Genomic DNA, 129,979 nt, shown 5'->3' on the forward strand with positions numbered 1-129,979 from the left:
GGGTGACAGACATTCGGGACCCTGACCCCAGGAGGCGGGTCCTGGCAGTTTTCCAGCTCTGCCCGCACCTGCCCCTCGGTGGCTGGACGGTGGGGAAGAGACAGGGACGTCCCCAGCAGCAGGGAGGACCCCAGAGCTTCCCGCAGGGGGACAGCCTGCAGGGGGATACGAGGCCCAAGGTGCCCGGGCCGGGTTTGGAGCAAAGTGCGGGAGAGAGTGGCCACTGTGTTTGCTGCCGCCCGACGAAGGGAAAGAGCATCTCCACCGCCTGTCTGCGCCCGGGGGCTCTGGAAGGAAGGGCACCTGTGACATCTTGTGAATGTGGCTTCTGTGTGTTTCAGGGGTGGGGACGGGCAGAGGTGAGAGTCCTAAATGGACGGGCTTTTCTAATGAGTGGCCTCTGACCTCCGAGAATGCTTTATCTATTGACAACGGACACGAAATTCCAGATTAAAAACCAACGTTCTAAGCCCTGGCTGGCGCAGCTCAGTGGATTGAGCGTGGGCTGTGAACCAAAGCATCGCAGGTTCGATTCCCAGTCAGGGCACATGCCTGGGTTGCAGGCCACAGCCCCCAGCAACCGCACATTGATGTTTCTCTCTCTTTCTCCCTCCCTTCCCTCTCTAAAAATAAATGAATAAATCTTTAACAAAAACAAAAACAAAAACAAAAAACAACGTTCTCAAAGGCTCTCCTCTCTCAGAGGTTCCCGGTTCCCTGCAGCGGGCCTGAGAGGTGACAGGGTGGGGGCGGGGGACACTGGCCCGCTGGCCTGGGTGTGTGCGGGTTGGAGGGTCTGGGGGGAACTTCTAGTTGCCGTCAGTTTGGGTTCTTGGGGTTTAAACTACGAAGCCAGGGTTCAGCCCCAGCTGGTGCGGCCCCCACCCCTTCTGGAGAGTTCTCTCGTCCGGCCCTCAGAGCCCACGGTGAGGCTTTTGTAAGTTGCCGGGGGCCCTGCAGCACATTCTGGGCGGTAACTCGGGGCTGGGGAGGGTGCCGGGAGCCCGTCTCCCCATCACGCAGCCCTGGTGTCCTGGCCGACCGTGGCAAGGACGCATCTGGGAGGGGCAGCGGGCGGGGCGGGGAGGGGGACGCTGACCCAGATAGACGCTCGGGGAAACGAGGCCGGCAGATGCGGCGGCTTTTGTGGGCAGCACGCTGCTGGCCTGACGCCAGGGCTCGAAGACGGTCCCCTCCCGCATCCCCCCACCCCCCGGTTTGTGAACTGGTGCGGGAAAAGTCGGGCCTGCTCGCCTGGAGCCGCTGGGGCATGCGCAGGCTGCCTCCGTCCAGGAGGGGAACCCACGCCCTGCCCCACGCGATCATCCTGCAGCTGGCCCCAAGCCCGCTGCTGCCCAGGACCCTTCTCCTGCCACTGCGGGAGCCGAGGAGCGGCCGGACGGGCACCTTGAGGGCCCCGAACAGTGCCTCTGAATCGGAAGACCCAGCGAAGGGGGAGCTTGCCGCTGGCCAATCCGCGAGGCCCGGGTAGAGTTGCAGCTTAGCGGCTGTGTGACCTTGGTCGAGTGGCCTAACCTCTCTGAGCCTCAGTTTTCTGCTGTGGAAAATGCAGAAGACGGAATCAGTAAAAGAACACTTACGAAGTGCTGGGCACAGAGCAGGACCTCAAAACACAGTCGCCAGTATTTGCCCCCGCCAAGAGCAGCGGCCCTTCGTCTTGGGGGCTCCCCAGACCCGCTGGGGACCGGAGGAAGTCAGGGCTTTCCCCCTGAAGACCGTGGGTCCACCCGTGCAGCGGGGTTTCCGGGCTCCGAGCTGCACGCTGGGGGCCTTGGAGGTGACCGAGTGTCATTGGTCTGCGGTGTCATCAGCAGGACCCAGGCTCAGGGCCCAGGCGTGGGGCCTGCTGTGAGGGCGGCGGGTGCGCGGTGCACCTCCCGGCAGCTCCCCAAGCCCTGGGCTGGCTCCTGGGGACACACTCGGCTACAGGCTCTACTGCGGCCACTGGCGGGCGTCGCAGGACGGTCAGCGCCCCCGCCACCAGGCCCTTGCACCTCTCCCAGCGCCTCCAGGGCTGCGGCGGCCGGGCTCTCGCTCTCGGCGGCTGGGACCCTGGAGCCTGGGGCTCCAGCACGTGACGTCAGGGTTCCTCTTTGAAACCCTCCCTGGGCTGATTCCCGGGGGGCCAAACGCCAGCCCCCCGCAGACATCACCAGCTTGCCCAGCGGGCGGCTCTGAGCCCAGCCCCTCCTTCCTGACCCCTCCTCCCACCCCGACCTATCCACACACGGGCGACCCACGGCCCTGCGCCGGGGCCTGGTTAGAAGAACTTGGGGAACCCCCCCACCTCAAATTCTCTTCAGATCTCTCCCCAGGGTGGCCCACCTTCATCCCTCCTGCACCCCCAGCCCCCACCTTCATCCCTCCTGCATCCCCAGCCCCCACCTTCATCCCTCCTGCACCCCCAGCCCCCAGGTTACACGCGAGCCCGAGCCTGGTGGTTCTGCTGGCGACCGGACAACCCTCAAGCTGCATCGGTGACTGCGAGTAAACGGCGCGAGCACATCGGCAGGTCTTGGGGCCCCGACTCTTTCCCGGTCACGCTGGCCCCCTTGGCTGCACGTACTTACAAGGGAGGGCGGCTTCCGGGTGGAAACGCGGCTGCCCGGGCGTGGGGAGGGTGCACTGGGTAACTAACCAGAGCAGGAGCCCTGCCCGCCCGGGCCTCTTGGGGGGCAGCCGACGTGGCCCCGAGTTACTGCCGCTGAGCCCGGGAGTCAGGGCCGCAGGGCCCAGTGTGCCCACAGCTCCTGGGCTGCTCTGGGGGCAGGGACACCGCTGACTGGCTCTCCCAGGGATGCTTTTTGCTTTCAAAGGCGTTGTCCTTCCCGGCGCACTCTAATGGGGGGCACAGATGGGTCCTTGGGGGGAGGAGAGGACCAGCCCCCAACCGGGACCCCCAGGGCCACTCACGCCTCCCGGGACTTTGTGTGAACTTGCCTCCTAAGGATTGAAATGCTAGAAAATGCTCCAGGGTGCACAGCATTTTTTTTTTTTTTTTTTTAAGGAGACATGTATCCAGTTCTTTTATGGATAATTCATGTGCGGTCTACGTGGCAACACCAGCAGAGGATGAACCCACACCCCTGGTGCCTGACACTGTAACGGAAAGGATGGCTCCCGTATCGCTTACAAATTCCTCGAGGCTGCCAATACTCAAGAATGGGAATGACAGCCATGTAACACAGGAGGAACATCTCGGCCTTGTGTGGAAGAAACCCAAGCAGCAGCCCTGGGCTCACCGTGCCACCCGGGTCTCCGGTTCCTTCTGTCTTTCTGTGCCACCACCCTCTGCACGGGGTGTCCACCCTCGGGGGGCACCCAAAGACCCGGGATGGCTGCTGGAGCGCCAGCCATCAGGCCTGTACTCCAGACCAGGAGCTGGAGGAAGGCTGCTGGTCGGTGTTGTCTCTCCCCCAGACTTGACCTTACATTTGCTTGACTGCCCTAGCTGCAAGGGAGGCGGGGAGCCATGACCTTCTAGCTTAGTTCCCCAGACATGATGAAAATCGGGGTTCTGTTAGTAAAGAAAGGAAGGCACATATTGGATTGCCAGATACCAGGTGCACCCACAGTTCCCGCAAACACGTGGGCCTGGGTGCGGACCCCAGCCCACTGCCTACCGACTGCCGGCCACCCAGCCTGGGGCCAGGCTGGAGCTGGGCCCCGATGGGTGCGCACTCACACTCGGCGCCAGGAGGGTCCAGGAGAGCAGCGGTTCCAGAACCCACAGAGCCTCTGCTCTCTGCGGTGGAGGGAAGCATGGCTTTCCTGCCAGCCCCACCCGTGCCCACTCACGGGCAGTGGGGGCCCACACAGCGAGGGCCTCACCCCGCAGGCTCCCCCTCGGCTGAAGAGTGAAAGGAGGGGGCCGCAGGTGGGACCACTGCCCAGGGACAGAGAACGCGGGCCGCAGAGCTGAGTCAGGGGCGCCCGGCCCCAGGGCTGGCAGCAGCGTGGGCAGGGGTCGGGCGGGGGCGCCGCAGGGGCACGGACGGCGAGGCCTCCCCACACGGGCCTGTCCCAGGGCGGCCGTGACGGCTTGGTCACATCAGTCACGAGCCCCAACCCCAAGGGTACGTCGGGCCTTTCCCCGGGTCAGCGGCGGGGGACGGCCACCCCACCGTCCCCCGACTCAGCACGGAGCCCCGCCCGAGCAGGCCGGGGGCGGTCTGCAGTCTAGACGAGCGCCGCGAACCGCCACACTAGAGAGATGGTCGGAAGAAAGGCAGTGGAGAAGTTTTAATGCAAGGAAAACCACGGCGCGGGGCACGCCCCTTCCCCCCGGGCACGTGCGCCCCGTGCGTCCTCCCCAGCGCAGGCGGCGCCGGCGGCACGCCTGCTCCGCGCTCACATTCAACGGCTGCTCTGCTCCGGGGGGGCGGCCGCCGGCCTCGGCCCGGCTCTGTGTCCTGAGTGGGGCCCTGCCTCCCGCTGCGGCCAGCAGCGCCGGACCAGTGAGCGGGGTTGGCCCCGGCAGGGTGAGCTGCCAGGCGGCTCCCGAGACGCCCGTCCCCCAGGGCTCCCCGGAGGGGCTCTGACTGGGCGGGACGGAGCCCCCAGGCCCGGGCGGCTCTGCGGGCCACACAGTGGCCCTCGCCCCCGCAGCACTGCCCGGTGGGGGTGGGGGGCCGGACACCCCGCCCGAGTCCCGCTCGGACTCGGGGCGCCCGCCTCACAGCTGGTCCTCGTCCACCCAGACGGTCTTGCGCTGCTCCTCGCCGATCTTGTCCTTGATGACGCGGAGCAGCTCCTCCACGCCGCCCCACATGTCGGTCTCCACGGTGGCGTACAGGCACGGCAGGGCCTCCAGCTCCTTCTCCTTGAGTCGGCACAGACGCAGGAACTCCTCCTCCGTCTCCGGCCGAGGCAGCATCTTCCTGCGGGCACAGGGCGGGGCTGCAGGCCGGTCCTGGGGGGCCGCTGTCCCGCCCGGCCACTCCCCCCCTCCCCGGGCCACCCCGCTGACCACCCTTCCCTGGGCTGTTTCCCCAGAGTGGCCCCCCTTCCAGCACTCGGCACCCTGAGCCCTCTCTTCTGCTCATTACGGAAACCCCAAGAGGTGGGGATTAAAAAAAAAACAACTTTCTACCTTTTAACTGTGGCAAACTACACATAAAATACAAGTTGCTGTCTTAACCATGTCTAAGCGTGCAGTTCAGGGGCAGGTGCATTTCCACGGCAGTGCAGCCGCCCCCACCACCGTCTCCAGAACTTTCTCACCGTCCCACACTGGGGCCCTGTCCCCGGTAAAGTCTCGCCGCCCTGCACCCCCGGCACCCCTGCTCCCCCTACTCCCCGTCCCTGTGAATCTGACTCCTCCTCCAGGGGCCCGGCAGAAGCGGGGTCACACGGTTTCGTCCTTCTGTGTCTGGGTGATTTCCCTGAACACAGTCGGTCCCCCGTCACTTCAGGTCCCCCCGTGTGTTACGTGTCGGCATTTCCTGCCCTTGGAGGCTGACCGACAGCCCAGTGTATCAACGGGCCCGTTTCCCTCGTCCGTGGGTCCGTCGAGGGACACTCGGGCGGCTCTGGCGAGTAGCACGGGGGTGCGGGCGCCTGCCCGAGTCCCTGCATCCGGTCCTCGGGGTCAGGCTTGGCGGGGGGGCTGGCTGGGCCCCGTCCTGGTCCTCTTTGAGGAGCCTGCCCCCACACCCCGCAGTGGCCGCACCTCGTCCTGTGCTCGCCCTGCCTGCCCGCACCGGCTTCTGGGCTGGGCCTGGCCATCCTGCCGGTGTGCCGGGGTCTCGAGGCGGGGTTTGGGTCTCATCTGCTCACTCCCGGGTCCCCTAGGGCCCCACACGCAGCAGGTGCTCCGTCAACATTAGGCGACAGAAGGGAGCGGCCTTGGCCCTCAGTCTCGGTTACCGTGGTGAGCGAGCAGACTGGGGGTCGGGGGATGCCGTGCACGGGTGGGGCCCGAACCTCAGGGTCCTCCGCCGTCAGCCCCCACAGCCCAGCCTTCCACACGTCTTGTGGCCTCGCATGGGGTCTGAACCGGACCTTTCCTGGCAGCCCACCACGCCGGCTGTCCTGGGCTGCGGGCGTGGGAGAAGAGGGGGTGCTCTGGGGCGCTGCTGTGGCGGGGGGCTCAGGGCCGTACCTGAACTTCTTGATGTTCTTCTCCGACACCCGGATGAACAGCACGATGGGGTAGATCCTGGACCTGATCAGCTCCCGGGTGCAGCCGATCCCGGCCTCCAGCAGGCAGTGCTTGTTCTGCGGGCGCAGGGCGGCGGTCAGTGGCCCACCCCGCTCCTGCAGCTGGTGCGGGGCCGGGACACGGGCAGGCTGAGCGCCCGGAGAGCTGCCGCTGACCCGGGGAGCAACCCCCAGCGACACCCGGCCTCTCGGGACGAGGCCCCACGCACGCCACACTGGGACCCCCGCTGCTGCGCAGAGCCGGGCGCCGGGCCGAGGCGGACCCGCAGCGGCATCCTCGGCCCAGGGCAAGGGGCAGAGGACGCGCGAGAGGGGCGGCGGCTGGCGGTTCCTGGGGGTGCCTGCCAGCTTCCCTGGGCCCACGAGCTCAGCGTCTCTGAACGGGGACGCCCCCTGCCTGGCTGGAGATGTCACTTCAGGAACAAGCAACCTTCGCATCGGAACAGAACTCGGACTGGGAAACAGCAGGCCCTCCCAGGCCGGCAGCGCAGCCAGTCCCAAAACCAAACGTGTTGAGGGGCTCGCCAGGTCCCGGAGGCCCCTGGTTCCGTCCGTCTGTCCGTCCATCACCGCTCCCGCCCCCTCCAGCGCAGCACCGCCCGGCCTGCGAACAGGCACGTCTGTTGGACAGCATCGAGGTCCCAGCGGACGGGACCTCGGCTCCCACCCTGGGCTGTCGTCCAGCCAGTCCACCGGCCGAACTCCCCACCCGGACCTCGGCACCACACGGCTGAAGGCGGGTGGCTCCTCGCGGGGTTCTGTCTGTGTGAGTGGCCTCCCCGGGGGGGTGCCCGGGTGACCGGCAGCTGGATGGCAAATGTGGAGTCCCTGGCCGGCCCCAAGGTCGCTGCCCAAGGTTGGGAGCTGTGCTTGCATGTTGCCCGGCCCCAGCAGACTCTAAATTGCATGCCGCCACACCCCTTCTGACGCTCCGTGTCCCCTCCTTCGGCAAACACGACATCTGCCACCCCCGTGCTCCCCCCCCCCGCCCTCTCAGCCTGACACGCCGGCCCTGGGGTCACGGCCAGGCACCCCCGTCCCTGCACAGCACGCACGGGGACGTCAGCACTGGGAAGAGCCGGCAGAAACGGCAGGTTTCAGAACTCAAGGCCAGAGCAGGGGCGAGGGGGTGGAGAGGGGCAGGGAAAGGGGGAGCCCCGCCCACGGGAGGGGAGAGCCCGGAGGCATCCCGAGCTCGCCCCTGGCCAGGGTGGCCACCCAGAGACGGCCAGCCAGGCAGGTGCCACCCGCTCAGCCCCAGCCCCAGCCCCGCCGCACCTTGGCCGCCACAGCCTCGATGTGGGCGGGCACGATGCACTCGAAGGTGTTGGGGTTCTTCTCCCGCGAGTAGATGATGGTCTGCGACTTCTGCTTCCGCAGGAACTCGTCTCTCGTGACGACGTCTGCGGAGAGTGGGTGCAGGGTGACTCGGGGGTGACTGTCCGGTCTTGCCCTCCGGCCTGGACGGAACTCCCCCTCCCCATCCCCTTCTGCCGTGTTTGAATAAATCCCGTCTCCTGCGGCAGACTGGGAGGCTCCTCAGGGTGCGGACACTCCTCCCTCCCGGCAGCGCACGGGACAGCTGGGCAGCGCACACTCGTGGTCTGGCCTCTCAGCAACGAGGGCCAGCTGCTCCCTGGGCCAAGTGGCTCGGGCACCGTGCTGCAGTGCCCATCAGCAGCTTCCTAGTGTGGAGGGTTTCCTGCTTCCACCCACCCACCCATCATCCACCCATCTACTCACCCACCCACGCACTCACCCACCCACCCATCTATCCATGGATTCATCCATTCACCCACAACCCACCCACCCACCCACCCACTGCTGCCCCCCCTGCCATGGGGGGATGCAGAAGTCCTCAGGGACCGGGTGGCCTGCCTCCCACGTAAGGCCCAGAGTGGAGACCCCACGCCGTGTTTCCTGGCGGGTTCTGTGACCCCCACCCACCGCGCTCAGTGGGGAACCGGGGAGGGAAGGCTGCTGCCCTGGCTCTGGGCCACCGGGAACCGGGAGAGGTGAGCACAGGCACGCAGACCCCCTGTCCATGCCGGGCCGGGAGGGAGTGCTGCCACTCCGCCGCCCTCCGGCCCCCCGAGCCCCGGGAGGTGGTGTGGCCGGCGCAGGCGAGGGCGAGGAGGGCTCCCGGGGTGCAGGGTGCGGGGTGCGGGGCGCGCTCACCGGGCTTGCACATGGTGAACTCCATGGCGCCCCCCGAGTTGAGCAGCTTCTGCACCAGCGCCTTGGCCAGCATGGTGGGCGTGAAGAGCACCGGCCGGCGGCGTGCGCAGTGGACGGCGCGCACCAGGCTGTAGGGGACCAGGCTGAAGTTCTTGCTGAGCTCGCTCTCGGGGTCCAGCTCTGGGTGGGGACAGGGAAGGACCGGCTGTGACACTGCGGCCTGCCTGGCTCCGGGGGCGGGCACGAAGCCCTGGGTGCCCTTTGGCCCCATGGAGGCTTTCTGGGGAGAACGGAAACGGGGGGCTGGCTCTGGAGGACGGCTGCCGACGGCGAGGCCGTGGGGCCCAGGACGCCCCTGGACCACCCAGGAAGTGGCCCGTGGGCTGGGCCCTGTCTCTCGACGCTCCGTGCCAGGAGGGCTGCGGTGGTAGAAGGTGGACAAGGAGCAAGTCACAGACTCTGTCCCTTCAGACGGTGCTGAGTCTGAGAAAGCGGCTTGGAGCAGGGGGGTCGGGGCTGGCCGCTCCGAGGAGAGGCCTGGGCAGGGAGGGAGCCGGAGCAGCCCCCGTCCGGCACAGGGAGGGCGGACACTGGGCAGCGAGGCGACAGCCGGAGCCCCCCCCAGGGGCAGGGCCGGCCGGGTGGGACTGGGGGCTTACTCTAGGAGCCCTGGGAAGCCACCAGGGACAGAGGCAGGGGCGGCAGGGCCTCCTTCCCAGCTTCCAACCCTCCGTGGCTGTGGCGTGGGAGCCCCGGGTGTCGGGACTCGAACCAAGTGCAGCGGGTGTCCGTCAGGGTGAGCTTGGTGGGCCCCCTGCACCCCCCCACAGCTGAGGCCAGGCAGATCCTCCCTGGGCGGCACCCCCATGGGGAGGGAGCAGACGTCCCAGCCCCCCTTTGCGGGGACCCCTGAGACCACCGGGCCTCCGGGCGGGGGGAGGGGAAGGGATGCAGACGGTCAGCGCCCTACCTTCCTGCCGGTCGGTCAGGAGCTTGGTGGCATCCAGCGAGGGCCGGGCCAGGCCCCCCCGCGGGCTCCCCGGCACGATGCGCACCCGCTCATTGCTGTTCATCCTCTTGTACTTGTTCTCCGACCTGCTCACGAACTGGGGGACAGCGGGGGGGGGGCGGCTGTGGTCCCCGCTCTTGTGTCCGGCCCGGCCAAGCTGCCTCGGCCCCCCAGGAAAACACGGGGCACCCGTGGGGCCTTTATGTCCGGGTGCCATCAGCTCACCCAGTGGACAGGAGCCCACCCCCTGCCTCTCCCAGGCCTGGAGCCCCGGGTCCTGGTGCTGAGCGGGCCCCCATGGCTCCTCCTGCAGCCCCACCCGTGTTCTGGGGGGACCCAGGCGTGCAGCCCCACGGGCACGTGGGGACTGGGGGCACCCAGCCGCTGCAGGCCCTGGCCGGGAGCCTCGCTGGCGGCACGGCCCAGATGGCCCCCTGGGTGGGCGTGGGCAGGACGTCACCTCCTGGGGCCCCGCTCTCTGCACCCCTGGCCTGCTCCCCTCGGCACGTCTCGGGCAGCGCCGACCACATCCGAGATTCAGAGGCGAGTCCCGGGGGCAGAGGGGGCTGCCTGGGTTCTTGCCGTACGCCTCGGGCTGCCCTGCGGCCAGCGACCCTCGGGTGTCAGCGGGCGGCACATGCGGGCGGCAGTACGTGCTCCCGCGCGGTGCTGCCCACAGGACGCGCAGACCTCCCTGGGGTTCCCTTCCGCCTGGGCTCTGGGGCCACACCGCGTCTCTGGGTTTCCCGTGTCCCCACATCGGGTCGGGGCCGTGGGGCGACACACCAGCTCCCCGGGACCTCGGTAGCACAGGAACATGCTCACGGGGCCACGTCTTAACATGACACCCTCAGCTCTTCTCCCCCAGGGACAGGCGAGACAGCCAGGTCGGACGCCTGCCCAGAGTTTATGTCAAACCACTTCTCGATACCAGTCACTACGCTACCACTCAGTTTCCCTTGGAAAACGAGCTATGGGAAAAACAGTCCCCTTAGAACTAAGTCCAAGGGAAACGTAGTTTGGTCCCAAAGAGCTAACACGTTTTGGTGGTCAGAGAAAACAGGAAGGCTCTGCTGGTTTCCCTTTTCTCCTGGGCTGCCGGGATGCTCAGAGGTAAATTCCATTCCCAGTTTGAGGGACTAGAGTGAGCAGATGTCTGAAATACTCATTTTCATTTCCTGACACGTGATTTCGGGGTTTTCTGTTAGTATTTTCTCAGCTGGGTTACGTTGCTTTTAGCTGTAAGCATCCTCAGATCTGTTATGAGAGCGGGGTCTGCTTCGAACCGGTGCAGAGACTGTCTCCCGACTGATTGCTGCGAGGAGGAACTGGGATGGGGGAGGTGACGCCCTGCTGTTGCTCGGATACGGCCCCTGTTCTCGGAGGGAGGGGACGGGCCACCGTGGACGGATTGGGCGAGTCCGGCGGCGCTGGGAGGGCCTTACCTGCAGGAGCTGGCCGAAGAAGAAGCTCGCTCTGGAGAGGCGGGGGCTGACCCGCGGGTCACTGGTGGAGAGCGGTTCTTCGGGCTGCAGGGTGTTCTGGAATCAGTCCGCCCACCGTTAGATCCATGGGCTGGGCAGGACACGTGAGCTCCCCCGAGCACCAGAGCCGTGTCCCCCTGGGATCCACGGCTCCCCTCTGGTGTCCCTCCCGAGACCAGGAGGGCAGGGGCGCTGGCGACCTACCCGCAGTGCCCGCAGGGTGTGGTGGGCGGTGTCCGCCTCCTCCCGGCTGCCCCTGTGCATCAGACGCTGCAGCTTGACCAGGAGGAGCTGCTGGGCTCTGGGGAGGAGAGAGGGGCGGAGCCTCAGGGCTGGGAGAGGGCGGAGCCTCAGGGCTGGGAGGTGAGAGGGGGCGGAGCCTTAGGGCTGGGAGAGGGCGGAGCCTCAGGGCTGGGAGGTGAGAGGGGGCGGAGCCTCAGGGCAAGGAGAGAGCGGAGCCTCAGGGCTGGGAGGTGAGAGGGGGCGGGGCCTCAGGGCTGGGAGAGGGCGGGGCCTCAGGGCTGGGAGGTAAGAGGGGCAGAGCCTCAGGGCTGGGAGAGGACGGAGCCTCAGGGCTGGGAGAGGGCGGAGCCTCAGGGCTGGGAGGTGAGAGGGGGCGGGGCCTCAGGGCTGGGAGAGGGCGGGGCCTCAGGGCTGGGAGGTGAGAGGGGGCTCCCGGCGGAGGACGCAGCGCCACCCGGCCCCCAGTGCTGTCGGAGTGGTGCTGACGCAAAGTCACTCGGGGAACTTCGGCGCTGAGCCTCGGCTTCCTCATCTGGAACCTGGGTGTCCCGAGGCTGCCTGACCTCGAGGGGCCGGCTGAGCAGCCGGAGTTTATAGGTGCTTCACTGGCACCTGTGCGTTTATCCAGGGGACAGGCTGGCGCTCGGCCCCGGGTGGCTGCCGTGGGATTACGGAAAGGACCAGCGGATATGAGGGCGAAAGTCAGGAGCCCGGCTGCCCCAGAATGACCGACAGAGGGCGCGCTGGGATTTAGGGAGACAGCAACGTGCCCAACCGGGGAGGCTTCCGGGAGGGGGTGTGGAATGGGGGCCTCGCTGTCCAACAGGCAAAGGAGCCGGCGTGAGCCCCCGGCCTCACCGGCTGTAGCTGGGGATGGTGCCCACGTCCAGGTCGTGGTCCGTGAAGGGGTCGACCCGCGCGCACAGCCACTCGTGCCTGTCCTGGTACATGGTGTCCCGAATGTGCACGACGTCGTCGCACTTGAGGGACATGGAGCAGGCGTCCAGCTGGCTGGAGATGTTCAGGTTCAGGCGGATGTAGAAGGAGTCGCCGGAGGTGATGAGGCCGTCCTCCATGTCCTTCAGCAGCTTCCGGTACCCTGCGGGGCGGGCGGGGCGGGTGGGGCTGCAGAGACCTCCCGGGGCACGCACACCCACCCACTCGGTGCCGCCGCCGCCGCCCCCAGTTACACGCCCCACCCCACCCCACCCCACACGTGGGGTCCCTCTGGGAGCCGGCGGCCAGGGAAACGCCTGTCTTCCCCGAGGATGAGTAGCTGGGTCATCTCTAGGTTTCCCTCAAGGTCCTGGCTGCCAGGGAGCTCAGAGCTAAATTCTGTGCCACGTTGCAATAAATCCGGCATCTCCACCACAGTCTCCACGTGTCCCCCGCCATCACGCGGTGCTTGTGTTTTTACTGGTTTCCTTCCCTGCGGGCCGTGCGTAACGGGCACACAGCGAACAGCATCATTCTTAAGGCTTCAGCTTGACGCACGTGCACGAATGGATACCAGTGGGCAAGCACCACCCAGAGCCCTGGCTCCTGCGCCTTCTTGGCTGACACCCTCCTCGGGGAACCTCGGTCCTGCCCGAGACCGGCAGACCAGCCGCGCCCCACTCCACACGCGTGGGAGGAAACGGCATGTGCTCGTCCCTGGCTGGCTTCTCTCGGCTTCAGCGTGGTGCCTGTGAGAGCCACTTACAGTGCGGCTACAAGGCAGCACCGTGCTTTTTCATCGCCGCGTACTATTCCACCCGGGGCTGATTTCTCCTTTCTCTTGTGTGCACATGGGCGCCGTCTGGGGCTGCTGCTGTGCTATCAACCTTGTTACGAGCGTCTCCAGTGGACACATGTATGCACTTCTCTTGGATGCAGGCGCAGAAGTGGACCGATCAGGTCACTGACCATGCACGTTTGGCTCGGGCAGACACTGCCAGGGGGTTTCTGAAGTGGTAGGACCTGGGCATGTGTCATTTTAACCTAATGTAACATTGTTGCTCTTCAGCGTGAAGTTCCACAAATCCCTTCGGAAGGAAGCAGGCAGGGCACGGACCGCGAATAGAGTTAATGCCGCAGAATGCCTGTGACATGATCCGTAATGTCAGCCCCTCGGTCAGCCCGTGTGCAGGGAGCCCCATGAACACAGCGACGCAGGGACACAGCCCCGACAGCCAGGCCCGGGAATGGCTCGAGGAATCTCTGCCCCGCCCACACTGCGACGTGCGAGCCGCAGGGTGGTCGGGTCGGATTCTGGTCAGAACGGGGGACTCCTGGTCAGTCCCCCGCCCCCTCGCCGGGGCGTGTGAATGCCAGCTGCTATCTGAGCTCTCCGCCGCCTGGGAGGAGAGACCTACAGACCTGGGCCTGCCGGAGAGAGCCTTTCCTTCGCTGAATTCCAGACCGCGGGGCTATCCCGCTGCACAACTCTGGGGGGCACCGCCCGGGGGCTTCCTGCTCGGCTGAGGGGCCAGGCCCGGGAGAGAGGGGGAGGAGGAGGGGGCCCTCGTTTGGGTTCGGAGCACCACCCCCACCCCCCGCACCGACCGGGCCCTGCCGGGAAGGGTTGGGGGCAGGCGGGCGGCAGCACGGAAGGGCTGGAGGAAAGCGGCTATTTATGCTCTGTTGAAACATTCATGAGCCCGGTGGTTAAAAATAAGACCAGCTGCAGAGACAATCATGCAGGAAACGACCGGGAGGTGAGAACGAGCACTCGGGCGGTGTGGAACAGCAGACCGAGCTTGGCGCCTGCTGCCCGGGGGTCGTCCTGGCTGCGCAAGGACGCTGGGGGCAGCTGCCGGGGCCAGGCCGGTGCGCGCTGCGGCGGGGGGCTGGCTGTTGTGGGTCCGGGCGCCCTGCTCGTTCCACAGCGGCCCCCCCAGGGCCGATGCTGGCCTCGGGGCTGGGAAGCCCGACAGAGGAAGCCAGTGTCCGCCTGGCCTTGCCGGGAGGAGGAGGAGCCGGGCCTGGCAGGGCCAGGGCCAGTGGCTGGGAGCCCCGGCCTCCTCTGGCTGGGTCCAGCCGCCGCCGTGTGGCTGGGCCTGTGGGCTCCACCGTGAGCCGGGCAGGTGCGCATGTGCGCCCACTCACGTTCGCCTGCCCTTCCCTGCCCACCGGCTCTGTCAGGTCCTCCCGACGGGGCTGGGCCCGGCCTCTTCCTCCCACGGAACCCCGGGGAGGCCAGGGCCCCCCTCCGCCCCGGGGGGCCTGCGGGCGGAGGCCAAGCGCAGGGCGGCGGCCATACCTTCCTGGTTGACCTTGTAGTGCAGGGTGACGGGGCCGCTGCATCTCTGGACAGTCCAGTGCGCCTCCTCCTTGGTGCACGTGTCCAAGGGGACACTCTGCCTCTCGCCCTTGATGCAGCCTTCCAGCTAGAGGTCAACGACAGGCCGTTCCCTCAGGGGATCCGCGGCCGGCAGGGCCGCCGGGGCGGGGCGGCTCCCCGCAGAAATGAGGGCTGTCTCCCCACACCGGCCCGCTCAGCGCAGCGGAGAGCCAACCGCACCCCACTTCACCGGCTCTGCTGCCTCCTGCCCACCCCCCGGAGCACCCGTGTGTGCAGGTGCACACACAGACGCACAGGGGCCCGGAGAGGGACCCCCGGAGGCCCGGCTGGTGCAGTGGGGGTGCGGTCTGCCCCCCGAGCCACCGCCCCGGCCCCGGCCCCTCACCAGCAGCAGCTGCAGGCCCTCGTGCAGGCCCGCCTTCTCCGCCTGCGAGCCCGGCTTGACTGCGTGCACGAAGCTGCCGCTGGCGTTGCCCCCGAGCAGGGTGAGCTGGGAGGGGAGGCTGTCGCCGCTCAGCGTGGCGTGCTGCACCGAGGGCCCGGGGCCCCGCACGTGCCCCCCCGAGGTGACCGACGGCCGGAAGGGTCTGGGTCAGGAAACGGAACGGGAGTTGGCAGCTGGACCCGGGACGCCTAGGTCCCTCCCGGCCGACCAGAGGGCGCAGCCTCCGGGGCCACCGGGTGCTCAGGGTGCTGCCCCCGTGAGGGAGCTGGCAGTGGCGGGGGGGGGCCCTGCTGTGCAGACTCGGTGGGGAGCTGGGCCGCCTCCACCTGGCTGGCGGCACCCCCGGGCCAGCCCCCTCCTCCCCGGGCCTGATCCGGGGGGTGCCCAGTGATTTCTGATGTGGGGATGTGATTTCTGATGTAGGGATGCTGGGGTTCCCAGACTGCAGTTCTAGATTTCAGGGGTGACGAGGCAGGTTCCCTTCAGAGGGGGACTTAGGGGGTGAATGCACTTCACCCCCATCTGCACCCCGCCCCTCCTTGGTCCCCTTTCCCGAGACCACAGCACCTTTCCAGAGAGAACTTCCTGAACATGAGGTTGACCTGCTCCAGCTCGTAGGCGTCCAGGCTCTCAGACTGGTGGGAGGAGGAGGAGGAGTGGATGGAGGGGGGGCCGAAGGAGGACCGCTCGTGACTGTCATCTGCAAAGGAACGGGGACCCCTCAGGAGCCAAGAGCGGCAGGCGGGGCCGCGAGGGTGGGCGTCGGGCCCCTCCTGGGAGATTCTTCCCCAGGGCGAGGGAGCCTGGGGAAGGGGCCGCATCGGTCAGCGCCCTGGAGGCCCCCGGAGGCCGAGGGTCCAGTCCCTGGTCGCAGGAGCCCCTTCGTAGGGAGCTCACCAGCCCCCCGGGTCCCAAGGGCCCGTTTCTGTATCTGGAAAGGGCAGCCTCCGTTGGCGGCTGCGGGTCCCGTTTCTGCACTGGGCTCCGAGTTTTCATCTTGGGTCCACCTGGGGCCTCGCTACCGCCTACCTGCTTCCCGGCCTACGGGCCCGGGGTGTGGCGGGGAGAGCAAAGCCCGGACCCTCGCAGAAGCCCCCTGCCCCCCACTCGGCAGGGCCCACACAGCTCGGGGCGGGCTGCGGCCCCGCAGACCCTGCCCTGGGCTGACGGCAGGGGCTCCTCCGAGCAGGGGGTCTGCCCCGACGCCGTGGAAACGCCTGGACAGCTGCCCAGAACTCTCTCCAGCTCCCCCCTCCCGAAACGCCTTCGGGTCTTTCGTTGCCCAGCCTCCATCAGGTGCCAGCCTCTCCTTAGCACCTGATGGCTCCTCGTGGTCCCCGGTTACGGGGGGCCACCGCCTGTCATTTTATCTTCTGGCAGCCGGAGGCGGCCAGGGGTAGAGGCACAGTGTGTGGGGGGACAGGGGGCAGTCTCTGTGCTGGCAGCTCTGGGGGCTGGGGGACGCTGCCACCACCCTGAGGCGCCGAGCCACCTAGAGAGGCCCAGACCCTGCCTGCTCCGCCCCCGCCCGCCAGTCAGGGGCTCCGGGTCTGGACTTCATGCTGGCTTCCCCACGGCCCTCGGCGGCGCCGCAGTCTGCACGGCAAGGACTTGGGGACGTGAGCATGTGTCCCGGCACCTGTGCCAGGGCCCTGAGAGGCGAGGCATGGGGGCTGGACCCGGCCCCGTGGCTGTGAGGGGCGGCTGTGAGGGGCGGCACTGGTGCAGTGCATGCTCTCGCCCCGGAGACTGAGCCCAACGCGCGGCTCTCTGCGCAGCCGTCGGGCCCAGGGGACACCCCGGCTCCCATGGGCTCTGTGCTGGCAGCTGGTCCAGGACCACTACCTGCCCTTGGTCTGCCTGGCGGTCGCCTACCCTGGACCTCCTTCCAGGGGGCGGGAAAACCCCTTAACTGCCCCCCACCTCAGTCCCTGACTCCCCTCCCCATTCCTACTTGTCCTGCACGGGATGGTTAACCGCTTCATAAACGGGTAATCCTCAAGGGGTCTCCCAGCTTCCCGCCGCCTTCTACCCAACGGGCCTTCCTCTAAGACTGTTTCTCCTGCAGACTGAGGACAAGAGCGTTTCTTCCTGCAGAGTCGCTGGGGGTCCGTCAGACCGGGCCAGGTGCACAGAGCTTTCCTCTCTCAAAAACCCGACGAGCCCTGACTGGTGTGCAGCGGCCGGCGGTCCCCGGCGCCCGCAACTCCAAGGACAGGTCCCCCGGGTGCCTCTGGCCCCAGGATGAGGCCGAGTTCTGCGAGCGCAAACAGCACCCAACACCCGAGCACTGCTCTCAGAATCCATCCCACGGGTTCCTGAGGACCTACTGTGCGCAGGGCTCCAGCCAGGCGGGCCCTGCCCTGGCTGAAGGTCAGGCGGCCGTGGCCCCTGCACACCTGTGGTCTCGGGGCGGCCGGGCACCTACCGTCCAGGTCTAAGGCATCGAAGCCCACGCTGTCGTTGTCCTCTTCCACGGCGCTGCAAGACACGGGGGAGGGGCGGGAGAGCTCGTGAGCGTGAGCGCCCCCGTGCGGTGTGCATGGGAGCTCCAGGGAGGGGGAGCTTCTGGAATGCTCCGGCTTTGGGTCTGCGAGGGCCGGGTGGACGGGCAGGATGGTCGGCAGGAGGGAAAACGGCGACGGGCCGAGGGCCGGGCTGGACGAGGCTGGATGCCGTCGGCGGGGGGTGGGGGGGTGGGCGTCCCTGGCAGAGGCCTGACTAGCAGGCGGGCAGAGTCCCCGGCGTGCTGCCCGCTCCTGCCACTCTCTCTTCCTGAGACACAGCCGACCTAAGGTCCTCGGGGACTCAGCTGGGTCACACTGTGTGATGGCCCAGCGCCCTCAGCCAGGCCGGGCCGGGAGCCAGGATCTGGGAGCCAGCGTGATCCGAGTTGTGCAGGTGTGGTTCTCACCACAGAGCCACCAGGCCCGAGCCAGGCACTGGGCCGGACCGGAGACGTGGGTCCCACCCCACCTGCTGCTCCCTGCTGGCGGCCCTTCTGGAACCACCCGAGATCTCAGACTCGGAGGACAGAGAGCCAAACATCGGCTGACTGGGGACACCTGAGGCCCAGGTGCGCCCCTCCCGTGGCGTTGCTTGCTGGGGACACCGGTGGCCTCTAAGAGGTGAGGAAGGGGGACAGGGAGCCGGGGCCGGGGCCACGCACAGGGTCTCTCGCTCTCTGGCACAAAAAGCTGGGCCCTGAGCCACGGGACGAAAGACCCCGATTTCTGGGCAGCCTGGGAGCAGTGCGGCAGGTCTGCCCTTCGAGAGCCGGCTGGGTGGCCCTGGGAGAGCCGTGCCCTGCTCCCAGCCTCCGCCTCCTCGTCTGCAGAGCGGGCGCCACGCCGCCCCCCTCCGCAGGCGGCCCAGGACCGGCAGGGGGTGAGCGCGGAGGGGCACCCACCTCCGGTGGGGCGCGTCCTCCTTGTAGCGCCGGACGATGGAGTCGTTTCCCGGGGGCTCGGCCGTGATGGACATGATGCTGGAGCGGCTGCGGTGCGGCTGCTGCGGACGCACACGCGGGGGCGTTACGGGGAGCCCGCGTCAGGTGTCCGTGCCCCCGCGGGCGTCAACGTCATACACGCACGCACGGAGGCCGAGTGTGACTCAGCCGAGGCCCCCCACCCCCGAGGCGGGAGTGGGGCTGCAGGGCCTCAGCGGGGACCTTGCCGGGGCGGCCCAGCTTGGTGCACACCGCTCATATCGGGGGTGGGGGGGTGGGGAGGATGCCGGGGCGGGGTGGGGGATGGCTGAGGCCAGGGAACCAAGGTGGCACCTTGTACCCCGCACAGGCTGAGCGCCACTCCCCCCCTGCGCCGCCTGTGGGTCCCTGCTCTAAAGCAGATGGAGACCCGAGGGCCTGGTGTACGTGTGTGTGTGTGTGGGGGGGCAGGGGGGACGCTTTCAAACCAGGCCTGCTGGCTTCTGGCAAGGGCTGCCTTCAAGGAGAGCCTGGATCTGCCCCCCCCTCCCCCCCCCCCAAGCTGCCACGAGACAGGCGTCATCGGTTATCGAATCTCCAGGGTCTGCTTTTGGACGCGGAGCTGACAGGCTTCCCAGGGCTTCCCCTGGGGTTAGAATTGCGACTCCCCAGCCGTCTGCTGCCTGGCTGGGGGAGCGGCACTGCCCGGGGCCGGAGACCCTGGCTGGCCCGGCCCAGGTGGGCTCGCGAGGAGGTGGGGGGCATAGGGCTGGAAGAGGGGGTACCAAGCCTTTGCTCAGGGGTGTCCGGGGCCCCAGCTGCTTGGCCCCCCACCCACCTCGCCCCCACCACCCGCAGGGCTGCCAGCGCTGCCGGGGGCTGAGGAGTTGCGGCAGAACCTCTGCAGCCGGTGCAGTGCGCTGCGGCCCCTGGGAGCCCTGTCGCTTCCTCCCGCCGAGTGTTAAATTGAGAGGGGAGGAGGCCAGGAGGTGTAAATACATCAGGAGGCCTGGAAGCGTCTTTAAATAAACATAAGGAGACTCAGGCTGCAGCCCCAGAAGCGGGTGGCGGGCCCCGGGCTGGCTGGTGCAGGAGAGTGGGGGTTGGACTGGGGGGCCGGGTCGGAGGGGGAGGGGAGGCGGGGCCATGCTTACCATCTTGGGGAAGGAGTTGGTGATGGGCAGGGATCGGGCGGAGCTGGGGCTGGCATCCGTGCCTTCTTCCTCCTGACCCCTCCCTGTCCTCACGGGGGCGGGGGCAGAGCGGGAAAGAGGAGGGGACGGGGCATTGAGTGGAGTGTAGGGGGTGCCTGTCCCGCCTGGGTGGCCCCGCCCCTTTCTCCCACGGTGGGGGGGGCCTTGCTCTCTCTCATTGCCCCTTCCCACTGGAGTCTCCTGGGAGGGGGGAGCCTGGTCTCCTCCACCAACACGTCCCTGCCCCCTGCCGGGCCCGGGCCCTCAGTCAAGGCCCGGACCAGCCCTCTCCAGGACCTGGAATGTCCCTCCCATCACCCCAGGGGCTGGGGTTGATGGGGGCGCCTCCCTTCCCTTCCGGGCTCTCCGGGGCCCTGTCCTGCTGCAGAGGAGTGGCCGGCAGCCCCGTCTGGGTCCCCACCCCGCGCTGGGCGTGGGCAGACAGACAGCTGGGTGCACGCACACTCCCCTACGGGCTTCTCAAGGAGGTGAACCAACAGGTGCACTTCTCGGCCCCCCGCACCTGGCGCTGGGGGCCACTAAGGTGTGGTGAGCGGCCAAGGAACTCCTTGCTTGCTCTGCGCCCCCCCGCCGCCCCCCCTCAGGCCCTTCGAGCCGCCTTCCTGGTGGGAAAGGCCCTGAGACGGCGGATCTGGCCGCGAGGGAATGAGCAGGTGCCCGCCCGCCCGCCCGCCCTCCCCCAGGCCCCAGGAGAACAGGCCCCAGTGCAGCCGGGGACCCGCACTGCCCACCCTCCGCTCCGCCCCGCCGAGGGACGGGTCCCCGCCCTCAGGCCTGTCTGTCTGTCCTGCAGCCTCGGCGGCCATTCCCAGCGGGGGCTGCTCCAGGCCCCAGCGTGGTGGAGTGCGGACTCCGCACCCTGTCTCTGCTCCCGGCTCTGTCCGGGGCGGGAGGCCCTTCTGGAGGCCCCGAAACTCTCCCTTTTCCAGGCCCTGCCTAAACGTTTGCTCCCCGACAGGCCCCTCTCCAGCCTCCCTCCTCCCAAGTCTCCTCCGGGTGCCCGAAGCACCTCCCACTGCTCCCTGATGGCCCTGGGCACATGGGCTCTGGGAGCGTCTACCTGGGCCTGCTGGTACCTGGCACACAGTAGGTGCTTGGTTCACCTGGAAAGCCCTGGCCAGCCATTCACCACTCCTGGGCCACGGTGAGGACCGTGAGAGGAATTCTGCAGACAGTGCGTCTCGGGGGACCAGGGGCGGGGCTGGGCCCCGGGCTCCGGGAGGCGGGTGGAGCCGCCCTCCAGCTGATGAGCCAGGGCCAGACACCTGAGTTCAGCTGCAGCCCTGAGGGCTCCGGACCCACCCTGGGGGAGGGGTGGTGGGCGGGGGCACCATAGACGTGACCTGGCGGTGGTGGCAGCTCCGACCCTCGCAGTGACGGTGACATCAGCTCCTCTCACTGGGGACACCCCACCGCCTGGGGGCCCCAGGCCCCCGCCCCCGGTTCCCCCACAGGAGAGCGCGCCACCGTGAGCGCAGCGGATGGACGGACGGAGAGCCCAGAGTGACAGACGAGAGAGTGACAGACGGAGAGCCCAGAGTGACAGCCGGCGTCTCACTGACCTTGAAAATCTGACGCTCGCTTCAGGCTGATGGGGGACTTGGCTCTCTGCAGCTGAAGGGGGGGGCAGGGGACACAAATCAAACCAGGCCCAAGACACATGTCACCAGAGCGGCGGAGGCACACACCCGGAAACGAGCCCGCGCTGCCGGGTGACGGGAGGCGCACGGCGCGCGGCTCGGCAGCTCGGCTCTGCGGCTGGCGCCACAGCTGGCGGCACAGACAAGCCGTCCCTCGGGAGGCTGAGGCTCGGATGGGACGGGCCCGCGGCGGCGGGGAGGGAGGGTGCACGCGGGATGGCCAGGCTGCGCAGGGCGGTGCCCGGCGCGGTGGGGCATTTTCAGGAGAGGACGGGGACCGGGCCACGTGTGATACCCTGCAGGGTCCCCCCGCTGGCCTCGGACCCGCTGCCTCTGGTTCCACGAGTGCAGGGGGATGGCACGGGGTCACGGCCCCCTCTCGTTAGATCGTCTCACTGCCCCACTCACTCACTCACTCACTCAGCCCCTCCTGGCCCAGAGCCAGCCCTGTGCCACCGAGCACGCCACACACCGGGCGAGGTCAACACTCGGGAAGTGTGCGGCTGGCCCGCAGCGCCCAGCTGCTGGATACACAGACGGGGCTGGAAACACCACCTCTCTCTCTCTCCCTCCCTCTCCCTCTCCCTCTCCCTCTCTCTCTCTCTCTCCCTCCCTCTCTCTCTCTCTCTCTCTCTCTCTCTCTCTCTCTCTCTCCCTCTCCCTCTCTCTCTCCGACCACATTTAGCAACAACGAGGCGGCTGGCCACAGCACAGGGGGAGTGAGTGCGGGCACAGCGGGCCCCCCGGCCCCTGCAGGTACCTGGATGCCCTTCAGGTTCATCCTGCGCTTGGGCGGGTGGTAGGGCAGGAAGTATCTGCTGTCTTCGGGCGAGTCCTCTGAAGTGGAGGAGTCGTCGGCTTCCTGGCCGTTGGCCCGGGGCCCGGCGTCCCCGAAGTTCTGGGCGATGATGGTCACCGGCAGGTTCCTGGGAAGGCTCTGGGGACCGGGAGAGGACGACGCCGTGAGGGAGGGTGAGCGGCAGCCAGCGGCCGGCGAAATCGCTCTGGGACCGCCGGCGCCACACAGGACCCCCGAGCTCGGAGCTCAGGGCGGCCCGCGCTCCCTCCCTGGGCCCGTGTCTCTCTGGACGCCACGGCCGTCTTCCAGCTCGGGCCCCTCTCCTCCTCAGGCGCACTTGTCCTGTCACCTCCGGCCAGGGAACAGCAGGGAAGGCACGGCCACCCCACTGGCCTGGGCTGCTGGCCTGTCCCCGACTTCTAGCCCCAGCCCAGGCTACAAGCATGGAAGTATCACCGAGTGGCAGACTGAGGACGAAACTGTGCCAGGCACCGCCCTCTGGGGTCTGCGGACGTCACCTGAGGGGTGAGGGGTGAGGGCATGGCGTGACGTCTACCGGCCCCCAGAGCCCCCCCGCACCCTCGGGCCGCACGGCCTCCGGAGCCGGAGCTCCCGGCCTCACCTCCCGCACAAACCCCTCTGCGTCCCAGAGCCACGGGCAGGTGGGTCCGTGACTGCAGGCCGCTCTGCTCCCTCTCGCTGCCCCCGCCAGGTGTGTCCCCTGCCTGTTCCCACCGTCCCCTCCGCGACGACAAGACCGCCAGTCGCGGCTGCTGACAGCATGCCGTGGGGACCACACCCCCGGGGCCTTTGCTCCCGCTGTCCCCCTGGCCCCACCGCTCCCGGCCCCAGGTGCTGGACGCCTTCCTGGAGCTTCTGCTTCAGCACGAAGCGCTCAACAGGCGGAGGGTGTAACACAGAAGGCCCAGCCCAGGACTGGACACTGCGGCCAAAGCCCGGAGGAGGGCGGGGCCTGGCTGGGGGAGGCGGCGGGGGGGTGGGGCAGCGCTCCCAGTGGGAGTCTGGGGGCTGGTACTCAGGGGCGTCTCCTGGAGAAAGACCCCGGGCAGCCGGAGCGGAAGCCTCCTCCCCGGGGGGCCGCATGCCCCTTCCCTGGATCACCTCCGCGGCCAGGTGAGCGCTCCCGGGGGGGGGGGGGGGCAGGGGCGGGTCTGGTCCCAGTCTCCCCAGGCCGCCGGCTGGTGGTGCCCTGAGGCCAGCCACCCTGGCTCCCTCCCTCCCTCGGTGGACGAGAACGTCACTGGGCCTCCCAGGGTGACGGTCCCTTGCGTTAAACGAGCTCTCGCGTGGGAGCTCCCACGGCACCTGTAGCCTACTGCGCGGGGACCCACAGGTGCAGCACCGCCCCCTGCTCGCGGGGCCCCGCCCTGACGCGCACTCTGACCTCTACTCCACCCACCAGGACAGGCGCTAACCGGCAGGGGCAGGCGTCTCGGACCTGGTGGTCGTCCTGGCGGTGCGGGCAGCCCCAGTGCAGACCAAGGGGGTGAGGCTACTGGGTGGACAGCCCAGCCGGGGTGGCACCCCGCGGTTTCCGACCTCGGCACTAAGGGCTCTACTCATCGCTACCCAGACGCGCGCGGGAGTTCAAGGGCGGGCCGTGCGGGGGGTGGGGCGGGGGCGGGGGCAGGCCCCCCCAGGCGGCCCCACCTGGTCCAGGCTGCCGCTGTCGCGGGACAGGCGCCGCAGCTTGCTCTCCAGGTTGACGATGCAGGCCTCCCGGCGGACCATCTCGATCCTCATCTCGTCGATCTTCTCCTCCAGCTCGCGGATCTGCTTCCGGTACTTGTCCTTCTCGATCAGGCACTGCGAGTACTGGGTCTGCGCCTCGTCCCGGGAGTGGAAGGCCTGCGGGCGGGCGGGCGGCGGGCGTGCTCGGTTCCTCGCCCCGGCCCCCCACCCCCACCCCCGACTCCTGCTTCCCAGCCCCGGGGTCCGGAACCGGCGTGTCGCCCCCGGCTCTCCCTCCGCGCCGGCGTCTGGGCGACAGGCGCTACCTTCCCCCTCCGTCCGCGCCCCAGCGGCCCCCTCCCTGGCCCACCCCTGCTCCCAGCCAGGCGCTGTCCCTACTGTCGCCACTAGGCGGTGCTGGCAGGACCCCCGTTTACGGAGGAGGGCGCGGAGGCCGCCAGCGTGCGCACACGCCCGCAGCCAAACACTGGAGTGACAGGGCGAGAGCGCAGCTGCCCTGCTGTAGAGACCCGGCATTTAAGGCCCTGCCCCGCCCCCTCGGCCCCGCAGCACTCAAGGGTCTCTGAACGCCTTCCGTGGGAGCCCGTCTTTGGAATGGAAGTAAGGGAGCCGGTTCGGGGGTGACTCCGGCGGAGCCTGGAGGCTGGGCGTGGCCTGCGGGCGCCCCAGCATTAGTCTGGACGGCCCTCAGCCGCCCCCCATGTGGCCCGCGGACGCACCTGGTCGCGCTCCCGCTCCACCTCCTCCAGCTGCAGCATGACCGTGTTCATGCGGTGCTTGTACATCTCGCAGTCCTTCCCCAGCGTCGAGCACTTCAGCTCCAGGTCTTCCCTCTCCTCCAGGTACTGCGGGCGCGGCGGGGACATGGGGAGAGGTCACCGTGCCCGCCGAGCCCCGGCTAGGGCAGGCCGGCCTGTCCCAGGGTTGACTCTCCGGCCAGCAGCCCCCAGGGCAGTAGGCCAGCCGGTGAGCTGAGACCTGCTGCAGACCTACTGGGTGTGGGGGACTGCAGTGGTGGCCCGTGCAGACACTGCATGCCCTCCTGTGGCCTCGGTGGGGAAGGGGCGGCGGGTGCTGAGCCGACACAGTAACTCCCGAACAACTACAAGGGCGCTGCTGACACTGGACGGCGGACATGGAGGGGGTCTGCCCCAGGGGTCGGGAGGGGAGTGTGGGGTCGGGGCGGTCCCACGGCCCGCGGACCCCCACCTTGTCGCGCAGCTCCTCCGCCTGGCGGACCTCCTCCTGCAGGTTGTAGATCTTGTTGACTAGCTCCTGCCGGTCCTCCAGGGCCTCCTTGCGGTCGTGCTCCAGGATGTCCAGGATGGCCTTGTCCGAGTCCGGCAGGCTGCGCTTCCCGGCCTGGGGGTGGGGGGGGCAGCGGTGGTCACCGGGCGGGGGCACGGCAGTGGGGGGTGAGAAGGCAGTGGGGGCACAGCCAGCAGCAGCCCTGGGAGGCCAGAAGCTTTCGTGCCAGGAAAGCAGAGACATGCACCCGTCTCTCGGGTCTGTAAGCAGCTTCTTATTTAGGAATCCACCGCTGGGGCAGCAGCACAACTCGGCTTGTGCTTGGGAACGCCCCAAGGCCCCTTGCTCCGCCCCCACTCCCTCAGAGCCCAGCAGAGCGGCTCCTCCACACGCTTCCCGGTGACAACGAAGGCTGATCTGCCTTCTGGAAATTTCCCCTGAAATGGCAACGATCTGTGCCGGTGAGCCTGGGCTCCCGCAGCCTCCGCGCTGCGTCAGTGCCTCTGGGACCGGGCTGCCGGGCCCGGGGGTGATTCTGGAGGGAGGGCACGGCTGCTTTTTTCCTTCCCTTAATGTCTGTACCCTGGGGTGCCACTCCACAGTGGCTTCCTCTGTCCCCACCGCCACTCCGTGATGACAGAGGCAGGGAGGCCCTGGACGTTTTCCCGAACCACACGGGGCTGGTGCCTGGGTTTGCCGGGATCTCTAAGGACCAGCGGCCTCCCCGGCGCACTCCCCGCTCACGGTGCCCGGGCACCGATGTCCCCGGGAGTGGTTTCCGTGGAGTGTGTCGGTTCAGCGAGCCCTGCACCAGCATCACGTCACAGTGTCACGTGTCCGAGAAGCGGGCGGCCTGGTCTCCCGCGCGTGCAGAGGAGGGGCCCGAGGTCCTGCAGTCCCCCGCCCGCCGCCGCCCGCCCCGCCCTCACCTGTATGATCGACTGCAGCTCCTGGATCTTGGTCTTCAGCATCTCGTTCTCCCGCTCCAGCTCCAGCACCTGCTCCTTCTTGGGCCGGTTCTCGATGTCGTTCTTCAGCTTCAGGGACTGGTTCCTCTCCAGCTTGCACTCCTCCTCCATCTTGTTCAGCCGGTGCTTCAGCTGGTCGATCTGGAGCACCCGAGGGCGCCGGGGGAGGAGGCGGTTGGCGGGGGACACCCAGAAGAGGCAGCGCCCCTCCTGGTCCCCCGGAGCTTTAAAGGGCGCGACCGGCCCCGTCTCTCCTTCCAGGGGGTGGCCGGGAAGGGCTCGGAGAAACCTGTTCTAGCAACAGAAGCCACCACCTCCGGGGTGGCGGCGAGCTCCTGGTTCCTTCACTGAGACCAGTCGCAAAGGCTCTCTCTGTCCCCTGGAAAATTCCCAGGTAGCTCTCCGGGGTGAGACAGGTTACAGAGGGGGATAAAGGGTCCCCAGCTGGTGTCCCCGAGGTGTGTCATTCATCACGGTACCCCTTTATGATGGGTTTCCAACTCCGGTCCCCTGAGCTCCAGGGTCCCCGGAAGAGCCGCAGTGTTAGGAGTGGGAGTGAGGACACGGCCAAGGGCCCCCCTCCGCCCCCCCAGAGTGGCCTGCTGGTGCAGGCTTGTCCCCTCGGGTTTCACGCCAGGCTTCATCAGAGCCCCCGGCAACCCTGCTGAAAGGTCACCTCGAGGCCCTCTGCAGTGTAAGCTGATGGGCTCTCCGGTCTGAAGGACCTGCAGGCGGCGGGCAGGGCATCTGACCCTGGGACTGCTGGAGATGTGCGGGGCCTACCCGGCAAAGGGTGAGTGTCGGGAGCCGGGGCCAGGAGGCGCCGTTGACCTCCGTGCCCGAGCACGAGACCGACGGGCCTTGGGAAGACGCCCAGAACAAGGGCTGCAGGACAGGCGGCACCGAAGGGGCGGGTGCCCTTTTCCAGTCCAGGCTCAGGGAGAGACTGGTCTCAAGGCACCTGGCAGGTCGAGCCTGGTGGCTTTAGTGAGGGAAGGGGCACTGTGGCCCCACGTCCCGGGGGGAGATGGGACAAGGCAGGCAGAGGGCAGCCTGGGGCCGAGAAATGCCCCAGGGACCGCACTGGCCTGGCGGGCCTTTCCGCTCTAGACGCGCTTTCCCATTGTTAGTGCACCTACGCGGAAATGTCATACACGGGAAAGTTCTAGGACTGAAACGTCTTGGTCCCCCCCACTGGTCAACACCCCCAAATCCTGGGGAGAACGGCAGAGAGATCGCTCCTCCTTAGCGATCGTGGGGGACAAAAAGGCCTTGGAAGATCACCCCCACCCCCCCGGTGCCCCGGGCTGGGTCCAGGCCCCCGGCGCCCCCAGGCGGTCAGCCGCTGCTCCCCAGCCTCACGGGGCCTTGGGTCTGCACTCTGAGGACGCCGGTGTTCTTTCCATCACGGCCCCTGACAGATGAGGACACCGAGGCCGAGGGTCAGCAGGGCGGGGAAGCCCGAAGCCAGGTCGGAACTCAGACCCACAGGAGCTGAACACTCCAGCTCTTAACGAAAACACCACTCAGTGGCCCCCTCGGCCGCCGACTCAATTCACTCGAATTCTGCTGGATTGTTTCCTGATCTGTCCGCTCTGACTGAATTGCATGTGATTTGACCAGAAATCAGGATATTTATCCCCGTGTCCCCACAGTGCTTAGCACAGTGCCTAATGCGCGGCAGGCGCTTAATAAATTGTCCTGAGCGTCTATTTTCCACCCGGCATCCAGAGATAAATCAGTTGTCACTGCCCAGCTCTCAATCCATCAGGGGCTTCCCACCGCAACTGGAATAAATCGGAAAGTTCTTGCTGTGTCCCCAGGACCTGGGCTCCGGCCGCCTCTCCCACCTCCGTTCGGGCCACTCACGCACTGGGCCCCGGAAGGACACCCAGCCTGCCCCCTGCCCGGGGCCTTTGCACCTGCTCTTGCTCTGCCCTGAGACTGGCGGGGCCTCCCCCCGTCATTGGTCTTCCCGGCCATCCGCCTGGAGACAGCGTCCCCCGCTCCCTGTGCTCACACTCTTTGTTTTCCCCTTGGTAACGGCCCTCGGTCCCACCAGCCCTCTCTCTGCTCGTCTTCGGGTTACAACGCGAGCGCAGACCGCAGGGCCGGCGCCCTGAGGAGGTACCCCTGGGTGACAGCCTGGGCCCAGGGCGCTCGATGCGTACAAGGGATGAATGAGTTAAGCAAATACCCTTCCCTGTCTCCACCGGGCAATGAACTCATTAATGACATCGATTACTCGGCCGGGGGATTGTTGGAGGGTAAGTGATTGGCTCCCCCACAGCACGACGCCGAGCTGTGCGCATACGGATGGGAAGGGCCGTGTCCTGCCCGAGGCCCTCACGCTTCCATGCAGCAGGTGCGTGCGCAGCTCCTGGCTGACTTTCCCGGGAGCCCGCACTCGTCCGGGCCCCCAGGCTCCTCCCTCTTCCCTCTTGCTGGCCTGGTCCACCGGCGGGGTGCGCCCGTCTGCACATGCGCATAGCGCAGTGGCCGCCCCCTGAGCTCGAGGGAAGCCCCAGTGGGTGCATGCGCCCGTGTCTGCACTCGCGTGTGGGGGATCTGGGCTCCTGGGCAGAAGGGAAGCTGCACTGGGTTCATAGGCGCCCGTGTGCACATGGGCACCTTGGGGACCAGGGTCCTGATCCCGTGGATGGAAGGCCCCCTTGAGCCCCCGTTCGGTGTGCGCATGTGCACACACGCGCAAGGTGCGGACCGGCCCTAGACTCGCGCTAAGCTCCAGGGGCGGGCGTGCGCATGCGTTGGGCGGATCTAGGCCCTCCCGAGCACGTGTCCTCCGCGCTCCGCCACCCAGGTGCGGGGCTCCGGGGACGCCTGTCTGCACGCGCCCGCCCGCCCGCCGGCCCCGCGCCCCGGCGGCCCTCACCTCCAGCTGCAGGTCTCGGCTCCGAATGACCGCCATGTTCTTCTCCTCGCTGAGCTGGGCGTAGCGCATGGCCAGGTTGTAGTTGTCGTCCTTGACCTTGACCAGCTCGTCGTTGTAGCTGTCGCGCTCCTCCTTCATCTTGTAGTACCGGTCCTGGAAGGTCAGCAGCTCCACCTGCGTCAGCGTCAGCTGCTTCTTCTCGTCCTCCAGCTGTCGCGACTTGGCCAGCAGCTCGCAGCGCTGCAGGTCCTTGGCCTTCATCTGCTGCTGCAGCTTGATGACCTCGTTCATGAGGAAGTGCGTGAGGCCCTCGTGGCCCTCCTCCACTGCGGGGCGGGGCGGGGCGGGGGTCAGGTCTGCGGCCCCGGGGCTCGCAGGAGCTCACACACACCGTCTTCCTCCCGGCAGCTTCCTCCCCAGCCCTCCCCCCCCACCCGCGAGGCACCCGGACTCGGCGAACAGAGCATCCTCCGTCCTGTACAGTTTACGGCCCGGTAAGGGAGACAGACGTGACGAAAGCAAAGGACCCCACACAAAAACGCCCGCAGACGAGCGGAGGCCATGGAGTTACAGGTATAGGGGCGGCGAGAGGGTGTGCAAGGGGGTTCGCCGGACGCGGCCTGGCGGGCGGGCGGGCGCTCGGGGCGCTCGGAGGGGGGGCTCCTGACAGTGGAGCTGACGGCTGGGTCAGGGGGAACACCTCCAGGGAGGGGGAGCGTCGCCACGGCGCCGCGGGAGGAGGCAGGGGCTTGGCCCATGTCGGGCACTGAAGGCAGACCGAAGCGTGGGGAGCCCGGGCAGAGGGGCTGGCCTGCGGGAGTCCCGTGGGCTGCGTGAAAGGCCGGGGTCTTCAGCCGAAGCCGCGGGGAAGCACTGAGAGGTTTCACGCCCAGGGGGGTTGCGGGAGGCGCGGAGAAAGGATGGGAGCCGGGGCGGGGGGCGGAGGGGTCGCAGGGGGCGGGGCTGGCGCGGGGGACGCAGAGAAGACCGACGCGAGGGTATTCAGAAGAAAGGTCAAGAGCAGATGCAAAGGGCTCTGGCTCAGGGACGCTGGCGGGGGAGTGGGAGAGGACAACAGCCAGAGGGTCGCAAGAGCACCTGTTCCCCCACCAGCGCTCACGGGGCTGTTCCAGGAACACCCCCTTCTCTCGGCTCTCCTCCCCTTTAGCCCCTTTCACCACCAGGCGGAGGTCAGTGGCTGAACGCCCCCGTGTGGCACGGGGTGCTGTCCCGACGGCGCAGGTTCACAGCCTTAGAGCTGTCCCGCCGCTGGACACACACACACACACACACACACACACACACGCCCCCCTCCCACCAGAGCCCGGGTGCCCCGGCCGCATGGCCACTCACCCACAATGGTGGAGAACCGCCGGGTGGGCTCCTTCCCGGTCACCAGCTTGTACAGCTCCGGGTAGTAGAACTCCAGGCTCTCCAGGAAGACCACGTAGCCCCTCTGGCCCTTGGTGTGCAGGATGTCCAGCAGTCGGCCTGGGAGAGAGGCCGAGTGCCCCGGTGAGAAGACCCGAGTGTCGCTGGATGCAAATCTCCGTGTCTCGTCTCATCCCGGACTCCTGCCCCTCCCCAAACTCTAGGAAGACGGCGCCAGCCCACGCTGCCGCTCCCGAGTGGTAGCTCGGAGCCCAGACAACGCAGATCAAAGCGCCAGGCCCTCACAGCGGAGACGCAGTGGGTGTCCGTTTCCTTGCTCTCAGGAATCGGTAGAACCAGGATAAATGAAGCTACACCCCGGGAAACCCACAGTTTCAAAGAGCTTCCCCATTGACCGGGGTTTTAAAACGAACCGCACTGACACCAGCGCCCCGGTGATGGAAGGAGGCTGGAGGCGCAAGAGCCATTACGGGGTGAAATGCGGTTCTCCGGGATTCAGAGCGGAAAGACAAATATTTGCGGGGCGAGCTGGGGGCAGCTGGAGGGAGCAGGCCCGACGCCCTGTTCTTGTCTGGGATTATCAGACCGTCTGGAAGCGTCTTTAACCTCCCTGTAATTCGCCCAGCAGCTTTCTTTTCCACCCGGCTGGTTCCACTTAATGTTTACATTTCTTGACTCTTCCTTAAACATTTTATTTTCAGACACTTCTTCCCTGGAGGCCCTCGCCCTCTGCCTTTTCCCTGGGATAGACGCAACAAGCGAGCTTCATCTCGTGTCAGCTGATCGCTCGGCCGCGCGGCGGGGAGGGCCGTGTGGAGAGGCGCGTGCCGCTCTGGCCGAGCTCGGTGGGAGGGCGTGCTGTGATTAGGGGCGTCTGCCGTGCGCACGAAGGGGGGTCACAGCGGACGGGCTGCTTATCGCCGCTCACACAGTGGGGAAGGGATTCTCAGACCTTTTAAGCCGAGCCACAGAAAGCTGTTTTACGCTGTGACTTGGTGCCCACACACAGACACACATATACGAACCTGTAAACACACACACACACACACACACACACACAGACAACCAGAACGAACTTCACACACCGTACGCGTCACCTTTAACGGCTGTAACAGAGGGTCACGGATCCCCAGGGCCGTCTGACCCCTTCGCAGAATAACATTTTTACACAGACAAAACGCATTGGATGACAAGGGAATCCACTCTAATCAAATACAGTGACCCGATATTAAATTTACGATTCAGTAATAAAAGTGCTTCTTTGCTTGTGCATTAAATAACATAACCTCTTGGCAAACCTAGTCACTACTCCGATTTCGGGGAAGGACGAGTGTGAACGGCACTCGGGGAGATCTGAAACAGCGGTGGCGCGATAAGACGACGTCTGTGACTTTTACTGTCGACAGAGTCACAGGTAGGGCCAGTCACTTGATCTGTGGCCTACCTGGGTTCCTAACGGAAGGGGATGCTGCGCCTCAGGCTGGGTGGGTAAAAGGAACGTCCTCTCCCCCTACCCAAGTCCGTGGGCCCTCTCGGGTCTATCCGTAGCTTGGCGGGGGGCAGGGCTGGACAGAGGTCCCTGGACCCTGGCTGCACGCAGCGCGAGGCCGAGACATTTCCCGCCCGTGCAGCTGCTGGGCGGGGTTCCCCTCCGCCGCCCCTCCCCCCAGCGCGGCCCCGCGGTTACCTGCGCGGTTGATCTTGGACGGCAGCATGGGCGCGTTGAGCACCTCGTCCTCATCCTGCTCGTCGATGACCTTGCACTGGCGCAGGTAGGGCGTCAGCTTGGCGGGGTTGATGTAGCGGCTCAGCATGTGCCGGTTGCACTCCACGTTCTCCCACAGCGCGTCCTCCTCGTCCTTCAGCGTCTCCATGTAGTCGTCCATCTCGGGCCCTCCGCCTGCGCGCAGAGGCCGCGGCGTCAGTCAGCGGGGGCCTCCCGGGGCGGCCTCCGGCGCTCGCCAGGTTAAAAAGGCCCCGCAGAGAAAGTACCGTATTCTGCGGTGTACAATGCGCACGTTTTTCCTCCCCCAAATTCTTGAGGGAAAAATAAGGATGCGCATTGTACATGGGCAGTACCATGCACTAATTCCATATCTGTATAAATGTTTTTAATTCTTTTATTTATGCGTATGTATTAAAAATGCAACTCTAGAAAGCAGTAGCGATATCTGTATAACAAAGTAATACCCTGGAGTACGATCATTGGTTTTGTTTCTAAATATAAATAAGTAAAAAATTGAATTAAAAAGTTAAAATGAAAGGTTTTTCCCCTCTGAAAGTTTGGACCAAAAATGTCGGTGAGTATTACACACGGGAGCGTATCGTACATGGCAAAATACGGCCGTGGGCAGGGCCGGCTGACCAGTTCCTACGGAGAAGGACGTGTGGGCTATGACGGTTACGGTGGCCTCACGGGTCCTGGGCCTCACACGCCACCGCTGTGGGCTGCTGAGCTGGAGGCTGGCGCCTGGATGGCGGGGGGGGGCCGGAGCTGGTCCCCACGGAGGCAGAGACACCAGTTGGCTGGGTGCTGCTGTGTGAGAGACCCCGAGGGCCTGTGGGAAGTGACAGGTTGTCTCCCTGGGTCTCTGCCTCCAGTTCCGGTCCCCGTAAGCCTTGGCCACTCATGGGCGCTGGTCCTAGCACGTGGCGCCTGGTTCTCGCTGTTGACCTTCGGTTACCACCTGGCTAATCCGAGCTGTTTGGCCGTATCCTTTGCTACAGGCAACCAATTGGCTGTGAGGATTTGCTGTTTCGGGCAACAGCTGATTTAAAGGGGTTAAAAGCGAGGCTGTCGCCCCATTCAGTCCAGCAGACTTCACACAGACGACAACCTGGCTTCACAAACAGGCTCCAAGCCCCAGGAGCCCTTTTGAAACCACGGTGCCGGCCACCTGGGTGCTCGGCGGTCCTCGGCGCGCACCATGTGGATGCACCCGCCCCCAGTGCCCACTTCCATGCACAACGAAAACATACCCACCTTTGCTATTCCCAAAGAGGCAGCATCCACGTTGGATGGCCCTTCCTCCCCCCGTCCTTCACCGGAGCTGGGGGCAATCCGACCCCACCCTCGGCGCGGTCTGGCGTGGTCTTGGGTCAAACCCTGGACCACACTGGTCTTTTATGAAGAGCAGCAAAAGCAAGTTCAAGGTCCTGGGCCAGGCCTTGCAGGCAGGGCCGTTCGCTCACCTCTTCACAGGACAAGGGGACGAGCTGCCCAGGGACACCCCCCACGGGAGCTGCTGGTGTCACTTGTCACTTGTTCATTCCAAACACCCGCCACGTGGCTCTCTATTGCCATTGCCATAAACTCCCAAACTTTCACCTTGACCCGAAGGCGCCGTGTGGCTTGCCTCCCGCCAGCCCCCACGGTCTCACCCCGACGTGCCCCAGAGTGCTGGCCTTCTCGGACTATCCCCCGAGCGCCCGCTGCTGGGGCCGCCCCCTGCCGCCTCGCGTCAGGCAGCCTCACTCGGCCGGTGTTCGGCGTGAAGGAGGGGCACAGCGACGTACCTGGCATGTGGTCGGCGCTCAAGGTGGCAGCTCCCTCCTGTTACTGGGGTCTGGGCATCACGCCTCCTGGCTGGGGCCCGTCCCTCCCTGAGCCGGTTTCCTCCCGGACCGGGGGTGGCGCTGGCTGGGACCTGGAAAAGGAAAGAGGGTGTGACCGGTGCAGAGGTGGCGGTCGGAGAGCCAGGAGGCCCCGCAAGGGTCACAGTGACCCTGAGGATCGCATCTTCCTGCAAAACAGTGATGCGCGTGGTGGACCGAGCCCAGCAGCTGCCGGGGGGAAGGGCCTCAGCTCCAGGCCCACGACCTCTGGGACTGAGTGAAGGGCAGAGGTCCCCTGTGGGGGGGGTCCCTGCAGGGCAGGGGAGCACTCCCTGCAGTAGCAGGAGGAGCACGCGCCGAGGGGAGACGTCCTAATCAGCGCCTGACACACAAGGTCAAAAGCGGCGACCACGTCCCTGAGGCCGGAAGAGCTTCCTTCGCTGAGAACTGTGTCTGCAGTCCCTGGTTCGCCGCGGGTTTGGGCAGGAATGCGCCACGGCGCACATGGCGATCTCCCCGAGGTGGCGTGCCTCATGGCACCCGGCTCGCTGCCCGGCTTGGCGGCTCCAGGAGCTTGGTGGGGTTGCGGGCTCCCAGGGGAGGGCTGCTCTCCACGGGAGAAGGGGCAGGGGAGGCTCGGACCCGGGAAGGGGGGCTGGGCCTGACACCTGTCCTGACAGCTGCCGGGTCCCTGTGCGGGGGGCCTTAGGCAGGTGCTCCACGACGGGGACCCTGGGACGCCACTGTTTAATCAGGAACCTGATCTGGGCTTTGAGGATTAATTGCCGGTGACACCAGCGCCCCCGGAGCTGACAGCAGCTGCTCTCGGTGGGTGTCAGCTCGGATTAGAGTGACACCCTTGTCACAGGCCCTCGCCCCGGGAAGTGGCAATGCCACGCTTCTCTGGAGGACACCGTCTCCTTGGTGTCCCCATGGCCTCCCTGCACTCGGCCGGGATGGAGCGGCTGCCCGCTGTGGGGGCCGTGGGGCGGGCGGGGGGCTGGTCTCCAGGGCCAAATGCCCGGCCGATACCAGCAGGGCCATCCCCAGGCCGCCGGGCAAAGGGAAATAATACTTTCCTGCATTTGCATTTTTTAAAAAAAGAGGGAACATGTGTTTCTTTCATAATCAGAAGAAAAGGCTTTGGAAACTGTGACTGCGAGAGAGGTTTTAATTGCAGCGGAGGGAACATGGGTTTGTGAATGTTGGCACCACCCCTGGAACGTGCCGACACAGGCTGGGAAATCTGGGGCACAGGACGGCCAGGCACGAGGCCCCGGGATTTCTGCCCTCAGAATGTTGATCACACCCCCAAGACCTTGAGGTCGGGAAAAATGTGCAGGCTGCGTCTCCCGAGAAGCTGACCTGCAGGTAGTTAACGGTCAACGGGCTGAAACAGCGTCCCTGAAGCTCACAGATCCCTGTGCGTGCCCCAGGCACCTTGCTAAGCATAACTAACGGAGCTCCGGGGCTGTCTGAGACATGTGGCAATTCTTCTGATGGCTTTTGTCATCCCCAGTGCCAAGGAAGCTGGGAACCAGGCCTGGCGGGCGGCCAAGTCCCGGCATTAGCAAGGAAGAAGGTGGGGCTGGGATCCAAGATTCTCCGACTTCCTCTTAATCACTCCCACACAGATCCTCGGACCGCCTTTCTACAAGAGCCTGCCTTTTAACTGTCCGTGACCAGAACGAGTACGCACAGAGCTCCCCGAGCCATCCCGTTAGCGCGCACGCCTAAGACAGAAGCAAAGCCAAGTTCTAACATGGCAGATATTGGCTCGGGCTCGGAAAGAACTATAGCGTCTCACACCGGGGATCGATCGCTCCGTGAGTGATGGGCGTGGGGCCCGGGCACCGCCGGGGAAGCCCATCCATCCTGCAAGAGGCGCATGAGCCGACACGCAGAACCGGTCCACGCCGTCTTGGCCGCCCCCACCGGAGAACAGACATCCTCAGGTGACGTTTGGGGACAGCGGCCACCAGAGAGGAAGAGACCCAGTGGGTGCGAGGAGCCACAGAGAGCAGAGTGCACAGAGTCAGATAAGACTTCAGAAATCACGGTTTGATCATTAAAATCCGTTAAGAGATTAGATAAGATATTGCATCTATAAAAGAACACTGTAAAAAGGGAACAAAGAACGAATTTTTTTTTTTTAAGAAAGCAGCCATCTATAAGCCAAGGAGAGAGGCCTCAGAACAAACCAGCCCTGCTGACGTCTTTTTCTTTAAAGATTTTATTTATTTATTTTTAGAGAGGGAAAGGAGAGAGAGAGAAAGAGAGGGAGGGAGAGAAACATCAGTGTGCGGTTGCTGGGGGCCGTGGCCTGCAACCCAGGCACGTGCCCTGACTGGGAATCGAACCTGCGACACTTGGGTGCGCAGCCCGTGCTCAATCTGAAAGAACGGATTCTTGGCAATTAAAACATGGGAGCAGAAATGTATCATTAATAAGAAGGTTTGGAAAATGAAGAAATCACCCAAGAAGTTAATAAAAAGTTAAGAGAAGGAAGATAAGAGCGGGGATGAGATTGACTTATCAAGTCTAAGATCCAATAAATAGAAATCCTAGAAAGAGATTACAGAGGTTATATTTCCTTTCTGGCATGTCTTTTGAGGATATAATGTAAATTAAGGGATAAAATCATCAGAGAAATAATATCAGAGGATTCTCCAAATGTAAGAATATGAATCTTCAGATAAAACGTGTCTTTGAGCACTCGGTACAGTCGGTGGAAAAGAACCTTCTCAGAACATCATTTGAAATTTCGGGCCGCCAGCGGGTAAGACACCCCAGAAGCTTCAGAGAGGAAGCATCAGGTCACATGCAAAGGCCTGGGAGTGAGTGTGGCCTCTGGCCTTTTCAACAGCAACACCAGAAGCCCGGAGGCCGTAAGGCAACACTTCACATTTTTGATGGAAAATGCCTTTAGACCCAGACTTGTAAACCCACCGGAACTATTATGTGTGAAAATACAATATTATTTTCGGAAAGGCAAGCACTCTAAACATCGATCTCCCGGTAGCCTTTCTTAGGAAGCTACTTGAGGATGTGCTCCAGCAAAAGGAGGAACTCAAACAGTACAGAGGGTGGTGTGGAGCCCAGGACACAGAGACTCCAAGGGGACGAAGTGTCAGGGAAAGTTCCAGGAGGAGACGGATGCAGCAAAAAGCAGCTGCGAGCTTATGGCAGGACCACCGAGGGCCCACGGGAGGGAGGCCGCCGGGTGAAAACACGGAATGATTATCTCGTATGTTTGACAATGTAGGAAATGATATTGTTAGGCAAAGGGCAGGTCTGAGAGTCAGAGGGAAAAAATTAAGGACAAGTACATAAAAACAATCTTAGCAAATGAAAAGGACAAGAGAGGCAATATCAACTCCAGGCAAGAATAAAAAGGTGAGAAAAGAAACAACTCCAGCACACAACTTGCCTCCGTATAAACCGTATTCACCTAGTCATGCACATGTAACACAGCCCTGGCTGGTGTGGCTCAGCTGGTTGGAGTGTCATCCCGTGAACTGAAAGGTCATGGGTTCGATTCCTGGTCAGGGCACAGGCCGAGGTTGCAGGTTCGGTTCCCAGTTGGGGCACGTGTGGGAGACAGCCCACTGATGTTTCTCACAATGGCGTTTCTCTCCCTCTCTTCCCCCCCTCTGTAGATCAATGAGAGTGTCCTTGAGTGAGGATAAAAAAACTGTAACACGGAAACGGACCCAAACACACTGGGATAACGGAGGAGGGGAGGGCGTGCAGTGGGTGTAGGAGACCGCAAAGTTCTTGCCCGCCTGGCGGTATGCCGACAGTGTCATAGAGCAGGGGTATCCATACGTGTCAATGCAAGCGTGTCACGTAGGACAAAGGCGGTGAATCACAGAGGAAAACAGTAACGAGAAGAGTTACGGGGGGTTGCCTCTGGGGGTCAGCACGGGGGCTGCCGATGGGCGGGTTGGGAACTGATGACTTCATTGCGAGCCTACGTTGCTTTTTAACTTTGCACGATATAGGTATTCTCTGGGTAAAAAAGAATGAACGAGAAATGACATGTCAGTGCCGGGAAGTAGAAACAACGCGTGGACGTCTGAAGGGTCGGCGCCCTCCCTTCACTGCGCACTCACCACGCCCCGCCTGCTGGGACCTGCGCCACGTGACAGCTCACCCTTCCTAAGCCAGAAGCACTCGCCGTATGTGGGTGGTGACCCTCACTCAACCTCCCCAGCAGCGTGGGAATGCAGGTTTCATCGTTCCCATTTCATGGTGAGGAGGTTGGATCGGAGAGCGAGGGGAGACCCCACAGCTGCTAAGGGGCCGGGCAGAGATGCCCACTCAGCCCTCGCTGACCGCATGTCACCTGACCCTGAGGTGACCAGCCATCGTCACACATAACACGCATGAAATGCAGCGTCTAACCCAACCCACTGGACTCCTTGCTCCCTGGGTTCCACAGCTTCCTTTTTGCCGCCCTGTCCCCGCGTTGTGCTGGAGCGTGCCCTCAAACAGCTGTCTAGGGGGAGGTGTGTGGCAGGTGCTGTTGGCAGACACCCCGAGGGTCCTCCCCTGTAACACACAACCACCCATCTTACAGGAGGGAAAGCAGGTTCCGAGCGGCCCCGCTGCCCGCCCCACGTCCGCCTCGTCTCGGCCTCCCTGCGGAACCCAGCGCGGGGCCTTGCTCACAGCAGCTATTCAGTGCGTGTTTGTCGGGTGAATAAATGAAAGTCAAATCCTGCATAAAACAAAGAAGGGGGCTGCTCTCCCTCCGAATCCAGAGAGTGCCAAGCCCTTTGCAAACAAACCGCCCTTGAGGGACAGATGCCTCCTCTCTCATGAGGAGGTGTCCCTGGGGTGCAAGCTGTGGGGCCAGGACAGGCCCAGCGTTCAGTTAGAGGGACACTTCACGGTTGACTCATTTGCCCCGGTGATTGGGGGGAGCGCCTGGAGGTCGGCAATTTAATTACTCCAGTGAAACCTCCAGTTACTTGAAAGGAGTTCTGGGGGGAAAAAAGAAAGAAAGAAAAGAAAAGAAGGAGGGAAAAGGATGATTTAAAAGAAGGATCTGGTGCCTGTGAGGAAGGACTGGGGAAGTGTGGGGACACCCCAGCACCCCAGCCATCCCGGGGTTACAGCCCGGGGAACTAAAATTTTATGGAAAAGAGTCAGAGGTGCCCCTTCCCCGTGTGCCCTCCCCCTCTCCCCCTCGCCGCTACAGAAGGACACTCGGAGAGGCAGCGGGGACACTCCCCGGCAGGGTCCCTCCCTGCCAGCCCGTCCACTTTTCACCTCTGTCTAGCTCAGCTCGTCCAACCGAAATATTGAGATGATCACATTTCCCATCAATTACCATGTGTACAGCAATCAGTAGAGCTTCACTGATACATATTTTGAAAACAGCAATTACCATTTTAAATTCGCAGCGGAGTGGCAGGCACCGCCAGCTGCCGGCCCCGTACCCATTCTCTCTTGCTTCATGACAGAGCCGATCCGAAGCACTCGGTTTCCCGCCTCCCTTGCAGCTAGGGCGTCTGTGTGACATGACCCTGGCCTATGCGACGCGAGTGGAAGTTTCTGGTAAGGCATCTAGGTTGGGGGCAGCATCGGGTGAGAGGAGCCTCTTATTTCTCCCTGTTGTCCTACCTGGGATGCGGATGCAATGCTCTGAAGCACAGCAGCTCTCTTGTGACCATGAAGACAAAGGCTACACTCTAGGCACAGCTGCCTGGGATGCTGCCAGGACTTTGGGTCTGAGCTAACCTTTGAGTCTTTGGTCCACAGAAGAATAGCACCCCTCATATGTATGACATTCTGACTTTCTTTTTCTTTTTTTTTTTTTGCAGTTAGGGAAACCATCCTAACAGATACCTTGTGACAAATAAGATCCAAGATGCCTAAGAACGTTACCTGGGTCCCGCTGCAGAAACCTCAGCCCTGCGACCTGAGCAGCAGCGGCTGCCTTGTCTGTCATTCGTTCCTGTTCCTTCGACCAGACGCAAACCGGGGTGAGCAGGCGATCAGTAAAGACTAAGAGCGGCCAGTGGACGGAGCGGAGCGCTGTGGGGACTCCGGGGGCTTACGATGCCACGAGGCGGCGAGGCAGAGCCCAGGATGACACTGCGCCGGTGCGCTCCACCATTCCTGGCTTGCGGCGCACAGGGTGGACGGTAAATCTGCCCTCCAGCCACGGCCCGGCCTCTACGGAGCACGCACCTTCGGTTTTCGTCTCAGCCCACAGCCCCAGCTTCCCCCACGTCCGCCGGCCTCCGTCACTTCTGTCTTAGCTCCGCCCCCAACTCCCCGGTTCCAGCCAAGCGGCTCCGCCAACGTCCCGGGCACGTCCTCCTGGCAGCGCAGGGCTCTCCCCGCAGCCCCGCTGCCCCCCCCCCCCCCCAGGCTCCCACAGTGTTTACACTCGGAACTCCTCACGGGGCTCCATCCACCACTTTCAGTGCCTCGGGCTCAGGACCGCAGCTTCTGCGGAATAACACTGTCCCGAGACTCTGTGTTCTAGGGGAAGGGAAGCGTCAGCAGGAAGTCAGGACGATCCGGGGTGGGGGTGGGGGTGGGGGTTGGGCACGGCCCGTTCACGGAACCCAGAGACCAAGGGCCGGGCCACGTCGTCCCCGCCCCCGGCCCCCCAAGCCCTGCCCCGCGGCCGTGCTCATTCCCCGGCGGTTTGGGACTTGCGCCCGGATGGGGGGTTTCTGGGTGGGCGCACGCCTCCCACGTCGCCCAAGGAGACGGCTCTCCCCCTGCGGGCCTCATTCTTCCCACTGCTCCTGCAGGGAGCTTTTTAGAAAAGCACAATTAGGAATGACGGATTTAAATTGTTCTGGAATGTGTACCAATTTATCACACTGGCTTCTCGGGAGCCTTTGCTCCGTCCGCCTTCCAGAGCTGCGCACCCAGCACGCCCACTGCCCCCGGGGTCTCTGGGAGGCCGGCTGCGCCGCCGCGCCACACCCAGGCCCCGGTGTGAGGCTGCCCCGTCTCCCTCGGGAGAACCCCGGCCTTGACCCGCAGGAAACGTCCATCCTGCGGCTGCCTCGGAAGCCTGGGCAGCACCTGCGTCTTTGCCACGGGGACCGTGACGTCACGGCGAGTGCCAGCTGGTTCCGATTCCGGTGCCTGTGGACTTCCAAAAACAGCTCTTCGCCTCATCTGTGGGCCTGATGAGACCCCTTTCCACTGGCCTGTTCTTCACAGCCTTGGCCACTGTGCGGTCATCTGGGCCGGAGAGTCCACGGTCCGCCTGTGAATCTGTCACGCCAGGCTCGAGACGGTGCACCACCGCACGCTGCAGCCCGGGGTGTTTTCGGTAAACATTTTCCAAACGGAGCGCTCCAGTGACCTCAGGTTTCATGATAAAAACATCCCATCGTCACAGAGCGTGCTCGGTCCTCAGTCAACCACTGAGGAGGAACTCAAGGGCAGGACAGACGGATGCGCCAGCTGGCGCTCTGCAAAGGCGTGTCCAGCCACCATCCTCTGCCGTCCCTTATTTCCACGCCCGGAGATGAGGTTCAGGAGGGAAAAGAGAGGGACGAGGGTGGACCAGGCACCGCGGCAACTTCGGGGCGTGCGGAGCGGAGGGGAGGAGGCAGGGAGAGGGGCTCCGAAGGAACGGGGAGAGGCCGGCGAACCGGCAGAGGCAGGGAGAAGCAAGCCCGGGTGTCTGGGTGCCTGGCCCGGCCCGAGGTTTAAAGGTCCGCCTCCACTTGGACCCTGCAGAGCAGAGGGAGCGGGGGACGCAGAGCCAGTCACTCGGGCCCCCCCTGCAGCTCAGATGGCGTTGCCTCCAGTGCCAGCGCTGGTCCTGGCGGGGGAGACGGGTGCAGCACACGCCCTGGTCTCTCCCTTCTGCATTTATAGGACACGCCGAAAATGTGCTTAGGATCGGCGCGGCGATCAATTTAAACTGCGTTTCCAGCCGTGGGTGGGGCCGCCCCCTTCACCAGATGTTGTGGGGGCAGGTAAACATAGCAACACTGCGACACACATTGTTGTGCGTCTGAAAATAACTCTGCTAACGTTCCATTTCAGTCCACCTGAAGGCTAGTATCCAGAAAATGCAGAGTCAGGTTTTCTTACACAGGAACGGGGTGGCGGTGTGGGGGTGGGGTGTTTCTGCCTCCAGCTTTCGAACTCTCCGAGGTGACGGGAGACGCCGGGGAGGTGCCCCCACCGTGGGACGGCTCGAGGAGGGGCGCTCCTTCTGCATGCAGCCCTGGCTGCCCCAGCGGCACAGTGGGGGGGGGCAGCACCCCTTCCCCAAAGGCCTTCAGGTCTGGTCAAGACGCTGGTGAGGGAGGCAGCAGCCCGGGCTTCCTCATGTCACCCCGAGGTGCCCGGGACTTGAGGTCAGAGCTGTGTCTTCTTGTGCATCAGGTCACTGGGCACATTCCCAGGCAGCAGAGGACTGTGTGTGGGGTGGGGGGGAGTGTGAGGGCAGGAAGGAGGTCCGAGGGCTTGGTGACAGCGAGTTTGTTAAGACGGGCCGTCTCTGTCATTTTAGAGAGTTGGGGTTGGGATCCCGTGGGCAGGGCACCCCCACAGGAGAAACAGGGAGCTCCCACCCTCGAGAAGCTACAAAATGTTGTGCTGGTTGGGGAGAAGTGGCACTGTCCCGCCGTTGCCGGTGTCCTCTGTGCTCTCGGGACCTGGCCCGGGGGCGGGGCAGAGAGTCCGGGCTGGGACCCCCGTCCTGTCACTGGCCGCTGGGTGGCCTCGGGCACGCCGCTCCACCGCTCTGAGCGCCCCCGTGGGTGTGTGGACCGGACAAGCAGCACTCGCTCTTCTGGGTCACTGCAGTGCGCACGTGGGCACTGGATGTCGCCGAGTCGACCCCGCGGAGGCCGGTGGCGGCCTCTCGATGACACTCGGAGTGTCTGCCTCAGCGTCCGCCGGAATCACCCTCGCACCAAACGGGATCCAGAGGAAAACCTCGCGGTCAGCCTCAGCCCTGTTGGCTGGGCTCCCGGCTAGAAGCTCCCCCACCCGGGGTGTGGGCGTCTCTGTCTGTCTGTCTGTCTGTCTACCACGTTGCTCGCCATCCTCGGGGCAGGGCCCAGCCTCTGTTTCCGGCACGCCCCGCGGCCTTGCCAGACTTCCGTGCAAACTGGCGTGTAATATTCATAAAGTGACATCTGATGGAGACGCGCCGGCCCCCCTCCCCGAGCCGCGGCCTCCTCCCTTCGCGGGCGAGGCCGAGGTCCCCAGGCGTGGCGAGCGTTCCCCGAGTCGGCCGCGGGCGGGGCCGCCTGCCCTTTGCCTGTCCCTGGCTTGTTGTGCCGCGCCTGCATTCCGGGCCTGAGTGCCAGTCCGTCTTGCTCTTTCAATCAGTCACGGAGCAGAGGCTGGCACCCACGTCCCTGCGATTTCTGACCTGCAGGGACAGAGCCACCCGGGCCGGGCGCCGGGCAGGAAGGCCAGCCGCGCTGGGTGCTGCGGGAGAACGCTCCGTCGGGCGCTGTCACCCAACACGGCCTCCGTGCTGGGGCAACGACGGACCTGGGCCGTGTGCTCCTCCCCGGGGTCACTGCCCGGACCCGGAGGCCCTGGCCTCCCCAGGGGGAGCCCGTCCTACCACTGGGGCTCCATCTGGCTCCCGGGGCAGCGGCCCTCTGGGTGTGGTCAGTCCGGCACGAGCCAGAGTCCTTGGGAGGGAGCCTCGCGCATCGCCCCCTCGAGGTGAAAGGTCACAGGAAGGGGACAGATGCTTCGTCACCAGCTCGCCTTCAGGGGACACCTGCCCGGACAGGCAGGGACAGCGGTGTCTGAGGGTGACTGAGGCGCAGTGGGGCCACGCTCAGTCTCAGGGGGACAGAATGACCCAGGAACACAGCCCACAGCAGACGGTGAGGGCGGAGGCAGCCGGGCCTCAGGGGAGACCGCCGTGGCTCCGAAGAGCTGGGAAACCGCACTCCACAAATTCCGTGTGGTCATGCCGAGGTCCGGTCCCCCAACCTAGGACGACGCTAGACTGTGAGCCTGAGACCCCGCTCCCTGGGACAAAACAGGCAGTGGAGACGCTGGTGACGGGGGGCCGCAGGGTCCAGCAACGAGGTTTGGTTTTCAGCTGGACCAGAAAATAAGCTGCGTGTCTCACTGCTGTCCTTCAGGAAAGTGACGGATAGGGACGGCCACCTCCCAGGCCTCCCGGGGCCGATGACCCAGTCTGTGGAGCGTCCAGACACTCAACCTGCCTCACCGCCCCTTCTTCTGCACGTCGTGCGGCAACGGCACCGTCCCTGAGACACTCGTAGGAGCCAGAAGCAGGGTGCCCGCACCCGAAGCGCTTATCCACAACGCGGTGGTCACGGCAAGGAGGGTCCCTGTGCGGTTAGGCCGTGCGGGAGGGAAACCGACACTGGTCAGATTCTGCGTCTGGAGCCTCTGCCGAAGGGCTGGGAGGGGTGGGAGTCAGTGGCCTCGCGTTTGTGGAGCCTCCACCACGTCGGGAAAACAGGTTTGTGTGTCCAGTTAGGCGGACGCGGAGACAGAGAGAAGGGGGAGTGGGGGGCGCCGGAGGGGCCTCTCGACGCACACTTGACGGCAAAACAAACAGCTCTCTCACGGGATGGGGCCCCTCCTTCCTGACCCCCCCCTCCCCGCCCGCAGCCGCACATTGCAGTGGGCTCTGGGTTATTCCTTATTGCTCAGGTGATCCAGGGCTGGCTGTGACCAGCCGTGATCGTGTCCTCGGAGCAGCGCCAGACGGCAGCTCGGGAAGGCTGGCCAGGGCTGCTCACGTCCCCGACTGGCCACTCAGAGGGGCGGCTCGGGCGATGGGCATAGACCGCGTGGTTGCTTCCAGCGTCTCTGCGGCGTCCTGGCGCTGAGCGAGGTCCCCTGGCCTCCACCACTGCCCAGCTTCCCGTCCCGGTCCCGGGGGCCCCAAACCTGCCACACCAGCGACCTTAACATAGAGACGCCCCATCCACACGGCGGAACGCTACGCAGCGGTAAAAAAGGGCGGAGCCCCTGCACACGCCGTGTCCAGCGCAGCCCTCCGCGGAGGGAGACACCAGACTCCAGGGCACGCAAGGAGCCCTGCGTGAAGGTGAAACCCCTCCGCGGAGCGAGACGCCAGGCCCCCCCAGGGCACGCAGGACGCCCTGCGTGAAGGTGAAACCCCTCCGCGGAGGGGGACGCCAGGGCCCCCCAGGGCACGCAGGGCGCCCTGCATGAAGGTGAAACGTCCAGAAACGCGACTCCGCGCAGCGAGACGCCAGGCCCCCCCAGGGCACGCAGGCCGCCCTGCGTGAAGGTGAAACCCCTCCGCGGAGGGGGACGCCAGGGCCCCCAGGGCACGCAGGCCGCCCTGCGTGAAGGTGAAACCCCTCCGCGGAGGGGGACGCCAGGGCCCCCCAGGGCACGCAGGGCGCACTGCGAGCAGGTGAAACGTCCAGAAACGCGACTCCGCGGAGCGAGACGCCAGGCCCCCCCAGGGCACGCAGGCCGCCCTGCGTGAAGGTGAAACCCCTCCGCGGAGGGGGACGCCAGGCCCCCCCAGGGCACGCAGGCCGCCCTGCGTGAAGGTGAAACCCCTCCGCGGAGGGGGACGCCAGGCCTCCGCAGGGCACGCAGGGTGCACTGCGAGCAGGTGAAACGCCCAGAAAACGCGAGTCCGCGGAGACAGGCCGCAGGCTGGGGACGGCCGGGGGCTCACGGAGAGGGGGCGGGGGCGACCCCTGGTGTGTCCGGGGCTTCACTTCGGGGCGCGCACATGCTTGGGAACAAGGCAGAGGGGGCGTTTGCACAGCACCGTGAAGGCGCTAAAAGCCGCCGAGGGTCCACTTTGCGGTGGAGAACTCAGTTGCGAGAATGTCACTTCGATCAGTAAAATAAAATGCACGAGAACAGCTGCGGTTTCCTGAGCGCACGTGCGGTGTCCGATTCGGAACCAGCACCACCCCCGCCGGCGGGCAGCCCTGCGGGGAAGCACCATCGACTCCGATGGGGGGCCAGAAGGTCCGGGCCTGGGAGAGGGCAGCGCGGGGTGAGGGGGACCGGGGCCCCCGGGGCAGCCTCACGCAGGTCACCGTGGCCTTCCGGTGGCTTTTACGCCTGAGGTTCTGGAGGCCGTGGGAGTCGGGAGGGGGCCTGCGGCGGGCTGCTCCGGCGAGGACACAGCTCCGCAGAGGCGGCAGGCGGCAAGGGCAGGTGGCGCGCGGGGCGGGCGGGCGAGCGGGCCGAGAAAAGGGAAGAGGAACTGAGGGTCTGATTTAGCCGGCGCAGGTGCGCGGCCCGGAGCAGAGAGAAGTGAAGCAAGTCAGGCGGAGGGCGGGAGGCGGCGGCGGGGCAGGGGTGTGAAGGAGGGCGCAGGCTCCTGCCCCTCTCAGCATCCGGTGTCGGCCACCCCTCCTCCTGACGGCTCCGAGAGCTTAGCAACTTGCCCGTGAACTTGACTGATTTCCCGAAGGCCGGCTCACCTGTTCGAACGCCGTGAGAGAGCTTGAGATGCAGAAAAAAAAAAAAATACGAGGACTCACATTTTCCATGGACCGGGAGACTGTCACAGAACATCTCAAAATACGCCAACGTGCCTCTCGAGGGGGGCTGGGCAGCTCACCCCCTCTCTCTGTGTGTGTGTGTGTGTGTGGAAGCGCCTTGAATGAATTCGCGGGGTTGGAGGCTGGTGGGTGTCGCCTTTCACTTTCTCTATGACGGGCACCAGAAATCCGAGACCGTGTTTTTCTTTCTGCTGTTTTCACGCTCCCTCCTCAGTCACGATGGAAACACTTCACCGAGTCTCCAAAAGCCGCGCAGAGAGGACCCTGGGAGGCGGCCTGCCCACAGACCGTCTGCAGGTCCTTTGCAGGGCAAGCTCCTGCATCAGATGCACACCAGGAAGCCTGGGCGGGGGGGGGGGCGGGGGTGCCAAGTGACACCACCACCAGTAATTAAATAAGGCCCCACCATCCACACAGCCCCCAGGCACGCGAGAGCAGTGGGACCCAGGGGAGAGGGGGTTGTTTGGAACAACCTGGCTGCCCTTCTGGGCACCGACCTGTTCTTGCCGGTGATCAAGGACTCCCGTAGGAAGCCCGGCTTGGAGGCTGGCCACCTGGCGTCACACACACGCATGTCACGGACCAGGCCGGGGCGTCCTCCGACCCGCGTGGGAGACTTCTGCAGCCAGGGAGGCCACCCTGCTGGGTGACCGTGAGGCCCCAGGAATTAACCACGTGCTCCCTGTTTTGAAGGACAGCGTTGCACCCCAGTGCACTTCCTCAAAGCGGTGACGTCGGTCCGACCACGGAAAGAGGACTCGGTCCCCGAGGACCAACTCTCCCCGGCCTCCCACCCCTGCCCGGGGCTGCGAAGCGTTCTTCAAGCCCACAGGACTAGCGGAAGCGTTTCGTTAGGAAACCAGGCTCCTCCTGAGGTGCCTTCCAGGGGTCCCGGGTGGGGGGGAGGTTCCCTCGGGGGCCTGGGCCTCTCTTCCCAGGCTGGGGATCTGGGTCTCCCTCTGGATCGTCTATCCAGCGGCTTTGCTGGTGGGAACGGCTGGCCTGGGTCGGACTGTTGGATGGTTCACAACTGGCGTAGGTCTTCGCCGACGGCGGAATCTTACCGACCCTCCGGGGACCCGACTGAGCGGTGCTCCCAGGGAGGGCAGGGGTCCCGGACAGGGCAGGGCTGCAGGGCTCACGGAGAGGCCCGGGGCCGGCTCCTGGAACCAGACACGGCACCCACTTCCCCTCCACGCAGCGGAGGTCACGGGGATCTCACTCCTCCCCCCAGGAACACCCCTGTGCCCCCCTCAGCTGCGGCTGGGCCTCGCTGAGGCCTCCCTGGAAGACTGTTAGCAAAGCCAGCCAGCAGAACAGGCGCGTCCTGTCCTGTCCAAACCGGTGATCGGGCGTTTGCTGAGAGCCCCCTCTGGCTCAGCTGCGGGCCCGGAGCCGCCTAAGCCTCAGCACGCACTGGCTGCCCAGCCCCCGGGGGAGGGGCCCCATGTTGTCGAGGAAATTACGGAATGAAGAGGAAGGCGGTGAAGCCAGGAGAGCAGGTGGTGTGGACGACGGCAGAGAGATGGGTGGTGGGGCCCCTCTGCGCCAGGACGTGGCCCCTGGAGCTCGGCACACGCCTGCCCCGGAGCGAGAGGGCCGGCCCCTGGGGAACGTACTCACGGGTTGCACACTAGCTGTGCCCGGGCTGGCGGGTCCCTCCGAGCTCCTCCCAGACCCCTCGCCTCCAGCGCAGCGCCTGCCAGGCCCCAGAAGCCGTCCAGGCTGCAGAGCAGTGGCCTCCCCAGAAGCCCGCACGCGGTGCGCAGAGGCCGCGTCTATTTTTAGCAGGGGCAGAGGTGGGGGCTGGGGTGGGCTGCTCTACTTCCCTTTTTATTTCGGTTCTGAGCAGACGCTGTGGGTGAGTTTCCATGGAGAGCAGAGGCCGGGAGAGGAGAAGGGGGCCACAAGGGGCGGCAGAGAACTGGGGGCCCTGTCTGTCACTGGGGGCGGCAGGGGCGGGAGGGGCGGGCAGGAGTCCGGGGTCACCCCAGATCTGCCCGTCCTGCCGGCTCTGCCGGTCCTGAGGGCCCTGCCGCTGTGCCGGACCTCGCCCAGCAGAGCGCGGTCCCCTGACGGAACTGCACCTGGAGGGAGCCGGTTGGCAGGAAGCGGGGAGCCTAGCGCACCCCTGGAAGATTCTTCTGAAAGCCTCCCACCGAGGTGCTCAGAGCCGAGCACGGCACCACGTGCTTCTCCGGATCTCTGTCTGTCTGCAGGGAGAGCGGGCACCCCACCCGCTGGCGACCCGCAGTCTACACGCTGCCAGAGACAGAGGGAGGGGCCGCGGGCCGGTGGGCGGAGCGCCCTGCGCCGCCAGGTGGTCCCCAGAGCTTAGCCCCGCCCCTTTCCTAGAAGCCCGCCAGTCAGCCCCCTCCTTCCGGGCTCAGCCAGACGCGAGTTTCTCGCCCCGTGCGCCGCGGCCCTGCTCGCGCGGTCCAAATGGCCAGGGCAGCCTCATCCCGCTGCGCTCCCCAGCCTGCGGCGGTCCCGAGGGGGCGGGCGGGCCCTTGTCTTTTCTAAAGAAACCGTCGGCGTGATCAGTAAGCCGCGTGCACCTGAAGCACACGGTTCGGTGGGTTTGGAAACAGAAGACGCCCCTGGAAGGAGACTCCCGGTCAAGGGATCAGCACGGCCGCCGCCCTGGAAAGTTCCCTCCGGGTCCTTTCCACCCGCCCCCCACCCGCGGCGCCGAGACTGCGTTTTCTATCCGTGTGGACAGCACCGCAGCCCGGGCGAGGCCCGTCTGCGCGCGCCCGGCGGAGCGCGCCCCCTGCGTGCGGGGTGTCGCCGCCTGCTCCTCGGCTCCTGCCCCAGTCCGTTCGCCTGTCCCCTGTTGACCCCCTGTTGACGGACACTTGGGTGGTGTTCCCGATTCCTTTCCTGGGACATCGTCGTTCACATCGCTGCCTGAACACAAGTCCTTCTTCCGAGCAAACACCTGGGGATGGGACCGCTGGGCGCTGGGGCGGGTCTGCGCTTAGCCTGGCGAGACGCCACCGCGAGGTTCTCCAGAGTGAACGAAAGGGAGGGAGCGCGGCGGGAAGACGCAGGCTACGCGGTCGGACCTCATGGCCTCGCAGGCCTGGGCGCCACTTCACCACCCGCGCCGCGGCTGCCAGCTGAGGGGACGGAAGCGCCAGGAGCTAACACGCTCGCCTGGCAGGATCGCAGCCCTCCCCTCCAGTGGACCCCCTGCCTGCTCTGGGTCCTGGTGGGCCCTTTTTCTGCCTCCTCTCCTGTCATGCCCACTGTGGCCACCCCGTGGGACAGGTCACATCGTCTCCACCGTGTGGAAGAGGGTCTGGAGGGGGAGGCGTTGAATGCAGAGGTCGGGACAAGGTTAGGGGCGGAGCGGGCACCATCTTTTTGCACCCCCGCACCTGGCCTGCTCCCCACCCCCTTTTCCCTCTTTCCCGCAGAGCAAGCCAGGCCTCCCCAGCCCAGACGGGAGAGGCAGCAGTGAAGACGTCAGGAAGCCTGAACTCGCCACAAGCAAGCTGAGCGGAGCTGCCCACTCACGGGAGGATTTCAGGGGCAAGATGCCCAACCACGCGCCGGGGACGGGAGCGGGACAGGGGTGCCAGACCCGGGAAGGTTTGACATCCCTTTCAGCTCTGGGATTCCAGCCGCTGCCTCTGGGAGAGAGAGACCAAGTGCCCCAGCTTCCCAGGATGGGGGCGAGGAGATTCCCTCTGGGCTCGTCCGTGGAGGCGCACAAGGGGCGAGGCCACAGGGGAAGGGCAGACTGGGCAGCCGCCAAGAAGAGGGGGTCGCCTTGGGCCCCAGAGGAAAGGGCGTCCCGAGACCCCTCGGAGAAGGCGGCAGCGGCCCAGTCACACACCAAGGGCTGCAGCCTCCGGCGCCTCCTGCACACGCACCCAGTGAGCGAGGCTGGGGCCGGAGGCCCTGGGTGAGGGGTGGCTTTTCCAGAACAGCCCCACAGGAGCCTGGACACCCGGAGACGAAGCACGCCCGACTGAGACTGGGGCTGTGCCATGTGAGCCCCAAGCCCAGCCCCTGCAAGCCCAAGGGGGCCGGGAGGAGCTCCTTGTGCGACACTGCTGGGGCGGGGGAGGAGGGGAGGGGCCCTGGTCTGACCCAACGGAGGCCCCTGGAGCCCGCCTCCTCCTGGGTTGTTTGTTTTATTTATCTTCGTGTCCAAACCCCGGGTCTGAGCAGCGCAAGCCCTGGACTGCTGACGCAGCTGCTGGAGTCAAAACTCATAAAACCCTGTTTCAAAAAGGTCGGGTGATTTTATTTTCGGATCATAAATATGACATTCAATTAGCAGCTTGCTGCTAATGAAGTCGCCACGGAACCCAGCCAGGAGACACAGCGTGGAGGAGAAGGCCCACGGTGTTCGGCAGAACCCGCTGCCCCGGTAGCTCCCCCTGCCCCCGCCCCCGCCCTCCTCGGGTCCCTGGGTGGCCTGGGAGGGCGCCAAGACCCCTCCCTCGGGCAGAGAATCACATGTGCGTCCCGGGTGCCCTCCTTGGGCCTGTGGGACGGTCCTGGGCACTCTGGCCTGGCCAGAGGCCAGCTCTGTCTTCTCTCAACAGCTGCCTCCGTCCACGGCAGAACGGAGGGGGAGGCCGGCCCAGAGCCTCTGCCCAGAAGGTGAAGGGAAAGCCGCTAGAAAGGGCCAGACGTCGGCGGGCAAGCGCTTCTCGACACTCGGCACCCACCCCGTGTCTGTGGCGGCCCCTGACTCGGCTTCCCTTCGCTAGGGATCTGTAGGTGGTCTGCGAACGGTTTGTCTGTAAAGCAGGTCTCACGATGCCTGTGCTGGTGGGGTTTCTGGGAGGGCTAAGCGCATTTCTCTAGTAGAAGAAAGCCAGGAAGCCTGGGAACTCCCGCAGCGGCCTGTGCTGAGGGCGGGGAGAGGCCCAGGGGTGGGGGTAGGGGTGGGCAGGTGAGCCGGGGGCAGGGCCTGGAGAAGTTTGGTGCCAGCCAGGTCTTATTGCGGAATTGCATTCACTGAGAGACAGTCCTGAGATGACCACGCTGGCAGGCAGGGCAGCTGACCCCCCAGCCTCCCCCCCGCCCTGGCTTCCCCCATGACAACCCCTGGGGACTCTCTCTGGGCCAGGAGGCTGGAACGGCCCTGGGCACTCAGCACGCATTGTCACACGAAAAGAGGGGGCCATTTTTATTTCTATGCAGAATCAAGCTGACAGGGTCTAATTTTTCCCCAAGGACAGATCAAGAGGGAAGTTCGAATTGGAATTGTAGAGAGAGCTCCGTGCTAGAAAAACCTCTGTCGAAATCCCAGGTCTCTTAAAGACTACAGGTGGAGGTTTAAAAATTCGACCCCATGTGCTCTGCCGCTCCTCTCCTCGGGAGGCGGGGCCCACGTCTCTTCCCCTTGAGTCTGTGCAACAACTCGATCCACAGACACAGGTGGAGGGGCCGCTGCCTGTTCCCCGGGACATTGCTGCCATGCCCGTGCGCCCTCTCGGGAGCAGACCCCAGAGCCCCAGGGTGGGGCTGGCCCAGCGGGCGGCACCGGAGCAGAGATGCGCTTCTGCAGCTGAGCTCTGCTGAGATCGCGGATTCCGGAGCTGAACCGTTTACCGCTGTGGTTCCAGGCCAGGCGTTGCGGTGGTTTTATTTAACAGACCACTCCAGCTCCGCAGCCTCTCGCAAACCCTTCACCCTTCGGGACCTCGGTCTCCTCATCTGCAAAGAGGAGGATTTGGGGACTTCCCGGGCACCTTCCCACGCAAATATCCCGTGAATTTGTTCCGTGTGCATGAACCTCTTCCCTGGCTTTGGCGTAACGCAGAGCGCTCTCTCTCCGGCTCAGTAAAAACCGCCCTGTGCGTACAGGGACGGGCACCGGGGCTTCTCAAACGTCCATGCCCGTCGTCTCCCCAGGGACCCTGCTGACGGCGGAGTCTAACACGGGGGGCAGGGGGCAGAGGCGGGGCCTGGGACTCTGCATTTTTCATGCGATGCTGGCCCATCGATAGCATGCCGAGTGACACGGCCTTGTGCCCCTCCGTCAGTCCCCAACAGCCACCGTGAGCCAGGGGACTAGACAGGGACCGGCAGCAGCTCATTTAACCCCCAGGACGACTCTGTGAGGAAGGGTTCAGAATCAGGGCGCTGGACAGGCTGGGGACCCGGAGCTGGGGACGCCGGGGGCTGGAGATGTCGGGGGGTTGTCTGAGGCTGCAGCGAGCGAGCGGTGGGGCCAGGGCTGAACTCTAGGTCAGCTCGCAGACACCCATCCCCCGCCACCCTCTTTTAAACACCAGGCGACACGGGAGTTGCCACCTTTCTGGCGTAATCCGTCCCCTCTGCGCCTGCGGCGGGCCAGCTGGGAGGCCAGCCTGTCGGGGAAGGACGGTGGGGACCGGGGGACAACACATCGGGAATAACAAGACGGAGGTGACTTTTTCAGGTTTCCTATCACAAGCTGTGATTAATTTCTAGCGTTTTCCATGCTAATGCTTTCCTGCCTTCTGCCGGTAATAAATAAGCAATATGCTCCAATACCTCGTTATCATTCATCCCTTTCGGGGATCTGGAGTTTGATTCTTCGCTGCAGTTCAATCACATTGAATTTCTTTAACCGGGACAGCTCCATTAAGAGTCCCCTCCAAGGACATCCTGGCGGGGTGGTGACAGTAATGGATAATGGGTGGCAACAGAAAATGGGGAGCCGAGACACGAAATATTAGCAGCCGTGGGGGAGAGAAGGGAAAACCATAATAAAAACACCACCAACCCCATTTAAGTAACATTAAGGTTGTGACACAGGTTAGTAAAACCAAGAACCTCACAGTTCCGGCTGACACACCATTCGTAACGTGCCTTCCTTTGCCTGTGTCCTCTGCAGGAGCGGGGAGCCACTTGTCACCACCCCCTGATGCTGAGTGCACCCCTACGCTGCCCAGTGCACCCCTACGCTGCCCAGTGCACCCCTACGCCGCCCAGGGCGCCCCTACACTGCGGAGCGCTCCCCCTACACTGTCGAGCGTGCCCCCTACTCCCGATGGGCTGAGAAGGGCTCGCCAGCTCCCGCTGCACACTCCAGAAAGTTCCTTGGAGCTTCCTGCATCCACTTGCCCCCCAAGGCCGGCGCGACCGTCCGGAGCTGGTTGGAGGGACGTCCTCCTTCGGAAGACGTTGTCCTTGTTCCCAGGACCGCAGAGCTCTGCCCACCGGCCCTCTACCCAATGCCCGGCGACTCAGGCTGGTCCGGGCCGGCGGGGGGCCGGCCACGACGAGCTCCGTCCTGCCCAGTGGCCGCTCCGCGCAGGCACCGCTCCCACCGCCACCACCTGGGCCTCCACCTGCCGCCCTCCGGCTGCTCCCGCCCTTATCGCCCCTGCAGGAACCACCTGGGGTGTTTCCTTCCCCCAGGGCGGTGCTGCCTAACTTTTCCAAACCCATCTGGTGTCTGGGACTCTTTCCAGAATCATGTTTTTAAATACGTGAAGGGACCCACGGAAGGGGACAGGGACCCACGAGGCCGAAACGGAGTCATCCGGTCATTTAAAACGGCGACACTCTCACTTGCCCCGCCCCCGACCCCCGGCCTGGCACCGGCCGGACACCGCCCCAGGGTTCGAAACGCGGCAGAGCAAACAACGTGTGGAGACGTCGCCGCCGTGAGAACGGTTGCGCTTCCCGCTGGCGACGGAGCGCCAGGGCCCCTGACACCGCGGTGGGTGTCCCCTGAATGCGTAATCAGAAGGAAGTGCGAGATCGTCGCCAGAGTCCGTGAGAATAAAGGTGCAACTGCTTCTATCCAAGTTCACCGCGAGGAGGCCCTGCCCCCGGGGTCATAGCCTCGCCGTTTCCTCGCGCAGCCGCCTGTCCGCCCTGCAGGCCCCCAGGGGTCAGGGACCCCCTCTGTCATGCTCAGCCACGTGACGCCTGGCAGACCGCCCGCCCTGTTTGCAGGTGCGTGAAACTGTGCGACGAACACGGCTGGGGCGGCACCTGCGGGCGGCCCTTCCGGGTGGTGGCCCCCACCCCCAGAGAGGCGGGGAGAGGCGGGGAATGCCGGCGCCCACGTTCGCCTCCGCGCGGATCTGCTCCCTCGGCACCGCGTTTGCACGTGTGCTTATTTTGACAGACACCACACACCGTGCACACATCATACAACTCACCGTTCCAGGTGTGCAACTCCGTGTGTGTCAGCGTGCTCACAGGCTGAGCGCGGGAGCAGTTCTGCCCCCGGGAGACCGAAACAAAGCCTGCAGAGCGCCTACTGTGTGCCGGGCGTGGCTCAGCACTGACTTCAGAGAGGAGAGGAGACTCAGTGTGGGCCTGCCTGCAAGGAGCTTGCGGTGCGGTGGGGGATGTCGGCGAGAAATAAACAACGTGCGGATAAACCCGTACTAGGAAACTGTGGCAGGAGGCTGGATGGCAGTGACTCGAGTGTCTGAGCGAGTGGAGTAGCAGGCTGCCTGCCCACCAGACGAGTTCGAAAAGAGAGTAAGGGAAGTTGGGTTCCGAGGGTCAGAATTTCCCTCTGCGTGCGGTTAGCCAGAAAAAAAAAAAAAAAGCGCGGAGGGGGCCGTGGGACACAGTGTCAGAAACCTGCAGGGGCCCTCAGAGCCGCTCACGTGACTGTCCTGGGGGGCGGGGGGGGGTGTGTGTGCGGCCAGCAGCCCCTCCCAGCCGGTCTGAGCGCCGACCCCCTGTCTCTTGAAGCAGCTCCCAGGCGTGTATGGGGTCGGCCAAAAAGCGCGTTCGGTTTTTCCCTGCGGTGGCTCTGGTGGCGCTTAGTTGTCTTTAGCCTCGTTTGAAACACTTTTGTTCGTTTGTACGGTGACAGCTGTCCCATCAGCGTGCATTAAAAAAAAAACTTACTCAAAATGGGTGAATTTCCGTGTGGCCACTGTAATATTGACGATGGAAGGAAGGAAGCATTTGCGGCAGGTGACGATTTATCGTTTCAAGGAAGGCAAAAACGCCACCCAACCCAAGCAAGGATGGGTGCCGCGTGCGGGGGAGGGGCTGTGACTGAGCGAACATGTCAGGGGTGGTTTGCGAAGGTTCGTGCTGGAGACTTCTTGCTGGACGATGCTCCCGGGTCGGGTGGACCAGCTGGAGCCGACAACGATCGAATGGAGACATTCGTCGAGAACAACCAACATTATGTCGTCCAGGAGACAGCCGGCACACTCAAAATGTCCAAGTCAGTACAGTTACTGGTGGACACGAACAATGCGTCTTCTATTTCACGGAAAAACCACGCGGCCCGTGTGGCCGGCCCGGCGCTGTGAGAAGCCCCCTCTCAGGGCCCGCGTCCAGCGATGACCTGGCGAAGGCGGACGCACTCGTGTCCACGCCAGGACTTCCTGCGCTTGTTCTGAGGTTGGGGACTCGGCCGCAGCTCCAGGCCCTGCGCTCCCAGGACGGCGCAGGTGAGAGGCACGGGGCCAAGCCTTGCTTGTCGGGGAGAACGCCGCCTTCCGCCCCGGAGCCGTGCTGTGACGAACGGAGCGGTGCGCCCGGCTCCACGCCGGCTCGGCATCTGTTGAGGGGGTGCACAGGGGGCACCCATGTCTCCAGCAGCCCAGCTCCGTTCACCTTTCAGGCTGGGTGGCCCGCGCTGGGGGCCACGGCCTTCATTTTCCCTCAGGTACCGCAGGTGGAATTTCAGAGGACGGCATTTTCTGGGCCATTTCCAGGTGGTGGTGGGGGGTGGTGCCGGGCTGGGGCAGGGAGCCTGGGCAATGCAGGGGCCCGGGCTGGGGCCCGACAGTCTGAGGAAGCCCTGTGAGCAGCTGGGGCGAGGCCTCCTCGGTCTGCGAGATCCAGCTCCCGCCCTCTGCCGCACGGCAGATCCGCAAATCCCTGACTCAAACGCTTCCTTGTCGGAGGGAGTGTGGGTGCAGACCTCCACACCCTCCCCCAGGAGGTCGCCTCGAGTCCCTCCCCCCCCCGGGAAACCCCGGCAGGCGGGCAACGCGCGCTGACCTCCCGGGCCCAACAGCACATCCTGCGTGAGCTCCCGACCACCTTTCTGTGATGACCTTGAGGGCGAGATGGCAGCAGGTGGGCAGATGGCCTCTCCCGGTGAGGAATTCACGGCGGTCGGACAGCATCCTCTAACAGGTGGCGGCGGCGGAATAAAGAGACGAAGCCAGGGCCGGGCTCCCCGAGAGAGGCCAAGAGCTCGCCACTGGGCCCCGAGGCCCCCGGGTTCCGGCGGCGAGGTCGGCGGAGACAGAAAGAGGAGCCGTTGCAGAGTGTCACGTCCCACGGTGTTGGAGGACACGGTGGCCGTGACACACGCGCTCGTCGTCATTATTCAAAGGGACCCGACGGGCACGAAGGCAAGGCCCAAACCACGGATGGAATTCAGTAAAAACGGGAGTGGAGCGCTCGGAACGCGCCTTGAAAACATATACACGCGTCTACAAGGACAGGAGACGGGAGAGCGGGCCGGGCCGGGGCTCGTGGGGAAAGGAAAAGGGAGGGACGCCTTGGGTCTCCGATGGACCGTCTCTTCCGAGCGACCCGGTAACGGGACGCAGGCACGTGAAACACTAGCGCAGGATCGGACGGAGGAGGGCAGCTGTGTGCGAAGCAGCCCCCCCCTCCCTCCCACCCCCAGCCCAGGGGAGCCTTTTGCTGGGACTGGAAGAGGAAACCTAAGTGCAAACGGAAAGGGCCGATTCCAAGCTTGGGCGTGCCAGACGCAGGAGTGACCCCGAGGTGAGTTAGAATCCTGCCAGGGGTGGGCGCTGCTGGGCCGGGCGCCGCTGGGCCGGCTGACCCTCTGCAAACCACGGTGGGTGCAGTTTTCCCACGGGCCTGGTGGTCCGAGAGCCGGGGCAGTGTGTGGGGGCAGGAACAGGGGCCCCTGAGCCACGAAAAGCACCTTTCTCTTTCTCCCCAACACCCCTGGGGTCCTCTCTCTCTCTTTCTCTCACAAAAGGCTGCCAGGACCAGAGGCAGCGGTGGCAGACGAGCCGAGGACGCCCATTGTGGGTTCCGTCCCCTCACTGAGAGACACGATGTTTGAAACAACCAAGTGTGACCAGCAGAACCCCCGCCAGGGGTCTGTTCCCGGAGAGAGCAGCAGAACAAGTCACTCGAACAGGCACACGGAATGTCCTCATCAGGGTGCGAGAGACCCCGGCCCAACCAGCACCCCCCCGAGATCTGGAGCGTCCGAGGAGCGGAAGCCAGCGGGCGGACTGGGTGCGCAGGACGCACAGAGCCTGCGGCGGGGTTACTGGGCTGGGAGGCTGAACTGAGCGGTTCTCCCAGGACCCGGGCAAGGGGGCCGGGCAGGACGAAAGGAGGGTCAGGAGACGCGGAAGAGAGGGCCAGACGCCCCAGCATTCCTCCGGCAGGCGACCCAGGAGGAGGAAACACGGGGGACGGAGAGGGGGACACACTCAGAGAAATGCTGGGAAAAGGTTCCGGGACCGGGAAAAGACGAGAGTCTGCAGCTGAGAACGGCCAGGAGGCGGCGGGAGGAGGGAGCCCATGGCGATGGACGTGGGAATGCCAGGCTCCGGGGGGCGGGAATCCGGAGGGCTGGTCGACCCCACGTGTGCCGCCCACGAGAGACAGGGTCCGGCCGGCCGGTGCGACCCTGGAAGGGGAAGGCCATGGGGTGGTATCCCCAGAGTTCCAGGGAAACATAATTTGCAAACTGAAATTCCATGTTCGGCTACACAGGGACCCCAGAGGAGGAGGAAAGAAAACACACACACACACACACACACACACACACGCACACACACACATTTACACGTGCAAGGACTCAAACCGTTTCCCACCCACAGACCTACAGGGAAACCACCACCAAACAACGCCCATTAGCAGCAGGGGAACACCCTGAGGGGGAGACACAGGGCGTAAGAAGCAACGGTCCTGCCTCCTGGGACCTGAACTGTGTCCCCCAAACCCACGGTGTCGCCCCCACCGCCTGACCCTCAGATCGGAAGTGTCCTTGAAGGTACGGTCTTCGGTGGGGTGGCAGAGTGACAGTGCGGTAATCAGTGGGGGTCTCAGTAAAGACGGGAGAGAGATACGCCAGGCGCATGGTAGCCAAAGAGAGCTGGGTGGCTCCCCGAGCATCAGCCAAAATGGAGTTTAAGTAGCAATTGTGGCGGCACAAAGAAGGACGTTTCACGTTGCTGAAAGGGTCAATACATCGATTGAATGTAACAATCGCAAACATTCGCGCACCGAGCGACAGAGCCCCCCGAGGTGCCGACGCAACAATGGGCTGAGTTAGAGGGAGAAGCCGCTCTACCGCTGGGATCGGCGGAGACGCCCGTCACCCACTCCCAACAAGGGAGGCAACCACCGGGCCTCCGGAAGATCGATGGGAGCCAGCGATGGCGAACCATCACAGGAAGAACGGAACAAAGAAGAGAAGACGCGGTCGATTCTACAGAAGGCAGGAAGCTAAAAAAGTGACGCGCACTCCAAGTCGCCGTGACTAAGAATATGAAACGTTAAGTCCACTGTATCAGAAATTACAGCGAATGGAGAGGGGCCGCCAGGGAAGTGGACCGAAGGGGGAACGCCAGAAGGGGCGAAGGGGCGCTTTAGGCCGCCAAGAGCAGCCAGCTCCCCTGTGCGTGTCCCCGGCCTCGCAGCCCGGCTCCGGCGCCCGAGAGGCAGAGCCGCGAGACGGGCAGGAAGAAACCGGCCAAGTTGCTGTCGCGGCGAGAGACTCCATAAAGCCCCCACGAAGGGGACAGACACGCACGGTCCGAGGAGCGAGAACGATGTACGTTCGCTCTAATGGACCAGCAGACTCTGCACCCCATAACGGAGAGGACAGGCTGGTTTCAAGGGCACAGGGGCATCTTACCACCAGGCATTCGCCACAGAAGAAATTTCAAGCAGCAGTGGAAAGCAGAAATAACATGTGGCATCTCTGCTGCGAATAATACAAAAGTAAAGAAAATTACGAAACAACATGACCTCCAGCCTATACACCAAAAGTGCTGTAAAAACATACACGAAGCGTTGTTTTAAAAGGAACAACAACGAGACCATAAACTGCTACAACCAACGAGAGTTCGGCAAGGCGGCTACACCCAAGACGACGTCTATCTCTCCGGCTGTTGAAACATGTTGCGGAGCCGCGGGCCATCAAGGTCCACAGACAGACAATCAGATCGGTGGACACAATCCCGTGAACAGCCCGGCTGCGGTGGAAGTCTGGTGCGCGGCCAGGGCGCGCGGCACGGCAGCGGGAGGACTGAGCGGTATTCGGGGACCGTGGGGACGATGTGCTAATAATTCGGAGAAACCGATATTCCTATCGGGCCCCTGGGCAAAAATAAGTCCAGCATTCATGAACGACTTAAAAAAAATAAATAACGAACTCCAAAAGCGTTCGAAGAAGGGAATTTAAAACACGCCCAGAGTCCCGGGCAGGAAAGCGTTCCCAAGCAGGGCGCAGTCAGCCCGCGTCCTCAGGGAGACCCTGGATGCCTCGGAGCCCGACATACCTACAGCGCACGACGGGTCACGGCGCGACCGAGTTAGGAGTGTGAGCCGTGGGCCAGGAGCACACCCTCGACACGGGAGACAAAAATGGTGCAGAGCTCCAAGAAGAAGGCAAGGAACGTGGTGGGAGAGGAAAGAAGGAAAACGCCCCGAAGGCCATGGGGGCCTCTGCGACCGTGACCGTGAAGCCACGGCCAGGCTCGGGGGAAGCAAGGGCACACAGTCCGGGCCACAGCGAGAGGCCGCTCTGCACCTGAGTGTCCTCCGCCGTGGAGCTGGAACAACAAGGGACCCCGTCCTGCGGGGTCCCCGTGGGGCTGCGTCATGGGGTCCATGAGCCGATGGACATCACCAGAGCCCGTGCAGGCGTGCCCCGGGCACGGTCAGCCGTCCGTGTCGTTACCGTCAGCGTGTTCTGGCAATCTGAGTGGGGACACTTCAGTCCTGGTAGTACAAAGCATTGGCCCAGGTACAGGGCAAAAAAGTACTCTCACACTGTCTTGGTGAGACGATAAACTGTCCAGCCAGTTTTGGGGGGAAATCTAACAATATCCCTGTGACCCGCGGGTTCTGACTCAGTGGGTCCAGGCCGGGGCCCCAGGCCCCTCGAGTGGAACCAGCTCCCAGGAGGGGCGACACCGCTGGCCCTCGGACCACACACGCCCTGCGCAGCAGAGGGGCGGAGGCCACGGGGTGGGGCGATGGGAACAGCCCACATCGTGATGGGGTCGTGGTTACGTGGGTGCCTACCTCCATCCTGAGTCACCACACTGCAGACTGAAAGTGGGTACAGTTTGTCGTATGTAAATTATACTTTACCAAGGCAGATTTAAAAGGAAACATTCATTCTGGATGAATTATGGATCTGAATGTGAGAAATGAAACAATAAAGCTTTTAGAGGAAACACGAACCTGGGGGTCAGCCTATCTCTCTCAAACAGCACTCAAACGAGAGTTCCCCGTAAGGGGAAAAAAAAACCCGTATTAAAATGAGACCTGCTGTTCATCAGCAGACTCCATTAAGGAAGTTCAAGGGCAGGCCGTAAACTGAAGAAAAGTACCTCTAACCCATTTACCTGACAGAGGACTCCCACCCGTCATGTGTGAACTCCAGCGATTCCATGACAACACGGCGACCAGGGCAAAAGCTTCCCAAGGAGATCCAAAATGGCCAGCCAGCGCGCGAGAAGACGCCCGACTTAGCCATAAGTGAAACGCAAATTTAAACCTCAGAAGTATCTGTTTTGACGGCACCCCCACCGGAGAGGCTAAAATGAGGAGACAGATAATACCAAGTGTGAGCACAGGTGTGGGGCACCCGGCACCCCGCCCCGGCAGTGGGTGGGGGTGTCGCTGCTGCGGGGCTCTCGGGACCCTGCTGAGTGGAGCTGAGCGCAAGTGTCCTCTGAGACGCTCCCGGGTGGGATGCACACGGGTGTCTCCAAAGGGTGAGAACAAGAACACTCACAGCAGCCTCGCCCAGAGCGGCCCGGACCGGTCCGCCAGCTCACCAGCCATCGGCAGTCACGCCGGCGGGACGTGAAATATTTATAGTCCGACTTCTGGGCAGTAAAAGCGTGAGCGAGAGAACGGCCACCCCAGGCGACCGCGGGGACAGGGCAGGGCAGCACAGGGCGCCCGCCCCGACGGGCATTTTGCACGAACACCCGATCCTGTTTCCACACGTGAATGTCCCCAGCACTACCGGGGACACCTGCTCACACCACGAGTTAATCCGATGGCAAAGTCACCGGGATGACTGAGCCCTGCCCTTTCTTAGGCAGCCCCTTTATGTTTCCCGATCTGGGTGCAGGTGGTGCTGTGAAAACCCCCCAAGCTCCCCACTCGGGATGTGGGGGTGTCTCTTGTGTACGGGACACCTCCACGTGACGTTTACTTAAAATAGTAAAACTGACCCTGGCCCGTGTGCCCGGAGGGGAGGGCCCCTCCTTGGGCCTCCCGTGGTGCCCTCGGACCCCGCACCCCTGCCCTGGCTGGTGGCCCCTGCCCCAGCCCCCGGCAGCCGGCCCTCACCCTCGGGACCGCCCCTGCCTCCGTGGGGCAGCCTCTGGGGGCTCCTGGGGGCCTCTCCTCCCCCTGGCCCCGCAGCTTTGGGACGTTTTCCCAGCAGGGACACAGCCCACCCCCCCAGCCGGGCGCCGCTCTGCTTCTCTGCTCAGAAGGCCTCGGCTCTTCTCTGCCTGCGAGGAGCCCCACTCCTTTCCCGCCCGTTCCAGCTGCCGGACTCCGGGAGGCCCCTGCCCCGGGGGCAGACGGCCTTGGTGGGGGCCTCCTTCGTCGCAAATGCTCTCTCTGGCCACTGACCGCCTCCGCACCGGACTACAGCCCGGTCGGGGTGGGGAGCCGGGGTTTTCATCCTCCCCCCTGAGCGCCGAGCAGAGGGCCCGTGACGGGCAGACACCGGGACCGCATGTGCGTGGGTAACGGTGGTAACGGATGTTCGTGCACGAGCACCAGACGGAGGGAGGGAAGCAAAGGCTTGGCAGGTGGCTCACGCCGGGTTTCAGGTTTGGGGGGGACCCTTCAGAGCTCGCTCTAGGGCGCGCCACCTCCGGCGACAAACATGCATTATTGCGTGTGTCCCCGAACGAGATGCGCGCCGCGCCGGCGGGGCACGCACTGCGCGGTCGCTAGTTTAATCTCCCGCGAGAGGAGGGCGCTGCTGTCCCCGCCTCGCAGGCCAGGAGCGGGGGGCAGAGAAGTCCAGCGGCTCATCCCGGGTGCTGAGGCCGGTGGGAGGCCGAGCCCGCGCCCACGGCACGCGCCGCCGTGTGAATAACACCGGGTGCTGAATGGCTGCGAGGCCCACGGGAGGAACAGGAAAGGCGACGGGGCGGTGCCAGGGGCCCCTCGGCGCCGTGACTCAGGCCGCCGTTCTGTCCCTCTCGGATCAGGCACCGTGGGTGGCCTGGCTGGAAGGAGCCCTGCCCCCGACCCCTCCGACTCCCCCACCCCCACCCCGAAACAGCCATCAGCTCCGTCCAGAGCCCCTGCGCTCCTGCCTGAGATTTTCAGGGTTGAAGCAAAACAAAAATCTGATTCACTGTTTCCAGTCCTACAGGAAACTCGGGTCCTTTCTTCTTCTGCCACGAGAGAGAGAGAGAAAAAAATCAAACCAGAAGAAAAAAACCCTTCGTGTCTGAGAGGAGTTCTGAGTGCCGCTCGTTCCACACGGCACCGAGCATCGTTCACGGCGAGGGCCGTGGAAGAAAGCCCGAGCCGCGCAGGCGGGAGGAAATGAAACACGTTACGATGAAACACACTCGCTGATGAATAAGAGCCGGAGCAATGAATCCCGCGCAGGACACGCCGCCGGCGAGCAGCATCGCCCCAAAGCTTTGCTCGCGCCCGGTAATGCGCGGACGGATGGTTCCCCCGGGCAACGTCCGCGCCCAGAGGGGGCTGCAAACAGCCTCTGTGCTCGGGGTTTTGGCAGAAAACACGGGGCGTCCGAGGCATTCGTCGGGGGAGGAGGCAGGCTTGTTGATTTAGGCAGGGCTTTTTTTTTTTTGTCTTTCCCATTAGGTAACAACAGCAGACGTGTTGGCTGTCTCCACGGGACGTCCAGGCACCTGCGGCAGAAACGGACCCGGGGGACACTGGGCACCCCCCGGGGGGCCCGCTGCTCCCCGCTGCCCGCCCGGGGCGTCTGCCGGACTCCACAGGTCGGGGTGACAAGGACGACCCTGGGAGGGAGGCGAAAACTCACTCCGGGAAGAGCCCCCCCCCCCGCCTTCTGTGCAGAAGCATGGGGCACAGGGCGGGGACCGCAGCTGAGGCTGCAGGGCGCAGGGCGGCTGGCGGGTGCGGGGGGGGGGGTGCGCTGGAGGCGGCACCGGGCTTTCCCCTGCCTGGGGGGGGTCGTTCGGAGAAACGCACCTCGCACCTCCAGCATCCACGGTGACCCCCCCCGCCGTCCCCAGAGCATCCGAGGGCCGCCCTCCGTCTCCCCAGAGGGAGGGCAAAGCGAAAGCAAAGCTTTCGCCCGGCCCCGTGAGACGGCTCAGGGGGAGGCGTGACTAACAGGAATTCGTGACGCGCGAGGTCAATTAACAACAACGAAACCTCCCGTTTCTAGAACGTTCCGTTATTTCCAGGGCGGTTTTTCACCCACTGTCTCCCGTGCTCCTCGGAGCAGTCTGGTGCGGCGGGGCGGCGGGGCGGCGGGCGGGCGGGCGTTACTCGTCTCCGTCGCGCCCGGGGAGAAACAAAACCGTGGGACAGCGATGCGCTCGAGGTCATGGCGCCGTCCTGGATGTTTAAAGCTGGCGGGTGCCCGGTCCTGCCCAGCGAGGGCGGCAATGACTAATCGGAGGCACAAGGCTTCACTGTTCAGCCTCACGGCCACGGCGGACGTGCGCAATCGATCACCGACTCTCTCCACGGAGCTCGGGCCCTTCCTCAGGCCAGCGGCCCCTGCCGGCCCGGGCCTGGCCCTCACGACAAAACCCACGTGCCACCTGTCCGCCCTTTGCCTCCACTTGGCGGCGTCGCACCTGGTGCACAAGGAAGCTGAGAGCAGAGGGGAGGAGGGACGCGCCCCGGCGGCCCACGGCCCGCTCTGTGCCCCGCGTGCAGGGTAAGCAAGTCCCCGCCGAAAGACGCACGGGCAGCCCGAGGACCGCACTCCTCCCCGCCCAGCCGGGGCCCCCGGGGCCCCCGGGCCTTCTGTGCAGAGCTGGAGGACGCGGCCGTGTCCCTGGGAGCGGAAACGGGGGGCCGGCCGGGGTGTTGCGCAGAGCGCCGGGTAGAGGGGGAGAGAGGACGTGGGGGGAAAACCCGGAGTTTGGTCCCGGACCTCCTACGAGTCCAGGTGGACCCACGCAGAGGCCGCTGTCCATGAAAGCCCAGAGCTCCAGAGGGGCCTCCGGCAGGGGCCAGGCGCACCCTCGGGGGTCGTGAGCACGGGGGTCGTGAGCGTGGGGACGACTGACCTTCTGGGCAGTGAGCCCAGACGGTGTGCCCCCCGCCCCCCGCCCCGGGAAGGAGAGCGAAGCAAGAAGAGGCCCGAGGCCCTGTGGCCGGGGAGGCGGAGGACAAGTGGGACTCGGAGAAGAGACGAGGAGGGGGGTCCACAGACACGGGAGAAACAAAAGCGTGAGGCCCCCCGGCCGCGGGACCCCCGGGTCCAGCAGGAGGGAGGGGCCGACCGTGTCCGGAGATGCTGCCGGGCCAGGCCCTGTGAGGACTGAGGGTGGACCTCTGGACTTGGCCATGGAGGCCATCATGTGGGGGCGGAGAGGGCAGACGACACTTTCAAAGCGGTCAGCCGGACTGCGGTCGGCCGGACGGCGGCTCCCAAGTTCCGCGCGGAGCCCTAGCCCTGGGACCTCAGCCCGCGGCTGTGGTGGGAGGGAAAGCTTTGGCTCCATCACGGCGCAGACTCGAGAAGGAAAAGCCATGGTTCTACCCGCCGCGAGGAGCACCCTCTGTTTCTGCCGCCGGCGGTGGTGACCCTCAGAGTCGGGGTGATCACAGAAGACCGCCCCTCCTGCGGAAGCCGGCCTCCTCTGCCCCCCCCCCCGTCCCAGCCCTCCCCAACTCAACACCCACGAGCCTCCAGGGCTCCGGGGAAGAGCCTCCCTGCCCCCAGTGAGGGGGAGGCCGCGCCTTTCAGAGATGGAGAACTCCACGAGGAGGGGGCTCCCGCGCCCTCCACCCTTCACCGGCGAGGACGGGTGGCCCTGGGCCCGGCGCCCCAGGCCCCACGGAGGTTAGCAAGTGGGTTTTCAAGCAGCACCTGGGCATTGAAGACGGGAAGCTTGGGGACAGGTGCGAGGTATCACTATTATTCAACTGCATGTTTCCCCCCGAACCAACCGTACCGGAATCCCTTTTAGAAAAAGGACATTTCTTCTTCGAAAACGTCCATGAATCACATCAGCCTGACTCGGAGGCAGGGAAGGAAGCACGGGTGTTGGCAGAAGGCGGTTTCACTTCGTAGCAACGTTCGCCCACGGAAACGACCGTGACCCGGCCCTGGGACGATGCCGGCTCAGGAGCGGCTGCTGGCCCTCCGACCGAAAGCACGGGTCCCGGCCACCAAGGCCTCGACGGGCACAGGCACGGCGGCTCTGTCAGGGCAGCCCCGAGCTGCAGACAGCACCACCCTTCCAGCCGTGGGAAGGGCGGTAAATCAGGGCAGATTCGTTCGTACAACGCCGTCCAGTGGCGATGGAACCACCCCCCCCCCGACCCCCGTGACCGACCCCCGTGACCGCCACACAGAACACCAAGGAAGCCCGAGCTGGAGACGGAGAAGCCCGAGCGTGGTTCCACCTCCGAGAGGTTCAAGGGCAGGTGGGGGGGCCGGGCGGGGCAGGGCCGCATCCACGGAACCCATCGGGTTTGGGAAGTGTACTGTGTGCCGCGCCTCGATGCCGAGACCCCTTCCCCAACCCGGTTTGCTGTTCAGTGGCAGCGCGGGGGGGTGGGGGGGGCCTGGGGTTTCTCTGACTGGGGCCTGGCTGGAGCCAGAAGCTGCTACAGAGGAAAAGGTGACCTTCCGGCGGGAAACAGGGACACCAGAACTGGGCCGGCAGCAGAAGACTGGGCGGGGTGGGGGGCACCCACCCTGGCCCCTCTTTCCTTAACCTTACTTTTGTCCTGCTTGCGTCTTACTCGTGAAGACGGTAGACACTCGCAGTAAAAACAAGCCGGAGAGAAGGATACAGCAGATACCGAAACTCTTCCCCCGGGACGGGGCCCCTGAGCCCTGTTCCCCCGACGCCCGACCAGGAGTGGCTCCTCCTTCTCAGTGCCGGTGTTTCCTTCTAGAAACTCCCGTGCGCACCCTGGACAGACCCGTCTGCATCCTGTGAGTGGCTGGCAGAATCCCACTGAGGGGACCGCGCCCTGTGGGGGTCTCTGTGTGTGTGTGTGCTCCTCCCCACAGGAAATGAGGACGGGGCAGTTACCGCCGCGGTGCGCAAGGAGGCGGGCAGGCCCAGCCGCGCCCGGTGTCTCAGAGCCGGGTCCCTGGGCCCCGGGGCGCGTCTGTCCACCCACCACCCACCGCGCTGGCCCGGGCGCACCTCGCCCTGCCACTGGCCGGTTTTACCAGCGTTTCTGGTCTTCGCCCGTCTGACAGGTGAGAAGGGCGCGTCCCTGCTGTACGCCTGCCCACCTACTCGGCCACAGATGAGCGGTGCGGGTTGGTGGGTTCGAGTTCTCTTCCCTCAGACCCTTTAAACAAATTTGTCTCTGGGTAGAATTCCCGACTCCGGAGTCAGCCATCTTTGGTGGAGGGCCCTCTCCTGTTCTGCTCATTGTCCACCCCCGGCCCAGTCTGGCCACCCCACGTGTCTGCAGCTGCTTCCACACTACGAGCCGGGGTGGGGGTGGGGGGGCAGAGCGCGGTGACACAGCCAGCGTGCCTGGGGGGCCCGGACCCCAGGACCAGAGCAGCGGGGAGAGAGCCCCAGCCACCGGACCACCGACACCCGTTCCACAAATGGGACAGTGACCGTTGCAACCTCCGAGGCCTGAGCAGACCGCAACGCGAGCGACTGCCCCCTGAAACTCACTGCCCGTAGGAACCACTGACCCAGAGCGGCAGCAGCTCGGGAGGCTGGGGACGCCCCACGAGCTGGCTCTGCCCATGCGGTGCAGCGCGGCGCAGGGAGGGGACTGGCACCCAGGAGTGTGCCTATTGAAGCTTTCTTTAGCAGAAAAGTGGTTTTCAGGGACTTCCACGGCAGTTGCTTTTTCCTTCTCTCTCTGTTCCCGTATGGACGCCACTTCCCACGGGTTCCGGACCCGTGGGACAGTGCTGCACAGGGTGGGCTTCCCTTTGCCTCAGTGCCGGGGGTTGGGGGGGCTGGGCTCGCAGACCGGGAAGCTAGGTGACCGAGCCCACCGCGCCGGATTGGGGAGGCCGCCTGCCAGCCCCCCCCGAGGGACCTTGGGAGTGACAGCCAAGGCAACGATATGCCATATCTCATGTTTTCTCATTCTGTGCTCCGTGCAGCTGACGGGCCTGAACATGATCAACATCAGCATCCTGACTGCACTGGGGAGACACGACCCTCCGGGAGCTGGAGTGGCCGCAGGCCTGCCCAAGGTCACACGGCGAGCACAGGGGAGCGGCGGCAACTCGAACCCACTCCTGCGGCCGCAGCGCGACGCACCGTCCCCTCTCCCCTCCAGCCTCAGGCCCAAGAGGTGCGCCCGGACTCCTACCGCCCTCTCCCCGTGACCTGCGTTGTTTTAAAGACGAATCTCTACGATCTGGCTGTGCGGAACAGCAGCAGCAGCAGCAGCAGCCAGGCCGTGTCAGGGTGGCCGCAGGGAACGCTGGCCCGTGGGGACTGAACCCCGTCCCCGCTCCCAGGGGGCGCCGGCCCCAAGGCCGAGCACAGGGCCTGGCCGAACCGAACGGAGGCCACTTTTAAACCGATGCCAGGAAGCTCTGGGCTTCAGCGCTCGACGCCCCCTTCCACCCCCGTCGTCTGAACGCCGGGACTCCACCTGGCCTGCCGCGCACGAGGTGGCGCCAGGAGCCGTGGCCACAGAAGGGCCCGCAGCCTCCGCCGTCCGCCGTCCGCCCCACCACCGAGCCCGAAGCAAGTCTGGCCTCCAGGGATGGACAAACTCCACGTGGGAGGGCGGGGAGGGAAGCTGGGAGGCGGCCCAGACTGCACCTTCCCAGCCTGGAAGCACTTCTGACTTTCTGGGCCTTGGGGTAGCAGCGCCTGTCAGCTGGCCTCCCGCCACCATCCTCTCTGCCCCAAAAGTTCTCTTCCGTTCACGGGGGCTCCGAGCCACACGCTGGCCAGGGCACACTGGGCCTGCACGGCGTCACCTGCTTAGGGACGTCTGGGTCCCACATTCCTTCCGTGTCCCCCACAGCGCCCCCTAGAGGGTGCCCACGGACTGACTCTTACCAGGGCCACCAGCTTTGGAAGAAGAGTTAGGGTTGCAGGTCATTTTAGATCACGTAGAGGAAGAATGGACAGAAACGTAGGGTCCACCTGGACAGGGGACGATCACTCAGCCTTGAAAAGGAAGGACGCGCGGCCACCTGCTGTGATGGTGACGGACCCTGAAGTCCTTATGCTCAGTGACTTTGCCCAGATGCAGAAGGACATGCGCTGTAAGATCCCACTGAAGGGAGGGGCCTGGGGTGGTCGGACGCAGAGACAGAAAGTCGAGGGTGGGGCCGGGGCCCGGGGGCGGGACTTGGGGACGGAGGGCTTCTCCGGGCGGAGTGTCACTGGGGGAGGGTGGATGGTGGACAGTGTGGGCGCTCACACCACAGTGCAAGTGTGCCTACTGTCCCTGAACTGGACACCGGTCAGAGGCGGAGATGCTGACTCTTACGTTGCGTGCGTTTTACCACAATGTAAAAAATCACACAAAGGACCATCCTGGGCGGCCTCAAGGCCGTTGGGACTGGCGGGCCCCCAGCCTTTGGTTTGATATGGGCGCCAATAAAACCTGCGTCGGTCCAAACCGCTTTGCTGGGATGGCAGGCGGGGTGCCAGGCGCCCCCTGCCCTCGGGTCACCCCGGGCCAGCGAGGAGCCATCACTCTGCAGCTGCCGCTGGGGGGGCAGACGTGGAGATTCGGAAGGGACAGAGCGTGACGTGGAGCTCGGGTCCCGTGTGTGCGCGAACCCCGGTGCACGCAGAGGGCAGAGGGCACCAGGGACCCCCCGCCGCCTGCCAGGCTGGTGGCCTTTGCAGGTCGGGAGAGGTTTCATCGACGGCAAACCTGAGGCTCTCTTTGAGAGAAGGCTGGGCCTGCTGGTCAGTCCGGTCCAGGACCCAGCGAGCGCCGGTGGCCCCCGGCTGACACGCAGGAGCCCGGGCAGACGCTGCAGCCCCGGCAAACCGGCAAACCCGTTCCCACCGGGCAGGCTGCCCCCCTCAGCACAGCTGCAGCCCCGTGGCCCTGGGAGGGTCCCATCCCCCGCCCTGCACACAGCCCGCAGCCTGGGCAGTGTCCCGGGGAGGTGACCTCAGGCCCTCCAGCCTGGGCAGTGTCCAGGGAGGTGACCTCACCCTCAGTCTGGCTTCAGGGGCAACGTGGGCCCTGCCGAGGCCTCCCACCCGGTCCCTGTGAGAGGGGCTGTCCTCTCCTCCCTCCCCACTGGGGCCCCCGCTCTCAGGAGCCTCTGAGTCAGGCCTGGCTGTGGTCTGGAAACTTCCTGTCCTCTCAGGTGTTAGAAGAGATTCTTTTCCTTCCTCCCTCTGGGGCAGGTGCGAGGGAGGGAGCCCTGCCCGGCCTCAGCGGCTGGGCCCTTACTCATCCCTTTCCTCCTCCCCAAGGGGCTGGGGACCTTGCCGGATGCAGATGCTCGGAGACGAGGGGCCCGGAGGAGAGACACGGGAGGTGGAAGCGTGAGAGAGAGAGCATTTGGAAGGGGATAGACAGCGGAGAGGGGGGGAAAGAGACGGAACAGAGGTCTGGGGGCCCAGCCCCGGGCGAGCCCAGCCGGCCACTCCCAGACGCCCTCCGCCACCCCTCACAGCACCCCCGAGGCCCCCAGGGACCCCCCATCGGGAACCCTGTAACCTCGAGTCTCCTCTCCCTCACCCCAGTTGCTTCCCCAGCCACCACTGCGCTTTCCCCCGGCGCCTCCCCCCACTCCCACCCCGTCCCCCCACCCCCTCGAGGCCACTGGGGCGCCTGCCTACCTGGGGCGCTCATGCTCTGCCACCCGCGGGGCGCCTCCTCCGTGCAGGCCGCCGGCTTCCTCCCGGGAGCCCTGCCCTCAGTCCCGCCTGCCCGCCGGGGGCGGGAGGGGGTGCTGCAGGGCCAGGAGCGGGCAGCGGCCGCCCAGGCGGGAGTCAGGCTGGAGGCCGGTGGAGGCGAAGGAGAGAGACAAGGAGAGAAAGTGTGTCACCGACCAGGAGGGGTGGGGGAGGGAAATGCAAACCCCGACAGGAAATGAGACTAAAAACATGCAAAAGGTTAGAAAAAGAGATAAGGAAGAGGGGGAGGGAGGAGTCTGGGTCCTCGGCCTCGGGGGAGGCCGGTAACCGGGTGGGTGTGGTGGGGGTGGGCCCTGGGGTGGGATTTCGGGTGTGGGGCCGGGATTGGTGGGCCCCGCGGGAGGTGGGGAGGCTCAGGTAAGGGCACGGCCTCAGGTGGGGGACTCCCGCCTGGGGCCATCGGCCCCCACCCCGCTCTGACAACCTGCCAGAGCTCAGATGTGGCCTTGGGAGGGGACGCCCCTTCTGGGGGAGGGGTCCCAACGAATCTTGGGGAGCAGTGAGTCCTGCAGCCTTGGACAGCCCAGGCCTCTTCCCTGCCTAAGCCTTTTTCTGTAAGCTTCCCGGGGCTGGCCTGGGGTCGGCAGGCCTCCGAGGGCCTTCCCTGGAGACTTCCTGGTGACAGAGGCTGCGGCCCCTCCCTCACCCACAGCCCCGGGGGCCCCGCACAGCCAGGCCCGCCAGTGCGCCCAGGGCCCTGGGCCCGTGGGAGAAGCTGTGATTTCCGCGTGCCGGCGTTCTGATGCTCTGTCCCCGGCAGCCACGGCGGGGACCCTGGGCGAGCCGCTCTGCCACACACTGTGGGCGGCCGGGGCCGGGTTTCACGTGGATCATCGTAAAAATCTGGACGAACCGGCACCAGAGAATCTTGGGCTCCACTGCCGACCACCTCCAGGTCTACTCTGCCTCAGTTTACCTCTCCCTTCTCCACCCCCCCCCCAGCCAGAGACACACCCTCCGGACCCCCGGTTGAAGTCCCCGAGAAAAGCCACTCTGTCAACCGAGCAGGAGGGTGGGTGGCCAACAGCACCAGGGGCCCAGCCCGGGCGGCTCTGAGACCCCGGCCGGTCTGGGAGGGGGCAGCTGTGCAGACGCACTGGGGTCGGTGGGCAGGGGGACCCCGTGTTTGCTTTCTGCCCAGAATGTCCGACACCGGAACCAAGGACCGCAGGCAGGGAGGGGTCCGAGGTGAACGCCCAGGGCCACGGCCGGCCGGTCCTCATCCCCAGGCGGCCGGGCCCGGGCACGACCCCGACCCCGACCCCGGGCTCTCGAGGCCCGTCCACCAGGCGGCGTGGCTTTGGGAGGGAGCGCCGGCCCCTCTGCCGGCCCCGCCGTGCGGCTCACGGACTCTGCCAACGGCTCGAGGAATTCTAACGAAGCGAACACGCCTTGTGAAACCACGCTTGACTCAAAAAAACAGCTTTGCTCCCCACGATGCCCGCCTCTGCCCTTCCGCCACCGCCCGCCCGGACGGCCACGGCTGACCTCCGTGAGGGCGCAGAGCGGTCCGCCCGACCTGTCGCCTGGGGCGTCTGAACGCCGACTCCGCGGAGCCGCACGCAGGTTCTCCTCGGGGTCTGGCTTCTCTCGAGCGAGTCCGCTCCGGAGACTCGGCGGCGGGATCCCACGCAGGTGTGGTTCCCCGGGGACAAGCCCCTTCCTCCCCGAACACCTTGGTTGGGATCAGGGTGTGTGAACACTCGGGAGAGGGGTGTGGAGTGAACGCCCGTGCACCCCGCCCGTGGCGCCACGGCGGGTGTTCCGCCGGATCTGCTTCACCACAAACGCCCTCACCTGTTCCCCGGTCACGCGTCCCGGGTCTGCACGGGTTGCCCGGCGATGGAGGACGTCGGCACGTGGCACCTGCCAGCCAGCCCCGCCTCACGGGCATCGTGAGCTGGAGAGGTTCCCGGGGTGAGACGTGCACAGGTTCAAACCGTGTCCGGACATGGATTTTGGCAGCGGTGAGCACACTCTGCGTCACCGAAGTCCTGCGAAGACACGGAACCGTGTGGTCCCACAGAACGGTGTGGCCTTGAGAACCGTGTGGTCACACAAAACCGTGTGGTCCGGCAGGGCAGGCGCCGGCCACACCCGGCTGCTGGGTGCTTGGGGATGACATGTGCCCGGGGTGATAGGGAACCAAATTTTAAACTTCATTTAACTGTAATTAATTGAGACCTAAACACGGATGATTGACCGAGTTACGGGAAAGCTTAGCTGCGTCGTTGGGGACCATCGGAGCAGAGACGGTCTCCCACGCAGGATGGGTGGAGACGCACAACCTCTCGCTTTCCGACGCTGCGACGGTGATTTGTGGGGAGCAGCAGCCGCGCTGCAGCGTTGGAATGTACGTCCCCTCTCGGGCCGGCTGCTTCTGGGGCGACGCTCCGTGAGCCACAACCCCCACCCACCGTCACTCACGCGGGCAGATGACCCGCACTCCACAGAGGCCCAGGGTGACCTGCAGCAGGGGGCAGCCGGCGAGGCCCCCCCCATTGGCCCCCAGGAGCGGCTGTGCCGGAGGACATCCCCTACACCCCCCGTCTGTCACCAAATTCCTAACCGGTTACGGACTGGTGATACGCGTACTTCTACGACATGTCATAAAGGGGAATTACTAGAAAATGGAATTTTTAAAAAAGACACTCAAGACTGTAGCCCGCTGGTCACGCTTGGTTGTCGTGGCAACGTCAACACACTGTACAGGTTTCTCAACGCTCGGTCTCGACGTCTGTTCTCGTCTCATCGAGGACGGGCGTCGGGAGGACACGGGCCGCAGGCCGGGGTTTGCGTGGCACCGCCCTGGAGTCCCGTGGCCTGCTGGGACGCCACGTCTGCCCCGAGAGCCCAGCCGGGGAGCGTGGACCTTCGCACACGTGGGCCGCATCCGGTGCCGTGAAAGAGCGAGAACGCAGAACCACCGTCTCCCACGGGCGGGGGGAGGGGGCGGCGGTGCCGGGAAGGCAGTGGGACACCCCCCCCCACTGCCCTGGCCGGAGTCCTCAAAACCACGTCCACGGAAGAGCAGACGCTCTGACACGGGCAGGCCGAGGAGAGGAGCAGGCGGTGGAAGTCCCAGATGCGTCCCCAAGACAGTACAACACACACATAAAATCCGGAGAAGGGCCAGAGTAGGGGGCCGGTCACCTCTGTGTCCCGGCTGGGAAGCCGAGGTGGGGGGTAAAACCCCCCACGAGACAGCGAACGGGAGAGGAACGTTGAGACACAAGTGATCGACTCAGAAAGACCACGGGACATCGAAAAACCATCCCGGGCCGGAGAAGACAGCCCGGGAGGAGGAATTCGTCATGAGCGCATGACGGTGTTTGTCGGAGCCCAAGGGTGACGCGATTCTCCGTAACGGGTGGGGGGGGGCGGAGCCGAGAGAAGCCGCGTGATGGGGAGCGAGGGACCTGCTCCCAGCAGTGTCCCTGTGCAGCTCAGGGAGGAAGCAGCGGCGGTGACAGGTGACGAGGAGACCCTGGGATCTGTGAGGGGCGGGGGTGGGGGAGAGCCCTGCCGAGGGTCCCGTGGGGTCCGGGCTCTCGCTGGCAGCGCCAGCCGGGCCCCGGGCAAGGATGGAGCGAAGGGACGCCTCCTCGCTCTCGGGGAGCTGGACTGCCAACGCCGAGTTCTGCGTCCGGCCACGTGGCCACCAGCGTGAGAGCAGAGCGAGCACAGTCCTGGGCGGGCGGGGCTTCGGGACACAGGGCTTCCCCAGCGCTTGCCGAGACAGGAATTCCCCGAGGACGCACAAGGACCACAAGGGTCGGAGAGGAGGTGAAAAGTGCGGTGGACGAGGAAGAGGACCAGCGGCTGGCTGAGAGAGGTTGGGCCGTGTCCGGCAAAGACCCCTGTTGCCGAAGGAATTGCAACAATGGGTCCGGGGGGGCCTCACGGGGCCCCAAGCCTCTGGCCTCTGACCCCTGGGGGTCCAGGACAACGTCTTCCTGGCCTGGTTGCCCCCCACCCTGCTGGAGTTCACGGGAGACTCCGAGCTCTCCCTCTGGGTGTGGGTGAGTGTCCGCCCCAGCCTCACCCAGGAGGGCCGCCCCCTGCTTCCACTGTGGGGCCGTCCCGAGCGCCATCGCAGGCTCTCCCTGGAGGCCCACGTCCCCGGGGGACCCGGGACCAGCCAGGGAAGGCCCAGGGTCCAGGCCTCTTGGTGGGGCACCCGGCAGAGCGCGGCTTCTGCAGGGACGGCCCAACACTCGCAGCTGGGGCCCTCGGCATCCTCTCTCTGTCCCTTTGCCCAACTCCCGGGAGGAGCCCCAGCACCCGCAGCGTCTCCCTGGGGCCCGCACATCCACGTGCACATGTGTCTGACCGCCTTCCTCCCGTCTGAGCAGAGACAAGGAGCAGCGGAGGGAGTGGGGGGTGGGGGGGCTCCTGGCAGGGGACAGCCAGGTGAGCAGACCCGGGCAGGGAGGGCGGGGACCCCGCCGGGGTCTGGGGCCACAGCTGCCCCGAAGAGGGAGCCGCCCTGGGCCGCAGGCTGCCCGGGGGAGGCGCGCGGAACAAGCCTCCTCCCCGGACAGGCCCACCTCGAACTGGCGCCGGAGGAAGGGAAGGGGCGTGACCTCCGGGGCTCCGAGTCGTGGCTGGGAGCCGGGCGGGGTCGACAAACTCAGTTCCATTCCCGAAACCGTCAGCTGCTTGCTACGCCCCCTCCTGTTGAGTTCCACTGATGTGTTTACCAACACTCCCCGGCTTCAGTTTTCCTCCTGGCTCCCCCCAAATTTCAGCTGCAGACGGCAGACCGAGCTGCCCGAACCCCGGCCAAAGGCCAGAGACGGCAGGGAGGCCAGCGGCTGGTTCCGCCTGGACCCGGTCACAGCGCCGCACTTGGGGCCGGCGCCGGGCGGCGGCGCGGAGAGGGAGATGGACTGAGAGAGGGGGCCTGGGGGTGGTGGGGGGGGCCGTGGTCGTGTCTCTTAAACGGCCCTCCTCTGCCCCCCCTCCCTCCGCCCTTCCCTCCCGAGAGCCATCTCATCCCGCCTGCTGCCTCCGACTCTGGGAAAATCGTTCCTTATCAGCGGAACAGTCGCACACTTGGGACAGCAGAGAGGCATTTCACAAACTATTGATCTGAGAATTAATATATTGCTTTTCCCCCAGACGCCGCACCTCGCTGCCGTTGTATATATTAGTCCCCCCCAAAATAGCATCGCGAGCAAACCAGAGCCTTCCAGGCCCTTAATTAAGTTTTACGAACTCCATGCGTTGATGCTGCTGTTGCCGCCCCCGCCCCTTCCAGCTCATTCCTCCGGATTCTGAGCTGTTTCCGCGCCACGTCCCTGCGCGGAGGTGACTCCAGAGCCGCACCGGCCCACCCGCATCCCCCCACACCGATGAAGAGCAGCCCGCCCGCCGAAAGGCCCAGCTCCTCTCCCGTGTGCCGAACGCCTTAAATGACCCTCGACTTCATTGTTATCATTTTTTTTAATTCTTGCAGAAGGCACGGCCTCGCCCCAAGAGGAAAACGCTCCCATCTGCAGGCTGGTAATACACATTCGACCGTTCTCAGTGGCTCGAGCTAAGAAATATGATGATGGCCGTTTACGTATCCCAGGGGGGAAGAGATCCTGAAATTCACTCCATCATGGCACTGCGGGGGGCGGGGGGGGCCCGCTCCTGCCCAGACCAGGCGGAGTGACGCTGGGCTGGCGCTGGGGCCGCCGCCGCCCTGGACTGAGGACAGGAGGGGCCCACGAGAGGCCACCAGGTGCCACGTTGTGCGGCAGGCAGACGTGGGGAAATGTGGGACTGGCCCATTCGCCACTGACCGCTGTGCTGGCCCCGTTCCTCTCCAGGCTGGGGGGCGGGGCGGGGCGGGGCGGGGTGGGGTGGGGTGGGGTGGCCCCAGCACCAGATTCCCTCAGGCAGGCGGCATCGGGGGAACCGGCACGTTGCATCCCTCCTAGAGGGCGGTGCGTGCGCTTGGGGCTCTCCACAAGCGACGAGCCGTCCCAGGCAGGGCCGGCGGTCTGCACAGCGGTTGCAGCGAGCCCAGAGTGGATGCTTGGTTCGTCCCCAGAAACCGTGTGCCCCGCCCGGAACTGAAGAGGCTGTGAAGTGCTCTGGGCTACCTTCGGCCTGGAAGGTGCCGCTCCATCGCCTCCCAGCTCCTTCCTCTCTGCACGGGACCTCAGGGTGGTGGCCTGGTGTTTGCTGTTGGCCCCTGCGGAAACCTGGAGCACGTACAGCCCAGTCTGTCAACCCCTGTGCCCGCCCAGGGCCCGTCCCCCTGCCCCCCCACCCCCTTCTCCAGACCGCAGCCGGAGGCGCCCGCGCCTGTACTAACGGCTCTGAGTTATGTCCGCTCGCAGGACACAGTGTCTGAGCCGCGCAGTCAGGGCTCCTTGCAAGTGCGAATGTTGGAGCTTACCGCATGAGCCGTGTTAAGCACGGCCATCTGCGCACCAGCGCTCCCCAAGCTGCTGTAGAGCAGTCAGGGCTTTACGAGGCCCTCCGCGTGTGTCCGAGCACCATGCAGGTCCGTCTGCTCCTGAGGCCACGCCAGCCGGTGAGGAAGTCAGGCCCCGCCCCGCCCCGCCCCGCCCCCCCCCCCCCCCCAGGCCACCAGCGTGGGACGCACCCGTCACTGCCGGCGTAGACACCAAGGCGTGGCGGTGGTGTCCGACTGTTTGGAAGTCCATGCCTCTTGGAGCCTGCGCTCAGCTAATCCTGCGGGCTTGAGCCTCTGAATATTCCGCGTGGTGTGAAACTAGGGGCACTGTTATCTGCTTTGAACTTGACCATGCATGGAGGTTTTGGCAGAATTTGTGATTCTGACCTTTGCGTTTCTTAGTCAAAAGGCTGCATCGTGTGACATGCTCATGTGAACACGGCTGAGTTCAGCGTGTAAGAACGGGGAGAAACGTCACCGCGGCCAGAACCCATGAGCCGAGGGAGCAAGCGGGGGGGTGGGACGGGGGGGTGGTGGGGGAAGTCACAGGGCGGGCGTGGAAGGGGGAACGGGATTATCGGAAGGAAGAGCGAGGACCGATCGCATTAGACTGCACCCGGCGGAGGCAGACACTGAGAATGGCCCGTGAGGTTCAGTGGGTTCCGGCCCACAGCGTCGAGGCCAGTGAGGCACCGTGAGGGGGTCCAGTCGCTCCTGGCGGGGCGGGGGGCTGCGCCTGGCCCTCGGTCTGTCTGCGGCACCCCGGGAGCGCCTCCGACAGCGGGCACGCGAGGAGCAAAGCCACACGGAAAGGAAGCAGCAACCACACGGCCCAACACACACACTCACACACACACACTCACACACACACTCACAACCCGTGCCAGTGACGTGGTCCGCAGACACACTTTTGCCTCCAGCTCCGGGGCTGCCGAGGTTAAATTATGAGGTGGGCTGGCCCCTACCGTGGGAAACCACTTGACCTGAAACGTGACAACCTGTCCATGTTTTATTAACAACCACTGAGAACCGCCCCCCGGCCCCGCGGGCCTGGGGCTGCTGCTCCGGCCCCGTCAGTGCCCGAAAGCGCACCACCAGCCCTCCGTGACGGCGCCCGCAGCCGCGCCAGCCGCCCCGGCAGCTGCAGCCCATCGCCGGCACCGTCGCGTCTCTCTTCCCGACGACTTTCCGTGAGAACGCCGCGCGAGTCAGTTACGAGTTGTCGTTTGTTTTTTTGGGGGGTTTAAAAACCGTGATCAGTTAGAAGAAGAATGAATGTCAACGCTAAAGACACTTCAAGTCAGCACGAGATCGCGTGTAGGTACTTACCAGACGAAAATATTTCAGCGTGTGGTTCGCCTTCTGCTGCCCTGCCTTAGAATGTAGACATAAATAAAACTCCCAAACGGCTGCAAAAGCGGCAGCGAGGAGCTACTTCAAGTTCAGTGTCACCGCCGCTCTGCCGGGCCGTGTATTTGGGCGCCGCTGTTTAGAGACAGGACAGGAGGCGTCTGTCACAGGCCCTGCAGACGCGGACCAGCCTGAAAGGGGCTCCAGCGATTCTGAACTTTCCGGAACCTTTCTATTTCGAATAGCTTGATCGAGCTGTGCGTTACGTACCACCAAGTTCAGCGGCCGGAAGGGCACACTCCGGCGGGTTTTGGTGCGTCTGCAGAGTTGTGTGATTGCACCGCAGCCTCGTTTCAAAACGTTCTCATCGCCCCCAAACACACCTCACGCCCATCGGCAGTCACTCTCCGATCCCCACCTGCCAGTCCCCGCACCCCCGCACCCGCACCCCCCCGCACCCCCACTCACTTGTCTCCTCTTTGTCCCTATGGGTCTGTCTATTACAAACATTCCCTATAAATGGAATCACACACAGTCACTTTGTATCTCGCTTAGCAAAATGTTTTCAAGGTCCATCCACGTTGTAGCATGTATCAGCATTCTTTTTTTTTTTTTCTTTCAATGTGCGGTTGCTGGGGGTCATGGCCTGCAACCCAGGCATGTGCCCTGGCTGGGAATTGAACCTGTGACACTTTGGTTTGCAGCCTGCGCTCAATCCACTGAGCTACGCCAGCCAGGGCCTAGCATTCTTTTAAAAAATTATTTATTTACTTTTAGAGAGAGGGGAAGGGAGGGAGAGAGAGAGGGAGAGAAACAGCAATGCATGGGAGATAACACTGATCAGTTGCCTCTTGCACGCCCCCAACCGAGGACCCGGCCCACAACCCAGGCGTGTGCTCTGACTGGGAATCGAACCAGCAACCTTAATCCACTGAGCCACGCTGGCCAGGGCAGTGTTGTTTTTATTGCCAAATATTATTCCTTTCTATAAATATACAACATTTTGTTTGTCATTTTATCAGTGGAGGGACATTTGGGTTGCTCCCACTAGTAGCTGTATCATTCTAAGTTTCCACCATCGGTGCACGAGGGTTCCGATTTTTCCTTTCCTTCGCCAACGCTTGTGACTGTCTTTTGTATCATAGGCGTTCTGATGGGTGTCAAATGGTATCTCATTGTGGTTTTGATGTGTTAATGACGTAGAGCATCTTTTTGTGGGTTCATTGACCATTTGAATATCTTCGTCAGAGAAATGTCTGTAAAAACTTTTCCCCATTTAAAAAATGGGGGTGTCTTTTTCACTGAATTGTAAGAGTTCTTTGTATATTCTGGATACAGGTTCCTTACCAGATTTATGGTTTGTAAATATTTTCTCCTGTTCTGTGGGTTGCCTTTCCACTTTCCTGATGGTATGGTTTGCAGCACAAAACTTTTCATTTTGCTAAGTTTGATTTATTTTGTTCTCTTGATACTTGTTCATTTGCTGGATTATCTGAGAGATCATTGACTAACCTGAGGTCACAAATTACACTTCCATGTTTTCTTCTGAGAGTGTGACAACTTTAACCCTTATATTTAGGCCCATGATCCATTTTGACGCAATATTTGTTTATGGCGTGAAGTCCAGCTCCAAATCTGGTTTCCGGTGGACAACCGTCTGTCCCGGAGCCGTGACTGGAAAGGCTCTTCTTTCCTCATTGCGCGGTCCTGGCGGCCTGGTCACAGATCAGCCGACCGTAAATAAGGGCTGTCCACTCTGTCTCATTGTCTCCTTTTCGATTCTCAGGCTACTGCCACACTGCCGTGATGACGGCAGCTTTGTGGTACGTTTCTAACTGGGAGGAGGGAGTTATTCCACGGATCCCTTCATTGTCAAGACTGCCTTGGCCACGCTGGGCCCGTTGAGTTTCTGCGTGAACTTTAAGGGTCAGCTTGCCAACTTCTGCCAAATAGCCAGGGGAGATTTTGGTAGAAGTCATGTCGAATCTGTACATCAGTTTAAGGCGTATGAACGTGGGATGTCTTCCAGCTTATTTAGATCTTTTAAAATTTCTTTCAACGATGCCTCATAGTTTTCATTGTATATAAGTCTTCATTTCTTCCGTTAAATGCATTTCTAAGTATTTTATTCCCTTTGATGCTACGGTAGATGAACTGTCTTCTTGATTTTGTGTTCAGGTTGTTTATTGCCAGCGCAGAGAAATACAGTTGGTTTGTATACGTTGCTCTTGTGTCTCTCAATCCTGCTGAATTTATTAGTTTCAATAACTTTTTAGCGGATTCCTTGGGGCTTGTTCTGTACAAAATTATGTCATCTGCAAATAGAAGTAGCTTCACTTCTTCCCCCACCCCCAAGTCTGGATGCCTTTTATTTATTTTTTCTTGTCTAATTGCCTTGGCCAGACCCTACAGCGGAAATGCCAAGGCCAGCATCCCTGTCTCGTTGCCATGGAAACTCACTCGAGAAACCAGCACACTCCAAGGCGCGGGGTGGTGCGCAGCCGAGCTGGTGGGGGTGGAGGCAGCCCGCAGGGCCGCGTCGACCCCCGGAGGGGCCGCAGAATTTACCGGCGTTCTCGTCACAGGAAAGGGCGAACGGGAGGCTCGCGTTTCTGGCATTCAAACCCCGCCGGGCCCCCTGCAGCGGTTCAGAACTTGGACCGAGCGTGGATATTTCTGGGGCGGAGCTCACCCCTGGCCTGGGGCCGAGTCGCCGGTCCGCTCTGACCACTGAGACAGACTGACTTCCGGCTGTTCTGGAACTCTCTGCGGGCTAACTGCTCGCCCCGCCCGCCCCTGGTGCGCCGATGCCCACCCCGATTTCCGGGCACCCTCTGAACCCTGCCCCCACGCACACACCTGGTCGCCCGGGACGCATCCCACCATCTCAGTCCCCCCCCCTCCTGTGCACAGAGGACCTCTCCCCAGATGAGGAGGTTCGGGGACACAGTGAGGGGCACTGTGTCCTCTCTCAGCACTGCTCTCAGGCCGTGGTCCGAGGGCACAGGACGACGGTGCCGCAGGGCGCCGTCCTGAGTGCCCCTGCCCACGCGATGCGGGGCCCACGGCCGCGGCCCTTTCGGTTTCTGTTCTGCCGTCGGACCTGCTGCGTTGGCTGCTCGGCTTCCGCCCCCTCGCTGCCCAGCCGGGCGGAGAGTTCTGCTCCCGCGGCTCAGTCCCCGAGCTCTTGGACAGAGTCTCGTGAGCGAGAGAGGGAGGGGAGTCCTGCCTTTATCCGCCGGCCCCTCCAGGGGCTCCCTTCCTTGGGCTCGTCAGAATGTGTTCTGAAATGTGTTTCAAGATGTGTTTGTTTCAATGTCTCACGCGGACGAGGGGAAGTGGGGAGAGTGTGGCTTCCTTGCGTGCTCTGACTCACCAAGATCAGCTCCTTTGGGGCCGGCGCGGAGGACGGTTCCGCGGGAGGAAGGCCGGCCTCCCGGAGGAGCAGCCAGCGCCCGCTCAGGGCCCCGCCGCTCGCGGCCCGAGGCTTTCTCTGTGGCGGGGGGGGGGGGGGCGACCTGCCTGCCTGGACCTCTCCCACAGCAACCCCTCCCCCCCAGCCTTCCCTGCCCCATCACCACAGCCCTCCCTCCCCTCCCTGGGGTCCTGAGAACGCCCCCACCTCAATGACCCGCCCTCGAATCTTTGTTTCAGGGTCTGCTGCGGGGCGGGGGGGCCCCGACCCAGGCAGAAGGACCGTTAAGAGGAAGTGGTCTGAGAGAGGCCAGGGCCACCCCACCTTTTTTGCTTGATGATCGGTCATCTGCGACGGCAGGCGGTCAGCGACCCGCAGCCCCTGGCCCAAGTCCCACCTGCAGTCCGGGAGCCGAGGGCGGCCGGCACCTTGTTGGCTTTGTTCCGTCTTGTGCGGCTCTCCCTGCCGCCCCTGGTTTTACCGAGACACGGGTGCTGCGTGGCGGAGGGTCCGTGCAAGCCGGCCGACATCACGATCGATGCGGGCGCGCCTGTGACGGGGCCGCGGTCCGTTCAGCGAGCACCGTCGCTCAGCGAGTGACAGGTTTCTCTCCTTGAGAAGGGAGCCGAGATGATCTCCTTCCTTAGCAACCTGCACGTACACGACACAGCACTTTCACACTCCCGTCTTCACAGGCCCCGCGACTCTCAGTACGCGACGACGCGCAGAAATAGCTGCCAAATCGCACGTTTCACCTGTCTCCCTGAGAGAAATGAGGCCTTTCCGCACGCGGGGCCGCACCACCGTGCTTCTCGCGCGCTGACGAGCGGATCTGGTTCGGGGGACGCTGACTGGGGGTGCGGACGGGTGGGGGGTGCAGAAGCCTGGAGGAACCTGTCTCCTCTCCGCCCTCCCCCTCCCTCCCGGGGCAGGGCGCTGTAGGTGGACACAGCCCCCCAGGCCCCCTGGGGAACCCTCTGGAAACGTGAGGCCCGGGCAGAAACCAGGACACCTGCTGCCCGGGTCTCTTCTCTGTGTCTGTGGGTGGGCACGTCATTCCCATCTCTCGGGTTTGTTGGGAGAAGCATGTGAGGGGGGTGTGGTCAGTTTCCTCCCCACCCCCACGCTGGCCTGGGGCGGGGGTGGAGCCAAGCAGGGGGTGGAGCCAAGCAGGGCCCTGTGTGGATGACAGGCGGATTGCAGATAGAACTCGTGCTCCGATTCCAGGGAGGTTGTGGGCCCCAGGGCATAGGAACCAGCAGAGGAAGAGGAAGAGAGACGAGGGCAGTCTAGGAGAAGGAGCCCACCTTTCCCATGTGCCCTGGGGCCCGGGGACGACGGCAGACCCACCCGTCCCCCGGGAGGACAGAGCTCACACAGAGCGGGGGACCACGGGCTTTGAGGAGCCCAGCTCACTCCCGCTGGGAACGAGGAGTTTAGGGGCCTCAGGATCCCTCCTGCATGACATCAGCGAGCCCTCCCCTGGCTCTCCCCGCCCCTCTTCCTCCAGCCCCTCTTCCTCCGGCCCCGGGCTGGCGCATCCCCAGGTGACTCCCCCACCGGCTGCCTCCCACCTGGGCCGCTCCCAGCTCTCATCTCCAAGGCCCCTCTCTCCTGTGGCCCCCGCCCACCCAGTGGTTCTGAGGGCCCCCGAGACCCATGCACCCTCCTGCCTGCCGGCGCCCCGCCAGCCCCTCACCCCGAATCGCCAGGAACCTCACAGTCACTTCGCAGCGCCTCCCCTTCGGGCTTTCCCGGACGCTGGGGCCGAGAGCAGGGCTTCCGCGCAGGCGCGTCCACTGGGGCCAAGGAGCGGACGACTCGCAGGACCTTTGAAGCCTCGGACGCGGCGAAGGAACTGGAAAGAAGACCCAGTGTGTTTGGTCCAGAGCTGTTAGGGTCAAGCTGGGTTTGGTCTCTTTGGTTTGCTCACTTGTTTCGAACATGAACTTCGGGGAGACAGACTGCTGGGGATAAAAGATGCCCCAGGGCACTTAAAACCGCTCGGGAGCCAGGCTACGGAGGCAGTGAAACATAACACTGACGGTGGCCGAGGGTTTTCCTGACACCGAGGACAAGGGCGGCAGGCAGAAGCACGGACTGGGGGGCGCCCTCTCCCCCCAGATTTCCAGGGTGCGTCCCCGTCGGGGAGATGTAAAGCGACATGCGCTCTCTGGGGCCGCGGCCTGGCACTTGGGGTCCTTTGGGCAGATGCACCTCAGAGGCGGAAAGTCTGCTGAGCCCGGGCGGTGCCTGGCCTGCCTGCCTCGGGCACTTTGCCAGTGGCCTTCGCTCAGAGACTGTGAGCAGGTCCGCAGCCCCGCACGGCAGGTCCGGGGACCCCTCTGGCTCCTCGGTGTCCTGTGAACCTGTGCCGAGACCCCCACCCCTCCCCCCAGTCTTCCACCCAGGGCACCTCAGCTCCCTCAGTCACGGAGACGGAGACACGAGTAACTACCCGCCGTGAGCTGAGTAGTGTCACCTCCCCCCACTCACGCCCACCCAGAATTCACCACCTCACCTGGACACAGGGTCTCGGCAGGCAATGAGATGAGGTGGAGCCCAGATCCGGTGACAGTGTCCTTGTAAGACAGGGGACGACCCAGAGGCACCCGCCCTGTAAAAAGGCCACTCGGAGGCGTGAGCCGAGCGCTGTGCCTACACGCCAGGGGGTGCCAGGCATTGCAGGCCCCCACCAGGAGCGGGGGGAGGGGGGCAGGAGCAGAGTCTCGCTGGAACCCCCAGAGGGACCCTGTCCACAACACCTTGACCTGCGACTTTGGACCTCGGAGCCGTGGGAGAACAGATTTCTGGGGCTTTGAGCCGCCGGGGTTGCGGTGATGTGGTGCGTGAGGCAGCCCTGGGAAGCGGACTCGGTAGTGGGAAGTGTGTGGAGAGAAGACGGCGCAGCGGTGGGAGCCGCGGCAGGCGCCCGGCCCTGCGGACGCGGCCCAGGCCCTAGGGTAGCGCGGAGCCGCGGCCCGCATGCAGCCGCATCCGTCGGCGTCCCGACCTCTGCACCGACAGGGGCCCACGGGAGGCTCGCCCTCGTGCCCTGCTCTGGGCACTGCCCTGTGAGCTTTCCTCTACTCCGTCGCTGGAGCGGGCTTTGCCGGTGCCCGCCCACGAGCCCTGGACGCGCCCTGTCTGCACGCACGGGCCCCTGCGGCAGCCCCCGCTCCCCCTGAGCGCTCCCCCTCACAGCCCGGGTCCCGGAGCCCCAGGCCCGACCTCCAACCAACCACTGAGGAGGGTCAGTGGAGGCGCCTCCAGCTCCTCGTCCCCGGGCTGGGAAGGCTCCGAGGTGACCCACACGGCCCCCCGATGAGGTCCCCCGGCAGGACGGAGCATGAGACCCGCAGTGGCGAGCGCGCCGGCTGTGTTCCTGTGTCAGCTTCCTGTGGCGGCCACAGCGAGTGACCACAGACTCGGCGGCTCGAAATAGCAGACGCAGTTCCCTCACACAGGCCTGCAGACCAGGAGTCCGGAATCAGCGTTGGGGGACGGACACCCAGTGCCACCCAGTGCCACCCAGTGTCGGCAGACCATGCTCCCTGCTGTGGCTCTGGGGGGTCCGTCCCCGCCAGCCATCGGTGACGTCCTTGTCCCTGGCCACCACGCTCCGGTCTCTGCCTCCGTCGCCACACGGCCTCTGCTCCCATACACAGCCAAGTCTCCCTCCGCCTCCCTGTCACCAGCGCACACAGGACGGCACGAGGTGCCCCCTGGGGGATCCAGGAGCGCCCCCCGCCCTGCAGACCCTTCACTGTGTCTGCAGAGTCCCTTCCTGCCATGACGGGGGGGGGCACTCGCAGGGAGCGGGGACGAGGGCGGGACACCTCCTCAGGGGCGGGCGCTGCCAGACCCGCCCACCCCACTTGTCTCCCTGAGGCTCCCTGGGACCGGTGGGCGTCCCGGGAACCGGGCCCCACTCACCTTCTCGTCCCAAAGTCGGCTCCTGGGAGCGGGTGGGCATGGGCACCTCTGACTGCGTTGTTTCGTAGAGAAATCAGAGCGAGGTCACCTCGCCCCTGAGGCTCCTTCACGCTCGGCCCTGAATCCTGGGGGGGGGGAGGTGATGGGCCCAAACAGGCTTCCAACAAAGAGGGGAGAGGGACAAGGAAGCCCCAGAGTGAGGGCCCCGACCCCACAGGACCGGGGTCCTCACGGGAAGGTCGGGGCACAGGGGCACGACCACGAGAGGACACGGTGGGGGCAGATGACACCTACCAGCCATGCAGCGAGGCCTCGGCTGGAGCCAGCCTGGACCGTGGGCTTCCAGCCTCCGGGGCCATGAGAACACGGGTTTCCGTGGTTGGAGCTGCTTTGCTGGGCCGCCCGCACACGGACGCACACGGAGGCACACGGCGGAGACCTGCGTGGGGCGGTGCGAGAGGCCCAGGCGCTGGCTCTCGCCCTCGTGCCCCCCACGGCGCCGGGCCGTCACTCCGCTCACCCACCTGTGTCTCGTCGTGGGCCCAAGGCTGTGTTTCCCACGGACCCACCTGCCCCGGCCGGCAGACCTGGGCCTCTGTCCTCTGCAGCCCCGGACCCCAGAGTCCGGATGCCCAGCCCGCTGCCGGGTCCCTCGGGAATTCGGACGCAGCCCCTTCGGCGGCGTGGGCCGCCCCCACCCCGTCCCGCACACTTGCCCAGCCCTCGGACTGCCCCCCACGCCCCCGAGACGGGCCAGACTCGTGTCAAGCAGGGAAGGGGGCTGCTCCTTCTTCTTCTTTTGCAAATCACAACGCTAAGTAAATTACCTTCAATTTCCTAAATGGAATTTGGCATGAGGTTCGCTCGGGTGAGGAGTCGTCTGTGATGAGATGATACTATGTTTGGGGGGAAACATTCAAATGACCGAGATAATTAATTTTGCATAACGCCCCACCGATCGCAGGATCCCAAGCCGTGGCTCGAAGTCTGCAACCTGCTGGGGCCTCTGGGGGTGGCGGCACCGTTTCCTTCACGAACAGCCACGGAGACAGTTCCGAGGGCCTGTGCCACGTGGAGGTTGTCACGCTGGAAATGTCGGGTGCTTTTGTTTTTCTTTTCTCCTCTTCTGGCCACGGTGTTCAGATTTTCTCAGGAGCTGTCATTTCTGGAAGGGCCTCTCCTGGGCTGGGGAAGGTGAGAGCAGCCGTCAGACCCACAAGAGCAGCCTGGCCAGGCCTTGCTGGTGGGGCTGAGGGGGCGGGGTTTGAGAGCCGCTTCCAAGTACCCCAAATGTCTGGGGCTGTTTCAGGGCTCGGCTGCAGGTGGGATGGAGTGTGGCGGGGGGTGCCCTCACCTTACAAAGGAAAGAGTAAGACAAACCCTCTTTGGTCTGTGATTCCCCGTCGGCAGGCGGTGTTATTTGTACGATATTGGACTTGTCTGAACACCCAGGATGGATCCGACTCAGCAGTGGTTTTCTGGTCCCGAGTCGTGGTTAAAATCACCCCGGGCGTGGCCAGGGGAGGGCACACTGCCCACCGCCATCCTCGTGCCGCTTGGCTGCGTCCGGCCCCGACGCGGCCCGGCAGCGTGTGCTGGGGCGTGGGCCAGAGGCCCCACAGGGCCGTGTGGGAGCTGCTTCTCACCGCCTGCCCGGCCTCAGACCTGAGCCCCGCAGTCCGACCCCTGCGCTCGAGGGGCGGCCCCAGGCAGCGCAGAGCCGGGCGGATGTTCCGGCGTGTTCAGGCCTTCGGACGGCACGGCCCTTGCCGTCCCCCCCCACCGGGAGGTTGGGGGCGGACCCGGATCCCCGCAGACGCACGTAGCCATGCACGGAATCCATCGATAGACCACATACGTGCATAATGTCTGCGTGCCCACAGCTGTATCCAGCCAGCTCTGCATCTGTCCAGATGGGCGGGCGAGACGCACACACAGTCCACGGTCAGTCCACGGTCGGGGTCCGTGTGCGCAGGGAGCGGACTTAAGGTAACGCCGATTTCCAGCTGCTCGGGGGGTTGGTGCCTCGAGATGTAATAAGATACGTCTGTCTGTCCCTCTGTCTTTGGGTCGGTCATTGACTGGCTCACACAGTTGTGGGGCCTGGCAAGCCAAAGCCACAGGCCTGGCTGGCAGACTTCAGCCCGGGTGGAGCTGATGGTGCAGCTCGAGTCCAAGGCGGTTGACTGACAGAGTTCCGTCTTCCTCGGGGGACTCTTATCACCCCCGACTGATGGAGCCAGGCCCACCTCACCGGGGAGGGTGGTCTGCTTTACTCAGAGTCTGCCATGTAAATGTTGGCCTCACCTGAAAATACCTTCACAGACGCAGTCGGGCTGGTGTCTGGCCACACGTCTGGGTGCTGAGGCCCAGTGCGGCAGGCCCACAAAACTACCCCTCCCCCAGGGGGCCACGGGCCACGGACGGGGGACCCCCACAGGGCTCGCAGGCTCCCAAACCACACTTCCCTCTGTGCCCCGCCCAGAGGCCCTAGGACCCCTCTCTCAGCTCCTGTGGGCGGCTGCCCCTGCGGGACTGCAGCCCGCCTCTCCCTCGGCCCCGGATGCAGGGGGCGGGGGAGACAGCACAGCCCTTACCCCCAGCGTGCCCCAGGGGGGTGGGGGCAGGGTTGAGCAGAAGCCAGCCTCCGTCGGTCTCAGCCCCGCTGTTTCCAGCATCTTCCCTGCCTGCTCTGCGCCTGCCCCTCCTCTCTCGCCGGTTTCTCCCTCGAGCTCCCCCTTCCCCGTCTCAGGATCTGCTCTGGGACACCGCCCACGGGACGGCGGGAGCGCGGGTGCCGCACACACACCCCTTCCAGCAGAGGTCCCCGAGCGCCGGCTCTGCACCCGGCGCGATTCTGGGCACTGGGGACCCAGCGGTGAGGCGGACAGACCCCCGACAGCCTGCCATTCGGCAGCAACAGGCAGGCTTCCCGGGCTGGGGTGGAATGCCGGGGTCCACCCCCACTTCGTCCTTCATCGTCGCTCCAGCCTTCTCCCCACAGGGCCTGCGTGGGCCCCGGAGAAGGGGCCCCTCGGTTTCAGTGACATGTGCGCACGGCCTCCCTGTCACCACGGGATCTCTCTGTGAAGTGCGTGTGACCCCCCGTCCCCAGTGTGATGCGGGCCACGCCCTCGCGCGCAGGGCGTCACCGAGCTGCAAACGCCGGGCTCCCCGCCCGCTCACTCGCCCGGACCCCCCTCATCACGCCTCCCTCCTGCGGCCCCAGTCGCGCCCCGAGGGGGTCCGACCACCAAGAAAGCCCGGGTGTGAGCCGAGCGCCCCTCCCCACCGTCGCAGGTCCCGCCTGTCCCAGAGCTCCGTGCGGTGCGGTCGCCGGCTTTACAGCCGCTCTTAGAGGTGCTGGCGTTTGGTGACAGATGTGGAAATTCAATAAAAGGCAAGTTAATTAAAACAGAACAAGCTACTGCCCGGGGCAGCAAAATGCAGCTTCTTGTTATGAGAGTGAGTGTGAAGACACGAGGGGCGTGCAGTGCTATCTCCCTGCCTCCCCTTTCTCCCCGTGCTTCCTGGGGTCTGGTCGGCTGAGCGCCAGCCGCCAGCCGCGGGGGGCTGCTCCCAGACGGGGGTGTGCGTGCGCACGGGTGTGGGTGGCCCTGGGCTCGGGGTTCGTGCGAGGAAAACCCCACCGAGGGGCTCACGGCCCCTGGGTGGGGCACAAGCCCCACCTGGTGCCTCTTTATGACCCCAGTGCGGAGGCCGTGCCTGGGGTGCCGCTCCTCACCGCCACAGCGACGCTGAGTTATGTCACCCCCTCGCCCCCCGCAGTTCACATGGGGAGGTCCTGGCGCCCAGAACCTCAGAACGTGACTGTGTTCGCAGACAGGGCCTCGGGAGGGGGAATTCGGGTGCAGTGAGGTCCTGCGGGGAGCCCTAATCCAACACAACTGGTGTTTTTATGAGGTGAGGGCATCAGAGCACAGAGACACAGGGAGTGGCCAGGCGAGGACACCGGGAGGAGAGAGGCTGTGCACACGCTGAGGAGAGTGGCCCAGAGAGGAGCCTGCCCTGCGCCCTGCTCCCACCCTGGTCTCAGACTTGCAGCCTGCAGCGCTGGGGGACAACTGTTACTCCGCCCCGGACAGCCGATACACACCTGGCCGTTGTGGCTGCTCGGAGGTCTGCGGGTGGCCTGGGTGGTCCTAGCTGGGCCAGGGCTCGGCTGTCGGGGTACCGGTGGCCTCGGCGGGCCGAGTGGCCGAGTGGCTGTGCCTGGCAGGGAGCCGGCCCTGTCCCTGGTGACAGCAGGGAGGGGTCAGCGTCAGAGCTCAGGTGTCCTGAGGCCTGGGCTCTCGAGGAGCAGGTGTGCACCTACGTGTGTCATCCCTTCTGTGCGTCCCGTTGGCCAAAGCATATCACGTGACCGGCTGCGCTTCCCTGGGGGGAGGGAGGACCCTCACCCCCGCTTCTTGCTGGGAGGCGGTGCAGTGTCAGAGGCAGAGGGTGTGGGTTTCACGAGGGTGGGGAAAGGGGGTCGTGTTTGCACTCGGCTCAGGGGATTCCTGAGTGTTTCGGATTGCACGTAAAAACCCAGACTTCGAGTCTGAGTAGTGCGGAGGCGGTGAAGGGGGCAGAAACACTTTGTAGGAAAGAGTTTGGGGGTCCCTCCCAGCGGCTGTTGGTCAGAGAGGGAGATAAGATTCCCTGACGTGACGTCTGATGAACAACAGGACCCCCAGATCTCTGGTGACGCGGTGTTCAAGGTTCACGGCGTGCCCGGCGTCGGCACGTGACGCCCAGTCCCGCCGCGGCGATCCTGCCGGGGGTCCGGCAGAAACCCCCAAACCGCTGCTGCTGGAGTCGGGGCTTCCGGCCCCAGTTGGAACGCCACCCCCCGAGACAGCCCCCTCCCGGCCCCGCCTCACGGGGCGCCCTGCTCTGGGGCGGCTCCCCCAGCACGCGGCAGGCCCGCCTTCCAGACTCGCTGGTTGACTTCCCGCCCCCTCCGCCGGCACACTTCCTGGGCAGACGCGGAGAAGAGTCTCGCGGAGGAAGTACGAAGTCCCTCCTTGGCAGCCCTGCCTTTCGGGCAGCCTTGGAAATCAGCGGAGATTTATTTCCCAGGAAATAAAAAGGTTTGCATTTCTAATGGGCTAGGAACCATTAAGTTGATGCCATCCCGGCGTGCCTGCCAGGGATGGGAGAGACAGATGGTAACACTGTGACCGGCTTCGGCAACGGAAACAAACAGCTCCCGCCGCCCCCCACCCAAGCCCGCACTCCGCCAGGCCTGGGGCGCCCCAGGGCCTGGCTCCCCGGGGGGTCCTGAAGCTAACAACGCTCTGGTTTATAGCTTTGTTTGAACCTGGCTTTGTCCGGCAGGATGTTTCTCCGCGGCTCTGAAATATGGGAGCGCGTTCCGCGAACACTTGTAATTTAGTTCCAATTGCTGCTTGCTGGTGGAACGCTGCAAATGAAAATAAACAAGATTCATACTTATTTTCAAGCGCGCGTTGCGATATGAGCAAAATTAACTCTGGTAAACAAGACCCTTCTGAAAAAGGATGGAGTTGGTGGGAACTGCTCTGTACCCTGCAAACTAATTCCGGGCCTGAAAAGACCCAGTAATCAAGACAAGAATGGCAATTTTCAGGACGGCACTGCGGCAGGCAGGCGGGTGGGCGGGCGGGCGGGCCGGCGCTGGGCCTGGGAGTGTGGCATGCTCAGGAGTGAGCTACGGTGCAACTGGATGTATTTTTCTCCAGCACCTCGCGGGGAAGTTTAACAAAATGCTGCACGGCTAATCTCTGACTTTCTATGCAAATATAAGCAGAGGATGTGGTGCGCGAAATTCATCAGCCGGGTGAAGCGGAAGACGCCGCAGGACCCTCACAGAGAGGGGAGCGGAGAAAGCACTCCAGCCGGGGCGGGGGCTGCTGCCCTGGGGGCTACTGGAAGCGGGGGCGGGCGCCCCGGGGCCACAGAGGCCCGGGTGTCCGGAGGCAGAGCCCAGACAGGCCCCGGTGCTGGAGAGGCCGGGAGGCAGGCCCCAGTGGACACCGGGGGTGGGTCGGACGAGAGGGAGAGATGCCAGCCAGCCCTCTGGGAATGTGTGGGCCGCGGGGACCCTCCCTGGTGGACAGGGGGACGCTTTCATGGGAACTGTGCCGTGGGCGAGTAGCCGTGAAAGTTCTCGGGGACAGCAGACGGAACACACACACACACACACGTGTCTGGCTGAAGACAGACACGTACGTGCAGGGGTATGGGCGCCCTGGGGTGGGGGGACCAGGAGTGGGGGTGTTACAGGGGGAGCTGACCAAGGGGGGCCCCCTGGACGGGTCTGAGAGCTGGGGTCAGCGGACTAGCTACGTGGAAGGTCAGAGAGCCAAGCCTTTGAGCCCTTGCCCCGTTGCAGAGACGAGAGAGGGAAGGAGGCCAAGGGCGGGGGCGGGGGGTGGTGGTAGCTGCCGCTCTCTGATGGACACGTCAGCGCTGACCTTGGTTGGATCCTGAAGCCGCCAGGTGCTGGGAGAGGACAGTGAACGGAGCTGCATGGAGTGTGGGTCGCTGGGAGGCGGGCAAACGGAGGCTCGGGGTGCGGGGCTTGTGGGAAAGAACCTGGCCCCTCCCCTGCCCCCACGTCTCCAAGCCCGGGGCTCTCAGGATGGAGAACCTCCAGCCCGGGCCTGACACTCGCGTCCAAAAGGGACCGGCGCAAGCCGGGCTGGAAGTGGGTGCACAGGGCCCAGGCGCCCAGGGCATCTGGGCCCGAGAGAGGACGTCGGACCGAGCAGGCGTCGGCGCCCTGCGGACCAGAGGTGTCCCAGGAAGGACGAGGACAGACCACAGCAGCAACCGATGAACCGATGGATGAACTGACGGACCTTCTTCTCCCCTCGTGCCGCTCGTGTCAGGGTTTGTTTCTTTCTTTCTGGACTCGTCAGCCGGCCCACTCCCTTCCGACCACTAGGAGCTCCGCCCGGTTCTAGTTTTGAACTCGTCGGGAGCTCAGAGACATGCGCACGCGGCCCTAGGGGTGCAGGCTCCCGGCCCGCAGGCCCGTGGACGAGGGACACAGGTTCCCGCCCGGGCACTTCAAAGGCCCTCTTTTGAAATGACTGAAAGACCGACCGGGCCCGGGCAACAAGGGCATGTTCAAGGTCAGACCCAGCTACCACCCTCGGGGTGGGGGGGTGCTTTCTCACCTTCGCGAAGAGGAGAATTACGGCGCCTTCTCTTCTCGGCCTCGGCCGATGGCCGGAGGACGGAGAGGCAGTATTTACTGTCTTGTCCTTGCAAAGCACGGCCGGCCGGCCGTATATTTGAGGAGCAGGGACGCCGTATGCTGAGATGGGGTGGGGGGGCCAGGAAAACCGGACGATCTCGCCTTCCTTGTTGAACTGTGACTGTGGGCCCTTCTCCCGAGGGGCGGAGGGATGTCACACCTGCAAAAGGCCCCGGGGGGGGGGGGAGCAAGCCGTCGCGGACGCGCAGAGAATTGCTCTGGACGGATTAACCAGGCAAAACCGCCGCCAGGGCCAGGGGAGGCTCAGGCGCGGCAGCCAGCCAGCGCCGGAGCGCCGCCCCTCCTCGGCCGCCCGTCGTCCGGGCGACAGCTGTGCCTGCAGGCTGCAAAGCCGGCGCCCAGAGAGGCTCGGAGTGGGCTTTCTTCTCTGCTGGGCGGAGCGGCAGCGTGTGGGTGTGCATGCGGCGTCCCGGGAGCTCACAGCTGCTCGTTCTCATCAGCCGAGTCTGCCCCTCCCTCTCCCCCCCCCCCCGCCCCCACAACCCAGAAAAGCCGAGGTGTCTTTGATCGCAGCGGTGGTGGGTTCTTCTCGCCTGGGGAGCCACCGAGCGGAGCCGCAGCAGACACCGGTTCTGCTCGCCGACCTGAGCCCCCCTGAGCTGGGTGGCTTTTCCCTACCAGGAAACAGAGAACGTAACCCTTGACCCTAACGAGAGATGACATTATCGTCCTTGAAGCCCCAGAGAAGAACCAGGAGCCCCCGTCCAGCTCTCGCCAGCCCAGGTCCCCCCCCCCGCCCCCCCGGGAGAACCAGACACCCTCCCCCTTCTCGCTGGGAGGGAGGCCTGCCCAGACCTGCCAGCCCTCCACCGGGCTCTCTGGGCCGACGCTGGCATCGCCCCGCCTTGGCAGGGCGCCCCGAAACAGGTGTGCGCTTACAGCGGCAGCTCGGCCAGGAGCCCGGGCGGCCGGCGTCCCGCTCGCTGGCGTTGACGGATGATGCTGCCGGCGGGGAAGCGCTCTGGTCACGCGCCGCTGCCGCCTCAGGAAGGAATTTTCTGCAGAACATGGACTTTCGGGTGCGGGGCCACGAACTGGGGGCCAGGGGGCGAGGTGCGCTTCCTCCCCGCCGCGGGAGCCTCCCGGCCCGACCTGCCGTCTGGGGCCGAGATCACACTTGGCCCCCGGGGGCGTTTCTGGGCCTGGCCGGCGTGGGACTGGGCTGGCCTCGTGGCTCCCAGACCCCGGCCTGGGCTACTTTCCTCGGAGGGCCGACGTGGCCGTCTCGCCGTGCGTGACAACCGGGAAACAGGAAAGGAAGCGGCCACTGGGGCGCTGTGGGCGGCACTGAGCCGGCAGGCGTGGCGAGCCCGGGAGCTGCCCTCACCACGGACTCAGGTCCCCTGGCCTCCCCGCTGCCCCGGGGTCCCTGGGGAGAGACAAGCGCAGCTGCACCCGGGTGGGAGGCCGGGGAAGCACAGCCTGTGCCGAGGGCAGCCGCCTGCAGGGAAGGCCGCCCGTGTGAGGGTGTGGGACCCTGGGGCCCTCCCTCTGGATGCGCTCGTTTCCCCACCCCCACCCCGTCCTCCGTGGTTTCCGTGGAGACCTGTGAGAAGACAGCAGGCCGGGCAGGGTCAAGCGCAGCCCTGCTTCCCCTCAGTCCTCCAATGGGGGTGGCTGCCTCGCAGGGTTGCTGCCACTTGTCAGACGGGGCCCTGTTTTCCCTCCGAGTCAGCGCTGGCCCCGGGGGGGCCCCCCCGCAGGAGCTGCCGGGGGTGGGGGGGGTGTGGCCCAGGGTTTGGAGCCACAGAGGAAGTGGGGTGGGGGGGTGTGACGCAGCGGGAAGGGCGCCGCCGAGAGGCATGGCACCACGGGGTGCTCCCCGGTGACGAGCCGTGGTCACGGCCCACCCCTGTGGCTGGGACCCACACACAGGTTCCACGTGGGTCATTTGCCATGGAAACGTCCTCAGGCCAGTGCGCCACCCCGAGATGCCCAGCTTGGCTCCTCCTGGCTCTCGGTACACTAGCCTGGGGCACACAGGGCTGGGGACAGGATCCTGGTGGAAGGGAATGCAGAGGGCACCTGGGCACCTGGCGGGGGACACCCCCACTCCGTCAGGACCCCCGCCCCAGGAGGGGGCCGGGCCCGCCCGGCGTGGGAAAGCCCTTCTTTCTTACCCATCAGGGCATCCCCTAAATCCCCACCACCCGCGGGTTGCGCCCTCACTTGGAAAAATGGGTCCCTAGTGCCCGCCACTGTGTACAGCCGGTCGGAAGGCCAATCCTTCACAGCTGTCAGGGCCCGAAACACAGCAGTTCCTGCCTTTTAAATTTTTTTTCTTTTTAAGCCATGAATGTGAATGCATCACAGGTTTTGGTGAAATCCTGCATTGTGGGGAGTCATTATTAGGTGGGTGGACGTCTAGGGTCATTCATTCATTCATTCATTCATTCATTCGTGTCATCGTAACGTGGACACCATTGTACGTTCATACCATAGATTATCAATGCTGCAGATGCGTGGGCTCCTCCGTTCAGTAAGTGTTTATCGGGCACCTACCACGCGCCCGGCTGTGCAGGGCTCTGGGGAGGCAGCGACGGAGAAAAGCCGGACTCGGCCCCTCTGCTCTCCTCGCGGCCGGCCAGGCCTGCGGGGTGCGGACGGGAACCAGGTGATCGCCCGGACGAGTGCGGACTCGCAGGCCGTGCTCGGGGGAGGGGGGGGGGCCGCGCCCTGGGCTCCGACGGCCCACAGCGAGAGGACCCGCCTGGGTCACGGAGCTTATCCAGGAAGCGACACTTGACGACGAGGTGCAGTCACACAGGTAGGTGACAAAGGGGAGGAGCGATCTGCCGAGGGGACCGCTTTTACGCAGAGAGGGGCGGGGACTCCGTGCGGGGCGGGGCTGCGTGGCGCGGACCAAGCCCAGAAGTGTTCACCTTTATCCCAAGGTCAGCGGGAACCCCCGAGGTGTAAGGGGTAGCGGGGCCACATTTGTCCTCTGGCACGGTCACTCTGCTGCTACCTGTGCCGGCCCCGCGGAACTGGGGGGGCAGAGGCCCGGCGCAGGCCTATTTCCCTGCAGCTCGGGAAGGAGCCACCTGCCCGCACCTGACCTCCGACTGCCGGCTGCAGACCCGAGCCTCCCAGCGCCTGCTGTTGGAGCCGCCCAGTGCGGGGTGCTCTGTCGCCGGACCCCCGGCAGCCGAGGGGCTGCGGGCGAGAGGTGGGGGGACGCTGTGTGCCCCCACCCTCACTCGGCTCCCGTGGCGAATGCACATGTTCAGAAAGAAGCCCAACGGAAGACGCCGGCAAGAAGGAGAAACAGTGACACTTGAGCCAGACCTGCTGGTGTGGAAGGAAGAAGGGCGGGGTTCCCCACCTCCGGGCCCCAGGGGGTGCGGCGGGGGCGGGGCCGCGGGTCCCACTTCCTGCACCGTCTCTGTGCACACGGCTCAGGAGCGCCCGCCCTGGCATTGGGGCTCCCGCAGGAAGTCGGCCGAGGGGTCCGAGTCCCACTGGGGACCCACGACCCAGCGGGATGGGGCCCTGCTGCCCTGCCCGGACCCCCAGAGGAGGCGGCTCTGGCGTTCTCCTCCTATTTGGGGCACGCCCGACATCGGGGTGCAGAGGAGGAGACTGTTGGAGTGAAATGAAAACAGTGCTTTTCGAGGCGGGGGCTCATGGACGTTTCAGCCCCGCCCACTCCACGGGGCTGTGACCGTGACTGGAGGCGCACTGGCTGCTCGCTGGGCGCCACAAGCACGTTTCAAAGACAAAGACCCAAAATCCCCAAACCGGCGACGACAACAAGAACCCCCACAAGCAGCTCTTACCTTGGGAACAGAATAAGGTTAAAAAAAGATGAATATAAATGCAAACATATGATTTGGTCCTTACAACGTGATACATATTAATAGGAAAAGGCTTTATCATCGGAAATTTTCTTACACAGTCTAATGCTAATTTTATGAAAATCAATTCATTTCGCCCTGGCTGGTGCGGCTCAGCGGACTGAGCGCCGGCCTGTGAACCAAGGGTTGCTGGTTCGATTCCCAGTCGGGGCACATGCCTGGGTTGCGGGCCGGGTCCCCAGGAGGGGATGTGTGAGAGGCAACCACACACTGATGTTTCTTGCCCTTTCTCTCCTTTCCCCTCTCTCTAAAAAGAAATAAATGAAATCTTGTTTAAAAACCGATTCATTTAGCACTCATGGATTTGACTTCTCTCCCTGGGATGTGCAGACACAGTCTGGGTGGCCGTTGCCTCCCGTGAGCACTGCGGGGCCCCGGGCGCGGCTCCGGCGTGGAGCCCCCAGCGGTTCCTCCGAGAAGACCCCGAGGTCTCCCCCAGGTGAGGACCGGTGAGGCGGAGGCGGGACCCACAGCAGAGCGGCAGGTTGGACGTTTTTAATCATAACCGTGATTTGATTCACATGGCACCCTTCAGAAACGCAGGGGCCCCAGACGCCAAACCAGAGGGGAAAACACCTAAAGGGCGACAGCGGGAGGTGGCGGGGGGGGGGCGGGTGGGGGCGGCGACGTGCCGACGGGCACTGTGGGCAGGCCCAGGGCCGCACCGCCTTCCGCGCCCCCCGCCTGCGCCCGGCACCCTGGGAAGGGAGGTCGTGGGCGTCCCCACTCTGCGGGTGAGGACGCCGAGGCTCCAGGGAGCTGAGTCACGGGGGGGCCGGCACCAGCTGGAAGCCCAGGTCTGCTGGGCTCCACGGCCGGGCTGGCGTGGGCCACGACGCTAGGTGCCACCCGCTGTTGTCGACCGCAGGGGCCGCTCGGGGACAGTGCACAAAGCCTGACCTGGTGAGTTCCAGGCGTCGTTTCGGTGGCCAGAGGAGAGTTTGGATGGGGCCGGCAGGGGCGCCTTCGTTTTTAAGCGGCATCCACTCTCCAGCAACTCAGCACCTTCACTCCCACTTCCACAAGACGGGGAGCTCGGTGGACTCGGTTTAAAAAAGTGTGGCCGAGGAAAAGGGGACAAGTGTCAAACACGCAGCTACGTCACTCAGAACCACCTTCTGCTGGCAGGGAAGGAGCCGGAGGCCTGCGGTGGGACCATCCAGCGCCGTGGCGTGCGGGCCGCGGGCACCGTGCCCGGTGCTCCGGTTTGCGAGGGAAGAGCCGGTCCCACCGCCTTGCCCGGGGACCCCGTGGGCCGAGGATGGGCAAGTCGGGGTGGGGACTCACACGCCGGCCCCTCGGCAGAGGTCTCAGGAACGGTGGAGCTGGATTAACGTCGAAGAGACCCCCGTGAGGGACCCTTGAGCACGAGCCCCCACTGGGGACACCTCGGCTCCGTTTCTGTCTCAGGTCAGGAAGTTGACACTGTCGCAGGCCGGCGCAGTGACAGACACGGAGGAGGGAGCCCCGCCCCTGCAGTGCGTGGGCGGCCGCTGGAGGCCGAGGAGGAAGCCAGGGCTTCCGAGTGTCTCCGCTGGTGCCTGGAGGGGGGGGGGCGGGGGGGGCGGCAGGGGGAGGGGCTCGGCTCACCCGGGGAGCCCACGGAGGCCCCCAAACAGGACAGACTTGTCCTGAGGAAAAGGGAAATGAGGGTCCAGTCCCGGGGACAGGACTGGGTACAGGAGACTGACATCAGGCACGGAGGGCAGGACACCCCGTCAGGAACCTGCCTCAGGTGTGCTGGCCGTGGGCTCCGGGGGGGTCTCATGGGAGGGGGCGACGTCCCAGTGACCATGCCAAGGCGTGGGGACCCTCAGGTCTGGGAAGGCACAAGTGGGGTTCCCACCCCTGGAAATTTGGGGCTTTGAGAAGTTAGGTGGCAGTCAACATGGCTACCCTCACATCTGGCACCAGCAGGAAGGGGGGGTCCCCAAGACCACCCTCCCTGGATAATCTGATAGCAGCAAAGAGACTTCAAACCACTTCTCAGTGTCCGGGGTTCTCACACAGTGAGACAGAGGGCAGCCGGGGGTGGACGGGTGGCACCTCGAGCTGGGGTCGGTCACTAAGCACAGTCCCAGCAACAGTGGGCTCCGAGGACGACCTGTGTAGGTTAGCAGCCACCGTGCCACAAGAGGACCCCTCCGCAGGACAGCCACCCGCACGCCACCTCGGAACGCCAGTCCTCTCAGAGGCCTGCTCCCCCCCGAGTCCCTGACAGAGAGAGGGCCTGGGAAACACTCTTTAAGTGTGTGGCTGAAGAAATGTGTGTGCAGCCAAGGTGTTAACGTTTTACAGCGGAGACGCTTTTCAAGGTCGGCCTTTGGTTTGCCCAGGCCGAGACGCCTCCTTCCCAGGAGCGGTTTCTCCCGACTGCTCCGAGGTCTCCTGCTGAAGCCCCCCGGGGCTGCCCGCCCCGGCCTAGGGTGGACCCCCAGGGTGGGGTCCCAGGCCGCGAGTGCTGGAAACCCACCCGAATCCCCCACGACGGGGGCAGGCCGGTTCCCTGGGGGGTCTGGGTTGCTGAGAACCCCAGTCTACTTCCTTTTGTCTCCAAAGGTCTCAGCGAGGAAGTCGGAGAAATACGATCATTTCGATTTGGCAGCGGGACGAATGAGGGCCTGCGGAGAGCTCGGGGCGGGGGGCCGGGTGGGGGGAGACTTAGACCCGCAGGCCCGGGTCCGGCCGGAAGGGCCGGCGCAGCCTGCGGCCTCCCAGCGGGCTCCGTGACGGTGTCGCTTCAGAACGCGTCCACCGTTGCTCACGGGAAACGGCGTGAGTTGTTCGTGCTGGTAAAGTCAGTACACCTCTGAAGGCGGCTTTTCTTGTGTCGCGAACACCGGAGGACTCTTCCGGAAGAACGTGGAAATGGCGGAGGGTGGAATGATCCTCCAAAAGAGTTCGAGAGCCGCTGCCCCAGACCTGCGCTTCCCCCAGGTGCGCGCTGCGTCTGTGTCTGCGGCAGCCGGAGCCCGCAGCTTCCGGAGTCACGATCAGGACGCTGGACGCGTCCGCCGCAGCCCCGAACGCCGAGGCGGCAAGCCCTGGGGATCCCCGACATTCCTGATAAACGCGAGAGCTCTGGGGGTGCGGGCTGCGCCCCTCCCACCCACCGCGGGAGTCCCGGGGTCCGCCGGGGCGCCGGCGCGTGTCTGTAAAATGGACATCTACGGGCCGGAAGGGGGCGGTCGGTTTAGGGCCAGACGACCAGCTTTCCTCTTTGGGGTTCCCAAACAGACCCAGGCTGAGAAGCGCCAGGATTGTTCTGGATTTTCGTTATTTCTTTCCCCGGACCCCCAAACAGGCGGCCGGGCTCTGGGGCTCGCCCGGGTGGGGCTGCGCGGTGCGTCCCCAAGTCGCTCCCTCCGTGGGGAGCCCTTCTCTGTGACGCCTATGCGCCTTCTAGGGGATGCACGTCGCCCTGGACGACAGCTCGCGATCCGGAAGGGTGACGGGTGGATCCTGAGCAGGGGCTCAGAGGGAGAAATGTGCGGAGAAGCTGCCTGAGTGGCCGCTATTGCGAGTGGCATCCGAGTCAGCTGCACAGTGGGCCGGCTGCTGGGAGGTGCGCCAGGCGCAGGGGGCGCGTGGAAGATGCAGCCCCCACCCCACCCCACCCCACCCCGTTTGGGGGGCCGGGAGTTGGGCTGTTTGTCCGCCAGCTCCTGCTCGTGTCTGTGAAGGGGGGGGGCGTGCCTGGGTTCCTGGCACTCAGGCCTTCCCCACTGGCAACCCGCGGGGGCCAGCGCAAGTCCTGGGGGTCGCCGAGGGCCTGGCTGCTGCGAGTGGGGAGCCTGTGTACTGGGAAGGCAGAAGTAGGGGAGCCCAGCACCTACTGCGAGGGGCAAGACTGCCTGGTGCCCAGGGGCCCGAAGAGGCAAAGGCTTCGGAGGAAAGAGCGTGACGTGTTCGAGGGACACCGGAAGCTCCGATTTGGACCGTCTGCCAGTTTCCGCGGCCCGGACGCGCCCATCGCGGCTGACGTCACGCTGCTAAGGCGACGCCGGGACGCGGAGCTGGAAGGGGGTGTTTGGCCGGTGCAAGCCGGCCCTGGCTCACGTGCAAGGGGCGAGGGGGAGGGTGGAAGGGGAGATGAGAACCGTCGGGAGGGTTCCAGGCGGAGGAGGATCTGGTTTGTGTTTGTCGAAGAGCCGTGAGCCTCGCGAACCGGCGTGCGCGGAGGGGTTAGGACCCGAGACCCCTCCCCGCGCCAGCGCCCTGGCGGGGGCGCCCCCACGCACCGGGCTCTCAGCAGCGCAGTTTCCGGGAAGAGAGAGAATCCACCCGCAGGCCTCCTCCTGCGGGGGCCGAGACCCCTTCCTCTGTGTAGGTGGCGGTAAAGGTCTCCCATGAATTAGCAGCGCGGAGGCAGCGGATTAAAGCGGCGGCCGGGCATCACCATAGCAACGTGCGCTCTCCCCCGCCATTTCCATCCGCCCGAGTAAGTTGAAGCCGAACACGGGCTTTGGTGACTTTTGTCAGTTTGTTAGACCTTTAATGCTCCTCCGGCGTGTTTTTCTGTAAGTAATAGAATCGCGGCCGAGAAGTGGAGCTATCCGTCATGTAAAGGCCAGCTCGCAGGGAGCAGCGCGCCGTAATGGGGGTGTCCGGCCGCCGCAACACCTCTGCAAATGAAAATTGATTTTCTTGAGATTTCTTCATCTGGGGAGATAAATTAAATCTGCATTTACTTCTATTTGCTTAAAGACCTCTTTGTGACAATAAGCGCAGCGAGGTATAGGCGGGACCTAATAAATGAGAGGAGGAGGAGTGATACCCAAAGACGTTCTGCCCCGGGGAGCATACTCGGGAGGGGGCCCCACAAAGGGGAGGCTCGTGGAAGCCCCTTCAACGTCTCGACTAATTCTATTTGCAATGGCAAAAACGACAACGGATACGTGGAAGCCCCTTCCAGCTTGTTTTATTTTCTTCCCAAGTTGGTTTTATTATGATCTCAGCTGGGGAAAAATAACCGGCCGAGTCTCCACGGAGCCCGAGGAAAGGCGCGGCGAGCGGGGTCTGCAGCCGGGCGCGGCGCGCACGCAGCACCACCGGCCGCGGGCCTCTCTCACGGGGGGGGCGACGCTGTCACCGGTCTGGCGTGAGAGCTCCTTGGATGGAGCCCCACATTGTCCCACCTCTCCTATTTGCACCTCCCCCCCACACAAAAAAAGAAAAGGGGCAGGTAAAAGGCAGCGCGTGCTCATGGAGCATCGGGCAAGTGCCGTGCACTTGCTGTTAAGAATGCCGCCCAGGGTGGTGCTGGGGTGGGAGGGGGGTGGGGCGGGGGGCCGGAGTGCTGGCTGCACTGAGGGGCCCACCAGTGTCTGGTGCAGAAAACCACGCTGTTGGCATTGCTGCTGCCCTACACCTCTTGGGCATGTAAGGACAACCCGTGGAAGACGGCTGATGCTGTGTCCAAATTATTGTTATTTTTAATGACTTTATTTATTTTTAGGCCGAGGGGAAGGGAAGGAGAAAGAGAGAAACATCCGTGTGTGGTTGCCTCTCACACACCCCTTACTGGGGACCTGGCCCACAGTCCAGGCATGTACCACAACCAGGAATTGAACCGACGACCCTTTGGTTTACGGGCCGGCCCTCAATCCACTGAGCCACACCAGCCAGGGCCATTTTTTTTCAGTAGCCATTTGTCACTATGAATTTCCCCCTTAGGACTGCTCTTGCTGCCTCCTGTCAGTTTTGGTATGTGGTATTTCCATTTCCACGTGTCTCGAGATATGTTTTTGAAGTTCCTTTTGGTTTCTCCTTTAAGCCCTCGGCAGTTCAGGAGCACATAGTTGAATCCTCACCTGTCTGTGAGTTTTCAAGAGTTCTTCCTGTGACTGAGCTCTAGTCCCACAGCACTGGGTTGGAGAAGATGCTTGATACGGGTTCGGTCCTGAGCGCACGAAGACTTGCTCTGTGGCCTCACGCGTGATCTGTGCTGGAGAAGGTCCCACGTGCACTGGAGGGGAGTGGGCGCCCTGCTGCTTCTGGTCGGAACGTTCTGTGAAGTCCACCTTTGGCTGTGAAGTCCACCTTTTACAGTCTTCTTGTTGTCATTGTTTTCTTAAAAGGCACTGAAGCTCAGCAGCCGAGGCTGGGTCTTCACCGACTGTGGGCACTCGCTTCCCAATCCTGACTTTTGACCTTTGCCTTTCCACACCCCTTCTGAGCTGTTGACAGAAACGGGACGTTTCGGTACCCCTGACCCTCAGACGCCCCATCTGTTGCCCCCCTGCAGCCTGTGAGCTTCAACATGCACGTCTGTCACTTGGCTCCCCGGGGAGGACGGCGCGGTGACCTCCCGCCACCCTCAGGCTGCCTGTCTCGATGGAGAAGTGGCAAGGAGCCAGACCTCACAGGACCTTGTGGGCCAGAAACCTACCGCCTCGTGACATCTGGGGAACTTGCCATTCTTCGCTTTTTGCAACGTGGATGTGTATCTGCTTGACTTTTGTACGAAGCAGGGATGTGTCCAGCTGAACCGCTAGAGCTTTGCAGCTGGGCTGGCCACGGGACCGGGGAGGGCTCTGGGAAAGCTTTCCCTTTTGTGCTGGCAGCGCACAGTGCAGCCTGCACTCCCGTTCCCTGCCTTTTCTGCTTAGAATGACAACACGATGGCTGGAGCTGCTGCAGTCATCTTGTGAGCCTGAGGGAAAGGCCGAGAGATTGCCAAGATGTGGGTTCTGACATCGTCGAGCCGCTGATCCAACACCTCCGGCCAGTACCCAGACCTGATTGTTCGATGGGGACAATAACTCTGTTGCGGGTTGAGCCTCTCTAGCCAGGACCCTGCTCCTTGCACGGGGCGTGCTCCCGGCTGGTTCCCTGCTCCTCGCCTGTGTCCAGACTCTTCTGCGCTCAGGGCCCGTCTCCCTGCCAGGCCTGAGCTCTGTGAGGGCAGGGGTCGCGTCTGACACCGTCGCTGTCCTGCCGCCGGGAGCCTGGGATGCTGGTGGACCTCGGATGTGTGCTGAGTGATTTGAGTAAAGGAAAGACACTGAAGGACAATGAGAAGCAGAGTCTCAGAGACCTTTCCAGCCTGACAGTTTCGGCGTCTCTGACCCGTTCCGGTGCCTCCAGTGGGTGCCCAAGGTCACGGAAGCCTCGCTGTCTCTGGCATCGGGCTGGGGTGAGACAGAGGATGGCTCCTCACCACCCCGCACCCGCGTGGGAGGCCCTCTCGGCCGGGAGCCTGTCCTCTGCTATTAACAAATGTCAATTTGCCGCCTGATCGTTGGCCTTTCGAGTGCCCTTTACGCGACCATAATTTTGTGACTGCCCTGAGAAAACCAACCTTGTAATTTCCCTTGGCCTCACAGAGAAATCCTTGGAGGCCGTGTTCTAAGGGGGGGGGCAGGAGGGGGAGCCCAGATCATGTCCGTCGCGTGTGGGGTTTGTCCCGCTCTGCGTATGGACTCAGGTCGTGCCCGTGGAAACGTGGGCTCGTTGGAAAGTGAAGCGAGCGTGGCACCGGTTTTCACGGCCGTCTCGCCCACCGCACTCCTGCCCGGGGCTCTCGGGGCACGGATGGGCCCAGCTGCATCGCTGGCCGCACCCTCCCTTTCAGGCTGAGTGTCCCTGAGTGTCGTTTCGATTTCAAAACGTCCATGAAAAATCTGCTCTCTAATTTTCCTTTGACTCGTGGAGAAACGCCTTGCTAATCTGGTCACGCTGATGGGAGCCACGCAGCCCCGACTCCCGGGCTGCCCGTGTCTGGTTTCCAGGGGCCGAGCCGTGAGGAGACGAGGTCACCCCAGACCCCTGGGGGGTGGGTGCTCCCCTGCCCGGGTTTGGATCCCGGCTCGGCCCCTCCACGATGGGCGACCCTGGGCAATTTCTCAACCTCCCTGCCCCTCGTCCCCCCCGCCCGGAACAGGGGGCTCTATGTCTCGCTGAGGACCGGTGCTGCTGGTCGGTGACAGGCGCCGAGGGCAGACCCTGGTCCCCACCTCCTGGAAACAGCCGTGGTGGGAGCCGCCACAGTCCGTCTGAGCGGGGGCCGGGCTGGCGAGACACGCCCAGGGAGGCAGGAGGGCGTCCGTGACATGAAATGCCACAGGCATTCCTGCGGCCCTCAGTGTCTCCGCCTGTGAAAGGAAAGAAATGACATTGCCGTTCGTGGAGCCCTGTGCAACTGTGGGTGACACACGTGACGTGATTACAGTCTCTGCGGAGTGGGGGGTGCGGAACGGAGGTCAGCGGGGTCCCCGCTGCCTGGATGCGCACCTAGGATTGTGTGTGCGTGGAAGTGAGATTCCCAAAGCGAAACAACCGCCAGTCCTGGCATCGCAGACAAGATGACGAGCGGGGGGCAGAGCACGGAACACGGAGAGGGGACGCAGACAAGTCTGGGTGGCAAACCCACCGAAAGCCATCCCCAAACACGGAAGTTGAAGCTCCTCTCCGAAGAAGCGTTTCAGGTAAGGCAGCCCCCAGGGGGCCCAGACCTTTGAAACGACAGGCAGACACGCCTGCTGGGTTGTCCGGAAGCGTGACTTTACGAACTCGGTTCTCAGAGCCAGCATCTGCAACCGCTTGAGACAGATGCAAACTAATTACTCGCTGTAGCAAGGGTTCCCTTTCACCTTTGCGTGGTGGGAGGCTGGCAGGGGACCGAGGCCACACGGGCACGAGACCAATAGGTGCTCAGCTGGTGCTGCCCCTCAGTTTGGCTCTGGGAGGGGCCGTTGTGACCGGAGCGCACCGTGACCCCATCCGGAGAGGGCGCGGGCTCAGGGGTGGACAGCAGGCGGCTCCGAACAGAGACTGCGATCCTCATGGAACAACCCCCGACTGCACGTGGGCTGTGTCGTCAGGGAAAAGCCACCTGGGCAGAACCCGTGCTGTCGTGCAGCCGCCTCCTGCAGAGGCCGAGCTGGGCTGCTCCCCCGGCTCCTCAGCCCGGCCACACATGCTGGGAGGGGCTGCAGCCTCCTTCCGGAGCGGACAAAGGAGGTGCTTTGGGACACCCTCCGGAAACCTGCCCATTAGCCACAGAATTCAAACCATCGCGTGAAGAAATCTGAATAAAACTTAACCTCTATCTCGCTCCAAACGCAAAACCTAGTTCAAGGTGGATCACAGACCCAAACGCCAAACTCAGAACCACAGGAGCTTCTAGAACAGGAGTCAGCAGACTTGTTTCGGTAAAGAGCCAGGCAGGAGCTATTTTAGGCTTTTCGGACCATCGGCCTGTGATGCGGCTCTGCCCCCCCCCCACATGCCCCCCCCCCACCTGCCCCCCACCTGCCCCCTGTCCTCCCCACCCCCACCCCGACTGGCAGCAGCCGCAAGGACGGCCTGCCAGCGAACACACAAGGGCGCGTCCCGGTGAGACTTTCCTTCCGCTGAGACTGGACTCTCGTGGAGTTTTCTGCGTGGAACAAGGTGTTATTCAGCTTTTGGTCTTCCCCCCAGCCGTTTGAAAAAACGTGAAGTCATCTTAGTCTATAAGCCGTTTGCACACAGATGGTAGGCTGGATCCGACCTCCGTTCTAGCAGGAGACGCAGGGCAAAATCTCCTGAGTTCGACGCCAAGAGCTCTCACCACAGAATTAAAAACTGGATAAACTGCACCTCATTCACATTAAAAGTTTCTCTGCACGGCCCTGGCTGGCGTAGCTCAGTGGATTGAGTGCGGGCTGAGAACCAAAGCATCGCAGGTTTGATTCCCAGCCAGGGCACATGCCTGGGTTGCAGGCCACGGCCCCCAGCAACCGCACATTGATGTTTCTCTCTCTCTCTTTCTCCCTCCCTTCCCTCTCTGAAAATAAATAAATAAAATCTTTAAAAAAAGTTTCTCCGCACGACACAACCAGGGTGTGCGGAGAAATTGCCCACGGAGAGATGCCGTAATGGTAAAGCCACAGACGGGAAAAGTCTCAGCGGCCTGCGTCTCTGGCGAAGGGCGTGTACCCGGAACAGGTAGGGGACGCCCGCAAACCAGCAATGAGGAGACGACGACCCGATTTAAAAAGCGACCAGAACACCCGATCGGCTCCTCACGGAAGAAGATCTAAGAACGGGCAATACATACCTAAAGGTTCCCAGCCTCTTCCGCGATCCAGGAAATGCAAGCCACGGCCGCAGCGGGCAGAAAGGCTGAAACGAGGAATGGCAGCCACGCCCAGCGTTGGCAAAGCACGGGAGACAGCGGAGCTCTCACGCGAGGCCGGAGGGAGTGGGGGCCTGCGGAGCGGTCCCCCCGAGAACCGTTTACCGCAAAGCTGGGCGAGGACCGGCCGCAGGGCCCGGGGAGTCCTCCTGGGTGCCGACCCGAGAGAGATGAGAACGCGAGAGTGTCCGTGGAATGACGTGCACAGGACGCTGCAGAGCGGCCTTCTTCATGGGGCCCGCGCGGAGCACGGCCGGCCGGGATGTGCACCGTTAGGGGGCCAGGAGCCGAGGGCTTCCCTCCTGCCACGGGAGCCGCTCAGCGACACGGGGGACGGGCCGCCGGCGCGCACGCGGGTGGTAGTTTTTCCAACCAACAGCTTCATTCTTCAAAGAGCATCTGTCCGAACTCGCTGACCCGAACGCCTAAAATCTGTGCCTTTCATGGCGTGTGGATTGCAGTTCGTTTAAAAAAATGGCACCCACGTGACCCTGCCGGACTGGTTTGTGGCCTTCGGGATCAGGCGGGCGTCGGGGCCGTGAGTGGGGGGGAGCCAGGAGGCTGCTGGGAGATGGAGTGTCCTTTCCCCGGGTGTGGGCGCCCACGGGTGCGGCGAGCTGTCTGTGAGGATGTGGCGAACTCGGGGTCTGAAGTTCCGGAGATGTCTGTTGAGGGCGTGTTAATGATACACAGAGAAGATGTATGGATAGACGATGTGCACGTTTTATATATTTATGTACGATTAATACAACGTTTAAAAAAGCCTGTTTGATGCTTTCTGGAGTCTTACTGTAAGAGTGAGCTTGGCTTTGCGGTGTGTCCAAGGAGTCTGATCCTTGAACTTGAGGAGCAAGTTCACGCAGGACGACTGGCTAACTAGCCCGGCACTGCCGGGGGGGCCCTTGTGTTGGAATGAGAGGGTTCCACAGCCCAGGCCTGGGTCCTGGAGCCCGGATCTCCGCCGGGCGGGGGGCGGGGGGGGACACACACGCCCTGTCGGTCTGTGCCCAGATCGCGGCCCTGTTGCCCGCACGGCCTGCAGGCGGCCCCCGCCCTGCTCTGCACCCAGCCCTCCGGCAGCCCCCGTCCTCGGAGGGGCCCCCACCCTGACGTGCCAGTGAGCGCAGGGTTTCAGGGGAAGCACATCTTTTGGACCACGGAGAGGCCTTCCCACCTGCGGCGGCCAGGCTGTGCCGGGGGGCGTGGACTTCCTCAGCCGGAGGTGATGGGGGGCGGAGGGGGCGCGTGGCGGGGGGCAGGGGCTGGTCGCTCAGACACCCGAGTCCCGACCAGACTGACCGCAGCCCTGGGCTGCTTCGGGCCGGGGGGCTGGGCACGAGCAGGGACTTTCCACTCTGGGCGCAGAGGGACAGGAAGTCAGCTGCCGGCGGCGGGCTGCCCGGTGGGGAGATGTGGTCCCCTCAGCTCCATCCCGGCTGAGAGGGCCGGGCCCTCAGACACAGCGTGGTGGCCGGTGGAGACGAGGGCGGAGGAGCAGCCAGCCCCGTGACGGGCGGCTGTGAGCTCGGACCCTGGGGTCATGGGCCCGCGTGTGCACCCCTCCTCATTTCCCTAAACCTCCGTCCCCTCTCCTGGGACAGCAGACAGCATGGTGTCCCTAAACCTCCCTCTCCTCTCCTGGGACAGCAGACAGCAGTGGTGCCCAGGGTCCCCGGGAGTGGAGTCAAACAGGCTGCAGTGTGCTGAGCGCGGGGTCAAAGACACTGTCGGCTCTGGGGGACAGTGTGTTCGGAGCACCCAGCCTGTGGCTGTTGAGACGAAGAGGAGAATCGGGCACCCGGTGGGTGGGTCCCAGAGGCCGAGGATCCCAGAGGCCGAGGGTCCCAGAGGCCGAGGCTGACACTGGGCCCTGCGACCAGCGGGAAGCCGGGGCTCGTCAGAAGGCACAGCAGAGTGGCGCGGGCACCTGCCGGGGACGTGGGCACGGGAGAGGGCGAGTCCTTGGCTCCGGGGCGCCCCCGGGAAAAGCTGACGGGAGAGTAGGAGTGTGGGGCCACGTGAGGGGCAAAGGCGAACACAGGCCCCTCGAGGAATCCCTGACGGCCTGCACGCGCCGGATCCTCCCGTCCTGGGGTTCATGCCCTGTGTGTCCCCTCCCACTCCCACCTGGAATGCGGCAGCCTGTGGGACAGCAGGGTGCTGTGGGAAAGACCCAGGGTGCTCCGAGGGGGGGTCACAGAGACTGTGCGTCTCTCCCTGGCTCTCCGGCATCCCTGGCTGCGGGCGAGGCCGCCACCCGGTGAGGACCGCCAAGCAGTCCGTGGACGGGCCCACATGGGAGTGGCTGAGGCCTCCCGCCAACAGCCAGCAGCGGCTCGCCCGCCCGGCAGGGGAGGCGCCGGAGAAGCAGAGCCCCTGCCCCCGGCTGGACTTCCGACGATGACGCGGTCGTGCCGACGTCCTGGCGGCAGCTTCCCGACAGACCCTGAGCCGGGAGAACCCGGCCAAGCCACATCCGAACCCCCGGCGCTCAGACGCGGTGAGGCGACCACCTTCACGGTTACTCTGAGCCACAGGGCTAGGAGATTTCCACTGCTAGGCCTGAGTGGGAATTTGAAGCTCCTGTATCCCCTGGTGCTCTGTTCAGGCGGGGCTGAGGCTTTGTTTCATTCAATCTTCAGCGGTTTAGGGCTGCTGTGGGGGCATGGGACAAGTCCCTCACTCAGGCAGAGGAGTGAGTGGCCAGAGAGGCTGCATTTGTCCAAATTTCTGGCGTGGAAATTTCATCAGATAATGGAAATTCTAGTTAGCCACAGAAGATACAAGCAACAACTCACAGGCATGGCAGTTGTTCCTGTAGCAGCAGGGTTGGAATTTGTCTTAGGCGGCGCAGTTTTGTAGACAAACTGTTGTTTGATTTTCAGAACTTTGTTCATGCCGAATGTGTCTGGTTTGTCTCACTCAGGCACCTCCACTCTCTAGGCTGGTGCGCATTCTGCACAAACCATCTGAATCAAGCCCTCAAGGGCGTCGTTCCCGGACCTGATGCCAGCCACGCCAGACTCAAGTGCAGCGTGCTGCCATGATCAGGAGCAGCCGGCGGTAACGGCGTTGATACCAGCCTTTCCTTTTTCTAAGCCGTCGAAACTACGGCGATCTGGGCTTCGCCGCGCCTGAACGCAGGACCTTTTGCCGGCTGTCCACCCAGATTAATGAGAGGCAGGGCAGCCAGAACTTCGCTGAGACCTTCCCTCTCCATCATTGGAGCAATACTCACAAGCAGGCCTTTCAGCTGCTGATAGGCAGGAGCAGGAGGAAACCAATGTGTTTGTATTATTGTTGTGAGGAGACAGACTTATTCCCCAGTTTGGGCGAACATATCTTTCCAGGCATTCCATTTAGCCTCTGCAGCGTCAGCCTCAGGGTGGAGGTGTCTGTGCGTCAATGGACATGAGTGATTTGAAGTTGGGCCAACACTGTCTTACTGAGAAGCTACCACTCTTACTGACAGCGGCGCTGGTGTCCTGTGGTGCGCTGTTCTTCTCGCCCGACCAATTCCCAGCGTGTCCGCATGCGTTGCCGAGGCCCCCGATCCGGCACGGCCTGGAAACCGAGCGAACTGCGCAGGGCAGAGGTCATGCATCGCCACGCATCGCAGACTCTCGGCTTCCTCCACGCCCGGGCCTTATTGATCCCTGCGTCCCGATGACAGGTGCAGCGCGCGGGCCCTTCCTCTGACGACTCCAGGCTGGCTGTCTATCTGTCGAGCGGGAGAGGCAGGGCCGGGAGGAGCGTTGTTATTCCAGGGCAGAGCCTTCAGATTCACGGGAAGCGCCCCCCGACCCCGGCGCGGGGAGAGTCGATGCACAGCAGGGCGGGCGGTCTCCGGGCGAGGGAGCCGCTGCCCCAGCCCGTGGCCTGTTTAGCAACGGCCCGACGGTGTCCCTGCCACCCCAGCCCTCCCGCCTCCCGCAGCCCCCGGCGAGCTGACCGGCGCCCCCAGGACCGTGCTGGGCCATCACTCTCCACTTCCGCCCTGTCTCCCCCACGTGCCTGCCAGGGAAACGGGGCGCAGCCCTGCCCTTCTCCTCAGAGTGGGGGCGTCCTCATGGCGTTTCCAAGAGAAAGGTCCATCTCCCCACCACGGGTCTCTCTCTCTCATTCCGGGAAAGTGAAGATGGGGAGGCCGTACGTCGACGGCAAACTCTGGAAACCGTCTCCCCACATGGGTTTGCCCTGTGTCCTTCCTGCCACACACACTCCATCCCCGAGTCTCAGCTCGTCCGCCAGTGGCTCTGTTCTGACGGCGTTCATCTCGCTGGCCGGGTTTACCGTTCGGGGTGGAGGGAGGCGGGGCGGAGAGGTTCTCCAGCCCCCCCAGGAAGGCCGTCGGGTGAGGCTGCGGGCACCCGGGCCGGGCGTGTGGGCAGTGGTGGCCGGCGCGGCAGCGGGAGCGGACAGGAAGGAAGGCCGCTGCGGGGAACCTGCAGAGTTCAAGTGCGATGCCCCCTGCAGCCGTCACAGCCGCCCCCACTCACAAGGAGGGCCGGAGCACCCCCCCCCCCCCCGCCCTTCTCTGACTCTCTGACGGCTGGGTCGGGCCCCGCCCCTCACCCGCTCCTCCTCCTGCCGCTGTCAGGCTGTGAATCCTCCAGGCACTGCAGCTCCTCGACCTGCCGCCGGGGACGGTGCTCCTGTTTCCGGCCTCGTCTGCCCTCAGGACGTGGTGCTCTGAGAGGACCCAGCAGTGCCCACTCAGACCTGCCACCCTCCTGGTTCCGCTCAGCCACGGCCTCCTCCTCCTCCTCCTCCTTCTCTCCCCAGCGGCGCCCCCTGGTGGGAGCCCCCTGCCTCCCCCGGCCCCCTGGGGAATGAACGGGACTTGGGTGGAGAAACCGGGGCAGAGTCAGGACAGACCACTGCCGCCTCCGGCCCGGGCGGGCATCGCTCCTTCCCGGAGGTTACCGCTCTGCTAACGACTGTCCTCGGATGGCTTCCTTCAGCAAATGCAGCTCTTGGGAAGCCACCCCCTTCCCCGCCCGCCCCGCCCCGGCGACGGTCCCCTCTCAGATGATTTCTGGCCTGCTCCCCCTCCGCATGTTTCCAGAGTTCCAGACCGGAACGAGGGACTTGCCATTAATAGCCCATTGACGCGTCTCCTGATGAAAACCGCACCGCTCACCACCAAACACGCCAAGTCAAGATAATACATGAAACGCGGGGCACTTAGCGCACACGGGCGCAGCTATTACAAATCCATTCCTCTCTCCCTTTAAGGCTTCAAGGGGCCTCTGTGAGATCGGACACAATCTAAATGCTCCGCAGGAGGGGCTGGGCAGAGACACGGCACAGTCCTGCAAGTGACCGTTGTGCCGGCGTGGACCGTCACCAGCGCGAGGAGGGATGCCGAGAGAGAAGGGGGCACAGGGAGGGGTGGGCGCAGAGACGTGACCTCTGTGTCAACCCCGTTACAGCAGGTCCCGCAGCCCTGGCCAGGGACCGTCTGTCTTCACCAAGTCCTGCTGGGCAGAGGGTCAGAAGGGCAGTCAGCTGGCAACTGGCTGGGCGGCAGGGACCGCCTGTGGGAGGGGGGCCTGCTGCTTCCAGCCAGGGCCTCATGGTGGAGAGAGGCCTGTTGTGCAGATGGGTGGGCTGGAGCGGGGGGCGGTGGGCTGGAGGGGAGGGCGGTGGGGTGGAGGGGAGGGCGGTGGGCTGGAGAGGGGGCGGTGGGGTGGAGAGGGGGCGGTGGGGTGGAGGGGAGGGTGGTGGGGTGGAGGGGAGGGCGGTGGGCCGGAGGGGGGGCAGTGGGGGTGGATGGGGGGGGCGGTGGGCCAGAGGGGAGGGCGGTGGGCCGGAGGGGGGGCGGTGGGCTGGAGGGGTGGAGATGGGTGGTCGTCTGCCTTCCCTGCAATGATGTCTAGCAACAGCCCATCTCTTTGGGTGATGGTGTTTGAGGCTTATCATGATTCCTGACTGCCCATCATGATTTTTAAAACAGACGGGGCGGGGGCAACATCTCTCTGGGAGTAAGACATTCCCAGAGCACAGACATCAACATTCATGACTCCCCCAGAATGCTCGAGGGGCCCCTGCGGTCCTGACTGGGGGAGAGGCTCTCCCTCCCACCCCGAGGGGAAATGTCACCTCTCTGCTTCCTGAGCGGAGCTCACAGCCGGCCCCCCTCCGTGGGGTCACCGAGGCATCGCCGCTGGGCTAAAGGGTGTGCAAGCGGCTCCTTCTCCCCCTCCTTCGTCACCGGCTGACATTTCAGGGTGTGAGCGCCGGGCTCCCAGTCCATGACTTCCCTCCGGAGAGCGGGGGCTTGTGGGGGGTTTAAAAAGTCCGCTTCACCCTCTGGAGTTGAGAGCAAATCGCTCTGGCCCGAGGGTGTGACCAGGGAGACCGAGGCTCAGTGGGACGGCAGTTCCCAGCCCCACTGTCCCCGAGGGCACGCGGGCAGCTCTGGCAGACGCAGGCCGAGGAGACGGGGACCTCTCCCGGGGTGGAGCCGGCGTCGGCGCCCTTGCACGGTCCCCAGGTGATTCCACCGTGGAGCCAAACACAAGAACCCCGCTCCGGAATCCCTGCTGCCCGGAATCTCCCGTGTCGGAAAACATGCGTCCCGTTCCGTTCCGACCTGCGTATTATTCCGCCGCAGAGACGCACACCACGGTCCGTGTGTGTGTTCGCCGGCGGATGGACACTCGGGGTGTCTGCAGGTCTGGTTATTCTGGGGAACACTGTCATACGTGTCTGTGTCGCGAACGTCACAGAGGTCTTTGCGTGGACGTGTGTTCAGCTCCCACGGGCGGATTGGGAGGAGCGGAACTGCTGGGTCGTGTGGCGAGTGCATGTCCGACTTTTTAAGAAACTGTCCAGCTGTCTTTCCAAGCCGTGGCATCGTTCGCATTTTCACCAGCAACGACTGAGTCCCGTTTCTCCATATCCCCACCTATCCTCCGTATGGTCTGATATTTAAAAAATTACAGCCATTCATTAGATGAGTAGTGGTGTCTCATTATGGTTTTAATACACATCTCCCTAATGGCTAATAACGCTGAGTGCCTTTCCACACGGTTATCGGTCACGGATGTGTCTGTCATCTTCAGCGAGACGTGCATCACGTTTCTGCTCATTTCACATTTAAATTGTCTTCTTATTACCGCGTTGCCAGCGTTCTTTGTGTGTTCCGGATACCAGCTCTTCATCAGATATGCAACTGGCAAATATTTTCTCCCAGACGGTGGCCTGTCTTCATTTTCCTGATGGCGCCTTTTCAAGTGCAGATGTTTTTAAGTTTAGTGATGTCCAACGTATTAACTGGCTAATGCTTTCAATGTCATGCCTGAAAACTGTTCGCCCAACCCCACAGCTTCAGGATTCCTGTCCTAGGAGTTTTATCGTCGTAGTTCTTATATCTAGCTCTGTGATATTTTGAGTTAATTTCTACGCATGGTAGTGATAAGGGACTTAGCTCTTTTTTTTTTTTTTTGGTGTACAAATATCCGATTGTTCCAACACCGTCCCCAGAAGGACCGCTGTCCACCCTGTTGAGTTGTTGCGTCCTCTCCGCCAGGAATCACCTGGCCGTGAAGGTAGGAGCCCACTTCCGGAGCCGCGCTCTGTTCCGGCGGACACCACGCTGGTCCTCGCTCGGACGCCATGGTGCCTTGGGGGGAGTAAGTGCTCCAACTCGGTTTTGCTTTTTCAGAACCGCCCTGGCCATTCTAGGTCTCGTCGCACGTGTGTTCCAGGGCCAGTGTGTCAGCTTCCGAGAAAGACCCTGCTGGGATTTTAATAGGTGTTGTATTGAATCTGCAGATAAAACCGACATCGCAACGCTATTAAGTCTTTTGATCCATCAACTTGGAACATCTCCATTTATTCACAACTTCTTTAATTTCCCAGCCAGGCTGTGTAGTGGTTAGTGTGCAATTCTTATACACTTTTTTTTGTTAAATTCACTCCAAAGTGCTTTATTCTTTTTGATACTATTGCAAGTGAATTTTAAAATTTTTATCCTCAAATTGTTCATTACTAATGTGGAAAAATATAATGTATTTTTGTATATTGATCTCGTGCCCTAAAAACTTGCTATATTTGTTAGTTCTAAGAGGGACCTCTGTGTGTGTGGATTCGGTAGGATTTTCTACATACAGGACGACAAATTTGGGAATAAAAAGTTTCACTTCTTTCTTTTCAACCTGGATGCCTTTTCATTGTTTCCGGCCTTATCTTACCGGCCGGAGTGTTCGGCCCGGCGCCGAACGGAAGCGGCGAGAATGGGAGTCTTCGGCTTCCCTTCCGCGGGGAGCAGCTGGTCTTCCGCGGGGAGGTCAGCGCTGGCTGCGGGGTGTTCTCGGGCGTTCTTCACGGGGTGGGGGGGTGCCCCCACATTCCTAGTTTATTGTTTTTTTTTTTTTTCCACGAGTAGGTACTGGGTTTTGTCAGCTGTCTTCTCTGGGTCTGCTGAGATGACTCGCTGTCCGTCTGCTGCCGGGGCCCTGGAGGGCTGAAGCAATGCGCCCGGCACAGCCGGGTGTGTGTGATGGAGCTGGTTCCCCGTGTCAGCCCCCTGCTTGGACATGTCCCCCGCGGTGCCTGCGGTGGCCCGCGGAGGGGCTCCCCGGGCCGACCTCCCCAGCACCCGCCCTCGGGGCGGGGTCCGGTCTGCGGGGAGGTGGGGGAGGGAGGGAGGCCGGGCAGACGGACACCTGAGGCCCGTCGTCGCCTCTGACACCCCCTCCGCGAGACAGAATTATGTCCCACGGCAATCAGGGGAGAATCATTTTCCCGAGTCACATTTTCGCTTCAAAATAAACAGCTAAACAACTGAAAATAAACTTTTCTTCGGGGAACGTCTCCCGTGCACCGGAGTCTGCCCGCCCCGCGCAGGGACGGGACCCCTCTGGGTTCTCCTTGGTTCCACGGTCTCGAACGTCGAGTGCGAGAGCGGCAGGGGGCCCCACGCGCCGGGAGAGTCGACCCTGTTCCTGCGTCTTCACGGTGACGGGGCTCTTGTTTGTTCTGAGTCCGCTGTCCGAACACAGGGACGGGTGGCGCCCCCACGGAGCCCCGACAATCCCGGACCTTGGCCGCCTTCCTCTGGAGACGAGCACCTTGCGGCTGAGCGGGGGCGGACCGCATGCTGGCGGCTTCTCCACGTCACCCTCCCCCCGGGATGCAACATCTGTCTGTCGGAGGACAAGCCCGGCACCGGTGCTGGTCGAAGGAAGCTAAACCATCCAGAGTTCGCAGTGACCACGGCCACCGTCCGCAGCTCAGACTGGGGAGGGGCAGGTGCTGGCGCACGGCGGTCGTAAGGAGCAGACGGGCTCCCGTGGGTTTTGTCACTGCTTTTACATGCTCTGCAGAGGACACTGTCCTGCAGGCTCCTAGGGCGACAGCTCCCGCCCCTGGACGCCACCCCTAGTTGGGAGGAGCAGGGCCTGGTTCGCCTAGTTGGGAGCTGCAGGGCGGACGCTATGCTGGACTGGACGTGGTTTCTGAAGGAGCAGGGCCGACCTCGGCCGTCCAGCCTTGTGGGGCATTCTTGCTGATGCGGTCTTTGGGGGTCACTACTGTCTCTGCTCCAGGGACTGTGCTCTGCAGGGCGGCCCCCCGGGATTCGTCCGGGTCCCCAGGGACAGCCCAGTGTGGGTGTTGGCCCCCTGTCTTCAGCGGCAGCCCAGGGTCTGGGGGGCCACCCGGCCGGGGCCCGCCCAGGGCCGCCACTCGGGATGGTGTCAGGCTGTAGCTCCGTTTCCTGTGCAGCGTCTTTAAGACACATTTATATATTTCAAGGTGCTTGTCAACCTTTTTTTTAGAATTCATAAATGTAGAACTGTTACACAATCTTAAAAGAGAAAGGCTGCTCCCGACCAACGGGAAAGAGAACTGACTTATTTATCTGTTCACCACCGATTTCCATTCCCCCTCGACAGTCCCTAGAGGTCTGGTTTCTCGTGTCTGAGGGGCCCTGGAGGCAGGAAGCACAAGTCAGAGTCAGAGAGTCTGTACTCCCCACCCTTCCAACTGCCTGCACATTCGTCGTGTGTTCTTACGCACACACGTCAATCTGGGAAACACGGAGTTTCAACTGTCGGTGAGTATTCCAGCACCCACCCCCACCCACACACACACACACACGCGCATCTGATGCCGGCAGCCAATGCAGATCGGCGTGACCGGGTGTTTGGATTTACGACAGGAGGCGTCTCATCTGGGAGCCCCCCGCCCCCCAGGAATGTCGGGGTGCTGGGTGCAGAATACGTGGGACGATGCCTTCTTCCCCTCCCCCCGTCGCCCCCAGGTGGGTCCTCTCATCTTGCCTGGTTAATAATAAACATTGCAGGGTCCCCCCCCCCCATTTAAATTGCATTGGAAATGAGGTGGCTGGATGCTTCTCACAAAAACGCCTCGAGAAAGTGGCCGGGTCGGAGAGGGGTGACTCGTGGCCTCTCAGGGCGCTGGCAGGGGGGTCTCGGAAGAGTCGAGGCGTGACATCGCCTCCTGCTGGCACTTCTAGGGTGGTGCAGCCAGTCCTGTGGCTCTTCTCCCGGGCCCAAGCTCGGGGCAGCCCCTCCCTCGCCTCACGTCTCCTCCCTTCCCTCCACCCGACACCTGCCCAGGCCCACGGCGGCCAGACCTGCTGTCAGGCCTCAGCACTGGGCAGGGGTGGGAGGACGGCGGGTCCCCGGGGCACTGCCTGCCATGCACCGCCAGCACCTGGTGGCCGAAGTCGACGGGCAGGAGCACGGCACATCCTCTTCGGGGAAGCTCTTGGCGAGTGTCCTCCCTCACACTGAAATGTTCGCGGTTTGGGGACCTCCCGGGCCAATGCTCCCCAGCAGACTCTGCTAAATCGTCGGGTGGCGCTGCTCAGTTAGGAGACGAGCAGTTATTTGTTGAACGCTCACTACGTGCCGGGCACTGAGTGCTTTACATGAGTGACCTCACCTGACCTTCGCAACGCGTGGCGTTAACATCGCCCCCATTTCACAGGCGAGAGAACCAAGGCACGCAGCCAGCAAGCGGCCACGCCAGGAAGGACACCCAGACGGTGCGCCTTCAGAGCCCAGCCCCCGCCGCTGCAGAGCGCCGTAGATTACTGATGACCCTGTCGGCCTATTCTGGACACCGCGTGCCCGGCAAGGTGCCGCGCCCTGTGCGAACGCCGCTTCCATCGGTCCGCACCGGGCGGGACCCACGCCACCAGAGCCGCTGTCCCCCTCCGATGGCCGGGGAAACCGAGGTTCGGGGGGGACGTCAGCCGTGCGAAGGTTGTCTCAGGGCCAGCACGCGGGACCGGGCCTCCCGGCCCCACGGCCCACTCTCAGACGCGTGCCCCCTGTTCCCCTGCTTTCCCGAGTGGCAGAGGGCGGGGTGGGGACGGCGGCCCCGTGCCGGTGTCTGGGGAGCCCCCCCCCCCCCCACTGGACGGAGTGGTCGCCCTCCTCTGGCTCCTGCTCTGGGTTTGGCTGCCTTCGCTCCGGCTTGGTGCCTCCCACGCACGGAGAGGGTATGAGAGCCCCCGAGAGGCCCGCTCTCGGCCCCCGCTCACCTGACCCGACCGCTGGAAATCCTGCGAAACGCTGCGCAACCTCAGATGCGGCAGACGAGCCGGGGTGGCGGGCGAAGCCACTCTCCCGCCCTGGTGACTGACCGGGGGCACACCGATCCCGCCTTTCTGGGGAGCAGCCTGGGGGTGCGCGTGGGCCGGGAACACGCAGAACCTCGAGCCACAAAGTCCACGCGCTCGTGGGCGCCGGGGCCTGTGCTGACGGAAGGGAAGTAGCCTGATTGCCCATCAGTGCACCAGGTGCCCACGGACCAGCGTGGGGAGCCGAGAGGAGCCTGGCGGCGACATCGCGGGTCACTTGTGGGTACGGGCACTGGCACAGAAGCCCCGAAGGCCCGGCGGGCCCCGTGCCAGAGCCCGGGGGATGGGGCAGGGGGTGCCCTGCCAGCGGGGTTGGACGGGACTGAACCTGATCGGGAATACTGTATGCACTTCGTAGCGAAAACCAGCAACAAAGACAGGAGGCGTGGGCCTTTGCTGACATGGGGCGGCGGGCGCCTGGGAGTGTCCTGTGGTCTCTGCCCTCTCCAGAGCCTCAGACGATTGGAGGAGATGAAACCCCAGGTGAGACTGCACGGTGAACTCCGTGGGCCTCGCCTTCGAGGGGCGGGGCACCGGTTCCTAGCAGGAGGCTGAGCGCCGCCGCGGTCAAGGAGCGGACTTCCAGCCGGCCGGCCCTCCCCGGTTGGCCGCCGGGAGGACAGGGAGCAGGGGGCGCTGTCCCCTCCGCCGCGTCCCGATCTTATAAAAAATCTGGACACCGTGGGCCGGGTATTGATTCGCGTAGTCGCAGAGACACAAATGGGAACGGGAGTGTAAAAGCGAATCGATAAATAAATGCGTCCCTTCTGCTCCCGCCCCCAGATAATGTGCGCTGAGCGAGGGCCTAAAAACCAGTGTTAAATATTAATTATTAGTCATGTGGCTCGTTCCCAGGAGGGGCCGCCGCGCCCTCCCGCAGGCGGCTGCTCTGGGGGCCCCCATGGCGTCCCCACCCCCCACTGGCCCCCCGGGCAGATTTACATGCGTGGCCGCCCGCATTCTCGCTCTCCCCACCAGCGTAACAGCCGACAGGACAATCGGGAAACAGAGCTCATTGTTCGAACACACTGAGTTCATGAAATCGGTGTGGATTTAAAGAAATCAGTTCTTAGCCAGGAATTAAAAATAGTCCGTTCTCTCCCCGCACCCCCCACTCCCCTCGCTCTCTCTCCTTGCCAGATTTAGAATCTGGGAAACCTTGCAGGTCACCTCCTCGTTAGTATTCCTGCAACACCTCATATTCGCAACATGCTCGAGAATGATTTCCTTTCAAAGACCGGATCTCCACGACATCCCTGGGAAGGAGTTCCGTGTTATTAGCTCGGCGTTCAATGCAAGGAGATGCAGCAAGGGGGCCCAGGGCCTGCCCAGGGCGCCTAAGGGAGCCCCCAGGAGCCGGAAGAGACGGGAAGGAGCCCCCCGCCCTTGAGGTTCCCGGGAGCCCTCGGCCCTGTCGAGCCCTCGGTTTCAGAACCCTGGCCTCCAGACCTGCGGGAGAGAATGCACGTCTGCTGTGCTTAGCAGCTGCGTTTGCGACACTTTGTGACAGCAGCCGCAGGGACTGACACCCCGGGCCTGACGATGGCCTCCCATAGGCACCTTGCCTCCCAGGGGACACACTCGTCCTGGGCCCCGGGGTGGGCAGAGGTCAGCTGTGACGGTGTGAAGCCAGCCAGCACTGCTCCTCCCAGTTAGAGAAGCGTATTTATAAAGGCCGGCCTTGGGGGCCACCTGACATTCAGCTGCTGTTTTGAAAAATAAAACTTCTTGGGAACAAGTCATTCTTTCCAACCACGGGCCAGGGTTGCGGTGCTCCCCAAAATAAAAATCGGTTTCTACTTCACCCTTTTCCTTCCTTCCTCCTCCCTCCCCTTCCTTCTTTTTCCCCTTCTTTCCTTCCATCTCTCCCTCCTCACCACCCCGCTCGCATCGGAATGGCAGTGGGGGTGAGCAGGGGTCCCTGCTTGGGGAGCGGAAGCCCACCGGACTCCGCGCAGAGGAAGGCCCCCGGAACACTTGGTTCAAGTTCACCCCCACCCCCTGAAAAAGCAGTGGCTGAAGTCCCGCTGATTCAGAGTCACTGGGTCACCCAAGCGCCTTAGGGGAATCTCCTAACTGTGAGGAGAGAACCCCCCGCTGCCCACCCCCGGGGCTGGCCGGGCTCGGGGCTCTGGGGCTCTGATGTCCTGGAAACGGGTGGCGGCGGCTCCCTGGGCGGCCTGCAGCACCGGCGCTCCCTCCACTCCTCCCTTGGGGTCCCTTCCGAGCGGCTCCTTCCAAACCTGTGCCCCTCGCACTTCAGCGTGCGCATGGTCATCTGTATCTCAGGCACAGTATCTCCGGATGTGGCCTGTCGGCTGCCACAGGGGAAGGGCGAGCGTCTAACAAGCACCCCCCCCCCCCGCCCCGCCCCAGGTAAGGCTGGGCAGGGAGTCCAGGGTGTGCCTTGCTTCGCCGGCACCTGCCGTCTCCGTCCTGGGAACGCCGCCCTGGCTCCCTGGCTCCCCTCCGCAAAGCTGGCGGGTCGCTAACACCACCCTCTGGCTGCAGAGCCAAGCACCGCCGATGGCACGTGAGGAAGCCAAGAACCCCTTGGGGCAGGTGAGGTCAGGGTCTTTTACTGCCAGGCCTTGTCCTCCCCCTGCCCGGGGAGGCGCGTTAGTTAGCGCGGCAGAGGACAGCGTGCTGGAGGGGCCCCTGGGTGCCCCTCGGACCTCTCCGCAAACAAGCGTTCTGAGCGTAACGAGAAGGTCACCACCGCCAGGGACGATGCTGTAATGAGAGAGTGTGAGCTTCCCCGGACCCCGACCGGCCTCCGCCTTTCCTCGGCCCTGCCGGGGAATGAACGCGTCGGTATTCTTCTTGTGAGACGATATCCATCCTGCCTAGCTAACCGGCACCATCGGCGCCATTGCTGTACGTCTGTGCCGTTTCCCTAACGCCCGTTTCACACGCGGCCCCGCTGCTGGGCCGGAGCGGAAATCCTGACGGACGAGGGCTGCAGGAGCAACGTGAGACGGGACCGTGCAGCTCAGCAATTACAAGAGGAAATAATAATTACAACGGGGAATAAATATCACGCTCGTCCACACTAATGCACTTCGGTGCCGAACGGAGATCTTTAAGATGACAGAGCGCGCACCCCGCGGGAGAAAAATGAGGAGGAAAACGCCGCCGCGATTTATTCTGAGCGCCGCCGCTCAGAGAGGGATCCCGTTCCGCTCGGTGATCACTCACTGGGAAAGTCGCCGCAAACTGGGGAGGAGGGATTCGGCTGGGGAGTCCTTGCGTGGCAAGTCAGGCGGCGCCGGGCGCCGGGGGCGGGGGGGTGGTTCTCGAACTGGGTCCCAGTCCACAGCAGCTTCCGGGGAGCAGGGAGGGGGCCAGGGCAGGGGGTGAGGAGACCCCTGGGGTGAGCGACCCCTTCCTACCTCCCAGGCCTGGAGTCAGGAAGGGCCTCACAGCGGGGGGGGGGGGGGGTGTGCCGTGCTCCCTGCGCTCTCGCCGCTGGGATTGCGTTTCCGAGCCCCGGAGACAGCCCCGGCCTGGAGTCACCAGCCACCGGGCTCTGTGGGCAGGCGGGCCGCTGCCAGGTCTCCGTTCCCCGTCGCCCCCGGCCCCCGTCCCCGTCGCCCCGGGCTCCAGATGAACCGTGTGCTGCATTCTGAGTAATGAAGGCAGAACCGGGTGCTGACAACGAATTTTATGTCGCATGGAATTGCGGCCATGCTTCCCTTAGAGCCCCGTGGCGGCTGCCCAGTAACCCCCATGCTCAAGAGGTTGTCTCCGAGGAAGCCCAGAAAAAGAGGGGGAGCCCGGAGGGGGAGGGGCAGAGACCGGGGCAGAGGGAGGCGCCTGGGGGGCGAGGCCGGTCCGCAGCGCGTGTGGGAGCACTCGCCAGAGACTTCGGCTGGGCCCCGTCCAGGACGCCTTTTCTTGCGCGGAGGTGTTTACTCCCCAGACTCGACCTGTCCTTGAGGTGCAGCTCCACCTGAGTACCCCCGCACCCTCCTCCGCCACCTGCAAGTCCAGCCAGGGTCTTCCTGGCTGCCTGCCCGCCCTCTGCCCACGGCCCACCCAGCACACCCGCCTTCCCACCATCGCCAGGGGCTCGGGTAGCAAGCATCCCAGCCTTCTCCCGACTCTGTCCGCCCCCCCGCCCCCAGCTGCACTGGCTCCCCACGGCCTCTGTTCACTGATTCTGCTGACAAGACCCAGCGGGGCACGGTTCCCTGCGACCCCCTCAGAGACACAGCGGGCCCTCTGGGCGAGCACCGCCCCGCTCAGCCCCTTCGGGCTCCGTGGCCGGTCAGACCCCTGCGACCAGGGCCCCGCTTCTGCCGACCGCCCTTCTGTTCTATCTCGCCAGACCTGAGCGCACCTGGTCCCGGCCTCGGGCCCCCGCAGCGCCTGCGCACGCCTGCGCACCGGCCAGCAGCCTGCTCGTCGTCGGCCCCCGGGCAGCGGGCCTCGCGTCCCAGCTCTCCAGCCGAGGTGGGGGGCTGCGCCTCCTCTGGGCTCCCAGGGCCCCGACCCTGTGGAGCCTCTCTGGCCGGCCCTCCCAGCTCCAGAGGTCACGGCGCCACTGCCCCCCGCCCACTCCACGTCTGCCCCTCCCCTCAGCGCCGGCAGCCCCCGGGGCGTGACTCCCCAGATCTCCTGGGGGCTGGAGCCCAGGCGGTCCCGGGGACGCCACCTGGCTGGAGGCTGAGGTCCCTGCGGGGGTGGGTGGGTGCCGGGCAGCAGGGGTGAGCTGGTGAAGGGTGAGAGCAGAGTCCCCTCTGTCCCCGAGACTGCGCAGCGTCCTCTGAGGCCGGAGCGAGGGCGCTGGAGCCTGAGCGTGGCGGCGGCCGCGCCTGCGCAGGCCGTGATGTGGCTCCCGAGACCGCGGCTCTCATCCTCGCACCTCAGGGGGGTCAGGTGTGTCCACCCCATCGTCAGTGTTCTGCCTTTGAGGCCCTGACACCCGGGCCCCGCCGACCTGAGGGCCTGACCGCCCAGGGCCGGCCGAGTCCTACAGACAGAAGCCTCCCCCTCCCCCAGGAGCACGCCTTTCAGATGCAGACCCCCAGCCCGGAGCCCACGCCCCACCCTCCTCCAGGGGCTCTCACACTCTGGCCCCTGGCCACCAGCCCTCGTCACCCAGGGCCGCCACCAGACAGCGAGGGACCGACCTGTGCCCCGGAGCCCGCCGGAATGCTCCGAACAGCCACCCCTGAGCCCGCTCACCTGCTCGTCCTTGAGGGTAGCAGCCGCCTGACTCCGTCCTCAGACCGGGAGGCCCTGAGCCGGCGGGACAGCCGGGCCGGCCGCAGAGCCAGCCCCGCCTGAAGGGCTCCCGGTGGAAGGCTGTCCGCCCGCGCCCGCAACCCTGCGGCCGCCCGGCACAGCGGGCCCTGCTCGCTCACGGGCGTCTCCAGCCAGTGAACCACCGCCGCCCTGCACACGTCCCCGGTTTGCTTCACCCTGCACGCGTGTGCGCTCCTCGTGCGTGTGTCTCCAACACACGACTCGGCCGCTTGCTGACGTCACGGGCCCGTGAACTGCGGCAGCGGAGGAAGACGTCGCTGCTGCGTGTGCTCACGACTCCCCAGCGCGAGCAGGCGGGCCCCAGCGCGAGCGGGCGGGCCCCAGCGCGAGCGGACGGATCCCAGCGCGTCGTCAGGCCGCTGGGGCTTTAATGCCCGGAGTTTGGCGGAAGCACTCGGTGGCCCGTCGTGCGGGCGTTGGAGAGAGTTCTGGTGATTTCGGGAGCGTGCGGTTCCCAGGCTGGGCTGGGGAAGCACGTCGTACCATCTGCAAGAGCGGAATGTGGTTTCCTGGGGTCTGAGTGCAGCCCCGAAACAGTGTCAGGAGCAGCTCGGGCTGGCGCTGCTGCTGCTGCTGCGCCCAGCGGCCGAACCCGGGGCGCGTCGCTCTGCTCTCCCGAACTGCCGCGGACGTGCCGTTCCGCGCCGCGGAGGTGCAGAACTGACTCAGCGGCTCTGCACGGACAAAAACGCCGATTGCTTCCGTTCTCCCGTTGGAAAACAGCTCTCTGACCTCCCGGAGTCGTTTCCGCCGTCTTTCCCGACTACAGGCACTGCCGTAGGAACCACTCATTTTCCTGCCGCCGGCACCCGGGGCCAGCCTTTCATGCGTTGCTGAGGCCGCGTGCTCACGGGGTGTGCGTTTCGGCGAGGACGCGGAGACAGGGGACCCTCGTGCCCTGCTGCTGGGGATGTAAATCAGTGCGGCCGCGCGGAAATCAGTCCAGAGGATCCTCGAAGATCAGAGCCAGAGCTAGCGTGTGATCCGGCAGCCCCACCCGGGAGACTGCACCCCCAGGAAACGAAGACACCGACTGGAGAAGAGACCCGCGCCCCCACGTCTGCAGTGGCGTTGTTTTACGACACCCAGCCGTGGGAGCCGCTCAGGTCCACCGGTGGGTGCGTGGACAGAGACACTGTGGTGAGTGTTTGTGCAGCGGGGTGTCATTCAGCCACACAATAATTCGATCTCCACATTGGCAACAACACGGACAGTGCTTACAGGCATTATGCTAAGCGCGGCAAGCCAGACAGAGAACGACAAATACCATGTGAGCTCCACTAGATAGGAAACCTGAAACAAACAGACAAACAAAAGCAAAACCCACAGAAACTCGGAGAACGAGAGGTCGGACTCGCGGTCCCCGGAGACGGGGTGGGGGCGTGGGCGAGCTGGAGGAAGGGGCGGAGAGGGAGAAGCTGCCAGGTCACGGGGGACATGGGCACCAGGGCGGTCGGGCACCGTGTGACGGAGAAGTGTTTCCCCCTTCTCTTCATGTCGTGTCTGTACGAGGAGGTGGAGCTCGGTGGCCGAGGGTGGGGATCAGTCCACAGCACGTGTGCGCCGGCCCACCGTGCCGTGTGCCCGAGACTCCCGCGGTGGTGCGTGTGTCCACTAGTTCTCAGTACAACTGTTTTAAGTTCTGACCGATGCGGCAGGCTCACCCTGGAAAGGCTGCCTGTGTGCACGCTCTTTCCCAGGCATGCAGGCACCTGTCCTCCCGTGTTCTGGCTCGTATTGGAAATCGTTGTCCTTTTAATCGTGGGTTAATCTCATCAGCAAGAACCGGTACCCGAGATCGATTTTATCTGCATTCCCTTGACTGCGAGTTTGGGCAACTTCGCCGGAGCGTAATGGGCAACTTAAGCTTCCGTTGCTCTGAATTCCCTAGTACGGGTCTCCGGACGGCTGTTCCCTGACGTCTTGGTTGCCTCTTCGGTCAAATGGGGGGCAAGGGTGTTGGTCTCTCAGAGGTCGTGAAGATTCGTGAAGACTGGGGAGCTTCCCCCGTCACCGTCACACAGAGGCACCCAGCCCAGGAGGCAGTCGTCCCCCATGTTTTGGCCCCAAGGAGGGAAAAGCCCAGGTTAGGACGCGAGTAGGGCCACGTGGTGGGCTGGCCGGAGGGAGGCAGGAGCCCGCGGCAGTGGGAGCTGGGCGCAGCCCGGAGAACCCCCCAGTGACGAGGGAGGTTCGGCGGGTCAAGAACAAGGGAGCCGACGCTGAGCAGCCACCCGCCGTGGGAACCAGGTGCGTGGAGCACCCATCTCGTTCCAGGCGCTCTGCCCCCTCAACAGCCGGTGAGATGAGATGGGACCAGCTGTTTACTCCCGCCCTGAGACTCAGAGGGGTTCAGTGATTTGCCCAAAGTCACACAGCATGCGAGCGGCCGGAACTCTCCCCTGCCTGGTCGGAAGAGACCGGGCTGACTGGTTTCCGAGGGGCCCTGTCCTTGGGCAGAGGGATCTGTGACCGCCTGGGGGGGCAGCGCCGGTGCGAAGCCCGGACCGTGGCCTTTTCTTGATTCCCTGGCTCAGAATTTGAGGAAGAAAATCGAAAGCCTCCGCGTTTCTCTATCACGCAGGAGATGCTCTGGTTGCCTCCCTAATTGGAGGGAAACGGACGGGACCTCGGGGTTTCGGCGGCGGATCCGGCTGCAGGTGCGCGTCGTTAGCGACGGGCGCGTCCCCTGGCGCTCGCAGGCGCGGGCTCCTCGGCTCCCCGTTCAACACCGAGCTCGGTGGGCTTTCGGTCTCCCCTGCCCCTGCGAATGCGTGTGTCCGTCTCGATCCGGTCATTCGGCATACATATTTTAAATAAATCCATAGCATCGTCCCTCCCCCCACCCCCCCTGTGGCAGGGCACAAATGAAATTTTCAAAAATGCAGGAAGAATAAAATATTTTTTGCTGAGAAAGGCCGAAACCTGCAAGACGGCCACACAGAAATGACTGCTTTCCTGCTCTTTCTCTCTTTTCTCTCCCTCTGTCTTTTGGCTTCCTGGGGGTATAAATAATTCACCTCCAATATCCTGTCCAGAGCAAGGCCGAGCAAATAAACGAAGTGGAATGCCCGTGGGCGTCTGCGGGCCCCGGGAACCGCAGGCACCGGAAACCCCGCTTGAACTGGACAGGCACGGTCCATCCAGACCTGGCTGTGCAGCTGCCCCGATGACCAGGGGCAGAGACGGGGGAGTTCTGTGGTTTGGGGTCACTCTGGGCCTCGGCATGACACCACGGGGTCCTGAGTGGGGCTGGCGATTTAGCCTCTCCTAGACTGGGACGGGCCAGCTGCTGTGTCAAGGAGAGACAGTCAGCACTGCAGGCCCGTGGGCCACGGGGTGTCTGTCTCAGCTCTCTGCTTGCAGCTGGAAAGCAGCCGCCGCCGCAGGCAATGTAACAGAAAGGACGGTGTGGCTGAGCCCAAAGAAAACGTCCTTTACACACTGCGGGGCAGCCGACCGCACCCGGGGGGGCTGCAGCCTGCCCAGCCCTGTCCCACTGCTCTGTTCTGCTCAGCGGACCTCGATGCGGCCACGCAGGTGCCCCTTCTGTGCCGTCCACCATGGTCACCGCGAGCCCCTGTGGTTACAGAGCACTGGACACGGGGCTATGACCCATTTAGTTTAGCTTTTAAAAGCCCAAGCCTCTCCCTGCCCCATCACGGGAAGCAGCCCGCAGCCAAGGGCCCCGGAGAAGGGGGCTGGGGAGTGGGGCTCTGGTCCCTGGGCTCTGGCCCCTGTCTTCTGTTGGGATGACGGGGACCTTCACCCCAGGCTCCTGTCACCACGCCTCCCGTTCCCTGGTGATGCGGCTGCCCAGGGGACCGGGACGAAGACCTCCAGGCGCCGGGAGTGGAGTGTGCTCCTCCGCCCCTCGCCTGCCAGGGCAGAGGAGCGAGGTGTGGGGTGCGGGAACCCCGGGAGGGCAGGGTGACGCCTGGCCCCATCGACACCTCGCAGGCCTCACCCCTTTTCCAGCGCGCTCCCTGGGGAGAGCCTGGGGCTGTGGTCCCGCGAACAGGTTCGCCCCTTTGCTCCAACTCTGAACCAAGCTCTAGGCCGGCCTCAAAGCCGGTCGGTCTCCCAGGAGCCCGCCTGGACCCGTCTCGGCCTGGCCCTGCGAGCCCGCCCGGAATGCAGCTCCGCAGAAGGGGCTGTGGCCCCGCCCCCAGGCGGACCGCCATCCCACCCCGCCCTGCGCTCCCCGCAGCTGAGCCCAGCTGACACGGACGTCGAGGTCACTAGATGGGCGCCCACGGAGTCCTGCGGACAAAGACAGGCCCCTCGCCTCTCACGCGAGTGCAGGGAAGGGCGGGGGACTGGGGGGGGGCAGGGCAGGGCAGAGCGGCCGGGCCTCCGCCTGCATCGGTTCCCCCGGCAGAGAGGAGGGGCGGGGGGAGGGGCGCGGGGAGAGAATGTGTAACGGGGGCAGCGCCTCCGTCGGCAACAGGAGCGCCTTCTGCAGGTGACGGTGGTGATGGTGCGGTGTGAGCGGCACGCGTGCAGCGAGGGCGTGTTGGCTAGGTTCGTGCCACACGCGTGACGTCGCACGGCAAGGGGCAGGCGTGGTGGAGTGCGAGTGCAGGTCCTGCAGTCTCTCGTAGGGGAAAGTCTCGCGGGGATGGGGATACCTGAACGGGTCCCCCCCACTAGTGCCCGGGGCAGAGCGGTCCTCTGTTCCCGGTGGCTGTAAGGACCCTTGCACTGAAGTCACCCCGGGTCTGACACAGCCCCCGGCTGCAGTCCCCATGGCGACCAGCAGAGGGCGACAGCTCACTCTGGGTACCGGCTGGGGGAGGACAACAGAGGCAGCCTTCCTTTCGTCCTGCCTTCCCAGCCTCCCGGCTGCTCTCCTGGGGGTCATCGCCTCCTCCTGCCAGAGAAGGGGGCCCGCTCTTCCGTCACCCTCCAGGAACCCCGGGTCGAAAAGCAGCTCTTTCTTCCCCGTGTGCCAGGCAGGCCGCCCGAGTCCGTTGGGACCTCGGGACAACACCCCACAGCTGCGTGCCTGACGGGCAAGGGTCGGAGCAGGGGCCCCCGGAACCACTGCCCGCAGCTCCGGGGGCTGGACGCCCAAGGCCAGCCGCTCCGGCGTCCGTGTGACGGCGTCTGTGGTCGCAGCCGGGGTCTTCTCGCTGCTCCTGCGGCGGACGGACTGGCCGCGCAGCTCTCAGGGGTCCCTGTGACGAGGACGCTGTCCCGTTCCCGAGGGTGCCGCCCACGACCGGATCCCCTCCCACGGACCCCGCCTCCAACACCTCCACGCTGGGGGTCGGGGTTCCAGGGGTGAATCGGGGGGCACACATTCAGCCCCTGGCCGAGGCCGTCTCCAGGACGGGGTCCTCCCCATCCGCACTGGCACTTCCCACGAGCTGGACCTGGGCATTTCCTCCTTCCCGCTCTCCTTCCTCCTTGCCGGCGGCCCTTCCTGTCGGCCGGACGGGAGCGGTCAGGCGAGCGTCTGGTCCCGGCAGGGTGACCAGCTCAGCAGGCGTGGATCCCTGGAGGTGACTCCAGGTGACTCAGCGCTGCTGTGACAAGGGTCACACATTCCTCAGACAGCACGTCCAGGACTTGGGGACATCACAGGCGACGGCCCCGGGGCATTGCGCCTGGCGGGGAGGAGACGAGGCCGGGCTGCCGCCGTGGCCTCTACCCACAGGGCCCGACGCGGAGCACTGCCAGCCCGTCCAGCGCCTGCCCAGCAGAGACACCTGGCCGGCCACGGGCGGCACGTAGCTGTCCAGAGGCGAGAGGGGCGTCGTGACGGAGCGGGGCGGCGTGGGCTGTGCAGTGACTCAGGAGCCGGCGGGACCAATTAGGAGCCCCACTCAGATCCCACGCAACCTGCATTGCCTGGGGCGTCAATAAAGCTCCAGGGAATGCCCGGGGCCATAGAAAGTTCCAGATGCACCTCACACAGACCTCTCTGCTTTCTCTTCTGTGGAATGTTCCTTCCTAACAAGGAAGAGAAATACTGCGTGCCCTCCCCCTGCCCAGCCCCAGGATCTGACCGTGACTTTCTTGGGTGCGCGAGTGACTTGCTCCTAAGTGGGGTGTGGCCAGTTGTTTGCTGGGGTCAGGGGAGAGGCACGGGGGCCCGTGTGGTCAGGGCGTGCCTCTGCTGTCCATCTCAGCCCATCGCCCTCCCTGGCCGGGGAGAAACTCGGTCCCCCACTGTGGGGGGGCACACTGGATGGAGGTGCTCCCCAACTCAGTCCTGTCACCCCCTGCCGCCCCCCGCCCCCCTCCCCCTCCAGCACACTCACTTCCGGGCCCTTTGAGAGAATTTCGGGAACTCGCTGAGGCCAGTCTGTCCCTGGGGCGTCAGGCCACGCAGGGGCCGGC

General features: G+C 64.2%; 1 protein-coding gene across 3 annotated transcripts; it reads right to left on the reverse strand.

The window, feature by feature from the left end:
• Nucleotides 1-4,248: 4,248 nt before the first annotated feature.
• On the reverse strand, nucleotides 4,249-70,516 carry CARD11 (caspase recruitment domain family member 11). 3 transcript variants are annotated; one of them, XM_045824354.1, is made up of 25 exons: nucleotides 70,294-70,516; nucleotides 33,636-33,766; nucleotides 31,807-32,019; nucleotides 30,081-30,218; nucleotides 28,728-29,053; nucleotides 25,796-25,975; nucleotides 24,828-24,980; nucleotides 24,338-24,463; nucleotides 23,577-23,774; nucleotides 21,867-22,043; nucleotides 21,029-21,080; nucleotides 19,407-19,489; nucleotides 18,235-18,335; nucleotides 17,254-17,306; nucleotides 15,393-15,525; nucleotides 14,766-14,967; nucleotides 14,339-14,465; nucleotides 11,956-12,196; nucleotides 11,059-11,155; nucleotides 10,816-10,911; nucleotides 9,332-9,467; nucleotides 8,362-8,541; nucleotides 7,462-7,586; nucleotides 6,125-6,240; nucleotides 4,249-4,901 (listed from the first exon to the last, which is right to left on the reverse strand). In XM_045824354.1, the coding sequence occupies exons 2-25, from the start codon at nucleotides 33,640-33,642 to the stop codon at nucleotides 4,697-4,699; spliced, it is 3,465 nt and encodes a 1,154-aa protein (XP_045680310.1). In that variant the 5' UTR covers nucleotides 33,643-33,766; nucleotides 70,294-70,516; the 3' UTR covers nucleotides 4,249-4,696. The 3 variants fall into 3 exon arrangements, with proteins under 3 accessions (XP_045680310.1, XP_045680321.1, XP_045680331.1); XM_045824365.1 differs by lacking the exon at nucleotides 70,294-70,516 and adding an exon at nucleotides 47,804-47,938; XM_045824375.1 differs by lacking the exon at nucleotides 70,294-70,516 and adding an exon at nucleotides 46,678-46,696.
• Between the last annotated feature and the right edge of the window lie 59,463 nt (nucleotides 70,517-129,979).

Source organism: Phyllostomus hastatus, unplaced genomic scaffold, assembly GCF_019186645.2.
Source record: "Phyllostomus hastatus isolate PE091 unplaced genomic scaffold, TTU_PhHast_1.1 phas_contig_150, whole genome shotgun sequence".
In the NCBI taxonomy this organism is placed as follows: domain Eukaryota; kingdom Metazoa; phylum Chordata; class Mammalia; order Chiroptera; family Phyllostomidae; genus Phyllostomus; species Phyllostomus hastatus.

Coding starts and splice junctions, on each gene's coding strand:
- CARD11 (XM_045824354.1), bottom strand. Junction 29,054..30,080: donor GCGGTTCTCCACCATTGTGG/GTGAGTGGCCAT, acceptor CCCGCCCCGCAG/TGGAGGAGGGCCACGAGGGC. Junction 14,968..15,392: donor AGGAAGTTCTCTCTGGAAAG/GTGCTGTGGTCT, acceptor TTCCTGACCCAG/ACCCTTCCGGCCGTCGGTCA.